The sequence below is a fragment of the Pinus tabuliformis genome, chromosome 3_2, assembly GCF_031772625.1.
Source record: "Pinus tabuliformis cultivar Carrire ecotype Pingquan chromosome 3_2, CPIR1, whole genome shotgun sequence".
NCBI lineage: Eukaryota > Viridiplantae > Streptophyta > Pinopsida > Pinales > Pinaceae > Pinus > Pinus tabuliformis.
In genome coordinates, this window is record NC_142302.1 from 437,451,498 (window position 1) to 437,595,676 (window position 144,179).

Sequence of the window (144,179 nt, forward strand, 5' to 3'; positions counted from 1 at the left end):
TGTGCTACACAGAGCCAGTGTGCAACGATGAGAGCGACGACGAGTTAGACTATATCTACAAGATAACCGCTCGGGAACATGATTGGGTGAATCCTATAGTGGATGGTTGGATTTCATGGGAGTGTGAAAGCTCCTGCACATCAGATTCGGATGAGGAAACAGAACAATGGCATACCGGTTACACGAGGTAACCACACTCAATTGCAACAAGATGATAAGATCACTGTGTTGCGTGACAAGAGAGGTAAGGGATATCCCTGTGTATGATGGGTTGACAGCAGTGGATGAATTCCTAAACAAATTTGAGAGTGAAGTGCCAGAACAACAGCAGTTTGATGCTCTGAAATGGGCACTACGCGCTATGCCCACAAGGTGGTGGGGTACACATCAAGTAAGTATTGAGAGCTGGCGCAAATGTAGAAAGATGATGCGCTTATGATTTGGGAAGCCTCAGATGTGGGTGGAAGCTAGGCATGATGGACGAAACAGCCTACGTGCTCCCTTTCCATATGGGTATAGGCATATGGTATGCAACCTGCATGAACGCACACTGCTATCACGATAGGAAACAGGAACAACAAGTAGAAGCAGGCAAGACAAGTGTGCGAACAGAAAAGTATGATAAGACCTAGCGTTTCAAAAATCATACATGAGGAAGCCTTTGCCAAGGTGTGCGAAGTGCTGAACAGAGTTCACCATGTGAGATGCACCGACTGGGACCTACATGTGCTAGTGGTTGTGTGGGCTTATAGGACCATGTGCAAATCTCTGACCGCGCAAGCACTTCCGAAGCAGAAGCTTGAAGCAGGGGTTGTAATCCCTGTGGCGCATGCGAATCTGAATCTGCACGTAACAACACCCATAGATACGACGTTCCGCGTAGACCGAAATGAAGAAATCACACAGCTACGTGAAACGAAAAATATAAGACTTGAGGAAGAAATCCGACGGGGAAACTTTAGACCTCACGAACTTGAAAAAGACCAAGTACGGCTAAGGGAGAAAAGCACTTTAATGGACGTAGAGGCCAAGAAGTTGGAAAACGAAATAAAGGAAGAAATTCTCGTTGAAAAATCGAGGATGGCAAGGCAAGGTGCGTACGGTCATACTGACAAATTGGAAAAGTATCGTCGTGAATTGGTTAGTCTGCTGCCTTAGCTTGGACCGCATATAGCTAAATGTAGTGACCAGGGTAGCGCATTGCAAATAATAGAGTGCACGACGCCAATCACCATAATGGAAGATGAGGATTCTCCATGAACTAGGCTAAGGGATGGGATGGAGCCCCACACGGGTGGTGTGACCACCTGAATAGCCATAGGAAGAACAGTCTTAGCGTTCCAGGAAGTTGAAAGGGACCGCGGGACTATAAAATATTCTACCTTGGAGCTCCGTGATATTGGAGATGCGCGCAAAATCAGAACTTCACAGGGTTTGCGACCGTGCATGGAGGGTTGTGCTGCTGCATGGGTTGGCTAGGAAGTGACCGTTGGTTTCACTATTCATGATGGGATGTTCGATTTGAGGCCAAATGGAGAGGGCGGCGGGCATTTAAGACGCGAGTTATGGGCAAGATTTCGGAAAATCTGCCACCAAGAAAGCATTAATGGCTCAAAATTAGGGGGAATGATTGAATTAGAATTCGAAAGGCACTATAAAGCTCAAAGGGATAGCCAGCAAACAACACTTGGTCATTTGAGAATTGAGCGCTTGAGCAGAGCATAGAGCATTGAAAGTTGAGTGATAATTGAGCCCCTAAGTTCATGAGAGATAGAATACAACCTAGAGATGATGACTGTCACTAAGGATGGCTTGGGAATTGAAGAGGTAACCGCCGGCGAGGCCACACAGACCCAAATGGTAGAGGATGTTCCAGAAGACACCGGGATTGTCATAGAAATCCCCAAATTACCGCGAACATTGAGGCCCAAGAAGGATAAACAGGCAATGGGTCCAGCAAGCATGTCCCTGAGGAATCCGCGACATAGCAAACTATCCATGGAAGAGAAGGGGAAAGCAATCACAATAGAAACAGATGAGGAAGAAGAAGACTCACAAGCCCTGATCGCCGCAACAGAAGAAGAAGAAAAGAAGAAGAAGAAGAAGAAGTGGAGGAGGATATCTAACCATTGCGCTCTGCAACAAAATTGCCAGCATATGTCCCTTCGTGGAAAGGGAAAACCAAAGTGCCGAAGAACTTGGATGAAATGAAAAGCTCACTCCAGACCCCGCTCCTCCCTAACGGCATTGTACTTGAGGGCACGCACCTAGGCTATGTAACAACCATGAAATTTGAAGACTGGGACCTCGCTGACAACGAGAAGTTCCAACACCTAGATACTGTGAACTTAATGAAGTAGAATATCGAGGTGGCGGTGATCACATTAGAGCCACAGAAATGGTTGCGCGGTGTGGAAAAGGTCAGGTTGCTGCATTTGTTATGGATACCACATTTCCACCGCGCGCCCATCACCATTTTCGTCATCAGGCAGCTGCTTTACCTGGTGCATGATGGGTATCTATGGCTGGAGGAGCCTATTCCCATCACGGCAGACCTCTTTCACCAGATTTCTCGGCTCCCCTGTAAAGGAAAGGACCCCACGACTCTAGCTGGAAAAGGTAGCAATTTGGATCTTGCAGAAGCCATGAACGTAAAATATAAGCTGGAGAAGAAGAAGAGGGGCTACATCATCTCCAGCATCAAGGAAAAAGGGGTGCGCGTAGCAACCCAACTTTTGGCTAGCAAAGTAATGAGGAAGTGCCGCACCGATGAGGTATCAGCGTCGGTGGTCGCGTTGGCCGAGTAGTGCGCAGAGGGGGTCCAGTTTAACTCAGCCGAATTCCTCTGTGAGGATTTTTTGATAAACTATCACGAAGCCCAGGAGAAGGGTAATACATTCCACTACATGTGGTTGCTATTATCCATACTGCTCGTAGCAGGAGAACCATCGGAGGACAGTTAGTTCCCCAACATTGATAGAGGGTTACCAAAGGCCGCGAAGTACGCTTCTCTATAGGCCACCAAGGACACGAAATGGATTTGCGACATCAAAATTTTATGGGTGCTCATGGAGACGAGCATCTGGATGTGGATCAATAGGAGGCCGCTCATGTCACCTATGGTGCACAATAGTCTACAGAGTTTTGTAGACTTCAAAGCTGATATGCACAACATCTATATCAGGGTGCGAAAGGATTTAGCAAAGCAGTGGATGAAGCTACCGTTTTTAGCCACTGACGACGTGATTTTTACTATCTTGGAGACATGGCCTCCTGAATGGCGTGCTCCAGACCTGACACGACTAGAGAAGGCAGCAGCCCAGAAGAAAAAGGAAGATGCTAAGTTGCACATCACTCAATTAGTAGAGAAAAGGCAGAATGAAAAGCAGTAATTGACGTAAGGGTAGTGCACGAAGCAGCACAAAAAGCCGTTGATCAGAAGAAGCCCGCAGAAGCAGCAACAGTAGTGTAGGCAACAGAGGCAGCAACAACACAGGCAGATGAGGGCCAAGAAACCTACTTAGGGTAGGAGGCAGAGGAAACAAAAATAGCAGAAGGGAGTGCAGACCCAAGGGCTACGTCCACACAGTTAAAGCACTCGCTCATCACAGAGAGATTGAGCCCAAGGAAGAAGGTCAAGGCCTCGAAGTTGGCCATTGACCCGATCACCTTAACTGAAGGTGATCTCCATGACATCGGTGAGACAGTCCGCGATGTCACAGGGGAAGCACTTCGGGAGTTCATGTAGGAGCATCAGACTGTGTTGGGGGCCCTCAGGGTGCAGCTATAGGAGTTACAGGTATGGCCCCCTCAGGAAGGTACCCTGTCAACACACGTCGCAGCAGGAACTTCAGCAGCAAAGCAGATGTTGTGCACAAGGATGGAAAACACAATAGTGTTGCCAGAGGGAGATCTAGTGTCATCCAATCCGATGGATCGGTTGTCGCTTAGCATGATAAAGGACCTTGGCCTTAACCTGGCTACCCTTCCTCGGGAAACACTATATTAGTTACAAGATGGGATAACGATAGCGCTACGGGTCAGGGAGAGCTGCGTGATCTAGGTTCTTAGTGAGCAGAAAATAAACATAGAACAACGTAGCTTGCAGTGTGACGAGTTAGTGTCGCAGAATCAACATTTAGTGCATACGGTAGATGATGCTTGCCGACGCGTCCTAGAGCTAGCCATAGCAGCAGATCTACCGATAGAAGTGTGGATCCACAGTTTGGCAACTGGAATCCACGAGGCCAGAGAAGAGGTGACAAAGGTTTAGCTGGAGCTGAATCTTCAAATCATCAATTTGTGGTTGAAGGCGCAGCCTTCCACTCCCCCAGAGATCAGAGAACAGTGCACTAGCACTATTACAGTGGGTTGGAAGAAATTGGAGGAGCAGTGCACGACTGTACTGACATGTTGGAACAAGCACTTGGGGTCCTCACAACATTGCAGGAGGATCCCAACATCCAGTGCCTGGAGACAGAGGCGCGAGAACTCCAGCAATAGTACGACAGTATCAGAGGAACTGCGCAAACAATAGTCCTCACTCAGCAACTTGTGAGGATGCAGCAAGCCAAGGCATTAAAGGAGCACGTGGACACAACGCGCCATATGGAATCAGTTCTCAAAGCGTGCGTTCAGCCATGGATTGACGAAGCCTTCACAATCACGGTAAATATTGAAGGGAAGCTTGCACATATTCAGGGGATGCATGCGCAGATGCAGGGCAGTACGTCGGACATAGAGGTCTCAGAAGACCGGATGCAGCAGGTTCAACAAGCAGCAGCTCAGTGCACTGCGGACATCGGGACCGTTCGAGACCAGTTGGAGGGACTCTGTGCCAAGATCACCGCACCGACAGAGTGACTCGAGGGCGAGTCATGATGTTTGTGTTGGGGGCCTATTGGGCATGGAATCCCCCCATAACATGTTTTGGGGCTCAAAGCCCAAGTTTTGAGTGATATTATTGTAAAGCTCCGCGAATTGTGAGTGCGAAATGTATGTTAGAGTCATAGGGTTGTCCGCCCTAAGTTTTGAATGTAATGTTAGCCTACCCATGGTTCGCAAACCATGGGATTGTATAAATAGAGAAAAGCTCTAAGTGTAAAAGATAGTTAAAGGAAGTAAGAGCGAAGTAGGAGATAGCGAAGCATAAGAGTCTAAGTGTATCTTGGGTCATAATAGTAGGAAGAGGCTCTATAGCTGAGTGCGTAGAGACCTAGTAGAGTCTGCAGCTGAGTGCGCGGACCCCTGCAGCTAAGTGCGCAGGGTGGAGTCGAGTCTGTAACTGGAAAAGAGATTAATAAAGAAAGGTTTCGTTACCAATTATGTGCATCTTTTCTGAGTTATTACATGTTTGATATCAATTGCAATTATACTGTTTATTTACTGCGCGCACTTATATGAATTGTGAATATTGTTAAGTATAACTGAAAGCATGCAAATAAGCTAAGATAATCAACTAATATCGGGTTACTAGTAAGAACTTGGGTAATAACATTGTTCGGCCCCCGAATAGGGCTGCGCGAAAGCAGCATCTCAGGCTACGAGGTACGGGTAAGTGCGCGTAGCGACATGTGCGCAAGATCAAACCGCGGACCACTTGAACCCATCAGACATCCCCAGGGTGCAGAAACCTAGTTCTAGCACCCTCCCATACTACTTCGGGTGAGACTTCAGTCCGCACTCCGCAGACTGTTGCCGAAAGGACTAGTAGTACTAGGATTTGTTTGGCTAAATCACCTCCAAACCTAGGTCAGACCCCAACAAGCCAACAGTAGTCATGTTGTTTAACATGTGGGGTTAAGCCCCCGAGGCCCAAAAACTTGAAAACAAGGTAGGTCATACCCATGGACTTCTCCCCATTGGTCTATCTACAGTGATAACATGCAACTTGATATGTGGAGGGGCTTAAGCCCCGAGACCTGAAGGCCTGATGTTATTGATCTAGAATATCTCCCTCCAAAACCACAACATATTGTGTCGAGGGGATCTGGAGTGATGATCCACTAATTACTTATGTTTCCCTCCCCCAATGCTCGATAACTAGCAAGACCTACTAGGCTTCAGTTGTGTACGTTGAGGGTGACCAAGTCAGTGTTATGAAATTTTTAAAATAGTCCAAAGGAACAATGCCTTTATCATTAGATCAAAGGTTAATTGCCCTATATTGTGAGGTTGATATTTATGTTGTTAAAGACCTGAAGGAAGATTTCACGATCTTTTTATGGTTTCTAAAATAAAATAATATGCATATGTATGTTTTATAAGTCATTAGAGAAAGATTTAATTAGTGATAAGTTTAATCATGCCCCATCATGGATATTGCCCCTTAGTGCACAAATATATATATATATATATATATATATATATATATATATATATATAGATATAGATATATATCATCTTGACATAATGATTTGGTAAGTTCTAATTATAGAATTCAACGTGCGACGTTTTATATTCAGCTAGGAATTGAAAAATGAACTATTATCACAAAGAAACACAACTGCATATATGTAGGCCAAGGGTATTTGAACGCTTTGATGCCCAACTAGGTATCAAACCAAAATTTGAAGCCATTAAATCACCTTTAATTGTACACATGGAGGAACAATGATGTTGAATTACGACGTTCACCAATTTTGATATCATAGTAGAGTGGGAGTATATGTTGATAGCTATCGCTCAACCAATTATGGTGAGGCTAGAAGACGGGGCACAATTCTAACAATTCTTTTATATATATAGTAACGCCAAAATTGGCAATGCATGATTTCCTTTTGGGGGTGAACGCATCCATGCAAACGGTAGTGTGAAGGCCAGAAAGGACAGCCTGACCCAATTAATTTTCCAAGACACATATAATTTAATTGTTTACGGACACTGATTTAGTGGTTATTTACACAAACCACTTTGAAATTTAACCAACAAATGAAATATACGTCATCCATTAATTAAATCTGGAACATGAAACCACAATTTATAATTCACATCATTTTTAGAAACCATAGTACGCTCAAATAATAGTTGTAAGATCTAAGACTTCCTTTCTTTCAAATCATAGTACCAATTCAATATCTCAAGCACATCAATCCATGACATGATTTTAGTATTTTCTAAAATTTTATATAGGTTGTAAATTCTAAATCATTAGTTGGAATTACATTACCAAATAACTTTAAATGACCATGAACATCCAAGGTCAATAATAATCATGATTATATAGTCAAAAATAAATCACTCGTGGCACATGCAAAAAAATAAATATTAATGGGTAATTATGAATAAACATACTGCAGAGTTCATAAAATGAAGGCATAAACCATTCTAATTTTTTGATTAAGTCAAATTCCGCAAGAAATTGCAGAAGAGCTTCACGCTACCCTCCCAACCATAGGTCAGTTACATTTTTTTTGTCTCGTAACTAACCACCCCCATGCTAGGTCCAAAATCTATTGAATCAATTTCACAAGAGAAACACCACTTCGACCGAGAGATGGATACCACTTGCAGGTGGTTTAATAGTGGTATATCAATCACTGGTGGTTTCACATCCACAAAAAGTATTAGTTGTTTTACAACTAGCCACAAGCACTAGTGATTTGTTGTACGTCTGGATTCATGGTAGGAGACAAGCACTAATGGTTTCACAACTGCAATAAACACCTATGGTTTCATAGTCTCAACAAGAACCAAAAATTTCCAATTTAATCTCTCTATGGCTAAACCAGTAATCCAAGGTCAAAACCGAAGAGAGAGTAGTGGTCTAGCATAGGTTGAATTCTCTCCATGAGTTTCACACTCACATTGGCTCTCCACGAAAATCCTCTAGAATTTAGTCATAACCCTTGTCTGAATTGGCCAACATATTTATAGTTGAAATGTTGCGTCTAGGGTCTGGCTAAGAGGGCATCCCCTCCTCCCCCTTCCCCCCCTCCTCGCCCTCCTGGAATGATTCCTTCATTCACAGATTACCCTTTTGACTCACAAGAAAGGAAGGTCATGATGATACCTCCTGATTGCATTAATAACCAATCAAATCAGGGAGGTTTTTTCCAACCATAAGGGTTTGGCATTAAATTTAGTGGTATATGTGTATGGAAGTTCATGTCAAGTGGGTGAAACTAAAGACCCCATCTCCCAAGACTTTGGAACATCATATTTCTCTAGCAAATTTAAATTTCACAAATAAATTAAGTAAAAATTACAACTTTTGTCATTAAATAAAACACACACACACACAAACACACATATATGTGTAATCAAGCATAATGCATGATCACTCATTTTAATATCAATTAAAGCATCAATTACATGACTAATAACTTTAAATATTGAGCACAATATTCATACACCGATACAACAATCACGACATAATTGAACACTAGATTGCACATTTACATAACATGTTTATAAGCATAACAATCTATGTAGTGGATGTTACATTATTGAACATAGAATGAATTACACATGATGCAGTATCAATAATATTATTTTTACATTACATTTGCCAATATCATATTAAGTACTAACGAAATTAGATACCTCATACTATATTAGATATCTCTCTTTATATAAATTAAGGTGGAAATTGAAGTATTTTGACATTTTCTTTTGTTATTCGTATTTTTTAATTTGTTAATGTAAGTATTATTTTATTATTTTTAAATATAACACTAGTGTAGCCATATAAATTAAATGGATGGTAAACGTGGATATACATCAATCCATGATAATCATCAAAACACTTACCCCATTATACATTTCACATTTCCTAAATTAAAAAAAAAAAAAATCATAAAAGTTAACTAAATTATAACTTTATTCTAAATTATTATTATTATTTTATTTTATATATATATATATATATATATATATATATATATATACACAATTATCTTCCAGATCCATCACATAAACAAGTTGATTGTTGATGTGTTTTGACCATCGAATGTGTTTCATCATTAAAACTTCTTCTTATACATGATATACCTAATCATAACCATGCTTTCAATAGGGAAAGTCTAGATTTAATCAGCAAGACAAGGTAAGGAGTACATCCTTTAATATTGAGGTTGTAGCTTATAAAATGCTTTTGAATTTTCTCAATCTTATTCCATGATTCCCTGGAAACTTCAAATCCCCCATCCATATAAAATAACAGGGGTGACAAGAGTCTTAAAGATGAACCTTTTTTTAATCCCAAATCCAAAAATATGTTGACTTACAATCTTTTTAGGCCTATAGTAAACTTTCCACCCTCGACTTATTATTTTCTCAATGCTATAATTCCAACTATGTTGATGATCGATGTCGATTCCTAGATCTGAAGGAAGTTCCCCCAAGTAGCTATTATCGTAAATGAAACTATGACAGGTAATATTTTGAGATTTAATTATCATGACTTTAGTCATGTAAGTGTTAATAGTCATACCCATATTTGAGAAAAAGTCTTGGAGGATTCCTAATTGTTTGTTGAGATTGTCACAACTCTTTTCCAAAAGAGAAATATTGACATCATAAAGAAGAAGAGTTATGATGATACTAGTGAACATGGGGCCAACACATCTTGCATCTTATAAACACTCTTGAAGCTTGTCAATATAAATTCCAAAAAGAGTATGGGATAAAGGGACACCCTTGCTTGACTCTGATATTGCAATTAATTTCTTTTGACCAACCCTTAGTGGTCTTCATCTTGGAAATAACATTCACATATAGCTTTATCACAAAAACCCTTAAGCTTGGGAGGAACCATTATCTCCACCAACCTCTTCCATAGCTTTGTCCTAGGAACAGTGTTAAAAACTTTTCTAAAGTCCACAAACCAACCAAAGAGGCCAATCTTACTATTTCGATATTCCTTTGCAATGATCTTGAGAGTAACAAGATGGTCACAATTGAATGATGTCTCATAAATCTAGCTTGGCCTTTAAGTCTTTTACCATGGCTTCAAGCCATAGGCTAATCTTGTTTACCAAAATAAACATGTACAACTTGGCTAAAATGTAGTAGATCATAATAGTTTTGTAATTAGAAGGAATGCTTTTATGCCACTTTTAAAGATATGCACAATAAGGCTTTGCATCCAAGACTTAGGAAACCCTTGCTTCACCACACAATTGAAGAGCTTGTCTATGTGAGGAATGAGGACAAGCCCTCCAATTTTAAAAATTGCAATTTGATTGCCTTCAGTATCGTTAGCCATTAGTGAGTTGTTTAATCCCAAATTCAATGTCTTTTAAAGAAAATATATCACCATATATAGGAGAAATCAAAATGATTCCCTTGGAATTAGGGGACTTATAAAGGTTTTTAGGGTAGATATTCCAATTATTTAAGGGGATCACACATTATTTTCTTCATTTTTACGAATTATAAATTTGCTCCAAAACTTTTTGTAATCAACTTTAGAAAGGGGAAGTAGTTGTTCTTGCTTACTATTTATATAACATCGTTTCTTTCTTTTAATAATAGCTTTGTACAAATTTATCTTATCAATTTTGAAGTTTTCACTATGAGCATCACTAATCAAATTTATAGCAATTTTAAATAATTACCATAACAATGGTTGCTAGTTCTATTATTATTTTTATATGTCACCTTGATAGGGAACTTCCCGATGGTAGTGGAGAGGGTTGTAGTAAAATTATGATAGAGATGCTCAATATTATCATTATAAGTTCAAAAATATAAATCCATTTTTAAATCCTCTAAGAAGAGTCCCATTTTACCTTTTTCAAAGAGTAGGTGTCTTTGGCTATCATAAATATCTTGCATGTGGCTAGTGTGCAGGTCAAAGTTTAGAGTTAATGATAAAAGCTTGTGATTAAAATCAATCTCATGGTCATTTCAGAGGTCAAAATTTACAATTTTGTTGGAAACAAGAATATCAAATATCACATAATTCATGACACTACTGGTAATCCCATGAATACAAGTCATCTGATTAGACTTTGGTCACTTGGTTATGGTATTACAAATTATAGGGTCTTGGGAACTATTGCTTAATTAACTCAATACCAAATAAATTTTTGGTATGGTATTCAAAGTTTATTTTGAATCTACTAGTTAAATCGAGGTCCTCATCTATCCAAAGAGGATTAGGGTTGGAGTCATTACTTAGAAGAATTGCTTTCTTAGTTGCAATTATAGCATTGAAGTCTCCTAACAAGAGGATATTACTTCATTCCTTAGATTATGAATATCATGTTCTTGGTTATTATAGGGGAAATTCTTATCTATATTGCTTTTCTTATAGAAAGTAGAGTTGATAGGTGCAAAATAAAAAATTGTGATATAAATTCTCTTAGCGTTAGTGTCATATATTTCGATCCAAATGTAGTAATTGAGGGACTTTGTCTAATGAAGTCGAGTGTGATGGAAAACATTTTTTTTATATAAGAAGTTATATCTCTAATTTGTCTATGAGGGGATTTCTTGTTCCATGTTGACCATAGAACAAATCCATCTATGAGGGAAATTAGACTCATCATGTTCCCAAGTTTCAACTGAGAAAACAATAACCATTTCACTTGGGATCCAACTTAACGTAAGATCTTTATGCAATGGAAACTCATGACAATTCCAAAACAGGTTCTAAAGTGTTCCAAGTTCCTATTTATCACTCTCATTTTGGTCGCTATCCCTAATAACAACCTTCCTATTTCCAATGATTGCCTATTTTCTTTCTTTTATGGCTTCCTTTACCTCTTGAACCTCTTTCCTGAATTCAAATTGGTCTATGGGAATGTGATCCTCATTTATAAAGATTCATCCCTTTAGGATAGAAGATTTACTGAGCATGGAAAATCCATGGTCACTGCAGCTTACCTTAAAATGAATCAATCTATCTTTATGCTAGACTATCTTTCCCAACCTTCTTTGCTTTTATGAGATAAGTTATTTCAATTTGAGACTTTTTTTAAATTTCCTTTTACTATTTATATTGTGTCTTCATGTTTCTCCTCATTTATATCAACAATTATTATGCTCATCATCTAACTCAATTATTATTTAAGATTAAATTAAATATATATATTAATTAGAAAAATTAAATTTTAATAAAAAATCATTAATTAAAAAATAAAGTAAAATTATTAATAAAAATAAAGTAAAATAATATAAATATTTTCCAATCTTAATTAATAACCATTGTCCTTCTTTATGGCTTCATATACTGTAACGTGTAAACCTCAAACTTGTAAGTTAATGCACACACACACACACACACACATATATATACCCTTTTAAATAGAATTTACCGATCCCTAATATGTGATCACCATACTTGTCTAATCACATTATAGCAAAATGTTATATGATATGTGTATATAGGTAATCAAAGGTGGAATATAGTATGGGTCGCATGTGATTTTAATGTGGCATAATTTGTTAAACTTATGCCTTAACCCTGTTGTCACTCACTGCTTTATCATTCATCAGTTGCTTCAAATGAAAAATCACAGGGAGATTTGATGCTAACTTTTGAGCCACATAAGCTATCAAATCTTAATCAGACCCTCTTCACTTCCTAGTGCTAGGAAAGAGCTTTCCAACGGTATATGGAAGTCCAAAAATGGACTCCTGGAGCAGAAGTTAAAGTATTTTCAAGATTACCCTTGGAAAGCCCAGCAAGCAAAGGAAAAAACAACAGAGCAAGGAAAATTGTAATCCTGCATTCCCGCAATCCCACAGTCATGTGATCCTGTAGTCCTGCATCCCACATGTCCCAGGGCATACAATTAAGGTTATTAGCAGTTTGCAATGACGAACACCAATATTGTAGCCCACAGTCCCGTGATATCGGTGATCGACAGGGTTTTGAACTTAAAAGACCCATAAACTGTGGATCGTGTGATATAGTGGTACATCACCAGGGAGGCTGAAAAATCGTTTACAAGGGAAAAGAATGAAAAAACCAAGGTTGGGCCACCCATTTGTCTCTCCTCCCCGTGGCATCGACACATCAACATGTCGGAGATGGGAAATCCTGCATCCCACAATCTCGCATCATCCGCGATTGCAGGAACAGAGGGCTACCTCCCCAAAATCCTTGCGGGGTTTCGATTTTGTGATTTAGTATAAGATTGTCGAGGAAGGCCAAAATTATTTAACAAAGGAAACCCATGAAAAAGTAGGGTTGGGCAGGCCCTTTTCTCTCTCCTCTAGGGGGCCACGTGGTGGCATATGATTGCTCGTCAAAGATGACATGGCAGCTGATGCCATCAATGACATGGCAATATGGATGTTGATGTGGCAGATGAAATGTGGGACTCAGTTTCAGTGTTTTTAAGGGTCCTATGGGGCCATTTCTAGGTGACGCGTGTCACCATTCACAGGGTGACATGTGGCAATGATGATTTCACCCCGTTGATCGATGGTCGCAGCTGCCTAGGGGAGAAAATTAAGGAAAAGTGCATTCAGCGCTGGGATGCAGGATTCCGACTAAGAAAGAAAAAGGACCCTAGATGCGATGTTTCATAAGTCATATTTCAAAAATATTTTGCGTCTGGGATATCAGCCAATGCGGTGTAAGGGGATATCAAAGGCATTTCAAGTTATAAAGGAAAAATCCCCCGAGCAGTAGTTAAAAGCCTTAACGCCCGAAGGGCTAAGCGCTTGGTTCAAGCCCTCGATCACATGAAGGAAGAAACACAAAGGGGTTGAAATCTTTCGGTAGCAGAGCCTTACACTGGTCGAGACAGCTAGTCTAGTAGACCGCTGGTGCTCTGGCTCAGATTTTGGGATTGTAACTCAAGCTCTCCCCCTTTTCTTATAAATATGGGGAAGCAATATTATATAGTGGTTTAGAAATTCCTCACCCAAGCAGTTTGAATTCTGAGATGCCATTTTGGTTTTATTTTCTTATGCATGGTGGACGACCGATGTGGTGCTGGATGTTATGGACTGGTATGTTGGACTCATTTGGATGAATGAAACTCTCTAGTGATTCCAAGCATGACCGATGTGAAGTATGTTTTCCCTTATGTAATCTCATTTCATAAGTTGTTCTACCTTCTCTGAAATAGTGTAACGAGATTGTTGGTTCTCCCTGATTCATGGATTTACCCTGGATGCTATATATAGAACAGTGCCTTTGTGTATTACATAGTTACTTGTGTTATTGGATTAACTTGCAATACTTGTATGAGCACAACCTTTCTCACACTATTTGGTGATAGAGGTACCCATGTTATAGGCATGAAACCTCAATAAGTACTCTGTTGTTTCTATCATTCCACCTCCTTCCTCTTCCATATTTCTATTGGAAAATATTTGCTTAGGATTATGTGTTTTTTACAGCCCTATACATTGAATTCCATTTTTTTGGTGGAACATTGCTACTTAGGATTCTGTTTGTTACAACCCTATACATCTATTTCCCTCCTTCCTTCCTCCTATCCACCATTACTACAACTTCATTATTGAGTTTTCTCATTGTTGTGTGTTGGCAGCCAAATGAAGCCATTTCTCTTTGAGATTGCCCCAATATACCCACAACATTTGGATCCATGTGTTGGCTTGAAGCTACCTCAGTGAAGCCTTATTGAACCAAGCCCATCCTATTACCTATTTATGTGACAATTGGAGTGTTGAAAAACCCTCACAGTTTATCTCTTAAGAACTCCTATCTTTAAGATGTCCTAGGCACTGGTCTACAATCAACCCAGAGGTTGTCTCTAGGAAGATTTCTCTATCTCCCAGAGCACTTATTCCATAGGGTGATAGATTTAGCTACAATGAACCTCAACCTTAGATTTAATGCTCAAAGTATTGAGAAGGGTACATGGTTTATAACTAGGTATCACCACATTGGACAACTGGGCATACGACGAAAGATGATTTCAAAAGAGTTGATCTGACGATAGGAAATCACTTACAAATGGTTAGGGTTCTGGTCGTGGGTACCCTTGGCCTCATTTTTTCATTTACCTCTTGTTCTCCTCCCAGACCATGCTTTGCAGCTCAAATCTAATGCAACCTCTGCTAAGAGTCAATCCACAGGCTTCCAGGTGATTTTTCTACCAGACTTGCACCATTCATGGTATTGTTCTTTGTTCCCACAGTTCATTCTTCCGTTGCTCAGATCTGCAAAGGGTTTCATCCCTATGGTCTCTTCAAATCTGGGTGGAGTTTGGAATGCTCACCTATACAGGTAGATTAATTTAAAAGTCATTTTTTCTTATTCATTGCATACGACTTAGATTTTGTGTCTATTTTTCTCTTATTTGTTATATGGTTGCGTCCTATGCAGGTACCCTTCCTCTGGTAAGCTTCTCTGTTATGAGGAAACAACATCTCTGGAATCAATTCTTGAGGATCGAGTTTCAAGGTTTCGGGAAACCAAAACCTCCTGACATTGGTAATTTTTCCTCCCTTTCACTTTCTTCGCAGTTACTCATGTTACTTAACTAGTTTAGATACAAACTCTCTTAGGGTTTTTACCCTCTGCATGGTTTGCCACTTGCAGGCACACCTTCACGGGGGTTTTGGATGATGGCTTCGAGGCTATGATATCCTAAACTCCAGGTGCCTATCTGTTAGCTTGCGGCCTGTTAGCATATAGGGTTTAGAACCAGGGTTTCTGGACTTCGTTTTAACTTAAGAGTTATCTTGAATGTAGCAACAATTTTTTTTTAAGTCCCTTTTTCTTTTCATTTAAAGCAGAGTTATTTGTGGCAAGGGTTATTTGTATAGCTACTATGTAAGGAATATGAGCCCTTTAATTGATATTCTGAATTAAACAATTCCTTGATAAATCTCTATTTTTTGGCTTAGTAATAGGTTTAAAGATAGATACTATGAGTTCCTTTTTGTATAAAATCCTAGTGACATGGTTATAATGAATCTCATTCTGCTCATGATTATTATGGTTATAATGAATTTTGTTCTATTCATGATTATTATGGTTATATTTACACAGTCTCTATAGTTCGGTATGTAATCTTTAAAAATCTTCTATACATAATAGACTCTCTTTTAAGCAACGAATTGATGCTCCAATTTAATTTTTTCTTGTGCTCATAATTATACATGCTACAACTATTACTGCATTTAACATTTTGTTTTTTACTTTTCTTTAATATATTTAGGGTCATTAGTTGATTCTGGAATACCTATCTACGCATAGTCATGTAGGGGACTAGACTGAGTCACTTCTGAGGCAGCAGCTCGTTCCTTACCCGTTGTTATGATCCTGTGCATTTCCAAAATATCTTCAGAACTACACCTTTATTTTAATAAAACCCTGTGTTCATCAAACACAACAACACTACATTTATGATATTAAGTTACTTCTCATGGTTATATTACATGCAACATAATTGTATGCTTTAGTTGTTTTCTGTTTCAAATTCCTTGTATTATTGTTTTCTAGGTTTACTATTTTCTTGGTTCCAAGCTCTAACAATATTTCCCCATTTGTTGTCCTAGTTGGTTGCAGGGTTTATTAATTTCCATTCCTTCATTTATCCCCTTTGCTTCCTAAGGCAATGTTTACACCAACACTAAATATTGCCCCATTTTCCTACCAGTCGGAAATTGCAGAATGTAAAACAAAACTTAAAACATTTACCAATCACTTTCAGCTTATAACCACCAGCAAGATATAAATTCTAGAATTTATTGGCGCAGTTTCAACCTTAACTTTAGTAAGTACTCAAACATACAAAAGTACAAGTTAAAGACCAATCCTAGATACTTATCTGTTCTCTGAAATTTCCTCGAATTCAATAGAGTGAGACCTTCTTCACCCAATCGTAAGAAGATAAATAACATCCTCTTCTACCCCTGAGCTTCCGCTCCAGAACAACAAGAAACAGTTCTAGTTATTATCAAATCAGTTTACATACCTCAGGACTATTGTCTAGTCTTCCTGCCTCTGATTCCTTTCCGTAATGTGGTGATCCAATGGATCAAGTCCATCTCTAGACGCACCTTTTTTTACCTCACTTCCACTTCTTTTCTAAAACAAATTGAACCCCTTTGTTTCCACTGAGATCTCCTTTTATCTCCAGGAAATAAAGGTATAACTATTTTAACTGTTCCTAACTGCCTGGAGGTTGGAATTCATTTCCAATCTCCCTTCTTGAATTCTGAAATTTCATAATATATATAAAAATAAAAAAATATTATTACCATTTAAATTATCAATCCAAAATGTCATTGGACTTTCCAGGGTCCCATTTACCAACAAAATAAAATATTTCTGACTGCCATCCGGAAGGTGTTACATCTCCCCCCCTAAGCAAAAAATCCTCCTTGGTGTCTAATGTAGCCCATGAAATGGAGAAGGATAGTCTTGTCTCAGTATACTTTCATCTTCCCAAGTAGCTTCCTCTGGGCTAAAGTGCTTCCATTGCACTTTAGCTTGGGTGATAACTCACTTCTGCAACATTGTTTCTCTCCAATCGAGAATACACAGGGGTTCTACCAAAAATTCCTCATCTGGTTTGACCTACCAAAACACCATTATCACCGTTAGTTATTCACTTTTTGTTGGGTTATAATATAGCTCAAATTCATATATACTTTCTTGCACACCTTGCATATTAATAATGTGTCTGAGATCACACACATATTTCTTTAATAGTGATACGTGAAACACATTATGTACTTTTATGTGACGAGGAAGAGCAAGTTGATAAGCTAATGGTCCTACCCTTCCCAAGACTTGGAAAGGGCCATGATAGTGGGGTGCCAATTTAGCACCAATTACCCCACTACAAAGTGATTTTCTTGGGTTTTATCCATACATAAACATGATCCCCAACTTGGTATTCCTTGAAACTTCAACTTTTATCTGCATGATGTTTTTTCTGTCTTGAGACACTTTCAAGTTTTGTCGAACTTTATTCACTTCTTATTCCATTTCTGCTAACATTTTGGTCCTAGGATCATTTTATCTTCTAGGTTATGCCACCCAGCAAGAGTCCTACACCTTCTTCCATACAACACTTTATAGGGGCTCATATTTAACTATTCATGGTAGCTATTGTTATAAGAAAATTCAATCAAATGGAGGTAATCCTCCCATTTGGTTGGCTATTGCATCACATACATTCGCAACATGTCTTCTAGCACTTGATTGACCTGCTCCATTTTCCCATCCTTCTGAGGAAGAAAGGTGGTTCTAAATTGGATCTGGGTACCTATCCTTGTAAAAAGAGCTTTCTAGAATGCAGATGTAAATTTTACATCTCTATCTGATATTACTACTTTTGGCATGTCATGCAATCGAAATATTTCCCTCATAAAGATGTCTTCTATTTCCACAGCTTTATAAGTGGACTTAACAGGAATAAAATGAACAACTTTTCTCAACCTGTCCACCACCACCATGATGGAGTCATGCTGCTTATGGGTTCTCGGAAGTTTATGAAGTCTAATGTAATCATTTCCCACGTCCACTCAGGTATAGGGAGTGGTTGGAGCAGTCTGGCAAGGTGCTGATGCTCAACTTTAACCTGTTGGCACCCAAAACACTTTGCCAAATACATCATGATGTACTTCCTCATTCTAGGCCAAAAATATATTTTCTTGATTGCAGAGAATAAATTCTTATAACCTAGGTGTGAAACATAAGGACTGTGTTGAAACTCATCTAACAACATTTGTTTGAAGCTTACTTGATTGGGGACATGCACCCTTCCTTTTAGGTTCAACAATTTTCGATCATCAATGCCATACTCAGTTGGTTTTCCTGAGTCATACATTTGGATACAATAAAAATTTATATTCAGGATCCATAAGGGTAGCTTCCTTGAGCTATTCAGTCACATCAAACTCACTCAGGAATGTTGTCCACCAAGCTTGGCGTGCATTTAAATTGGGTTTCTTAAAGAAATTAGTTAGATTGCTATGGTCTATCATGAGTACATTTTTTTTCCCAACAAGTAATTGCGCCATAGCTTCAATGCATGCACTACTGCAATAAGCTCTAGATTGTAAGTTGAATGTCTTTTCTCATGCTCTTTGAGCTTCCTTGACTCATAAACCACTACTTTACCATCTTGTATCAGGATTCCTCCAACTCCTTACTAGCAGGCATCTGTACAAACGGTAAAGTCCTTTTCTGGATCAACTACTTTCAAGATTGGGGTGAATGTTAACAAATGTTTTAATTGTTCAAAATTGAGTTGACATTGTATTGTCCATTTAAAATCTCTCCCCTTTTTCTATAGGGATGTCATGGGGTACGCAATTATAGAAAACCCCCCGATAAATTGATGATAATAACTTGCCAAACCCATAAAGGACTGAATGTCTGCTGCATTTTTAGGAACAGGTCAATCTAAAATGGTTTTAATTTTTTCGGGGTCAATAGAAATACCTTCGGACGATATGATATGCCCCAGATATTGTATTTGTTCCTTCAAAAAGTCACATTTGTTGAATTTGGCATAGATTTGATTCTCTCTTCAGGTTTGGAGAACAATCCTCAGATGCTCCTTATGTTATGTTGCATTCTTTGAGTAAATCAGAATATCATCAATAAAAATTAGAACAAACTTGTCCAAGTAGGAATGGAAAATCCCATTCATCAAAATCATAAAGGTTGTCGGAGCATTATTCAACCCAAACGATAACACAATAAACTCATAGTGGCCATAATGTGTGCTAAACGATGTTTTACATACATCCTCATATTTAATGTGAATTTGATGATACCCCAATCATAGATCAATTTTAGAGAATATGGTGGCGCCTTTGACCTAGTCAAACAAGTCATCTATTTGAGGTAAAGGATATTTGTTTTTAATGGTTAACTTGTTTAACTTCCTATAGTCAATACAAAGTCTCAATGTTCCGTCTTTCTTCTTAACAAACAACACAGATGCTCCCCAAGGCGATACACTTGGTCGGATGTACCCTTTATCAAGTAATTCTTGTAGCTGCATTTTGAGTTCAGTCAACTCAGGAATAGCCATATGGTAGGGTGCCTTTAACACCGGGGCAGCTCCAGGAATAAGTTCTATGGTGAAGTCAATGCTTCTTTTTAGAGGTGACCTAGGTATGTCTTCCGGAAATACATCAATAAACTCTTGCAGAATTGATATATCTTCAAAAGCTGCCAAATTATCCTTCGAGTTGGTATATTTGACCTATTCTGCATATATTTGAAAACCCTTCTGGACACATTTCTTTCACTGGTTAGCAGTGATTAGCCGCAACTTAATATTTCTTTTAATACCCTGTATTTCCTGTCTGTTTCCTTCCTCTATGAGGAAACTGATGGCTTTATCTTTACAATTTACTAAGGACCAATGTCCTTCCATCCATTCCATTCCAATCAATACATCATAAGAACCCAAAAGTAATATATTTAAACTTACTTTGGTGGGTTTTCTTGTAATTTCTACAGGGCAATTCTCTACATTGGTTGTCACTCTACATTTTACCCCTATGGCTAACTGCACCAACCACAAGGTTTTAAATTTCATACTTGATAATTGACATTTTTCGACTATTTTTGGACTAACATAACTAAGACTTGCTCCAGGGTCAATCAAAATAGACATAATCTAGTTAGCTATCTTACCTTCAAATTCCTCCATAATGGGTTGATACTCTACCTTATGATCCTCCAAGGCAGCATTGATCTTGGGTATGTTTTTGGCCACGTCTCCAACCATGGAAGCCTCCTGAACACTTGTTGTAATTCCATTTCTCGCGCGATGAGGAAATTTCTTGTAGTAGTGGGGTTCCTCATGTTATCACTCTATAATTTCTGAGGTTGCTAGAGAAATTACAAAGGTAACCACAAAACCACTTTGGAAGCTAGGATCTAGCCCTACCAGCTTCAGAGAGGGATCTCTCTATTAGATTTAGATTTGTTTGGTTTCAGATATTAGGCTAGTTATAAAAGTTCAAGGTTTTTTTTATGAATTGATTTGAATTGTATGGTTGATTGATGTCTATATTACCATTGGACTATGGAGTCTGTGACTTAAAAGATGGATCTGTTTCAATATTTTGTAGATAGATTTCACAGGGCAAGGCAACCAAACTAATTGGATTCTTTAATTTTAACTGAAGTGAATAAGAAGAATAGAAAGGACTTCCATTAGGTAAAGAGAAATTAAGAACTCAATTACTTAATATCAGTCGAAAACATTAAAATTACTCAAAGCCAGAATCAGAGTGTACATCAAAACAAAATTTGTTCTTCAACTTTCTATGGAATAATTCAGATTATGAAAACACATGAGTATGGTAAACAAAGAATAATCAACACATAAACACGATAGATACACTTCACCAATAATTTGACACAAGAATCTTGTGAAATAGCTTTCTGTATTACTTATAAGTCCAGTGATAGGTCCACTGAAGCTCGAAAAGGTACAATAGCTTTCTCAGATGCAAAAACTAACCCTTCATACTTTGAAAGGAGAAGTATTTATAAGTTTATTTACAAAATATCCTGTCATAACCAATTAGGGTATAATTTAGGAATTTCTAAACTAATTATATTTCTAATTTAGAAAAATATGGGAAAACTTGAACTTCTTGGATTGCTAGCACTATTTTTGTGGAGATTATTATTGATCTAGCCCTTGACTTTTGTTGTGTTGTTTCTCCCGCTACTGAAGAAGAATTGACTTTTTACTCACGTAACTCACATAATTTTCCCACCTGTCTTCACTTGGGATTGAAAATTTGAGTAGCTTCCTGTAAATTTCATCTACCTCTGTATATTTGGCAAAGGTGGACTTAGTAATAAAAATGTATTTGATTTCATGCTAGATGTCTAAATAAAATTCCAATGCCTCTAGGAAGTATTCTTGCAAATTTGGCATTGTCTCTGGCAATGGCCATAAATTTCTAGCTATAATTGGCTAATGTAATTAATTTTTCATTCAACACTAGCAAACTTGGAAGTCCATTTTAACTGAGGACCTCAAACTTATTGAAGAATCTCTGGACACCATTCTCCAGAACTTAACACTTTTTCTCCAGCTACAACATAAGATTTCTCTTGGTCAATACTATATTGATTTCTAGTATGGTCTCGGTTCTGTCTTTTATTTCCAGTCCTTCCAACTAATATATGTTTTTAGAATTTAGAAATTTGATGAGGTTTCTGGCTTCAGTTGGCTTGTCCCCTAGCATTTCCCTAATTTCTTGAATGGCTCCTTTGGATTTCTGAATTAGCTCATTTTTCTCAAAAATAATCTATATTAATGGCCAGATATCTGTCATTGATTTGTTGATATCTATCCATATATTCTCCTTAGCCTAAGCTAAGGTATAGCCATGGAAACTTCCTTTTCCAATTGTTGTATCCTTTGCATCAATCTCTGGGATTTTTGTACCTCTCTCAATTGAGAATTTTGAATTCTCGCTTTCCGTCCCTGTAGAGTCCTCACTTGTCCTTGTAGTTTCTTGATTTCCTCCCCTTGTAAAAACATGTCTTCCATGGCTTTTACCAGTTTACTTGAGTCATCTAAAGTTGGTTCCGGGGGTGATGTGCATGTAGAAATTCCTACTATGGTTGTTGTAGCTGTTGTTGTTGTAGTTGATGTAGAAGCCCCTGTTTGCACTATTGTTGCAAGAGGTACTGCATCAAGTGGGATTATAGCTAGTTGTGCATTCTATTCTTCCTCCTTGATCAGCTTGTTCATTTTCTCTTCCATGTCCCTTATCTGTGCATTTTGCTCCATAATTAATCTAAGCATGTCTTCTTTTTGGCTCTCTTTATCCCCCACTTCTTTTGCTTGCGCATCCTCGATTGTTGATATTTTAACTGTTTTCTAAGTGCTTCTACGTTAGTATTCTTTTTCTTAACTATTTCTTCTGCTGCCTTAACATTTCTTGGGTCATATACTATCTTAACGACCAAGTCTTCCAAGGATTTTATCTTATTATCTTTTTCTAAAGAAGAAACCTTTTCAAGCTTTAATTGGGATTGAATATTATTGAGGGATACCGACAATTTGGAAGCAATCATTGCAGTACTTGTCAATGTATAATATATCATCTCCCAAGTCTGCCTGTGCATGTCCATCCTATCAACATGATGGAGATCCTTTGCATCAAACTCAAATGTAGTTTGCTTTTAATCTACTGCAGATTTACGGTGGAGGACCTGTGCTTGCAAGAATGCCATCTGCATTCTTCCTTTCTCAGTGTCGAATGCTAACAAGAACTTATGTTGGGTAGAGGAAGTTTGTTTCCGAAATTGATTATAAGTGCTGACTTTGAGAAGCTCATTTCTACATTTTATCTCCTTATAATTGTCAAAGATGCTTGTTTCCATTTGACCTTGGATCAATTCTGATGTCTGAGTTGTATCTGGATTCTCTTGTGAGATTGAAGAGAATGGAGGTCCTATAAAGATGTTATTCCTTGTTGGAAAATGTGCATCCTTGAGTTCTATAGCCTGAGAAATGAATAGTGGAATCATTCTAAGGGATATGCAACATTTGGTTAATTGACTGACAGGCGATTGTGAATAGAATTTCACCATTATGAGCCACAATGGGTCTCTGGTTTGGTAAGTAACAAGCTTGGCCTTGAGGACAAATTCAGGGAAGTAATGGGTATGGGGAAACATGTAGAGGGGTAAATTGGATTCCCAGAGGCCAATTTCATCGCTATGGTCAAGGAAGATGTCTTTGGGGTAGCTGCATAATTAGAATAAATCGAATTCACACTTCAGATCTAATATTTTATAGTCTTTGTCATCGGGGGATGTGATCAAGGTCAATTGATGGGGGAATCATAGGATTTTCATTATTAACATTTGTTTTGATCTTTGGAGCCATATTGGGAATTTTGAAGCAATTTGAAAAAGGCTTAAGAGTTGTGCAATTTACCCAGGAAAAGTTTGACAATGGAGGTTGGCAACAATGGTGAAGTTGACGCTACTGCGCCCTGGTTTTATACTCAATGTCGGGACAATTTAACTGTATTAATTGAGATTGAGAAAATAGAACTAAAAATCGCATTATCAAATTCAGAAAAGGGTGCAATAGGAATGGATAACAGGATTTTTATGGTTAAGGAATCATTCGTAAAAGGCATGAGACATTAGGAGGTTTCACGGTAATTTAGTGGAAGATTAAATGCATAACGGGTAGGGGAAACGGTCGGATAGGTGTCGCGGAGGGATTAGTGGTGTAGGCTCGGGGAACCATTGAAGAGAAGGAGAGGGTTAGGTAGTTTTTGGGGGGGGAGAGGGTGGTATAAGGTATTGAGAGGGGGCTGAGAATGAATGAGAAGGTGATACGTAAGGTGGGGTCGGGGTGAGTGAAACCACCTTTTCGGACCCCCCCCGGTCGATAAAGGTAGGAAGGGAAGGGGGGCCTGTTGAGGCCTCGAAAATCGCTGCAACAACATCGGGGATAAACACCCGGTCCGGACCTTAGTACAGCTCCTTTTCCATTTGGAATAGTGGCTCCGACTGGGGATAATGGGACCAGTTTCCCAGAAATAGATAAACGGGATGGATGGATGATTATAAACTACGCTAGCGATGAGCGAATAACTAAAAACTATTGACAAGAATATAATAACTATGATTTATCCCGGGGACTTATTGAGCTTTTAAAGTGCAGCGCTTGATGATCCGTATCTATAAACGGGCATATAGATGACTCCATTTGACAGACATGGACGTTATTCTGTTCATGATTGCTATGCCTAAATAGTTAAGCAAAGCGATTAAGGCGATATTACCACACTTTATCATTTATATCATTGACATATACATGATTTAAAGAAAAGGCACATCATAAAACATCCAATAGTGGAATGAATAAAGATCTGTTGTTACAGTGCATGCATATAATCAACAATAGCAAGAATAATCAAATAACAATTCACATAGCAGGAATGAATTCAGACATAGATAGAAATACCATATGAGCCGCTTTAACACTCCCAAATATCAATCGCTATTTGTAGTTCTTCCTTCAACGCAAAAACATCCTTAACAAAGACAATAGTGCACAATCGCATAAAGAAGCTTCCTTGTCAAATTAAGAACAACTGGTCTGGTTTCATAAAAGAATATTGACTGAAGCACAGTAGTGCAAACTTCAGTCTTTTAAGTCTGTTACAAAACTTTACGACCCTTTCCAAAACAACGAAAGGGTCTATAAATACTAAACTAATCTAAATATCTAATAAACAGAAATCCTACTTAATTGGCATCAATAACTTTTGATCCTATTTTTTCCATGCGATCTGGCAAGCGGGAGCATGATTCATCAAGTCGGCTGCTTTCCTTTGAATCTGAGCTGACTTATCGCAAGCATTGGCTCTACTTCAGGAGGTTTGTTGAGGCGCGAACTGAGCTGGGCGGCATAGGTGGCATCCTGAATATCGGGAATTATACACCCGATTGCATCTGTTAAACACTTAAGGGCGGCTCGCTGTGTGTGTGGCTTAATCAGAAAAAGCCAATATGCATCCATAGTTAAACTATTAATCCCAGTGATTAATCTCCCTTTCTCCTCTAAATCAGGATAGCATGATTGTTCCAATGTATTTCTTGTTGTCATTTTTCCTGGTGTACATTGGGAAATCATATTTGCTAAGTAGAGAGTGTTGTTAACTAGATCAACCAGATTGCTGGAAGTTGATTTACACCTTGAAGCTGCCCTTTCTGCTTTCATCACCTGAGTGTGCCATTCTGTGAAAAGTATGTCTTTATATGTTTCTGAAATCTTGGGCAAATTTTCTTCTCTCCCTTGATCAGAATCTTGCCAGTCAAGATATCCAGTTATGATCTCTTCGGCCTAGTCTAACTCATTTCTGACCTTCTCTACCTACTGATTTATGGATGATGTTAGCTCACACAATGGCTTTGCCTGAGCGATTTGTTGACATAGGAGCCTAATTTGGGATATCAAGGTAGTGTTTATTTGCACTGCTTCTGCTCTGAATTCACCCACCTGTTGAGCGCCTTTTATCTTTTCGAGCTGCGATGACAATTGAGCGATTTGTTCATCTTTCGTTTTCATCATTTGCTCGTTTGTTGCTCTTAATTGTGCCACTGCCTCCGACAATTCCTTTTGTTTTTGGATCGCGTTTTGGTCGATCTTTCGCCTTTCTTCCTGCAATTGCTAGGTTAATTGATTTTTCATTTCCTGTTGTGCCAACAATTGCTCCTTCGCCTGTTCTGCCTTCTGCTTTGATTCAGCCAACTCTGCTTGTAATGCGAAAATTTCTTGGTCCTTAGTCTTTAGTAGAAGACTTACCTCCGATGCCTTGTCGATTGTTGCTGCCGAATAGGCTCCGACATACTGTGACAGTTTTGTTAGGTCATCGGAGGGGTCGAATTCCTCCTTCCAAACCACGCTGCCCGTTACAGTTTGTTCTGGAAAAAGGGGAGGTTGATCAATCTTCCTCCTTTTCCTTTGTCTTTTTACCACTGCTCTATGTCTTGGGCTGTAGAAAACATCCAGGGGAGGAATATCTTCTACCTGAAGAATGATTTGGTCGGAGGGGTCCTTTGGTATTACTTCAACATCTTTAGAAATGGGTGGGCCGCTGGTTCCACTTAGAACCTGAGGTGAAGTGATGTCCTGTGTATCATTTGTCTTGGAAGTATCCCCATCTTTTGAACATTCCAATCCACTGATGATGGAATGAAACTGTTGCCATTCCTGGAGTAGTTTGGGGTCTATGGTAGTGTCCACATTGATATCGGTGGTGGTCTGTTTCTCCTTTTCGGCTTGGGACTCCTTCCGCACTGTTTCCTACTCTCTTTTCAGTTGTTCCTCTTGTTCTTTCTTTTGCCTTTCCTCTTGCTCTTTTCTCTGTTGTTCCTCTTGCTCTTTCCTCTATTTCTCCTCGTGTGCTCTCTTTTGCCTTTCTTCTTTTTCTTTTCTCTGCCTTTCCTCCTGTTCCTTTTTATGATCCTTTGTTACCACCGGAGGTTCCTTTGATTGTTGCCGAACAGGCCCGCTTGATGATGTCGCCGGGGTTGTTGCTAGTAAATCTAGAGGTAGAGTTTGCAACCTCTGTTCTCTAAGCTTATTAAACTCAGTCAGCCCTTCATCATTATATTTCAATCGATCGAGTTCTTTAGCTTGACCTATTGTTTCGGCTACAACGAATAGGTCGTCAAACAAATCTTCTTTGTGCTCAAATTTTGTCAATTTGGCCTGTTCTAGTGCATTGTAGGCAACTTTACTTGGATCATATGGCCTGTTTGGGATAGTCGCCAGAGTTAAAGATTGAAGCTTTGTGGCTTCCTTTTCTGCATGTTTGAGATCATGTAGAGTATAGACACCACACCTGAAGGGAAAAGAGGGCCAGCCCCTCTTCTTTTCTTTCTTGAGAGTTTGTGTAACACTCTCAGCCATAATCTGATAGGCGATTTCTCTTGCTAGCAGCTTATCTGGTATATACAAAGGGAGAACATGTGGGTCGGCTTGGCTGCCGAAAACTCTTATGTAGGTAAATCTCTCCTCTCCAAACCAACTCGCTACCACTATTATATCAAACGACGCTTGATAGGAAATCTTGGGAATGGGTTTATCAAAAATAGAATAATGAATACGCACCATAAATCCATTGCAGATTTGGTATAGATGGTGCTTGTAAGAGGACTTCCATAGTTTCTGGTGGTATATGTGGATAGCCGTGGGATCTTGTGGTGTCCATCTCCAGCCGAGCACGGGGAATTCAGAATTGAAACATAGTGTATCTAAGATATATGCACTGTAATAGAATGGGGGAATTTTCCTTTCAGTGACGATGGTCTGATGTCTAAAATCACGCACAGCTTGTGCTAATTTGTCAGAAAGGATGGTGGCCCAATCCATAATTATACCGTTTACAGCTGCCTCCATTAGAGGAACCATCTCTATGGTAAAATTAGCAGAGTCATGCAATCCCCATAATCTACACATCATTATTCCCGCATAGCAATAAGGAGAAGCAAGAGAATCAACCGAGTACTTACCGGAAGATTCGTGTTTGTGTTTGGCTGGATTTTGTCTCCAATCCCGGATGGGTTCGGATTCAACTTCATTTTCACTTGCAAACTTCTCCAGGAACGCTTTATTATATATCTTCTCCGGCTCGGGTAAATGATACATTTGCCTTAGATCATCCGGCCTGAACGATCCGAAGATTCTTCCATCTCTAGTGTTGAAAGTTCTGTCCAAGATTGGGATTTCTTGAATCGCCCACCGCACTACATCTGTGTATGGGAGAATTTTCTCCCTGGCCGCTATTCTGTGAAGGAAAGAGTCGGCTAAATCTTTGAGAGTACAATCAGACTTCCTAGTAGGATCCGCAATAGCTTCTGTTACTGTCTTTTCTGGTTCTTTGGCTTCAATTAGGTTGTAAGTGCCTTGCCAAGTCACTCTGGTGAGACCCGTGCATGTAGTATCAGATATTAAGCCCTTCTTCTTGTCCACGAGAGCTTGTCCCGCAGCTGATGTAGTGGAAGCGCCTGCGGTCTTCTTAGATTTTTTCCCCATCTTATTTAAGCTTCCTTCTATGGATGAATTCTGCACAGCGGCGCAAATATACGTGATACAGAGAAATAGCAATGAAAACTTGCAAGTGATGAGAAAATATGGACAGATGCGTAATAAGGGATTAGCCTTTAAAATGGGCGCGGACACAATCCATGGGAAGATTTTAGGACTTATGATCACATTAATTGGCCATTGAAAACCTGTCATCTCTTAAATGCCCATTATATCGTTAATAGGCCGAATGATTCATTTAAGCGTGCAGTGGGCATTTTGGCGGTTGAGCGCAGGTGAATGATTGCTTAACCGATCAAGCTTTAAATATGAATGAACCGTGATATCCCATCACTTAACGGCTTTTTATTGAAATCTGTGCTTTATCGCAATCGGGTATCGGGACAACCTTAAACCTTGCTGTATTGACATTATTCACAACCTCCGATCGCCGATAGCGATATCGCATCGCGTCGGGGGTATGACCTGAGCGCCTTTTTATTGTGCATTGGATATTGCCGATCCCCGATTGCGATATCGCATCGCATCGGGGTGGAGAGCTTTGGGCGCATCAAGAATGTTTTGTAGAATATCGCCGAACGCCGATCGCCGATAGCATATCGCATCGGAACTAATGGCATGTGGGTGCTTTAAAACCTGCATAAAGTATTGCCGATTGCCGATTGCGATATCGCATCGGCGGAGATTAATGTGCCGCTTATTTGTATTCTTTATGTCATTGCGATATGTGATCTTGCGATCGCTTTATCGCAATGACAAATATTTGCTTTATTCCATTTAATGGGTTTTACAAAAGGGGTTTTATATAATGATTTCATTTGATTATCGGTCTTTTTGAAATAATGAAGTATTGATACCAACTAACTTCTAAAGGGACCCATTTCATATAATAATAAATAAAAAGAATAATAATATGAAATGGGGGGTTGTTGTAGAGCACAACAATTGGCGATTCGCTGGAAGAACCAGTTATCTCTGGAAATCATAGAAATACTTAAGCTTTTTCAGAATAGAGTTTCAATCAAAGGGGAAAATTCTAATATAACTAGATTTCTATGCATTCTGAGTAAAATGAAACTATTTTGTTGACTTCCTCTTTTTTAAGAAAATAAATACATTCTAAGTTTAAAATAGGCCTTTATTGGTTTATAATGATAAAATAGAATACCTTTCCAAATCAACTTTTATAGTAAACTCATCTGTCATAGGTAGAGCCTCTGCTGCCAGCAAACATCTATAGTTTCGACAGGGGTACCTTTTAACCATGTGATTGTCCATTGTCCCATCCAATTAAGAGTGTGATTAACAGAATGAATTCAAAATATGTTTTCATATTTTGTATTTCATTTCCTTTTCTGTTGTTGATAAGATAAAAAGCCATTGTCCTGGTTTGGTGGCCAGCTATTGACAATGCCATTCACTGGTAGTAGTCTAATTGAACAAGCTGGCTCGTGATGAGACCCCTTGTCTTGTAATTTCAAGCCATTACCCTGTTTTGGTTTGCAGTATTGGTAATGTCAGATAAACTATTTCCCTATGAATATGGTAAGCAGGCTTGTGATAAGACCTCTTATCTTTAATATCTTATATTTTAGAATTACACTCTGAATAATCATAAACTTTAGTGAATGGGATGAACAATCTTCTCCTTAAGAGTAAATGGATGACAAGGTAAGAGTTGAAGATGCTAAAATTGGATTGACTTCTATCTTGATATTGATAACCTTTTGAGACCAATTTGAAAACAGAAAATGATTTACAATACTTCTATGCTTTGAGAGGAGTTGACAAAACTTGAACTGTGGTTTCAGAATACAATGATATCTAATTTCCTAGAAATTATCCTTTTTGGTTAAAAGTTCTATTTATTTAAAAGCAAATATTCATACTAGTTCTATGGGACAACTTTTCAAACACAGCAAAAGGTCAATGGAAGATATCTCACAACCTTATTTTCTAAAAATCCTACAAACTATAAAATCCTACTGAAATGAAAGGAGAAGGGGTTACCTCCTCAGTTAAAGAATTTCTTCAAGATAAGGCCATTAACAGGGAGAGAATCTCTCACACCTGATAAATCTTGCAATATAAAGGTTGAATGGCCTATCTTTTCACAGATCTGAAATGGTCCAAGCCACAACTTCTGGAACTTGGAGTGTTTACCCTTGTCCTCATGGGCTTTGTCCCATTTCAGAACTAAATCACCAACTTGGAATTGTTTTGAACCGGATGAGACTGAATCAAAAGCTGCTTTGATGACTTGCTGATGTTTGGCATGGATAACCTTGGCTTTTTCTCTTTCCTCTTCTAATTTTAGAATTTGGTCATGTCTAAACTGAATAGAAGAGGAAGGACTTTCCTCAATAAACTGCACTAGGGCTAAAGAAGGAATAACAAGATTTGTGGGTAGTATTGCTTCTTTTCCATATACAAGATTAAACGGAGAAGTTCCAATAGAAGCTTTCTGTGTTATCCTATCAGCCCATAATGCAAACACTAAGGATTTGTGCCAATTTCTATGATTTTGTTCGATAGTTCGCTTAATGATTTTAATCAGATTCTTATTAGTAGACTCCGCTAAACCATTACCTTGGGGATAGTAATTAGCAGAATACTTTAACTTAAATCCTCTTTTAATAGCGAAATCAAACATAACATTGCCTGAGAAATAAGAAGCATTATAAAAAACAAGAGCATTTGGGACACCAAACCTGGTAATGATGAATTGATCTATAAATTCAATGATTGCTTCAGAATTTGCTGCCTTCAAAGGGATTGCCTCCACCCACTTAGTAAAATAATCGGTAGCAGTAAGGATATACTTATGCTGTTTGGAAGAAGGTGGATTAATTTCCCCAATGATATCCAATCCCCATTGCTCAAATGGTTGTTCAATGTTGACTGGTTGCAAAGGGAAAGCCGGTTTCCGTTGTCTTCCACTAGAAGTTTGGCAATTAAGGCATTTCCTTACATACTCGTGGGCATCTCTAAATAGAGTGGGCCAATAATATCCAGCATGAAGAATCTTGTGAGCTGTTGTGTCAGCTCCAAAATGTCCTCCTGCTGATCCATCATGTAACTCCTGCAAAACCTTTTGGGCTTCAGGTTTCTCAAGGCATCTTAATAAAACAGAATCATAATTCTTTTTAAAAAGCACATCATCAATAATTGTAAAATTCTTCGCTTTTAACCTAATGGCCCTTTTGTTTTTGTAAGACAAATTTGGAGGTGCATAACCATTCTTTAAATAAAAGATTAAATCTGCATATTGAGATCCAGAATCAGTAACACTTATCTGATTGATTTCTTCCGTTTGCTCTGTATCGCTTGATTCTGGAATGTTGGATGCTCCTGCCAATATCCTGCAAAAACCTTGGCCCCTAACAATCTTTGCTGGCCTAATTTCTAAGTCATACTCTTGAAGTGCTGTGACCCAATTTGCCCTTTTTTCACCTAGTTCTTTTTGAATTAATAGTTGCCTAACTGCTGGGAAAGGAACTATAACTTTTGTGTGGGTTTTCAAAAGGAAGGGTCTATAATGCTTGACTGCTTTAAATACAGCAAAGGCTTGTTTTTCTACATCGGAGTAATTCAATTCAGCACCCTGAAGATTTGAGCTGAAGAACGAAATGGGTGCGTCCAAATTGTGTTCATTTAGTTGCGTGAGTACTGCAGCATAAGACAAGTCGGATGCAATGGTATACAATGTAAAATGATTAGAAAAATTTGGAGTATTCAAGGCTGGGGCATTGATTATTGATTGCTTGATTAGATCAAAAGCTTCTTTTTCTGCTGATCCCCACTTAAAGACTGAATTCTTCTTGATCATTGTTTGAAGTGGCAAAATAATTTGAGAAAAATCTGGAACAAATCTTTTAACAAAATTGATCTGGCCTAAAAATGACTACATCGACTTTTTATTGTGTGTGAAAGGGATTTCAGAGATTTCTTTGATCCGATCAGGATCGATATAAATGCCATCTTTGGATACAATAAAACCTAAGAGTTTTCCTTGATCAAGAGCAAAGAAAGACTTTTTAGGGTTAAGAGAAATACCATATCTTTTGCAATGCTGAAAGATTTGATTTAGATCATGCAAATGATTATACCTCTTCTTAGAGAATACAGTAATATCGTCTAGATAGACGACTACTGTTCTATTAATCAACCCTCTAAAAGCTATATCCATAGCTCTTTGGAATGTCGCTCCTGCATTTATAAGTCCGAAAGGCATTTTCTGATACGGATATGTTCCCCATTTTGTTCTGAATGTGGTTTTAAATTGGTCATCAGGATGAACCAGAACTTGGTTATATCCTGAGAATCCATCAAGAAAAGACATCAATTCAGAGCCTGCTACTGATTGGAGTATTTGCTCCATAGTAGGTAATGGGAAATTGTCTTTCAAGCTCGCTTTGTTTAAATTTCTGAAATCAATACAAATTCGAATGTCGCCATTTTTCTTTCTGACTGGCACCATATTAGAGACCCAGTTTGAGTGTCGGACAGGAAAAATGATCTTGGCTTTCAAGAGTTTGTTAAGTTCTGACTTTATCTGGCTCTCTAAATTTGGATGTATTTTTCTTAACTTCTGCTGAATCGGTTTCTGATCAGGAAGCATAGGAATGGTATGCTGGATAATGGATGTATCATATGTCTTCATATCATCATACTTCCAAGCAAAGACCTGTTTGTTTTTTCTTAACAGTTTAATGAATGCCTCCTTCTCTTCCAAGGAAAGTCCTAATCCTAAATTAATATTCTGAGGAGCATGCTCAGTACCTAGATTTATCAATTCGAACCTAAGGGTAGAACTTTGGAGCTTTGCATTAATTACAGGTTTAAACCTGTCTTTGATATCATAAAGATCTTCGAGCTTTACCACTGGCTTAGGAATTGAATTTTCCTGAGGTGTTTCTTTTATTTGAGAGTCATGCTCATCTTCTTCAATGATTTGATTATCATAGGACTTTTCAGAAGTTAAGAATTGTAAAATATCCTCATCATGGTTGAATACTCTCCAATTAGTGACATTATCGGGAATTGAAGGCCTAAAAATCAATTCTACAGAAAATCTATCAGGGCTGTAGTCTTCAGAAGGTAGAAGCTTGGAAGCTACATTGGCTAGTAGGTCGGCTGCCGAGTTTTGCGACCTAGGAATGGAGGAAATGTTAAATGCTGAAAAGTGTGAGGTAAGATCTTGTACTAGCGATTGATAATGCTTGAGGTGATTTGAAAGACAATGAATTGCATTCATCACCTGTTTAACAATAATTTCAGAATCGTCGAATACTTTTAGATATTGCACTTTAAGTCCGATTGCTTTATATAATCCCTGGACTAAAGCTTCATATTCGGCTGTGTTGTTAGTGCATTCAAATTCTAATCTACAAGACAGCATTGTCTTTTCTCCTTGTGGACTAACCAAAATGCAACCTGCTCCTGAGCCCTCGCTGGACTTAGAGCCATCAAAATATAAAGACCAAAATAAAGAGGTATTAACAAAAGTATTTACAGTTTTCTCAGCATCATTGAAACATCTAGACTTATCAGTTTGTGAAAAAATTTCAATCTGAGATGTAAAATGATTGACTGAAAAAGGAGATGGTTGGGCAACAAAGTTGCCAAAGAATGACTCTGACGAATAATTCCCCAAAATGTTGTTGTTGAACGCTACAGGTTGGTTTTCTTGCTCAAATTCAGTAACTGTGTGGGTCATATGTTTCTCATGATCAATTCTTATTTGATTTGGCTTGCCCTTGTAGGGAAGCCACATATGTGACCAATCAGTGGAAATATACCCATGCAATTTTTCGGACCAATCCCTACTCAGAATTAAACCGTAAAATTCAGGTATATCGGCTATTAGGATGTCAATCCTTTGTACTACTCTGGGATCAGCAGACAACCTGATAGTTACGGAATTAATTTCTCCTACAACCTGCACTTTGGTCCTGTCCAACTGTACAATATGAATAGAAGACTTATGGGGTTCAATGTTCAGTTTAGAGCAAACTGAAGCTGGCATTATGTTAGATGATGCCCCTGAGTCAATTAAACAGTTGTGCAGGTTTCTGTTATAGATCTCATAGGTTAGAAGGAAGGGTGGAGTATGAGAATTTGATCTATCTCCAATCAGAACTGAATCGGTAGCTTCAACCATACCTGGAGGAGGTTGGCCTGAATCATTAGCAGCTTTTGCACTGGGAAGGGGTGTAGAGGGAACAACATTCAATTCTTTAAGAAGTAATTTTTGCTGATGCTTTAATTTACTAAGTTCAAACATAGTTATGTTTGCTTTAGTTTTCTTCATGTCATCAACAATGTTATATTCCATTGAATCGGATACGACTAATGTTTTAGATGTTGAAGGAGAATTAGAAGTTGAAGGCTGGTTTTTGGGAACTACTACAGGTGATTTCTTTGGAGGAACTTTTTCCTTCATTTTGGTAGCACCTGCACTCCTTTTCTTTGAAGTTGCCTAGGCAGGTTCAGAAGTACTTTTACTTCTAGTAGTAACCGGGAAGGCTTCTTCTTCATTATCGGTATCAGAGTTGGGGAGTATAAAATCCCACATTCCGTGGCATTCAGCTACTTCTTCTTCATCATCAGTTTGTGAGGTTGTTTCCTCTTCCTCTTCTTCTTGCTCTGAATCTGCGTTAGATATGACATTCGGTGGCTTTGGTTCAGTTTTCTTATAAGTCCTAAATGGTCTTTTGTTTGAGGTTTCGGCCACCTGTTTCTTTATTTCAACCATTTCGTTAGACAAAGTTTTCAGGACCTTTTGCAAACCCTCCATGTCATATGGGTCTTTTGGGGTTTTCTTCTTGGAATCCTCTTTGAATGAGACTTTTTTGGCTTTTCTGTCTTCCAAAGCAGCTTTCTTCTCTAGAGCATTGATGCGCTTTTCCACAGCAAGCGCTTCTTTCATATTTTCGGCTAAGGTAGGTTTCCCTGCTCTATCTACAAAGATGGCTATATTGGCAGGCAGAGCTGTTATATACCATTCGCTCCGAATTTGTTCGCTTGGTTTGGAGGCAGTAGGGATTTTATTCAGGAGTTTATTGAATCTAGCATTAAATTCCTTTATTGGTTCCCTATGCTCTATTCTCAGATTGGAGAGGTCGTTTATTAAAGTAGCCAAAGACCTATCATCTCCATATTTGGTAAGAAACTGCTCTTGGCAAGTGTTCCAACTGGTAATGGAACCAGAGGGTAAAGAAAAATACCAGGATCCTGCTGATCCTTGCAAGGTGTAAGGGAAGAGTCTAACAACAACATCTTGTTCTGTTACTCCTTTCAAGTTGACTGCTAACATAAAATTATTAATGTGTTCTTCAGCCTGGGTCCCGTCATCTGGGTTAAATTTAGGTAGCCATTTTTCAGGAGCATCTGGTAAAGGATGCAATGGTGCAGGCATGTTGACTGCACCTGGCCTGGTCCATGGGTCTGCCATTATAATAGCAACAGTGGTTGATACTACTGTTGGAATTCCAGATGTATGGGAAGGAAATAATGCTGAGGAGTGAGCAGGTTGGGATGTTGAGGCTTCTAATCCCTGGTGAACAACAATATGTAATGGGGGAGTGGATGGTTGACTTTGCAAAGGGGAAGATGCAATGGAGGATGTGGATGAAAGCTCTTCACTATCAGATCCTTCAGTAATTTTCTTCGCCTTTTTCCTTTTGGGTAAAGGGAACTCAGTGGGTTCAATACCGAGTTTTTCGCTCTGAAGTCTGGTGAGAGGGTGAGTTAAATTGAACTGCGAAGTCGCACTGCTTTGTGATACCTCAGATTTCTGTGGTGAAATCGAGAAGCTCTGAAGTTTGTGGATAAGAGACTGGACTTTAGGTGATTCAAGACTTAATTGTTCTGGAGTATGATGGGTTTGAGCACTGGTAGTTGATTCCCCTTCTTCTTGTTTGGATACCGGCGAACCAGTATGCAAATGGGAAGATTGAGGGGATTCGGAGGGAGGATTACTCTTAGAATGGCTTATGGGTTTTGGCTTATGTGCCATTCACAGTCGTTGGCCCTCCTTCAAGCGCCAAAAATGTTGAGGCCTCGAAAATCGCTGCAACAACATCGGGGATAACCACCCGGTCCGGACCTTAGTACAGCTCCTTTTCCGTTTGGAATAGTGGCTCCGACTGGGGATAATGGGACCAGTTTCCCAGAAATAGATAAACGGGATGGATGGATGATTATAAACTATGCTAGCGATGAGCGAATAACTAAAAACTATTGACAAGAATATAATAACTATGATCTATCCCGGGGACTTATTGAGCTTTTAAAGTGCAGCGCTTGATGATCCGTATCTATAAACGGGCATATAGATGACTCCATTTGACAGACATGGACGTTATTCTGTTCATGATTGCTATGCCTAAATAGTTAAGCAAAGCGATTAAGGCGATATTACCACACTTTATCATTTATATCATTGACATATACATGATTTAAAGAAAAGGCACATCATAAAACATCCAATAGTGGAATGAATAAAGATCTGTTGTTACAGCGCATGCATATAATCAACAATAGCAAGAATAATCAAATAACAATTCACATAGCAGGAATGAATTCAGACATAGATAGAAATACCATATGAGCCGCTTTAACACTCCCAAATATCAATCGCTATTTGTAGTTCTTCCTTCAACGCAAAAACATCCTTAACAAAGACAATAGTGCACAATTGCATAAAGAAGCTTCCTTGTCAAATTAAGAACAATTGGTCTGGTTTCATAAAAGAATATTGACTGAAGCACAGTAGTGCAAACTTCAGTCTTTTAAGTCTGTTACAAAACTTTACGACCCTTTCCAAAACAACGAAAGGGTCTATAAATACTAAGCTAATCTAAATATCTAATAAAAAGAAATCCTACTTAATTGGCATCAATAACTTTTGATCCTATTTTTGCCATGCGATCTGGCAAGCGAGAGCATGATTCATCAAGTCGGCTGCTTTCCTTTGAATCTGAGCTGACTTATCGCAAGCATTGGCTCTACTTCAGGAGGTTTGTTGAGGCGCGAACTGAGCTGGGCGGCATAGGTGGCATCCTGAATATCGGGAATTATACACCCGATTGCATCTGTTAAAAACTTAAGGGCGGCTCGCTGTGTGTGCGGCTTAATCAGAAAAAGCCAATATGCATCCATAGTTAAACTATTAATCCCAGTGATTAATCTCCCTTTCTCCTCTAAATCAGGATAGCATGATTGTTCCAATGTATTTCTTGTTGTCATTTTTCCTGGTGTACATTGGGAAATCATATTTGCTAAGTAGAGAGTGTTGTTAACTAGATCAACCAGATTGCTGGAAGTTGATTTACACCTTAAAGCTACCCTTTCTGCTTTCATCACCTGAGTGTGCCATTCTATGAAAAGTATGTCTTTATATGTTTCTGAAATCTTGGGCAAATTTGCTTCTCTCCCTTGATCAGAATCTTGCCAGTCAAGATATCCAGTTATGATCTCTTCGGCCTGGTCTAACTCATTTCTGACCTTCTCTACCTGCTGATTTATGGATGTCGTTAGCTCACACAATGGCTCTGCCTGAGCGATTTGTTGACATAGGAGCCTAATTTGGGATATCAAGGCAGTGTTTATTTGCGCTTCTTCTTCTCTGAATTCACCCACCTGTTGAGCGCCTTTTATCTTTTCAAGCTGCGATGACAATTGAGCGATTTGCTCATCTTTCGTTTTCATCATTTGCTCATTTGTTGCTCTTAATTGTGCCACTACCTCCGACAATTCCTTTTGTTTCTGGATCCCGTTTTGGTCGATCTTTCACCTTTCTTCCTGCAATTGCTGGGTTAATTTATTGTTCATTTGCTGTTGTGCCAACAATTGCTCCTCCGCCTGTTCTGCCTTCTGCTTTGATTCAGCCAACTCTGCCTGTAATTCGAAAATTTCTTGGTCCTTAGTCTTTAGTAGAAGACTTACCTCCGATGCCTTGTCGATTGTTGCTTCCGAATAGGCTCCGGCATACTGTGACAGTTTTGTTAGGTCATCGAAGGGGTCGAATTCCTCCTTCCAAACCACGCTGCCCATTACAGTTTTTTCTGGAAAAAGGGGAGGTTGATCAATCTTCCTCCTTTTCCTTTGTCTTTTTACCACTGCTCTATGTCTTGGGCTGTAGAAAACATCCAGGGGAGGAATATCTTCTACCTGAAGAATAATTTGATCGGAGGGGTCCTTTGGTATTACTTCAACATCTTTAGAAATGGGTGGGCCGCTGGTTCCACTTAGAACCTGAGGTGAAGTGATGTCCTGTGTATCATTTGTCTTGGAAGTATCCCCATCTTTTGAACATTCCAATCCACTGATGATGGAATGAAACTGCTGCCATTCCTGGAGTAGTTTGGGGTCTATGGTAGTGTCCACATTGATATTGGCGGTGTTCTATTTCTCCTTTTCGGCTTGGGACTCCTTCCGCACTGTTTCCTGCTCTCTTTTCAGCTGTTCCTCTTGTTATTTCTTTTGCCTTTCCTCTTGCTCTTTTCTCTGTTGTTCCTCTTGCTCTTTCCTCTGTTTCTCCTCGTGTGATCTCTTTTCCCTTTCTTCTTTTTCTTTTCTCTGCCTTTCCTCCTATTCCTTTTTATGATCCTTTGTTACCACCGGAGGTTCCTTTGATTGTTGCCGAACAGGCCCGCTTGATGATGTCGCCGGGGTTGTTGCTAGTAAATCTAGAGGCAGAGTTTGCAACCTCTGTTCTCTAAGCTTATTAAACTCAGTCAACCCTTCATCATTATATTTCAATCGAGCGAGTTCTTTAGCTTGACCTATTGTTTCAGCTGCAACGAATAGGTCGTCAAACAAATCTTCTTTGTGCTCAAATTTTGTCAATTTGGCCTGTTCTAGTGCATTGTAGGCAACTTTACTTGGATCATATGGCCTGTTTGGGATAGTCGCCAGAGTTAAAGATTGAAGCTTTGTGGCTTCCTTTTCTGCATGTTTGAGATCATGCAGAGTATAGACACCACACCTAAAGGGAAAAGAGGGCCAGCCCCTCTTCTTTTCTTTCTTGAGAGTTTGTGTAACACTCTCAGCCATAATCTGATAAGCGATTTCTCTTGCTAGCAGCTTATCTGGTATATACAAAGGGAGAACATGTGGGTCGGCTTGGCTGCCGAAAACTCTTATGTAGGTAAATCTCTCCTCTCCAAACCAACTCGCTACCACTGTTATATCAAATGACGCTTGATAGGAAATCTTGGGAATGGGTTTATCAAAAATAGAATAATGAATAGGCACCATAAAGCCATTGCAGATTTGGTATAGATGGTGCTTGTAAGAGGACTTCCATAGTTTTTGGTGGTATATGTGGATAGCTGTGGGATCTTGTGGTGTCCATCTCCAGCCGAGCACGGGGAATTCAGAATTGAAACATAGTGTATCTAAGATATATGCACTGTAATAGAATGGGGGAATTTTCCTTTCAGTGACGATGGTCTGATGTCTAAAATCACGCACAACTTGTGCTAATTTGTCAGAAAGGATGGTGGCCCAATCCATAATTATACCGTTTACAGCTGCCTCCATTAGAGGAACCATCTCTATGGTAAAATTAGCAGAGTCATGCAATCCCCATAATCTACACATCATTATTCCCGCATAGCAATAAGGAGAAGCAAGAGAATCAACCGAATACTTACCGGAAGATTCGTGTTTTTGTTTGGCTAGATTTTGTCTCCAATCCCGGATGGGTTCGGATTCAACTTCATTTTCTCTTGCAAACTTCTCCAGGAACGCTTTATTATATATCTTCTCCGGCTCGGGCAAATGATACATTTGCCTTAGATCATCCGGCCTGAACGATCCGAAGATTCTTCCATCTCTAGTGTTGAAAGTTCTGTCCAAGATTGGGATTTCTTGAATCGCCCACCGCACTACATCTGTGTATGGGAGAATTTGCTCCCTGGCCGCTATTCTGTGAAGGAAAGAGTCGGCTAAATCTTTGAGAGTACAATCAGACTTCCGAGTAGGATCCGCAGTAGCTTCTGTTACTGTCTTTTCTGGTTCTTCGGCTTCAATTAGGTTGTAAGTGCCTTGCCAAGTCACTCTGGTGAGACTCGTGCATGTAGTATCAGATATTAAGCCCTTCTTCTTGTCCACGAGAGTTTGTCCCGCAACTAATGTAGTGGAAGCGCCTGCGGTCTTCTTAGATTTTTTCCCCATCTTATTTAAGCTTCCTTCTATGGATGAATTCTGCACAGCGGCGCAAATATACGTGATACAGAGAAATAGCAATGAAAACTTGCAAGTGATGAGAAAATATGGACAGATGCGTAATAAGGGATTAGCCTTTAAAATGGGCGCGAACACAATCCATGGGAAGATTTTAGGACTTATGATCACATTAATTGGCCATTGAAAACCTGTCATCTCTTAAATGCCCATTATATCGTTAATAGGTCGAATGATTCATTTAAGCGTGCAGTGGGTATTTTGGCGGTTGAGCGCAAGTGAATGATTGCTTAACCGATCAAGCTTTAAATATGAATGACCGTGATATCCCATCACTTAACGGCTTTTTATTGAAATCTGTGCTTTATCGCAATCGGGTATCGGGACAACCTTAAACCTTGCTGTATTGACATTATTCACAACCTCTGATCGCCGATAGCGATATCGCATCGCGTCGGGGGAATGACCTGAGCGCCTTTTATTGTGCATTGGATATTTCTGATCCCCGATTGCGATATCGCATCGCATAGGGGTGGAGAGCTTTGGGTGCATCAAGAATGTTTTGTAGAATATCGTCGAATGCCGATCGCCGATAGCATATCGCATTGGAACTAATGGCATGTGGGTGCTTTAAAACCTGCATAAAGTATCGACGATTTCCGATTGCGATATTGCATCGGCGGAGATTAATGTGCCGCTTATTTGTATTCCTTATGTCATTGCGATATGCGATCTTGCGATCGCTTTATCGCAATGACAAGGATTTGCTTTATTCCATTTAATGGGTTTTACAAAAAGGGTTTTATATAATGATTTCATTTGATTATCGGTCTTTTTGAAATAATGAAGTATTGATACCAACTAACTTCTAAAGGGACCCATTTCATATAATAATAAATAAAAAGAATAATAATATGAAATGGGGGGTTGTTGTAGAGCACAACAGGGCCAAAAAGCATTGCAGACCATCGATCACCATCGTAAAGGACACATAGCTTAGATTGGGCCCGCCATTTATCTATTATATGATAAAAAATATTGTCGTTTTTCACTTTTTTTTATAGGCACCAAAAGTTAGGACAAAGCCTATATCGCTTTAAAGCATGAATAATAAAATTTTAATGTTTTTCATCCCAATTTTTGAAAGCAAGGCCTATCTTCTACAAACCAATGGTGCATTTAAATATGCAAACCCTTCTTATTTTCCTTTGAAGGAGAGATTTATCCTAATCTAAGTTCTAACCTACAACTTAAATTATAAATCTAGCTTAAACAATTGGATCAATTTCTTCACCCATATACCTAATTTTAACCAAGTTTAAATAGTTTGGTTAAATTATTCTCTAGTCTAACAATAGAAATTCAAATGTGTTTGACCATGATTATACTTTACGATTCAAACAAAGATATGTGATTGTGGCATTTAAAACCAGCTGCACACAATTCCTAATTTATTTTCAAAATAAATCTATTTTTCTCCTAGAGGAATTTGAATTTGCATCACTTTCACTCTTTTTTATTTTCTTGGGGTTCTTTTCATCTTCTTTTTTTTATTCTTTTATTCTATTTTTATTTTTAGATACCCTCTTTTCATTTTTATTTATATTTATATTTTTTTTTGGAAATCATTTGCAACATGCAATATTTTTACAATTCGATATACCGAAAGAAAATATTCAATCTTCATTTGATCCTATGAATCATAGGACCCTAACAGTGGCTCCAGCTGGGGATGGAACTCTCCCTATGAGGTGTCAAGAATTTTTGACCAGTAGCCTTGAATCATGTCCTTCAGTATTTTTTTTGCCTTTGATTTGTTTTGTTGTTGTTGTATTTATGGTGGAAAACATGACCAAAAGCTCAGGGCCTTCTCTTCGGGCTTCAACTTTCTTACATGAGCTACCCAATCATAACAATATAAAGAAAATGATATTTACAATTATTTTGGTGAGAAATGCTTCTATTCTTGGAAAACATAATGTTTTAAGATTCTTCCATTAACAGGTCCACCAGGCAGCTCTGCTCCATCAATGTCCTTCAGAAAAAAATGCATTATTGCCCCTGTAAGCATGGATTGTGTAAGGTCCCATCCATAAATTATCAAATTTTCCATGCTTACCTTTTTCTTCTCTTCTTGAATCCCACTTCAAGACATTGTCCCATATCTGAAAATCACCAGCTTTGGTTCTTCTGTCATAAATATTCTTGATCTTTTCCTAGACAAATTGGGTTCTATTGTAAACTTCTTCTCTTGATTACTGTAGTTGAATTGTTTGATTTATTCTTCTTTGAAGGTCATTAGGTTCCACTTGCAATTCCTGCATCATTTTCAAAATAGGGATACCTAATGAAGTTGGAAAAACAACGTCCATTCCATTCACTAGTTGGTATGGAGGCATGCCAATTGATTTCTTAGTGGTGAGTCTGTCATCCCATAATGTGTTTACCAATTTTTTATGCCATGATTTCTTGTTATCTTGCAACAATTTCTTAATGATGTTAACCAGACTTTTGTTGGAAGACTATGCTAATCCATCCCCCTGGGGGTAATAGGCAGCAGAGTGTACTAAGGTTATTTTATATTTGTTTCAAAACTCCACTATCTTCTTTGATTTGAGTGTTGTTGCTTTATCTGTAATGATTTTCTTGGGACATCCAAATCTTGAAAGAATATTATTTTCTAAGAATTTAATAATCACTGCATCAGAAGCTTGCCTGGTAGGTATAGCTTCAATCCATTTGGTACAATAATCAGTGGCTGTAAGAATCCATTTGTGTTGGGCCGAGGAGGAAGGATAAATTTCTCCAATGAAATCCAAACCCCACTGTTGAAAAGGAGTTTCAGCTGATATCGGCTTCAAGGGTAAAGGAAACAATTTCCTTTTGCCTTAAAATATCTAACATTTGTGACATGAGGTTACTTTCTTATGGACATCTGCAAATAAGGTTGTCCAATAGAAACCAAATCTTAGGATCTTGTTCGCAGTGGTCTTCTAGTACAAGTGTCCTCCACAATCTCCTTCATGAAATTCCTGCATTACTTTATCTGCTTCATCTTTCAACAAGAAATTTAGTAAAATTCCTCCAGCATCTTTCCAATACAAATTATTGTCTAGAATAAAAAATTTCATAGCTTTGAGTTTAAGAAATATAGCTTTAGCCTTGGTCAAACCAAAAGGAGCTTGTAAATGATGTAAAACAAAAATAAGGTGTGCATACCAGGGAGAGGTTGCAAAATCCTCTGTTACTTGTGGGGTCACCTTCTCTCCTTGTTCATCAAGTATAGCTAGAAAATTTATATCCAAAGCATGTAAATTTGTTTCGGCCATCAATTTTGATAACCCTTGACCCTTAATGAGTTTGGTAGGTTTGATTTCAATGTCATATTCCAAGATAATAGAAATCCATTTACCCCTTTTCCCATATTTTTACGGTGCTGGACTCGCAAACATGTAAGGGAATCTCCCCGGTAAGAAGTCCCAACTAGACCTCAGACCATTGTAGGAGTCCCTACAGTGGGTCGTGTAGTATCGCCTTGACTATGATTTCGCACAGAGGCAAGTAAGATGTCTCTGTTGGTAGCAAGGGTGTGACAGCTGCATCAAGCCAAGGAATGTGCATGGGAGGTTCTAACACACGGGGATTGAGATGAGTGCACCCCTTGGAAACCTTTGATATCACAGAGTTAAGAAGGGAACACACAAGAAAAGATGCATCACAACATGGAAGGAAAGTTAGCTAGCAATCCAAAGTGATGGTTAAACCAATAACACATTTAAAAAAGATTCATACATACTGATACAGAATAGTCCATACATGCATGCGTAAACAAATGAATACATATTCCATTTAGAGTAAACAAGATAGTTGGAATACAATACAACATATGCATGAAACTTGCTAGCTCTATTATATTAAGAAATGTAAGTTCCAGTCATAAAATACATCCTTGTCCAACCACTAGTTCCGATAGCGAAACGTTACAGCCACAACTGCTTGCTCCTCCAAAGAAATATACTAGCTCTGCACAGTAGAGAAGCCAAGGCTCGTTATAATACTGTCCAATCTCTCTCTAAGGTAGTCCTATCAAAAGCTTGGCTGACCAAAAGCCTTTACAATGAATTATGAGATTCTATTTATAGAAAAGGGTGGGGTGACCCTTGACATTCCCCTTTGTGACAGTTCATCTACCCTCATGACTCTTCACCTACTCTATGACTGTTACATCCAAATATCGACACTTGAACTTCCACTTGACAAGACGTTACATTAAAATGCACATGTGCTCATGTGAGACAAAATGGATTGAGAAATCCATGCAAGACATCAATGACACTCGGTCCGTTGTGGTGAGAGCAACTCTTTGACATTCTTGTGATGGTGAATGTGGTTAGCTTATGCCAATCTTGGTTGTCCGTGATGGTGTTCATGCACTCTGTGGTGACATCTTGCTGAAGTGAACTCTTTCCTCTATTGCATCTAGGTGCATTGGTATGGCTCCTTCATCCAACTCATCTGCGAGTATGCACATGGTCTTCTTGGGTTCGGCTGAACCGGAAACACACTGATGCATAGTGTCCATGTTAATCTTCCAATGTGTGCTAGTGGTCATGCACATCAACTGTCAACTACATGTTCAACTCTAGTTGGACTTGCTTTTTGTCTTTTCCTTGGTGAGTGTGTCAAATGGGTTAGATTGCATTCGTGCACACAATGACATGCATGCTGCTGAATTCCCTTGCATGTGATCAACAACACTGCTCACCATGTCTGCTTTGTGCCAGCTGCTGGGATGGATCTATAACTTATACAGGTGCAGTTTCATCCGTGAGTGCATGTTGCACCCACTGTTGTACCTATTCATGCTGCAACTCATTCTCGCGTCTATGCAACTCCTATTCTTCCTTGAGTTGTTGCTTCAACACATGCAACTCCTTCTCTGTTCCGTTCTTTCTCTTCACGCGTTCTTCATGTCACACCATCACCTCATAGCCTGAGTCTCCAAAGTTGCTTTCATCACAAGTGGATCTCCTTGAGCTTGCAACTTTGTTCCGCCTCTGTGTTGTCAACAACCTTCCTCTTGCGTTCGTTGCATTTAGTTTGTTGCCTTCAACTATTGTTCATGGTGCTTCTTTCCATGATGCTGATGCTATCATATATTGATGTCCTTTTCTATGAACAACTTGATGTCTTTGCGGGTAGGCAAGTTCATAGACACTTGATCGACTGCATCCCCAAATGTGCTCTAAACGGTGTCATTGACTCTGCTCTCCTAGAAACCATTTTACATGTGTTGCTGAGAGGCAGATGAACACCTACGATACCTGGAGACATGGAAACACTCATGGCAAGAAATTTGTCAATCAAAAACCAAAATGAACTTGAGAATTGACTTGCAACATGCCTGTGTCACTGATCATGAAGGTTGTGCAATTTCCTTCGAGAGGTCGGGAGACTGACTACCAGAACTACACACAAGGAAATTTGGGCTATCTGGGAGGCATGATAGGCTGCTAGAATTGCACAATGCACAATCCAGGATGAATGTTGACTGCTGACTGATGAGGCATGATGCGCAATTCCAGCTGTCAATGAGTGGAGGCTCAGTGACAGCATTGCACAATTTTCTGGGCCAGTAGTCACTGTCCCTCATAATTGTGTAAAGAAAGTTTGGAGGACAGTCACTGGGAAAAAATGGGCATTTCCTTAGAGGAAGAGAGAGCCTTCCTTCTCCGGATTGTGCAATGTTGTCTTGGTGAGGCAGAGTCTGGGCCAAGGGTGCCCAGACCTACCGACGGGAAACTGAAAGAAAATGGGAAAGTGAATGCATGGTGATACTAAGTGTAAACAGGAGTGATTGATCGTGCATGCAAACATTGGATGAAAGATTCAGAAAATAGAACGACATGCATGTGGGTGAAGCGAGTCACTGAATCAGTGACCATTCATGCAAAACAGTTTCATGCATGCGACAATAGTGAGATGTTAATGAAAACTGAAACAGTACTAGTACAATCTAGTATGCATGTAAAAAAAACAATCACTCACTAAAATCAAGCAGACAACACTCACACAAAAAGCAACAGAAACACAGTGCGAGTCATGAACAACGAGATTACCCCAAGACAATTGAGTTGGATGTGCCAACGACTGCAAGATGTAATGTGGGATGCCAAAGTTTCAAGGCCGATGTGAGGAATGAGCTTTGCAGCGTCCAGTTGATGAGTTTTTATAAGATGGAGGTTGTGACGCGCATGCCACAAATCTAGGAAAAGCGACATTTGGCGGGAGGTTTCTAAGATGATCCTTGCATGTAATCTCCAGCCGCTAAAAATAGATCCCTCAATCAAGGGATGCCTTTGCATGTTGCCTTGGCAGGAGCATCCCATGCATGCAAATCAGTTTTTCTTGGTCCCTGAGTGAACCAGTCAACTCAACTTCACATGAAAGAGCCTGCTCAACTGCTGGGAGAAATGAAAATTTCTAGGAGGGAGCTGAGTTGGCTTCCCAGGAGATTTGCACAATTTCTGGGTAGAGCAACTGACTTCTGCCCAGGATTACGCAATTCCTAGGCTAAGTAGCCCTGCTATGAAGAATTGCGCAATTTTCTCAGTGAAGCTTGATTGGTAGATTTGCGCAATTATGGATCCCAACAAGCTGCCTGATAGAATTGCACAATTTCTGGAGGGAAGGCTAGTTTCCCTCCAGAATTGCGCAATTTCTTGAGAGAGTTGCTCAGCCTGCAGTTGGACCAAGTCCAGAAGAACATCTTGTGAGAGGAATGCAACAAGCTCTGATGGACAGGCTATCATTTTGCAAGAAAATTATTGAAGCTTGTGTACTTGACGAAGCAAGACATGCTGCTATGAAAGGCTGGTAGGGAGGCTCCAAAACGGAGCTAAGGAAAAATTTTGGAAGGTGGTTGTAGCTACTACAACACTTGGTGACGCACTAGTAGAACTCGAGCTCTTTGAATGGACCTTGTTCGTGAAAAGCAAGTCTAACACCTCCGGAAGTATTGTTCAGTTCTCAGTTTGTCTTGGTTTCACACTAGCTCGATTGTAAAATGTAGCATCTGCCAAGCACTTGGCCAATTGACACACATTCCAAGCCAAGGAAACACAATAGTTTCAATTGGGGTTGAGGGGTATATTGGTGCACAAGCAGTATAGTCGTCGGAGTCTTAATTTCATCTCTGGTGTTGCTCCATTGCCAGCAGGCCTGGACAATACTCTGGTGGAGTCACATAGGAACACAAGTATGGCTTCGCTACCAGCGAGCCTGGTCAGTACCCCGGTGGATTCACTTGCACAACCTCTCTGCGCAGGAAGCATTTCTCTTCTTTCGCCTTATCCATTTTCATTTTTCCAAACTTTTTCACTTTTTAATTTTTTAATTTTTCATCTTCATAACTATGCATAGCACTTATTCATTTTAGAAGTGGAAGAGGGATCTTGAATCATTGGGAGCAGAATAGGTTGTTCTTGCAGAGAAGTAGTTTATTATACCTCTGACATGCCTGTTAAGGTTTCCGCCCTCACCTTACTCTACTTGACTAAGCTAACAAGGATTAACCCAAAAACAATCGACTAGAGTAGGTGATACTAGTTAGCGCGCAAGTGTTATTTTTTCACCAGGGTTCACTTCGAACAGTACGTATTTTCCATTAATGTATCATAGAATGGATACAACAATTTCTTACATAAGAGATCATACAATAGATAACCAAATGTTGATAGTTTTACAAGTCCCCTTGTACTTTACCCAACTTGTTTCAAGAGTTGCACATGTCCATGTGAAACTAACCTATGGACAATAACAAGAAAACAAACCAAAAATCAAAGCAAGAAGCAGAAGCAAATGTGGAAGCAAAACGAGTAAGAAAACAAGAAAGTGAAGCAAAGAAAAAGTAGAAGTAAATGCAAAAGCAAAGTGATTAAGAAAACAAGAAAGCAGACAAACAAACATGCAAAGAAAGAAAGAAAACAAGCATGCAAGAAAACAGACTGAAAGAAAACACTACTCCTACTCCTAAGCTAACGGTGCATGCGCCTGATCACGTGAAGTGATATTTCCAATGCAGCCACCAGTGCATTGGTTGAACCATGTTGGTGAAGGCTTAGTTTGCAAACAAGACAACTATGCAAACCAGAAAACAAGAAAGATATAACAGTGAAGACAAACACACTCTGAGTTTACAAGTGACCACAAAACAGAGATGAGTGAAAGCGCATGACATGCACTCTTTGGAGTTGTCGTGATGTTGTGCTACACTGTGTGCATATGTTGAGTGTATGCATTCTCTTGACTATGACATGCAAGTAAACGTGAGAAAGGTAGACCACTTACGTTGTGCATGTGTTCTTGCTATGTAAGATTCCTCCAACTCATGAGTGATGGGATCGTGTAGTTTGAGTGGAGGAAGTGAAATCTGGATGTTTTGTTGATCTTCAATGAGAAAAGAGAGTGATGAGGAGCCTTGAGTGTTTCAACAATTTCCTGACCGGAAGTAAAACCAACCTAAGGACAACGAGGGCTTGACATAACCATCAGCTCGGGCTGAAGTACGTCGACAATCTGCGGTGTTTCGACTTCATTGACAGTTAGAAAAATGTAGACCAATGTCTTAGATAGATTAACAACGATTGAATCAACATCGTGATCAGATGAAGAAGCATAGAGATCATGACAGCCAAGATAAGAAAATTTAGGATGTTTGTCGACATCCTCATCATTTGATGAATTGGGTAGAGGGGTAGATGAGAAGCAAAGATGTTCACCCTTTGTGTTTTCAGAAATGACAGATGACAGATAGGACAGATTTTCGGAGATATGTGTCCTCTCCGCACTGTGATGATAGACTGACATTTGACGTATCCTGTGAATGATCGGAAGTATAAACATCAGGAAATGGGTTTTCACAGGAGAAATCAGCAGTGGAAGAATCACAAGGGATGTCGGGATGAAGCGGATGAGGCGCGGTTGAAAGGGAGTCATCCTCCATCGCGGGTTCTTCTTTAGATTCCTGCACACACTCATCATGAATGATGGCACATGTTGGCTGCATAACACCAACTTCGTCGACAACTTGATCCTCGTTCACAGCAGGTGAGGAGTCCGGAATGGGAGAACACAAGACATTATAATCCAGAGGATCAACAAAACACGGGGAATGAGGTTAAGGGAATGAATCCACATGACAAATAACAGGCTTGCAAGCCAAATCTGAGTAGATATCAATAGCAGGTGGGGTAGGAGAATGTGACAGTTTAGCAGATGTGTGTGCATGATCTCCCACATCGCTCCACTGTGGTTGAGTTGTTTGATGAGGTGAGGGCAGAAAGTCACTTGTGACAGCAATTGTGTCTGACTGTGTTTGCGCAGCTCCATCACCGAAGTGTGTTGAGCAGGGTTCGAAATGTGAAGAAGATACTCAAATCTTCCATCAAGAAATTCCCAATCAATATCATCTTCGAGGAATCGATATGCAAGATTACAAAAGCGTGTGTAAAACTGTTCAATGGATTCATCGGGTGATTTTCATATTTCCAGAATTTATTTGTTGGGTTCTTTATAATTAAAGTGATTGAAAGCACGGTCTATCTCTGCGACCAGATGATCAAGAGAATGAATAGATTTTTCGGGTAGCGTGGCACACTAGTTCATTGGGTGCCCTCAAAGCATGTAGACGAACACCACGCATCTCATGTATTTTTCAAAGAATTCATGTTTTTCGCATGAGCCTACAACGTTGACCACGTGCCTAACCAAGGCTACGTGGCCTCAACCATCATATGTTTTATGTGACAAGTTATCCGAGAGCTCTTCCAAGATAATGAATTCATTTCCATAAGACATACACTCTGGAAGAGAAACTCTGTAGTTAGTCATGATAGATATGTGGAGATTAAAAACAAATGTGAGGACTCAGCTTGTCATCTGGCCCCCCTTCTAGTGCCAAAATGTTGATGGTGCTGGACCCGCCAACATGTAAGGGGATCTCCCTAGTAAGAATTCCCAACTAGACCTTAGACCATTTGGTGTAGGAGTCCCAACAGTGGGTCTCGCAGTATCGCCTTGACTGCAATTTCGCACAAAGGCAAGTAAGATATCTCTATTGGTAGCAAGGGTGTGACAGCTGCAGTAAGCCAAGGAATGTGCATGAGAGGTTCTAACACATGGGGGCTGAGATGAGTGCGCCCCTTGGAAACTTGTGATAGCACAGAGTTAAGAAGGGAATATAGGAGAAAAGATGCATCATGACATGGAAGGAAAGTTAGCTAGCAATCCAAAGTGACCATTAAACCAACAACACATTTTAGAAAGATTCATACATACTCATACAGAATAGTCCATACATGCATGTGTAAGAAAACGAATACATATGCCATTTAGAGTAAACAAGATAGCTAGAATACAATACAATATATGCATGAAACGTGTTGGGTCTATTATATTAAGAAGTGTAAGTTCCAGTCATACTATACATCCATGTCCAACCACTAGTTCTGATAGTGGAAAGTTATAGCCACAACCGCCTCCTCCTCCAAAGAGATATACTAGCTCTGTGCAGTGGAGAAGTTAAGTCTTATTACAATAATGTCCAATCTCTCTCTAAGATAGTCCTATTGAAAGCTTGGTTGACCAAAAGCCTTTACAATGAGTTATGAGATTCTATTTCTAGCAAAGGGTGGGGTGACCCTTGACATTCCCCTTTGTGACAATTCATCTACCCTCATGACTCTTCACCTACTCTATGACTTTTACATCCAACTATCGACACTTGAACTTCCACTTGATAAGACATTACATTGCAATCCACATGTGCTCATGTGAAACAAAATGACTTGAGCAAGCCATGCAAGACATCACTGACACTCGGTCCATTGTGGTGAGACCAACTCTTTGACATGCTTATGATGGTGAAGGTGGTGAGTTGATGCCAAGTTTGGTCTTCCATGAAGGCGTGCATGCACTCCATTGTGACATCTTGTTGAAGCGCACTCTTGCCTCTGTTGCATCCGAGTGCATTGGTATGGATCCTTCATCCAACTCATCTGCGAGTATGCACATGGTCTTCTTGGGTGCGGCCGAACCGGTAACACACTAATGCATAGTGTCTGTGCTGATCTTCTAGTGTGTACTGGCGGTCATGCGCATCAACTGTCAACTACATGTTCAAATCCAGTCGGAATTGCTTCTTGTCTTTGCCTCGATGAGTGTGCCAAATGGGTTAGATCGCATGCGTGCACACAATGACATGCATGCTGCTGAATTACCTTGCATGTGATCAACAACACTGCTCACCATGTCTGCTTTGTGCCAGCTAGTGGGATGGATCTATAACTTGTATGGGTGTAGTTTCATCCATGAGTGCATGTTGTGCCCAGTGTTGTACCTATTCCTGCTGCAACTCATTCTCTTGTCTATGCAGCTCTTGTTCTTCCTTGAGTTGCTCCTTCAACACATGCAACTCCTTCTCTATTATATTCTCTCTGTTCATGTAATCTTCATGTCATGCCGTCACCTCATAGCCTGAGTCTCCAAAGTTACTTTCATCACAAGTGGATCTGCTTGAGCTGGCAACTTTGTTCCGCCTCTGTGTTGTCAAAAACCTTCCTCTTGCATTCGGTGTGCTACCTTCAGCTGATGGTTCTGCTTCCCGTGATCTTTCTTCCACCATATCTTGATGTCCTTGTATATGAACAACTTGATGTCTTTGTGGGTAGGCAAGTTCATAGACACTTGATCAACTGCATCCCCAAATGTGCTCTAAATGGTGTCTTCGACTCGTCTCTCTCGAAAACCATTGTACCTGTGTTTTTGAGAGGCAGATGAACACCTGCGATACCTGGAGACATGGAAACACTCATGGCAAGCATTATGTCAGCAGAAAACCAAAATGAACTTGAGAACTGACTTGTAACATACATGTGTGACTGATCATGAAGGCTGCGCAATTTCCGCCGGGAGGTTGGGAGACTGACTGCCAAAACTGCGCACAAGGAAGTCTGGGTTGTCTGGGAGGAATGAGAGGTTGCTTGAATTGTGGAATGCACAATCTAGGCTGACTACTGATTGCTAGAATTGCACAATGCACAATTCCAGCTGGCAATGAATGCAGGCTCAGTGACTGCATTGCACAATTTTCTGGGCCAGCAGTCACTGTCCCTCATAATTGCGGAAAGAAAGCATGGAAGACAGCCACTAGGTAGAAATACACATTTCCTAAGAGGAAGATATAACCTTCCTTCTTCGGATTGGGCAATGTTGTCTTAGTGAGGTAGAGTCCGAGCCAAGGGTGCCCAGACCCGTCGATGGGCAATTGAAAGAAAATGCGAAAGTGAATGCATGGCGATACTAAGTGTAAACAAGAGTGATTGATCGTGCATGCAAACATTGGATGAAAGATTCAAAAAATGTAACAACATGCATGTGGGTGAAGTGAGTTGCCGAATCGGTGACCGTTCGTGCAAAACAGTTTCATGCATGCGACTGCAGTGAGATGTTAATGAAAACTGAAATGGTTCTAGTACAAGCTAGTATGCATGTAAACGATAGCAAGCACTCACTTAAATCAAGCAGACAACACTCACACAACGCGAAACACAAAAAGCGATATAAACACAGTGCGAGTCATGAACAACGAGCTTACCCCAAGACAACTGAGCTGGATATGCCAACGACTCCTAAATGCAATGTGGGATGCCAAAGCTACAAGGTCAATGTGAGGAATGAAATTTGTAGTGTCCAGTTGATGAGTTTTGATAAGATCAAGGTTGTGACGCGCATACCACAAATCTAGGAAAAGCTACACTTGGTGGGAGGTTTCTGAGATGATCCTTGCATGTAACCTCCAGCTGCTAAAAATAGATCCTTGAATCAAGGAATTCCTTTGCATGTTGCCTTGGGAGGAGGCGCCCATGCATGCAAATCAGTTTTTTCAGTCCTGGAGGGAACGGGTCAACTCAATTGCACATGCAAGAGCTTGCTCAACTGTTGGGAGAAAATGCACATTTCTGGGAGGAAGTTGGGCTGGTTGCCCAGAAGATTTGTGCAATTTCTGCGCAGAGCAATTGACTGCTGCCCAAGATTGCACAATTCCTAGGTTGAGCAGCGCTGCTGGGAAGAATTGTGTAATTTTCTCAGTGAAGCTTGACTCGCAGATTTGCGCAATTTTGGAGCCCAACAGGCTACCAGATAGAATTACTCAATTTTTGGAGGGAAGGTTGGTTGCCCTCTAGAATTGCGTAATTTCTTGAGGGATCTACTCAGCCTGCATCTGGACCAAGTCTGGAAGAACAACCTGTGAGAGGAATGCAACAAGCTCTGATGCACAGGCTGTCATTATGCAAGAAAATCACCAAAGCTTGTGTACTTGATGAAGCAAGACATGATGCAGTGAAAGGCTGGTAGGGAGGCTCCAAAATGAATCTAAGGAAAAATTTTGGAGGGTGGTCGTAGCCACTACAACACCATCAAGATCATTTTGGATCAGTATGTCTTTTACCACAACATTTGGAACAAAAGAAATTATATGTGAATGAAGAATATAAACTCTAAAATCTTTAATTGCTTTCACTAAAGCAAATGCTTGCTTTTCCATGATGTTGTATTTCAATGCAACATCTCTTAAGGCTTTGCTAAATAAAGCAATAGGATGTTCATGTCCTTCATTATTTTTCTGCAAGAGAACTGCTGCAATAGTATGCTCATATGCAAATGAGAAAATCATAAAATATTTTGTGAAATCAAGGTTGATTAACACATGATATTGGGTTAAGGCTTGTTATACCTGATCAAATTATTGTTTTGCCTCTCTATTCCACTTTACCTCAATGTATTTTCTCAACATATTTGTTATATTTCTTAGAAGTTCTAATAAATTAGGAATAAATCTCCTTAGAAAATTGATTTGGCCAATGAAGGATTGGAGTTCCTTTACATTTCTAGGGGGATTTAGTTTTAAAATAGCTTCAATTCTATTGGGATCTATTCTGCTCCCATCTTTTGAAATGATATGTCCTAGTAATTTTCCTTCTTCTAAGCCAAACAACTTTTTCTTTGGGTTCAGGGAAATACCAAATCTCCTACATTTTTCAAAGACCCTTCTTAGGTGAAGCAAATGTTCTTCATCTATTTTTGAAAAAACAGTGATATCATCAAGATATATAACTATGAATATGCCTATTTCATCTACAAAGGTGAAGTCCATTTCTCTTTTAAATGTAGTGCCAACATTCAATCAGCCAAAAGGCATCTTCACATACATGAAAGTGCCCCAAGGTGTAGTAAATGTTGTCTTTTCTTGGTCTTGAGGATGCACTAGGACTTTATTGTAACTAGAAAAACCATCTAATAAAGAAATTCTACTGGATCCAACCACCTTCTGCAAAATGTGATCCATTTTAGGAAAAGGGTAGTTATCTTTCAGGGAGACTTTATTAAAATTTCATAAATCAATACAAAGTCTAATTTCTCAAGTCTTTTTCCTATTTGGAACTAAGTTGACACCCACTTAGAATATCTCAATGGTACAATGATCTTGGCATCATACAACTTTTTGACCTCCTTTTCAATTAGAGGCATCAGCATTGGGTTGTTCCTCCTAATTTTTTGTTTAAAAGGATTTTAGCCTTATTTTATGGGAATTTTATGTTGTATGATGTTGGTGTCATAATATTTCAAATCTTCATAACTCCATGCAAACGCATCTATGAATCCCTTGAACAAGTTTATGTACTTTTTCTTTTCAACTGGGGGTAAAGATTTGGATAATTTCACCATCTTGGGTTCTTATTCAGTTCCTATGTTACAGTCTTCAAATTCAGCTCCACTAGGTTTGATTTTAGGCTTTTTGGCTACATCATTAAAATCAAACAAATCCTCTAAGGGGACTAACCATCTATGCAAAACATTGTCTTTCAATTGTAATATTTCTAATTCTTCTTTTTCTTGATCTATTTCTTTCAATTCTAATTTGATCACACTCTTATGTACACTATCTTCTATGTCAAAGTCTACATCTATATTAGCACACTCAAACTCATCCTTTGATTGCAAAACCTTTAAATTTGTTCATCATTTCCAAAGGCTTGCCAATATCTGATATTGTTTGGTACAATTGGTCTATTTTTTACTTCAACAGTGTATTGGTGACTAGGATGATATGGCATTTTGTAGGTGATAGCTAAAGTAGCCAGACCATTAGCTAGAACGTTTTGACCTCTAGGGATCATAGACAAGTCATACTCAATGAAAAATTCAAGAAAATCCAAAACAAAATTCCTATAGGCCCTTAACCTTGGGTGTTTGGCAGAGTATTCCCATTTGATTTATTTTCTTATCAGTTCAAAGTCCCCATGAATTGAAATTCTCTTGGCATGTAGCTTCTTTAAAAGTTGTAACCCTAAAATTAAGGCTTCATATTCAACTATGTTATTAGTACATTGAAATTTTATCTTAGATGAATGCCCTTCTGAGTGATTGGTTTGTGAATTTGAAACCCATACACCTACCCCTGATCCCTCTTTACTAACAGCTCCATAAAAATCCAAATTTCATAGAGGTTCATTTTGTTTATCATGTTCCACCATATCTATTTTTCATTCCTCAATTTCTCACAAATCAGTTTCTAAATAGGCAATTTGTTCATTTTTGTTTCCATCATTGTAAAAAAGGAAAGAATTGAGGTCTGAATGGAGTGAATATAAGGGATAATTGTGGGGTTTATCCTGACTATTAACCATAGATTTCATCAGTTTTTCCCTATATAGTCTCCTCTGCTGACCAAACACTGGAATGGTAACATAGGTCATATCCATTTGAAGGGTTCCTTGCAGTTTAGCTCCCCACGAGTGAGATAGTAACATGCCATATTTAGGAGGTATGTCAACACAACTATGGCCATTACCAAGCTTGTAGAAATTCCCACTGTAGATCAATAGATTATGCAATAGACTAAAGCAAAATACAAGATCTACTTCTATAATAAACTTTGTGGAAGCTTAATCGAATTGAGCAATATGAAGAGAACACATATAACTGAGAATGAGAAATCAATCACACATAACACATAAGAAATAACCCGGGGAAAGCCTTAGCCTAAAACCACAATCTCTGTATTATCATACAAGTGGAAATCTTGTTCAAGTTACAAAAAGAATCAACTCTCAATCTATCATGTTCTCTCTGCAATCAAACAATAGATAGTCAAAGGCTCTCACAACCTCCTCCTCTACCCTACAAGCCTCTTATTTCCTTGCACAGTTTTTCTTGGGGTCCAGTGCTTCCACTTGTGTGAATTCCCACCTCACACAGCTCACTTGGCTCAGAAATAACTACACAAACTTGAAGGAGATAAATCCTTCTGCATGGATTAGTTTCCTTTATAGGAAAAATTCATCCAATTGATAGTACACTTTCCCTCCTCTGATCTCAACTGGGTCTCTGATAGAACTGACATGCATGAGTTATTTATGAGAGAATATTCAGTTATCTAAAGTGCAACAGTTACATGCATGCAAGCATTAACTAATTGAACTCGCAATTAATTCAACAATTGTTTGAATTAATCTAACTAGACTTGACTCAGTTAACTGAGCCAACTAATTACAACTCAATATTACAACTCATCCTTATCTCTTTAACTGATGGATAAATTCCTCAGTCAATGGAGAAACTGTTGCATGTCCCCACATAGACTTCATGTTTGATTTTCTACAACTAATTAACTCATGGTGAATTAATTAATTATTTTACAAATAGCTGCTAAGATCAAATTCGAATTTTACTTCTCTATTTTAGTTCAGGGACTAACTAAAATAGGAAGGTATCCTGAAATGTTATTTATAGTAGTAGTAAATTTAGCACTTCTATATTTAGCATTTCTTGTTGCTATTTTCAACACTCCCTCTCAACAAGAAAGGGATTATCAGTAACCCCAATCCTGTCTCTATGGAACTCGGACTTGCATTTTGATAATGCCTTCGTCAAAATATCTGCATCCTATTCCTCGGTCGAAACATACAACAACAACATGATCCTCTTGACCACACAGTCTTGAAGATGGTGATATCGGATATCTATCTGCTTGGAGCTGTCATGAAAAACTGGATTCTCAGAGAGTTTGATACAACTCTGATTATTGCAGTAGATCACGGTTGGATCCATCCTCTGACCAAACAATCCCACTAGAATCTTTCGCATCCAAATGGCCTCACATGCAGCCTAACTAAAATCCATGTATTCAACCTCTGCTGAGCTAAGTGCAACTAATCTTTGTTTCCTACTATACCAGGAAACTGTAGCTGAACCAAGGTTGAAGATTCCTCAAGAAGTGCTCTTCCGGTCTAATGGACTCTGAGCTGCTGTAACACTCCATGCATCTCGCACCGTTGCACACCTCTCTGTGCCATCTTGCACTGGTGCAACACTCCTGTGCCTCTCGCATTGCTGCAACTTGCTAGCTCTACACAGTCTTGGGACTCCTGCACTGTAGCTCTCTCTGTCACTCCATCTGCATCTGTCTCTACCCACTCAGCTAGTCCTGCTACTCCTCGTTGGGGCTCCCGTAGCAAAGTCGAATCCAAAAGTTTGGGTACCTCAAGGATCCTGCCCCTATTCCAGCCTTCTTAGGACTGTCACTCCACATCTCCCCACCTCCTACATGGAGGTATGAATGCATGTGATCCCTCTGCCCACTTGGCTCGAAATTTCCCCCTACTGGAGGTCTCTGCATGAGTGGATGCCTCCACTCAATATCCTCTCGGCTTCTCCAGTTGTGGCTACTCCACAACCTCCTGAAGTTGCTTCACCAATTGTGGCTCCTCCACAATTGTCTGAGACTTCTCCTGGCATTGCATGTTGAGAGGTAATTTACTCTCCCTCTCAACCACCAAGTATCTAACCTTTGCCTTGCTCCTCAAGGCTTTGCATGCATCTTGTACCTCAAGTGCATACAGGTTCTTGGCTAGCACACCAATTTGTTTCATCTTTCCCACCGTCACGAAATTTTCTAGAAAAAGAGCTGATTTTAAATCAGTGATATCTCCCACATTCGAACGCCGATTCAACCAATTTGTTTTTGAATTTGGGTATTTTTTCGCAAGGAATCCAGATCTACTATTTGTTTCTAAAAATTTTGCACAAAAAATTTTAGATCTGCTCTGCAAACTTGCGGCCCAAATTTTGTTTTTCTTCGAATTCTATAATCAGGAACTTCAAACTTTGAACTTCTCCCTTCTTTGTATATTGTTCTTCACTTTGATCACCTTTGCTCTGATACCATGTAGAAATTCCCACTGTAGATCAACAGATTATGCAATAGACTAAAGCAAAATACAAGATCTAATTCTACAACAAACTTTGCGGAAGCTTAATCAAATTGAGCAAGATCAATGAGAACACATATAACTGAGAATGAGAAATAAATCACACATAACATAGAAGAAATAACCTGGGGAAAGCCTCAGCCTAAAACCCTAATCTTTGTATTATCATACAAGTGGAAATCTTGGTCAAGTTACAAAAAGAATCAGCTCTCAAGCTATCATGTTCTCTCTATAATCAAACAATACTGCTCATAGATAGTCAAAGGCTCTCACAACCTTCTCCTCTGCCCTCCAAGCCTCCTATTTCCTTGCACAGTTTTTACTAGGGTCTAGTGCTTCCACTTGTGTGAATTCCCACCTCACACAGCTCACTTGGCTCAGAAATAACTGCACAAACCTGAAGGAGATAAATCCTTCTGCATGGATGAGTTTTATTTATGGGAAAAATTCATCCAACTGATAGTACATTGTCCCTTCTCTGATCTCAACTGGGTCTCTGACAGAACTGACATGCATGAGTTATTTATGAGAGAGTATTCAGTTATCTGAAGTGTAGCAGTTACATGCATGCAAGCATTAACTAACTGAACTCACAATTAATTCAACAATTGTTTGAATTAATCTAACTTGAATTGACTCAGTTAACTGAGACAACTAATTAAAACTCATCCTTATCTCTTTAACTAATGGATAAATTCATCAATCAATGGAGAAATTGTTGCATGTCCCCACATAGACTTCATGTTTGATTTTCTACAACTAATTAACTCATGGTGAATTAATTAATTATTTTACAAACAACTTCTAAGATCAAATTCGAAATTTAGTTCTCTATTTTAGTTCAGGGACTAACTAAAATAGGAAGGTATCCTGAAATGCTATTTATAGCAGTACTAAATTTAGCACTTCTATATTTAGCATTTCTTGTTGCTATTTTCAACAAAGCTCTTGGATGGTATTTGTGCTAAATTGACACATAAATCCTTAAGGAGACCTAGGTGTTTTACTTTACTTAAATCAAAATAATACAAATCTTTGTATTTTCTAGTGATATCCAGTCCCAATTTTTCCATGACAACCTTAGGCATGAGATTGTAATAAGCCCCTGAGTCAAGCATTGCATTGTGCAAAATTTTATCATGAATGTTTAAAATGATGTAAAATGGAGGTACATCTCCTTCTTGGGGTTTTCCATCAACTTCAGGCCCAAACAATATTTCTAGTTGGTCATCATATACATTCACTGTATATGTACCTTCCCTTATATTCAAATCTTTCATCACTTATGATCTATATGTGGTTTTATTCATAAGTTCTGTTAGAGGAATGGATATTTTAAGTTTTGCCAATTCATTTTCTATGTTGAATGATGTTTGAGTTTTGTTTAGATTGAGGGCATATTGTTTCTCAACAACATCCTTTTGGGAAATATCTTTTTGCTTCCTAGTAGAGGGACTATCAATTTGAGTTGCTTTGAAGACAATATCAGATATCTTTTGGGTTGGAAAATCTGCATTCTTTTTAGCGGGAATGTCAAGATTTTTCTTTGCAGGGGTGTCAACTGCCTTTTTATTAGGAGTATCAACATTCTTTTTAGTAGGATTATCAACTTTTTTCCTACTCCTTAGGTTATATTGCCTATGGATTTCCATAATTGCATTTTCAAAACCTTGCTTGTAATCTTCTGATTCCTCAGGATTTACTTCATCTTGTGAAAGTAGGAAAAGGTCTTGTTCTTCTTGAGTAAGGAATGTAGAGTCATTATCATTTATTCCGATTAAATTGATCTAAGTTTCATTAAGGTCTTTAACTATTTCTCCCTCCTCATCTGTATAGTTTTCTTGAAATGGAGGTATGATCTGCTGATCTAGACCTTTTTGTTCCCTTTGTTTGATTTGGGGTGGATTTCTCCTAAACTTAGGATTTCTTATTTGGGGAGCAGGTTGGTTTCCTCTAGGAGGGGCCCTATCAGCTATAATTATCCTCTCAATCATCCTTTCCATTGTTCTGACCATATTATCTATTTTATAATCAAATGAAGAAGAGGAGGAAGGTTCCTCCTTGATAGGAACCCTTTGTTCAGTTTTTAGTTTCGCTTTTTTGGCTGATAAATTAGTCTCAACTTTAAGGGCATTAGCTTGCATTTCCTCTAATGTAGTAGGGTATCTCTCTCTCAATTGTTATGCCATATCCACATCAAATCCTTTAGGGAAATGGATAAGGGTCAAGCTTGGTGGAGGTTTAATAACAACTAGAATTGCATTATAAACTTTATTAAACCTATCACAATATTCTTCCACAGTTTCATTAGGTCCTTTTTTAAAGTTCTTATACTTATTCAGAATCTGAAGGGGATTCTTTTTGGTTTCCAGCTATTTAGGAAAGCTTTATGAAAGGCATCAAGATCATCTATACTAGCTTCTATTAAAATTTTGAACCATTTTCTTACCTCTCCACCCAAACTTTGGGAAAAAAGTCTCATATTTACATCACTTTCATCCACTTCCTAGAGATCAAAGTAACCAGTCATTTTATCTACATGTTGTTGTGCAGTGATGGCACCATTGCCATCAAATTTAGGAATTCTACTTTGATAATCTTAGGGCATAGGATGAAATTACTTGGGTAAGACCAAGGGAGCATAAACGAGCTACCATTTGGGGTTAAATAACATATGAGCTTATGGGAGGTATAGATGTAGGAGTTCCTAAAATAGGTTGGGTCACTGTCTGTGATACTATTAGAGAAGTAGTAGAGATTATAGAGAAGTTGGACTAGTTGATGCAGGATGGACAGATTGAGAGAAAAAATAAGATGAAGCAATAGTCAGAGAAGAAAGTTCAATATATTGTTGAACATAGGTTTCACGTACAACTTGATCAAGTTCTGATACTAGATATTGTAACTTGTTGAAGTTTTGGAGGGTTTGTTGATCAAAATCTAATTCAACAGATTGATCTTCAGATATATAGGGTTGTAGCATGGATTGATCAATTACTGTTTCATCCACAAAACTTTCAGAATTAATCCTAAATAGACTATGTTCAAATGGTAAGTCAAATTGAATATCCTATATAGTGACAAATTTCTCTCGGAGAGAGTTTTCCCTAGGTAGGGGACTATTACTTCCTTGATTTTCAGCTAAGATTCTTTTCCTAATCAATTTTTTCAGGGTAATTTAAGACCTTGGGGGGTTCTGGATCCAGATGTGATCTGGTGTGAACTCTTTTTGGAGCTAGATCTTTAATATTAAGCACACAACTCAATTATTTACACAGTTTACAACCTCTCAACATTTATTTCTGAAATTTGAACCATTACTTTTTTTGAAATAAAGTTTTTTGAACTAGGGAAATGAATCTTTAGAAATAAAAGTTTGATCACTTCCCCAGTATGGTCGCCACTATGTTATCACTCTGTAATTTCTAAGGTTGCTAGAGAAATTCCAAAGGTAACCACAAAACCACTTTGGAAGTTGGGATCTATCCCTACCAGCTTCAGAGAGGGATCTCTGTCAGATTTAGATTTGTTTGGTTTCGGATATTAGGCTAGTTATAAAAGTTCAAGGTTTGGTTTATGAATTGGTTTGAATTTATGGTTGATTGGTGTCTAGATTACCATTGGGCTATGAAGTCTGTGACTTAAAATATGGATCTGTTTCAGTATTTTGTAGATAGATTTCATAAGGGAATGCAGCTAAACTAATTTGATTCTTTAATTTTAAATGAAGTGAATAAGAAGAAGAGAAAGGATTTCCATTAAGTAAAGAGCAGTTAAGAATTCATTTACTTAATATCAATTGAAAACACTAAAATTATTCAAAGCCAAAATCAGGGTGTACATCAAAACAGGTTTGGTTCTTCAACTTTCTATGGAATAATTCAGATTATGAAAACACATGAGTATGGTAAACAAAGAATAATAAACACATAAACACGATAGATGCACTTCACCTACAATTTGACACAAGAATCCTTTGAAAGAGATTTTTGTATTACTGATAAGCCCACTAAAGCTCGAAAAGGTACAATAGCTTTCTCAGATGTAGAAACCAACTCTTCATAATTCGAAAGGAGAAGTATTTATAAGTTTATTTACAAAATATCCTTTCATAACTGATCAGGATGTAATTTAGGAATTTCTAACTAATTATATTTCTAATTTACAAAAATATAGGAAAACTTGAACTGCTTGGATTGCTGGCACTAGTTTTCTGGAGACTGTTGTTGATCTGGCCCTTGACTTTTGATGTGTTGTTTATCCTACTGTTGAACAAGAATTGACTTTTTACTCAAGTAACTCGCATAATTTTTCCCACCTATCTTCACTTGGGATTGACAATTTGAGTAACTTCCTGTAAATTTCATCTACCTCTGTATATTTGGCAAAGGTGGGCTTAGTAATAAAAATGTATTTGATTTTATGCTGGATGTATAAATCAAATTGCAATGCCTCTAGGAAGGATCTCCCTGTTATACTCCCATGTATTCTTCCAAATTTGGCACTGTCTCTAGCAATGGCCATCGATTTCTGGCTATAATCAAGCAATGCCATTAATTTGTCATTCAAAACCAGAAAACCTGGAAGTCCCTTTTGACTGAGGACCTCAAACTTGTTGAAGAATCTCTGGACACCATTCTCCAGAACTTGACACTTTTTCTCCAGCCGCAACATAATATTTCTCTTGGTCAATACTTTCTTGATTTCTAATATGGTCTCGGTTCTGTCTTCTATTTCCATTCCTTCCAACTCATATTTGTTTTTAGAATTTAGAAATTTGATGAGGTTTGTGGCTTCAGTTGGCTTGTCCCCTAGCATTTCCCTAATTTCTTGAATGACTCCTCTAGATTTATGAATCAGTTCATTTTGCTAAAAAATAAACTGTATTAATGGCCAGATCTTTGTCATTGATTTGTTGATATCTATCCATATGTTCTCCTTAACTTGAGATTAGGTATGAGCTATGAAAGATTCCTTTTCCATTTATTGTATCCTTTGCATCAGCCTCTAATATTTATGTACCTCTTTCAATTGAGAATTTTCAATTCTTGCTTTCTATTCCGGTAGAGTCCTCACATGTCCTTGTAGTTTCTTGATTTCCTCCCCTTGTAAAGACATGTTTTCCATGGCTTTTACCAATTTACTTGAGCCATCTGAAGTTGGTGAAGGGGGTGTTGTGGATGTAGAAACTCCTACTATAGTTGTTGTAGTCGCTGCTATTGAAGTTGATGTAGAAGCTCATGTTTGCACTATTGTTGCAAGAGGTACTGCATCGAGTGGGATTATAGCTAGTTGTGCATTTATTCTTTCTCCTTGATCATCTTGTCCATTTTTTCTGTCGTGTCCCTTATCCATGCATTTTTCTCCATAATTAATCTGAGCCTCTCTTCTTTTTGGCTCTCTATCTCCCCCACTTCTTTTACTTGTGGATCCTCGGTTGCTGATATTTTCAACTATTTTCTAAGTGCTCCTATGTTAGCATTCTTCTTCTTAATTATTTTTTTTGCTGCCTTAACATTGCTTGGGTCATATCCTATCTGAATGACCAAGTCTTCCAAGGATTTTTATCTTATTATCTTTTGCTAAAGAAGAAACATTTTCAAGTTTTAATTGGGATTGAATATTAGTCAGGGATACCTGCAATTTGGAAGAAATCATTGCAGTACTTTTCAATGTAGAATAGATCATCTCCCGAGTCTGCCTGTGCATGTCCATCTAATCAACAAGATGGACATCCTTTGCATCGAACTCAAATGTAGTTTGCTTGTAATTTGCTGCAGATTTAGGGTGGAGGACCTGTGCCTGCAAGAATGCCATTTGTATTCTTCTTTTCTCGGTGTCGAAGGTTGACAAGAGCTTATGTTGGATAGCGGAATTTTGTTTCCAAAATTGATCATAAGTGCTGATTTTGAGAATCTCATTTCTACATTTTATCTCGTTATACTTGTCAAAGATGCTTGTTTCCATTTGACCTTGGATTAATTCTGATGTCTGAGTTGTATCTGGATTCTCTTGTGAGACTGAAGAGAATGGATATCATGTAAAGATGTTATCCCTTGCTGGAAAATGTGGATCCTTGAGTACTATAGGAGCTTTCCCTACTCCTTTTTAAAAAAAATCTATCTTAGGATTTGTCCTTGCTTTCTTGGTGTAAATTTTGAATTCTTTGGCTGAAACCTCTGTGACTGAAGGAGAGTCTTTTTTCCCATGGCTTTTTCTCTACTTTTTCCCGAGGTGTGGGAGTTTGTGAAGTAACAGTAGATAGCAGCTGCTCCTCTGCTTCCTATAGAGTATTTTCTTCCCACTCATCTTGGTTCATGTATTTCTCGACTTCAAGCCTCTGAGTGTGACCATATGGAGTGGTTTTTCGTTCCACTCTTAGTTTAGAGATCATACCAAATGGGTCGTATGAAAAAGTGAATCTCAAGGGAAAATTCATTTGTTTTAGGAGGATATCTGCCTCCTCTCCTATTGTCTTTCTATTACAAATAAATGGTCCTATCTGAGCCTTTATTCTGAATTGTGATTTCTTCTTAGCTGACACAAAATGGACCTCATTTGAGTATATCATTTCCCTAATGTATTTTAAAGAAAAAATTATCATTGAGAGATACCTGGGCAGTTTATAAGATGGCATCTCACAACCATACAGTCTTATTTTGGTGTAATTTTGGTATAAATACTAGTCACCTATTCTGACCTGCTCACTTAGGTGTAAACTATTTTGAATCTATGCATTGACCCTGGGTTTTATCTCATTTCTCAACAAACATGTAGCTGGATGAATAAATTGATCAATAAAGTTTTTGAAGTTGTATTCTTTTGAATTCATTCTCAGCATGGAAGTCCAAAAAATCACTGAGTGTGGCTCCCCCTATTCATTCAGTTTTTGTACTGCAAATGGGAACTTATCTGCTTGATAAAATAGAAACATATACAAAATAATAGAGGCATATTTGAACATTCCTTCAACTTGAAGCTTAAGGAATTGTTCATGAATCTTGTTAGCAAGGAAGTGGCTAAAATTGAAAATTACCGAGGGCTTTTCTTCAGTGGAGAAAATGGACATAAAACCTAAAATAGGTTCATCTACCCATTCATCCGAATAATACCCCAGCAAACATGAGAGTATGGAAATGATTTTCTTAGCTTTATCTGGAAAAATGGAGGAGGGATATGGTGGATTCATTTTTGGGACCTGGACATCTTCAGGTAGGAGGATTTCAAAAATCTTGAATCTCTCGGAAAAGGTCAACTTCTGAAATAATTCATTCATGGCTTCCACTGAGAAAGGAATAGTTGAATCATTCTAAGGGATCTACAACATTTGGTTAATTGAATGAGGGGTGATTGTGAATAGAATTTCACCATTGTGGGCCACAATGGCTCTCTGGTTTGGAAAGTAACAAGCTTGGCATTTGAGGACAAATTCAGGGAAGTGATGGGTTTGGGGAAACATGTAGAGGGGTAAATTGGATTCCCAAAGGCCAATTTCATCGCTCTGGTCAAGGAATATGTCTTTGGGCCAACTGTGTAATTTGAATAAATTGAACTTACACTTCGGCTCTAAGATTTTATAGTCTCTATCAGCCAAGGGGATTTGATCAAGGTCAACTGATGGGGGAATCATAGAATTTTCATTATTAACATTAGTTTTTCTCTTGGGAGGCATATTGGGAATTTTGAAGCAATTTGGAAAAGGCTGAAGAGTTATGCAATTTACTCGGGAAAATTTTGACAATGGAGGTTGGCGATGATGGTGAAGTTGATGTTGTTGCGCCTTGTTTTTCTGCTCAATGTTGGGACAATTTAAATGTATTAATTGAGATTGAGAAAATAAAACTGAACATCGTAGGATCAAATTCAACAAAGGGTATAACAGGAATGGATAACATGCTTTTTATGGTTAAGGAATCGTCCGTTAAAGGCACGGGAGAATTAGGAGGTTTAATGGTAATTTAGAGAAATATTAAATGAATATCGAGTTGGGGAAATGGTCAGACAGGTGTCGCAAAGGGATTAGTGGTGTAGGTGCAGGGAACCGTTGGTGGGAAGGAGAGGGTTAGGTAGTTTTCAGAGGGGGGGAGGGTGGGATAAGGCATTGAGAGGGGGGGGGGGGGCGGGCGAAAGAATGAGAGGGTGACACATAAAGTGGGGTTGGGGTGAGTGAAACGACCTTTTTGGAAACCCCTCCACCAATAAAGGTAGGGAGGGCAGGGGGGTCGAAAAGCATTGTGAACCGTCGATTACCATTGTAAAGGACATGTAGCTTAGATCGGACTCGCCATTTATCCGCTAGATGAGAAAACATATTGTCATTTTGCACTTTTGTTTATGGGTGCCAAAAGTTAGGACAAAACCTATATCGCTTTAAAGCATGAACAATGCAATTTTAAGGTTTTTCATCACAATTTTTGAAAACAAGGCCTATCTTGTACCTAATTTTAACCAAGTTTAAACATTTTAGTTAAATTATTCTCTAGTCTAACAACAGAAATTCAAATGTGTTTGAACATGATTATATTGTATGATTCAAACAAAGATCTGTGATTGTGGCATTTAAAAGCAGTTGCACACAATTCCTAATTTATTTTTCAAAACAAAACTATTTTTCTCCTAGTGGAATTTGAATTTGCATCACTTTCACTCCTTTTTCTTTTCCTGGGGTTCTTTTCATCTTTTTTTTATTCTTTTATTCTATTTTTCTTTATATATACCCTCTTTTCATTTTTTATTTTTATTTATATATGTTTTTTTGGAAATCATTTGCAACATGCAATGTTATTACCAATTTGATATACTGAAAGAAAATATTCAATCATCATTTGATCTTATGAATCATAGGACCCTAACACCCCACACCGCCAACACTGCAGGGGTGGTTTTGGTGGCTGTCCAAGTTCTGCCTTATTATGAGTTTCTGTGGTTTTGGCTTCATCTGGGTTACGGTTCCGCTGCTGAAACTTTCCAAAGTTTCCTCCCCCTATTTTTCTAGGTATAGGATTCATTTCCCCTAATTTGTTACCCTTAAAATTTCTTGAAAATCCCTTCTGTCCTCTTTTTCCAGATCAGCTCTTATTACCTTCCCCTTTCTGTTGCATCTACTGATAAGAGATACGTGCCTTTCAAATAGTTTCATCCATTGTTTTGGGGTTATCAAACTCTATTCGTTCTTTCATATGAGCTGGTACAATACTTAGGAAACGTTATACCTTCGCCTTTTATTCTCATATATATGGAATGTAGCACAACAAGGAAGTAAATTTGGCTATAAACTCATCCATGGATTGTTGTCCCAATTGCAAGTCATGGAATTATTTCGCTTTCTCATCATAAAACATTTCTGTCAAGTATTTATCTTTGAAATATTTTTGAAATGTATCCCAAGTTATCCCCTACTCATCCACATTTCAAAATGTCCTAATCTCTTCCCACCAAAGGGTGGATTTACCTCACAATTGGTAGATAGACAGTCGGGCCCTTAAATGATCATCATATTCATATATATGAAAATACTGGTTCATTTTAGTCAACAAATATTTTGCTTCTTCTTCTGCTTCACCATCAAATAATGGAGGTTTTATTTTCTTAAACTCTCCCTATAACTCAATTCTTGGCTTCTTACTCCCTCTACCTCCGAAAGTATTCCTAGATTCTACCTCATTATTATTAATCCGTGTTTCCTCAGTTTCTAGAGGACCTCTCTGTTGTTTCCTTGTCTCCTCTCAATGTCTGTTGTTTGCACTAGGATTTGGATCCCTCATATTCTATCGGTCTGAGAGACTTTTCAGGATTCTCTCCTATTCTAACCTCAATCTCTCGTTATCAGTACGCAAGTTCATCATTTATACTCGTAGCTGTTGAACAGTCTCTAGTAATGCAACATTCTCATTTATCCTATTTCCCCCCAACTGAATCCACATTTCCAGGTTAGGTGGGGTAGTTCCTCATCCCCTTCTCATATTATTCCCTTTTTCTCCACTCTGTACATTTAAACATTTGGTTATTAACCATTTTCTTTCTGAAGGCCACAGAGTTTGAACCTGTGGCTTTGATACCACTAGTAAAATGTGAACCTTAAACTTATAAGTTAATACACATAGAAATATAAAAAATAGAATATTTACTTTTTTAAATAGAATGTATCGGTCCCTGATATGTGATCACCATACCCATCTAATCACATTATAGCAATATGTTATATGATATGTGTATATAGGTAATCAAAGGTGGAATACAGTATGGGTCGCGTGTGATTTTATTGTGGCATGATTTGGTAACCTTATGCCTTAACTTGAATCTTAGATTTAATGCTCGAAGTATCGAGAAGGGTACATGTTTACAACTGGGTCTCACCATAGTGGAAATATGGGCATCTGATAGTCGTTGATTTCACGAGGGTTAATCTGACGACAAGAAATCACTTGCAAATGGTTAGGGTTCTGGTCGCGGGTACCCTTGGCCTCAGTTTTTCATTTGTCTCTTGTTCTCCTCTCAGACGATGCTCTGCAACTCGACGCTAATGCAACCTCTGCTAAGGATCAATCCACTAGGTTCTGGGTGATTCTTCCACCAGACTTGCACCATTCATGGTATTGTTCTTTGTTTCCACAGTTCATTCTTCCACCGCTTGGATCTGCAAAGGGTTTCATCCCTATGGCCTCTTCAAATATGGGTGGAGTTCGGAATGCTCACCTGTACACGTAGATTAATTGAAAAGTCATTTGTTCTTATTCACTACATATGACTCAGATTTTGTGTCTATTTTTCTCTTATTTGTTCTATGGTTGCACCCTATGTAGGCACCCTTCCTCCGACAAGCTTCTCTGTTATGAGGAAAGAACATCTCTGGAATCAAGTCTTGAGGATGGAGTTTTAGGTTTCGGGAAACCGAAATCTCCTGACATTGGTAATTTTTCCACCCATTCACTTTCTTTGCAATTACTCATATTATTTAACTGGTTTAGATACAAACTCTCTTAGGGTTTTTACCCTCTTCATGGTTTTCCACTTGCAGGCCCACCTTCACAGGGGTTTCAGATGTTGGCTTCCAGGGTCCGATATCATAAATTCCAGGTGCCTATCTATTAGCTTGTAGCCTATCGGCATTTAAGGTTTAGAACTATGGTTTCTAGACTTTGTTTCTGTTGAAGAGTTATCTTAAATGTAGCAACATTTTTTTTAAAGTCCCTTTTTCTTTTCGTTTAAAGCATAGTTCTCTACGTCCAGGGTTCTTTGTATAGATATTATGTAAGGCATATGTGGCCTTTAATTGATATTCTTAATTAAACAATTCATGTATAAATCTCTGGTTTTTGGCTCAGTAATAGGTTTAAAGTCAGATACTATGAGTTCCTTTTTATATACAGTCCTAGCAACATGGTTATAATGAATCTCGTTATGCTCATGATTATTATGGTTATAATGAATCTCGTTTTATTCATGATTATTATGGTTATATTTGCATAGTCTTTATAGTTTGGTATGCAATCTTTAAAAATATTCTATACATAATAGACTCTCTTTTAAGAAACATATTGATGCTCCAGTTCGAGTTTTTCTTATGTTCATCATTATACATGCTACAACTATTACTACAGTCAGCATTTCATTGTTTACTTTTATTTAATATATTTAAGGTCATTAGTGGATTCCAAAGTACCTATCTACGCACAGTCATGTAGGGGGCTACATTGATTCGTTTCTGAGGTGACATCTTGATCCTAACCCCTTGTTATGATCCTGTGCATTGCTAGAATATCTTCAGAATTACACCTTTGTTTTAATAAAACCCCGGGTTCATCAAACACAACAACACTACATTTCTGATATTCAGTTACTTGTCAGGGTTATATTACATGCAACATACCTATATGCTTTAGTTATTTTCTAGTTCAAATTCCTTGTATTATTGTTTTATGGGTTTACTGTTTTCTTGGTTCCAAGCTCTAACAGTATTTCCCCATTCATTGTCCTAGTTGGTTGACAGACCTGGGGTCTTAATTGTTTCAACTTTATTTTATTGGCAAACCAAACACTCCACCACAAACTTTTGAATATCCGATTTAAGGCCATCTCAAAAAAGTTCCTCTTAACCCTGTGGTAAGTTTTTAGAAATCCAGAATGCCCTCCTAAGGGAGAGATGTGCAATTCCCTACGAATATTTTGTTTGAGTTGGGAATTCTTACATAGGTATAACCGATATTTGTACCATAACGAATCATTTTTTCAGCTAAATGTATCAGATGTACTGGGATCTTGTTATAACTTTTGAATGAGTGCCCACACTTCTTCGTCATTCTTCCATTCATCCCTTGCTTCGTTGATCTAATCTGGTTGGATAATAGAAATGATGCAAAGAAATGCTTCCACATCCTCATCCTTTCTTGAGAGTGCATCTGCCATAACATTTTGCTTCCCTTTTTTGTAGATAATTTCAAAGTCATAACCCAACATCTTTGTGACCCATTTTTGCTGCTCTTCTGAAGATAATCTTTGTTCTAAAAGGTATTTAAGACTATCATGATCTGTTTTTACCTTGAAGTGTCTTCCCATTAGGTAGGGTCGCCATTTCTTAAGTGCATGTAGTATTGCCAACATTTCCTTCTCATAAATAGCTTTGTGTAAATACTTTCCTTTGATTGGATAACTTTCGAAAGCAATGGGTCTTTCTTCTTGCATTAAAATAGCACCAATTTCATTTCCTGAGGCATTGCATTCCACAATAAAGGCTTTTGTGAAGTCTGGTGTAGTTAAGACCGGTGCTTGGCACATTGCCTCTTTAATATGTTCAAAGGCCTTCGTTGCTTATGGAGTCCATGAAAATGCATCTGTCTTCAATAATGTTGTTAGAGGTGCTTCTATTCTCCCACAATTCTTAACAAACTTGTGATAATACCCTATCAACCTGAGAAATCCTCGTAGATGCTTTATGGATGTGGGGATTTTCCATTCCTTAATAGTTTTAATTTTGCTAGGGTCTACCTTAACACCTTCATGAGATACAATACGACCCAGATATTCCACTTCTTGTACTCCATAGAAACATTTGGAGCATTTTGCATATAATTGTTTCTCCTCCAATAGTTTGAGCACCCTGTCAACATGTTGAACATGATCCTTCCAAGACTTGTTGTAGATTAGTATATCATCAAAAAATACTAACACAAATTTTCTAAGGAAGGGTTTGAAAATGGAATTCATCAACCCTTGAAATGTAGAAGGTGCATTGGTAAGGCCAAAAGGCATGACCAAAAATTCATAATGACCCTCATGAGTTCTAAATGTTGTTTTTGGAATGTCTTCAGTCTTCATTCTGATTTGATGATATCCTGAACGAAAATCCAACTTGATGAAGTAAATTGATCCATGCAATTCATCCAATAATTCATCAATGACAAGAATGAGAAATTTATCTTTAATAGTGAGCTTGTTGAGCTCCCTATAAGCTGGACACATGCACCATGATCCATCCTTATTGTGAACCAATACTACAGGAGCAGAGAAAGAACTTTGACTAGGTTGAATTATACCAACCTCTAGCATTTTTGAAACCATACGTTCAATTTCACTCTTTTGGGCATAGGGATATCTGTAAGGCCTAGTGTTTGGAGGAACACTTCCTCGAATCAAATGAATAGCATGATCATGATCATGAATAGGTGGGAGGCCTTTGGGAGTCTCAAATACCTTGGAATGATTGTCCAAGACTTTTTGGAGATTTGGAGAAATAGATGATTTCGATGTGGGAACCTCTAGTGAACATAATTGTGCAATTATGCCTCATTGTTCTTTATTTAGAAGCTTTGTCATTCTATTAGAGTTGATTATCCTTCCCATTTTCCCTATGATACCCCTTAATTCAACTTCCTTTCCTTCTGAAGAAAATTTCATGAAAAGTTCTTGAAAATTAAAATCTATTGTACCCAATGATTGTAGCCATTGGACTCCTAGTACACCATCAGCACCACCCATTGGAATGGAAAGAATTGGGCTATTCAATACATATTCTTCCATGGATAACTTGATATTATGGCACTTTCCTGAGCAAGTTATGGTTCCTCCACTTGCAACCATCACTTAACACTCTAGTGCTGGAGATAGGAAGCAATTCAATTTCTTGGCTATCTTACAATGAATAAAATTATGGGTACTGCCCGAATCAATCAACACTATTACCTTTTTCTTCTTGATATTCCCTTCTATCTTAATAGTTTGAGGAGTGGTAATTCTAGCCAATGCATTACAAGACATGGTCAGATTCATTTCTTCCTTCTCTAGGGTTTGTTCCTAGTGTATATCCTCTTCTTTTGACGTTTCTTTTTCCTTTTCTTCCTCCTCTTCACAATCTATGTAAAATAATTTCTTCTCAGCACACTTATGACCTTTAGTGTAATTGTTATCACAACTGTAACAAAGCCCTTTTGCTCTTTTTTCTTCCAATTGTTGTGGTTTCAACCTTGTAGGCTATGGATGGCTATGGGCAGCAACACTTCCATCTTTATGATTGTGAGTTGTAGGCTTCCTTGTTACCATAAGTTTGCTTTTCATTTTTGTTGCCAACCTGAACACCTTCTCCAATGAATCAGGTTCCCAAAGGCGAACCTCATGTTGGATGTTATCTTTTAAAGTCCCTATGAACACATCAATCCTATGCTCCTCTGGAATATCTTTTACCCTTATATATTATTCAATTTTTGGAAGTCCTCAATGTGCTCCATCATTGAACCCTTTTTTTTGGGATTTACCATTGGCTAAAAAAAGTTTTGCTTTTTGTATCCTCATAATGCGCTATCATTTCATCCATAAAAATAGCCCAAGTGACAATTTATTTATGAGAGCAAAGCCATCGATACCATACAAACTGATTTGGTTCCAAATATAAAGTTGCAATGCGTTCCTTTTGTGTGTTTTAGACATTATGGAGATCGAAAAACTGCTCCATCTGTAGTATTCATGTTGCGGGATCCTTGCCATCAAACTTCCTCATATCGATCTTTGGAACATGGTGGTTCTTCGATCCAACATTAGATTCTACGAAATCATGATTAACATTTATTTTGTTCTCATCATGAGTTTCCTTTACTACTCTTCCGCCATTAGTAAGCATTTCTTGTAGAATTTTTTTCAAATCTTCCATCTTAGCTTCCACGTCATCCATCTTAGCTTCCACGCCATTCATCTTAGCTTCTACGCCTTTATTTAAACCATCCATCTTAGCTTCTACACCTTTCTTTAAACCATCCATCTTAGCTTCCACACCACACATCTTAACTTCTACGTCTTTCTTTAAACCATCCATCTTAGCTTCTGTCACTTTTTGTGCGAGTGAAATTTGTTGCACTTGTTCTTGTAATTTTAATATATCATGTTGCATTTCTTCCTCTTCTTCATGAGTCATGCTAGAGCTTTCAGGTTGCTTACTAGGTGTTTCCATTTTCTTTCTTCGGAGCATCAATTACTGATAATAATGCTTCAATATGCCCTTTGAATTCCTTCAAACTAATTTTTCAAACCAAACTTATGCAAAAAAAAAACTACACACCTTTTTTCACTTTGTAGGAGCTTGATATTAAACGATTGTAACTCTGTAATTTCATATCTCCAAGGTCTGAAATTGCGACCTGCAGTATCCCTTTGTGCCCTCTTTCTAATTCCACCAGTCTGATTGAAATTGGATTCTCCAAGAAAGAGTTATGCCCCACCTCCCAAGATGACCTTCTTATATACTTGTTCAGTAGAGCGAACTTGTACAAAGTACCACATGTAACTGTTTCGACCTTCGAACCTAAAAACAATATACAGAAAAGTACAGTCCGTCCTCTTTCTCTAGCTTCTTACAAAATTTCAATCTGATGCTTAGAGAGAAAGTTATGACGATTTTCCCAAGGTCACCTATTTAGAATGTAATTCGGGAGTCTGCAAAAACCCTAACTTCCTCATATTATATCTCCGAAAATATAGTGAGACAAGATCTAAAATTTGGACCCGAGCTTCACCAAGATTTCAGCTCAAATGGGTTTTAATTTCAGAGCCTGAAACTTCGTAGAAAAAAATTATAGTGAAATTTCCATGATGATCTGTTTGAGATGAAATTCTGGAGCTTGCAAAAACCCTAAATTCCTCAGATCATAGCTCCGCAAATATAGCAAGAAAAGATCTGAAATTCAGACTCGAGGTTTACATTGATTTCTTCTAAAATGAGTTTTTTGTTTAGCTTCTGAAACTTCGTAGCGAAAAAGTTATAGCGAAAATTCCATGATGACCTATTTGGAGCAGCGAAACCCTAGAATCCAAAGCTCTGATACCAAATGTTATGAAACCAACTCACAAAAGGATAGAAAAGAGAGATAAACGCCTTAGAATTCAGCCTCTTCGAGGGGGAAACCTCCTTTACATTACACAAATGAGTAATTCTTGGATGATACAAATGACAAAACCTCCCTTTTATATATAGGAGTCTAAGGGGTCACAATATAACCAAAGCCGACCTAACAATAATAATATAAGGGCACAAAAATAACAATAGTGGGCTTCTATGGGGCACAATAATAATCATATGGGGACAATAGGGGCACAACAATAACAATAAGGGATACAATCACAATAGTAATGGGGGAATCACTAGTATTATAGGGACCTAACACGTAAGAATGGAAATAACGTCCTCTTCTACCCCCAAGCTTCCGCTCCAAAACAATAGACAATAGTTCTAGTAATTCTTGAGTCAGGCTACAAACCTCAAGACTACAATCGAGCCTTCCAGCCTTTGATTCCTTTTCGTAACGAGGTGATCCACTAGATCAAGTCCATCTCTACACGCTACTTCTGTTACTTCACTTCCACTTGTTTTCCAAAACAAACTGAACCCCTTTCTTGCCACTGAGATCTCCTTTTATCTCTAGGAAAGAGAGGTATAACTATTTTAGTTGTTCCTAACTACTTGGAGGTTGGAATTCGTTTGCGGTCTCCCTTCTTGAATTATGAAATTTCATAATATATATAAAAAGAAAAACAATATTATTACCATTTGAATTATCGATCAAGAGTATCATCGGCATCGGACAGTCTCATTTACCAACAAAATAAAATAGTTCTCACTGCTATACAGAAGGTGTTACATGTACCTTTTGAACCTCTTTCCTTAATTCAACTTGGTCTATGGGAATGAGATCCTCGTTTATATAGATCCCTTTAGGATAGAAGATTTACTAAGTATGACAAATTTATGGTCACTACAACTTATCTTAACAAGCACCAATCTAAGGTGTTACATGTACCTTTCGAACCTCTTTCCTTAATTCAACTTGGTCTATGGGAATGAGATCCTCGTTTATATAGATCCTTTTAGGATAGAAGATTTATTAAGTATGACAAATTTATGGTCACTACAACTTATCTTAACAAGGATCAATCTATCTCTATGCTCGAGTCTCTTTCCCAACCTTCTTGCTTTTATGAGATAGGTTGTTTCAATTTGTGATTTTTTTAATTTTTTTTACTATTTCTAATGTGTCTTCATGTTTTACTCTTTTATATCAACAATTATTGTGCTCATGATCTAGCTCAATTAGTATTTAATATTAAATTTAATATCTTTATTAATTAAAAAATAAGCTTATAATAAAAATCATTAATTAAAAAAAAAAAAATAAAAAAAAATTATCAATAAAAAGAAATTGAAATAATATAAATATAACTGAATTTAAATCATATGTATTATAACGGTTAAAAATATTAAGAATCTCTACATGTTATTTATCTAATGCCATGATCTGATTTTCTATCTTGTCTTGATAAATAATCTAAAATGTAATTTCTCCAAAAAAATATTCCCAAATATTTTATAATCTTAATTAAATAACCATTTTAAATATTTTATAATCTTAATTAAATAACCATTTTATTTTTTTAACGAACTTTGAATTTAAAAAATATATATATATATAAAATATATATATATATACAATGCTTTTCTAAAGTATAATAATTCAATACTATACTTTCCATTTCACTTTCACCCAATTTTATTATTATAAAAATGTCATTTTTAGGCGATAAGCCTTCTTATGCATCAACTTCTTAGTCATCACTTTTACTTTGCTCTGTTCGATGTGACACTTTCCACCGTTGATGTGACACTTTTCACTGTTGATCTGAACCAAAAAACAAAACAACCAAAAATAAAAAAAACACGGAAAGTCAAGAAAGCACAAAAGAATGTCGACGGAAAACCAAGAAAGCACAAAAAGCAGGGGTGCTCTTTTTGGCAAAACGCAAGAGATGCCATGCACCCGTCAGAGTATGCATCATGAACAACCAGATCTCCCGGTGGACATCGATTTGTCATCTGATTCTGCCAGAACTCCAGAATCTGCTGCAGACTTTTAGCACTGGTTAAGGAAACTGGTTACTACGACATACTCGCAGTGAGTGCGACGGCCACTGAAGCAGAGATCAAGAATGCTTATTACTTTTTCCTCATAAAAAACCAAATGATCCTCAGGCGGCACAAAATTTTCAGGTATTAGGAGAAGCTTACCATGTTCCCAGCGATCCAGCACAGCGGGCATCATATGATGCACATGGAAATGCAGGTGTATCAATGGAAACAATAATAGAGGCAGCAACAGACTATATAGGCCACGTCACAATTGCTTCTATGGCTTCTTTCGAGATCTTTACTGAAGGCGAGCACACGGATAACAGGAAAGTACAAGAGGAAAGAGAAGAAAAGCTTGCACAGGTTTTGAAAGATCATCTTTATCCGTACGTACAAGGTGACAAGGGTGGGTTTATAGAAGAAGCTAAATCTGACGTTAAATTGTTGGGCGGTGCAGCTAATGGAAACAGTATACTGCAGACAATTGGTTACATGTATGAAAGAGAATCGGCGAAGGAACTTGGAAAGAATGGAGACTTATACTTGGGTTTGTCATTTATAGCCGAATGGCTCAGAAACAGCGGGAACAGGTGCTTTTGCTCTGTTGCAGTTATTAGAAGATATCAAAGAGCAGCGGAGTACGGAGGAGAATTATAGTGAAGCAGATTTGGGAGCATTTTTAGGGTGACTCCTATTTCAAACTTTATAACAATATTAATGCGGTTTGACATGGGACCGATGTAACACGATACAGGGGTTATTTTTTTCTCTCTCATCACTGCGCGGCGTGTTGTATCGTGTTATATCGGCCCCATCTCAGACCGCATTAATATTTCTATAGGGTCTGAAATAGGAGCCGCTATTTTTCTTTTTCTCTCTCATCACCGCATGGCGTGTTGTATGTGTTATATCAATGCCATATTGTATTGTGTTATATTAACACTATATCAGACCGCATTAATATTGCTATAAGGTCTGAAATAAGAGCTGCCCATTTTTACAGTCCAGCAAAGAATTGATTGTCAAATCACTTTGAAAAGTAAATGTGCCTGACATTGAATGCACTCTCTCGCACGTTTGCCAGATCGTGTTGCAAGATAAGACCCTCTCACGTGTGCCACACGGTGTTGCAAGATAAGAGTGCAAAGAAAGATTCAAGATCTTCAAGCTCGCGCGGAAGGTTTAAACATTCTGGGAAAGATTTTCCAAACCGCAAAACTATAAAACGAAGATCGAATTTCAGAAAAAGACACTTCTCGTGGATTTTAGTTTTGTTCAAAGACATATCTGATGTTATGAAGAAACATTTTCTCACATCTTCATTAAATCTTTATCACCGTTCCTCAATTGTTCACATGACGAAAAATGTAAAGGAACTCAGAAATCTCCTCCTCCAGCTGGTGGAATTGAATGGCATATATGAAGTAATGAAAAATATTCGCATGGTTTGTTTCTCACACTTTCTCATAAATCCAACGCGTTTGTCCATGGTATTTGGCTCTTTAGGAGGATTTTGTAAATTGAGGAAACAAATTTGGTGAAATACTTAAATAAGGTCACGTGAATCTATTGTATATGTTCTTGCAATCAAATCAAGAAAACAAATTCTTGTAGCTGTTTAGCATATTGTTCTTTACTTCATTTTTTTTTTATATTTAGTTTACGCTTCCTTTGCATTGAATTTTATCACATTGCTTTGATTAGAAGTCGGAATTTGCTTTGATTAGAAGTCAGAATTCAGGTGCACAAATTTATAACTGTCTACGCATAATAAACTAGCCCAAGCTTCAGTGTTATCATAATTAAGTTTGATGCAAGAGCATCAACCCACGAACGAAAATGATTTCCAGAAGAAATCACATGAAAGGCAAAGGAAAAGTGTCAAAAGGAAATACGAATTATTAATTTGCAATTTAAAAGCATGGTGAAAATCAAATATGCCAGGGATCTTGGGTTACGTTGGTAGTCAATCTTCAACCAAACTTGAAAAAAAAATGTCATATTTAAAATCACAAGGCTCTGCGGCCTTGTTTGATGTTTCAGACATCAAATCATCATGCTAATTTGAAATATTTCTGCAAAGTTCATGAGGCTTGCAATAAGTTTGTCATTCTCTTCATCCCCTTTTCATAGATGTCTCTTTTTTTTATAAGAATTTCATTTACAATTACATTGATTGGTAGTGTATTTAATACCAAAGTCTAAGGTTCCTTGAAGATACCTTAAAATGCCTTTCGCTGCAACCCAATGATTCTCAAGAGGCTTTGACATGAATTGGCTCAATAAACTGACTGCAAAAGCCAAATCGGGCCTACTTGTAATCAAGTACATTAGACTCTCAACCAGTTGTCTATACAGTGTTGCATCAACCTCTTAGAACCAGAATTATTTTGAAGTCTGGTATTCTGTTGTAAAGGCACTGATGCATCTTTGCACTGATCCTTTCTGAAAGTTTTCAAAAATCTCCTCACATATTTTCCTTGAGACAGAAAAGTTTGAGCAGAATCGCTCCAGACTTCAAGACCCAAAAAATAGTGTAATTAGAAGGCCTTTAGCCAGGTCAAATTGCTCATCCTTTAGGGTTGAACCAACATCTCTTCTAGAGAAATTCAACAATTCTAATTTAATAATCGTATCAGCCTCTCTTTGTACCTTTTGAGACAATTGCTAGTAAATAATATTTATTCAACTTTCGTTTTCTATCTCCATAAGAGATTCACGAGAAAGAACCTTCAAATCAAGTGAGGTCTCCACCATTTTAGAGAATCACGTGAACGAATCTCATTTACCTCACAAACTCCGCCAAAATTCTCCATCAACGAAAAAGCATTTGCGAAAATTTCACCGTTCAACGAGGATCTTTAAAGAAAATATATCACCATTTATGGGAACAATCAAAATGATGCCCTTGGAATTAGGGGACTTATAAAGGTTTTTAGGTAGATATTTCAATTATTTAAGGGGATCGCACATTATTTTCTTTATTTTTACGAATTAGAAACTCTCTCCAAAATTTTTTGTAATCAACTTTAGAAAGGGGAAGTAGTTGTTCTTGCTTCCTATTTATATAATATCTTTTCTTTCTTTTAATAATAGCTTTGTACAAATTTATCTTATCAATTTTTAAGTTTTCACTATGAGCATCCTTGATCAAATTTCTAGCAATTTTAAATCATTACCATAACAATGGTTGGTAGTTCTACTATTCTTTTTATATGTCACTTTGATAGAGAACTTCCTGATGGTAGTGGAGACGATTGTAGTAAAATTATGATAGAGATGCTCAATATTATCCTTATAACTTAAAAATTATAAATCTCTTTTTAAATCCTCTAAGAAGAGTCCCATATTACTTTTTTCAAAGAGTAGGTGTCTTCGGCTATCATAACTCTCTTGCATGTGGCTAGTGTGCACGTCAAAGTTTAGAGTTAATGATAAAGGAATGTGATTAGAATCAAGCTCATAGTCATTTGAGAGGTCAAAATTTACAATTTCGTTGGAAACAAGAATATCAAATATCACATAATTCATGACACTACTGCTATTCCCATGAATACAAGTCATCTGATTAAATTTTGGTCACCTAGGTATGGTATTACAAATTATAGGGTCTTGGGAACTATTGATTAACTCAATACCAAATAAATTTTTGGTATGGTCTTCATAGTTTATTTTGAATCTACTAGTTAAATTGAGGTCCTCATCTATCCAAAGAGGATAGGGTTGGAGTCATTACTTAGTTGCAATTCTAGCATTGAAGTCTCCTAACAAGAGGATATTACTTCTTTCCTTAGATTATGAATATTGTGTTCTATGGTATTATAGGGGCAATTCTTATCTAGATTGTTTTTCTTATAGAAAGTAGAGTATATAGGTGAAAAATAAAAAATTGTGATATAAATTCTCTTAGCATTAGTGTCAAATATTTCGATCCAAATGTAGTAATCCAGGGACTTTGTGTTGTGAAGTCGAGTGCGATGCAAAACATTGTTTTTTATACAACAAGCTATACCTCTAATTTCTCTACAAGAGGATTTCTTGCTCCATGTGGACCATAGAACAAATCCATCGATGAGAGGGACCTTTGACTCATCATGTTCCCAAGTTTCAACTATGAAAACAATAACCATTTCACTTGGGATCCAACTTAACGTAGGATCTTTATGCAATGGAAACTCATGACAATTCCATAATGTTCCAAGTTCCTATTTATCACTCTCATTTTGGTCTCTATCCCTAATAACAACCTTCCTATTTCCAATTATTGCTCATTTTCTTTCTTTCTAGCTTCCTTTACCTTTTGAACCTCTTTCCTGAATTCAACTTGGTCTATGGGAATGAGATCCTTGTTTATAAAGATTCATCCCTTTAGGCTAGAAGATTTACTGAGGATGGCAAATTCATGGTCACTGCCACTTACCTTAACACGAATCAATCTATCTTTATCCTAAACTATCTTTCTCAACCTTCTTTGCTTTTATGAGATAAGTTATTTTAATTTAAGTTTTTTTAATTTTCTTTTACTATTTATATTGTGTCTTCATGTTTCTCCTCTTTTATATCAACAATTATTATGGTCATCATCTAACTCAATTAGTATTTAATATTAAATTTAATATATCTATTAATTAGATCAAAGAGATTTAGAACAGTCGGTGAAGGAGCGCGCTGTTAAGGCGCTCCGTAAGCAAAGGTCACCAGTTCTAATCTCGCTAATACCAAAAATCCAGCATGGTTTCCGCTGGTGCGGCTCAGGCCGGGTGTGATCCCCTGAGCCACAGGGTAAGCGTGATTTTTAGGATTCACCCACTTATCAATTAAAAAATATATATATCTATTAATTAGAAAAATAAACTTTTCATAAAAAATTCATTAATTAAAAAAAAAAGTAAAATTATTAATAAAAAGAAAGTAAAATAATATAAATATTTTTCAATCTTAATTAAATGACCATTTTCCTTCTTTATGGCTACCTGTACCTTTTGAACCTATTTCCTTAATTCAACTTGGTCTTTGAGAATGAGATCCTCCTTTATATAGATCTCTTTAGGATAGAAGATTTACTGAGTATGACAAAGTTATGGTCACTATAACTTATCTTAACAAAGATCAATCTATGTTTATGCTCGACAATCATTAAGTTGTTTGAATTTGTGACTTTTTTATTAATTCTTTTTTTACTATTTCTAATGTGTCTTCATGTTTTACTCTTTTATATCAACAATTATTGTGCTCAAGATCTAGCTCAATTAGTATCTAATATTAAAATAAATATATTTATTAATTAAAAAATAATCTTTTAACAAAAAACATTAATTAAAAAAATAAAAAATAAAAATATTAATAAAAAGAAATTGAAATAATATAAATATAACTAAATTTAAATCAGATTTATCATAACCCTTAAAAATATTAAGGATTTCTACATTGGTCTCTGATTTTCCATGTTATGGTGACGATGAACCAAACTAGATAATTTGAAACACCTCAATAAATAATCTATAATATAATTTCTCCAAAAAATTTCCAACACATAATATAAATACTTTATAATTTTGATTAAATAACCATTTTTTAGTGAACTTTGAATTTAAAAATATATATATATATATATATATATATATATATATATATATATATATATATATATATATATATATATATATAATAATTCAATACTTTACTTTCCATTTCACTTTCACTTTCACCCTATTCTATTATTATAAAAATGTCATTTTAAATAATATTTATTTAACTTTCGTTTTCTATCTCCATACGAGATGCACGAGGAAGACTCTTCAAGTCAAGTGAGGCCTCCACCATTTTAGAGCTTCACGTGAACGAATCTCATTTACCTCACAAACTGCGCCAAAATTCTCCGTCAACGAAAAACGTTTTGCGAAAATTTCGTTGTTCAACAAAAAAACAGCTTTTAGATAATTCACATTTAGAAAATTCTTTGCGAAAAATTCTCCGTCCAACTATTTTTTTTAGAAGAAAAAGCGAAATATATTTATATAAGAAGATTACATAGTGCAAATGCAAGAAGCACATGCAGAAACATTCATATACGGAGATTACATAAGAAAATGCATGAAGCATATGCAGAAACGTGGACCGAGCCACAAGCAAATCTGCTAAAATAGATCCCAAATAGAGCCCCGAAAGGCCAATATTGCCCCCCAGACAAGGCAATCCAACTATAAGGTGTAGAAGAGGCACCAAAAAACCAAGCAGATAAGTATCTGAAGAAAGAGTAGCAAGATCTGATGCCCAAAAAGGAGGGAGAGGCATGAAATGAGGAAGAGAGCAGTAAAAGAAGCCACTCCTTCCCCGCCCCCTCAAACTCTCCACCCGATTCAGACGAGAAACAGAGGAAGAACGCTGCCACAATCAACCGCATCTGCCTGCAGAAAAGACCAACGGGGACATCCATAGGAGCGGCACGAAACAAGGCAGAGGCACCACTATTCCCTCAACACTCCAAAGGATATGCCGTGGCCAGAAACAGACCTAACTGCCGCCGAGAAGGGGAAGACCCATCGGAGCAGAGGCGTCACCGGGGGCAGAGGCGGCAAGGGGAGCCACCTCGCCCCCGCTTAGAGAAAACTAAAGACCAGAAGACTTCAGCCCTCCTGCTCGCCCCTGCTCGCCGCTCTTGCCCGCCCTCCTGCTCACGCTCCTGCACGCCCCTTCCGCTCCTCCCCCTTGCCTGTTCACCCCTGCTCGCCCTCCTGCGCACGCTCCTCCCCTCCTGCGCACGCTCCTCCCCCCTGCCTTCCGCTTCTGCTCGCCCCCCTGCCTGCTCACCCCTGCTCGCCCTCCTGCACACGCTCCTCCCCTCCTACACATGCTCCTCCCCCCTGCCTGCCAGTTCTGCTCGCCCTCCCTGCCTGCTCACCCCTGTTCGTCCTCCTGCCTGCTCACCTCCTGCGCACACTCCTCCCCTCCTGCACACGCTCCTCCCCCCTGCTTTCCGCTTCTGCTCGCCCCCCCTACCTGCTCACCCCTGCTCGCCCTCCTGCGCATGCTCCTCCCCCCTGCCTTCCCATCCAACTATATTTAATTTGAAATAGGAAATAAAAAAATTAATTTAATTATTAATAATTATTAATGAATGTTAAGAATTTAAACTTCACAAATTATTTTTAATGATAATTGTTTATCTGAAAATAAGTTTTCTTTTAATTAAATTGATTAATTGAAAAAATTAATAAAAACAAAGGTTATATAGTAGCTAGCACCTATAGCTTAGCTTAACTATAGTTTAATTAAACTAAAAAATAATAAATACAGATTTCATCACAAAAATAAAACTAGTAAAATATTATATTGTTGAATGCCATCACCATAAATTGAGAAATATGATTAATTAATATTTTGAATCAGTGATCGAAGAATCCACAGTTTGAACATCTTTATACCAACTTTTCAAATCCCAAGGGGATCCATCATCAGGGTTGAAGAATGATGATAAAAGAAGAGCAATAAGGCAGAATAAATACTAATGAGGACAAAATTTAAGGAAAAACAAACTGGTCGGCTAGAATTTTTAATTTAATATAATTTTATTTTTATTTTTATTCATATTAATTATTATAAATAATATATATTATAATAAATTAATATAATAATTTATACATTAATTAATAAATAACTAATATATATAAATTAATATAATATTATAATAAAATCAATTACTATATAATAAATAAATTATTATTATTATTATATAATAATAATTAAATATTATAATAATAATTAATTAATATAATAATTAATAATTTGATTAATAAAATAACTAATATATAAATCAATATAATACTAATACAATAATAATCAATTTATATAATAAATAATTAATTAATTAATTATTATTGTATAATAATAATTAAATATTATAATAATAATTAATTAATATAATAGTTAATATATTAATTAATTAATTAATTAATATAATTATTATGAAATAAATTAATAAATTTAAATCATATTAGTATTTATAGTTGACTAATAAAATAATTAACTAAATACTATATTTAAATCATATTAACTAATTAATATATTTAAATCATATTAATAATTAATATTTATAGCTAACTAATATAATAATTCAAATATTAATTAATATAATAGCTAATAAATTAATATAATATTAATATAATAATAACCAATTATTATTATTATAAAATAATTAAATATTATAATAAATAAATCAATATAATATTAATATAATAATAATCAATTATTATATAATAATTAATTAATTATTATTATATAATAATGATTAAATATTATAATAATTAATTAATAAAATAATTAATATATTAATTAATTAATATAATAATTATTATATAAAATAAATTAAAGTACTCTAAAGAAATAACACTGGGTCAAAGAATAGAATAAGAATAGGAGAGGGGACAACATACCAAAGGGATGCATTACCTGGGGATGGGTTGGCGACTTTTAATTTCTTTGATCAAGGGGAGCCAACTTCCGCTAATTTCCATACCATTGTCTCTGTTCAGATTCTGAGGATGCTTAATAATTTCAAGAGCTTCTCTGATCTTTCGTCTTTGATGATGTTCCTCTCTTGCGATAATTGATGCGTTTTCCAGGCAAATATGGTGCTTAGTCTTCAAGGAGTGTTCTGCCAATGCTGAGGTACGAGATCTTCCATTCCTGATATCAGCGCCATGTTCTTTGAGCCTTGTCTGGAGGGAGCGACCAGTTTCACCTATGTAGCTTTTCCCACAAGAACAGTCTATTTTATAGACTCCTTTAAGCTGAAGATTGTCAATATCATCTTTAACAGACTTCAAACCTTTTCTGATGGTACCGGGGGCTGAGAAATGAGTGATAATGTTTTTCTTTCTTAGGATTTTAGCGATTTTGTCTGTAACACCAAGGATATAAGGTAGAAAAATCTTACCCTGAGGTTGGTCTTGCGCCTTATGCTCATGGGATGACAACTTTCTTTCAGCTCTCTCAAAGGCTTTTTTAATCTCATGCTCTTTGTAGCCTATACTCTTAAAAGCTGAAACCAAATGTTTCTTTTCTTCATTCAGGTGCTCTGAGTCGGAAATTCGAAGGGCTCTGATGGCAAGGGTGTTTAGAACACCAAACTTTTGGGCCGGGTGATGGTGGGAATCCGCATGGAGGTAACTTTCCGTGTGGGTTGACTTTCTGAAAACCTTGTGGCCTAGAGAGCCATCTTCCTTTCTGATGATTAGAACGTCCAAAAATGGAATGCTCATGTTTTCTTCAAGTTCCATCGTAAATTTTATTTCTGGAGAGATGGAATTTAAGTGAATGAAAAACTTATCAAGTTCAGCTTTACCATGCGTCCATTTTATGTTGGTGTCATCGACAAAACGCTTCCACCATGCCGGCTTTAAAGGATAAGATTCCAGGGCCTTCTTTTCAAAGTGCTCCATGTATAGGTTGGCTACGATCGGAGATAGGGGTGATCCCATTGCCACACCTGATGTCTGCTCATAAAATATTCCTTGGAAGGTGAACACTGTAGACCTTAAGCAGATTTCAGCCAGCTTTGCAGTCTCAGGATCAGTAACATCTTTTATAACCTGAATGGCTTCATCAAGAGGAATCTTCGTGAATAAGGATACCACGTCAAAGCTAACAAGAATGTCATCATGCTCCATCCTTTCATTTTTAATTAGATTCACAAAGTCTTGGGAGTCTTTGATGAAGGAATCAGTGTTTCCGACAAGGGGTTTAAGGATTTTAGCAACATATTTAGCAAGCTCATAGGTAGGGGAGCCAATAGTATTAACTATCGGTCTGAGGGGAACCCCTTCCTTATGGATCTTGGGTAATCCATAGATTCTAGGGACGGTTTCACAAGATGGGGTTAATTTCTTCTTTAATTTCTCATCGAGGTTAGAATTTGAGATGATCTTTTTTACATCCTTCATGATTTTGGGAATGGGATTACTGTTCAACTTCTTATAACTGCCACAGTTTAGGTGATCATTCATTTTGCGCACATAGTCTTCTTTATCTAAGATGACTGCTGCTCCTCCTTTATCTGCTTTAAGAACCACCACCTTGTCATTGTTCCGCAAAGATTTGAAAGCTTTTTGTTCTTCCCTACTCAGGTTGCTTTTGGGAGCATTGGCTTTCCTCATGATGAGAGAAAATTCTTGCCTCAATGCTTCTTTGTCTTCCAAAGGGAGGTTACTAATCCCATCTTCTATGCTACATATCATGCTCTCAATGGGGAGGTTTCTAGGAGCAACCGCAAACCCCATACCTTTGCTGAGAACATTGGTTACAAGAGGATCTAATTCTTGGGAAGATAGGTTGACCACTTTTCTATTTGATCTTGACTCCCAGGTGTTTGTTGAAGACATAGTTTTTTCTTCTTTCTCAACACTCATGTCTAAGCCTTGATTTCCATTATTTCCCGTGCCATCATCAGAATTCTGAATGTGCTCACAATTGTGCGACCAGAGAGTATTTAATGAATTGTTTTCAAAGCTATCCTCTTTTGAGTCATCATGATAACCGATAACACTGCCTTTTAAATTAGGGCTATTAACTGCGCTATCACTTTCATTGTTAGAGTCGCAGTTTATAATGATTAATGCCTCATCTGCGTGGCTCATAAAATTAGAACCAACTGCGTCGCTTATAATGGAACCATCTGCGTAGCTACCCTTAGAATTATCTGTGGATTTGATAACCTTCTCTGCGCAGTTGTTATCAATTACCTCATTTGAAACGCTGTTATTGGGATCAACCGTGTATTTCTCATTACCTGCGGATTTAATAACCTTCTCTGCGCAGTTGTTATCAAATACTTCATTTGAAAAGCTGTTAATGAATATAGAATTGGGATGAACAGCGTAATTCTCATTACCTGCGTGGCTCATAGAATAGGAACCAACTGTTTATATAAACAATATTAATTAATATTGTTTATATAAACATATATATACTTTAATATATGTTTTTATAAGTGTATGTGTGTTTTATTTTTTATTAATATATATAATTTTGTTAATTAAATTTATTAAAATATATTTTCAATATAATAATAAGTGATCTTAAATTGAAAATATGGAGAAAAAACTATAATTCATGAAAATAGAAATAATAGAAAAAAGGAAAATAAAATTAAATAAAAAGGAAATAAAATTAAAAACAAAAAATTAATAACTAATAGAAATGGACATTACTAAACAACCCATAATAAGACCTCAACTAATGAACTTATAAAGAAATAAATTAATAGCAAAAAAAACAAAAAATGAACTCTCAATGTTAAATTATGGATAAGTTTGAGAAATTTTTGGTCAAAAACAGACTAATACATAATCAAAAGACCATGCCTAAACACTTATAATAAATATTATATAAAATAAGTTATGGTTTTCCTTAACATGTGTTATTCTTCAGAAGAAAAAAGCGTAATATATTCATTAAAGAAGATTACATAGCGCATATGCAAGAAGCAAATGCAGAAATGTGGCCCAAGCCACATGCAAATTTGCTAAAAACAAATCCCAAATAAAGTCCCCAAAGGCCAATATTGCCCCCTAGAAGGCAACCCATAGACATGGACTGAACGACATGCTAATCTGTTAAAACAGATCCCAAATAAAGCCTCGAAAGGCCAAAAGTTGCCCCCCAGACAAGGCAACCCATCATAACGTGCAGAAAAGGCACCAAGAAACCAAGCAGACAAGCAAAAGAAGGAAGAGCATCATGATCTGACCACCCAATGTGGAGGGAGAGGCACGAAATGAGGAAGAGAGCAACAAAAGAAGCCACTCCTTCCCCGCCCCCTCAAACTCTCCATCCAAATCAAACGAGAAACAGAGGAAGAATGCTGACACAATTCTCCGCATCTGCCTGCAGAAAAGACCAGCAGAGTCGTCCATAGAAGCGGCACGAAACAGGGCAGAAGCACCACTGTTCCCTCAACGCTCCAAAGGATGTGCCGTGACGAGATCAAGCCTGACTTCCGCCGAGGAGAAAAAGACCCACCGGAGCAGAGGCAACTCCGGGGGCAGAGGCGGCAAGGGAAGCCACCTCGCCCCCGCTATGAGAAAACTAAAAGACCAGAGGAAGAAACGAGTTTTCAGATGAAACCCTCTCTGTTGCCTTTCGCCGCTCGACTCAGGAGTCCCCGGAGAAGCCCACGCAGATCCCCACTCGCCTTCTGGTGTTGACCTTGCTGCTTTGCCGAACGCCGGTCAGGAGAAGCCCAAACCCGCCTCTAACCGCTGAGCTGTCCGCTGACCCCTGTCTGCAAAGTTACTTAGTAAACCCTGCCCCTGTCTGGAAACAACCCCTGCTCACCGCTCTTGTGAACATTTTTTTAAATGAAATCTAAAAAGATTTATATAAAAAACTTGAAAAGATACTTAAAATATCTACTAAAGCTCTGAAAGAAAATACAAACAACAATATAGTAGCTACCGAAGCTTTGTAAGAAAATACGAACACCATAATTCTCATTAGAAAAGTAGCGATATTACACTAATTAAGAAAGACACTCTAAAAACTAAGCCATTTGACGACTATTCTCACAATAGTCGTGACACCCTAGTCCAACCCACGCAGCCTCGACTGCAATTTCATGACAGAATTAGAGAACTTAATAACCATAGGGCACACGCAGGTGCCTGACAGAGCAACCCTGTTACCCTTTATCGATCTTATTCCCTCACAACCTGTTACAGCGGCTGGGTTTGATCATAAAGAAATCGCTGAGTTTGGTATGGGTATTGAAACAAGCTACATAAATCAAACACGAAAGCAACACAATTGCTATTATTGGGGCTAAAATTACGAGTAATAATGCATGTCCTTTCTTTGAAGAACACGATCGGACCCTAAGCAGAGCTATATCACCACAGAGATTGGGATCGCCGAGAAAACTATCTTTAAAAGTCCGAACCTGTAAAGCGGGTGGAATTGTGCCAGACAAGTGGTTGCCAGATACGTTGAGAAGGGTCAACGTCAGATTCCCCAATTCAGGAGGAATACCCCCCTCCAGTAGATTGTTTGACAGGTCCAGAGAGTCCAAAATTGACATGGAGCCTAACCATGCAGGAATTTCTCCCGTTAACTGGTTGTTCGCCAGATTCAGCTCAGAGAGAACTGTCAATGACATTATTCCTTTAGGAATTTCCCCAGACAATAAATTGTGATCAAGCTGGAGGCTAGTGATATTACGAAAACCTGCAAATTCATCTGGAAGAGGTCCCCAGAGTCGGTTATTGCTTGCACTAAAGTTGACGAGTTTCCTCAGCTGTCCAATCTGTGAAGGAATGATTCCGCTGAACAGATTGTTGGAGATCTGTAACCATTTCAGCTCCTTTGCCCTCCCAATCTCTTCAGGAATGTGGCCCTCAAACATATTATTATAGAGCTTCAATTCGATAAGATTTTGAGAGCTCCATAATGCCAGAGGAACCTCACCAGTTAGCTGGTTTTCATAGAGCTGTGCGTATTGCAGACTGTTGCAAGAGTCTAAGGACTGCAAGCTCCCATTGAAATTGTTTGAAAATATAACCAACGCGTAAAGATTTCTTCCCTCACATAGATGTGCAGGCAGAAGACCCCTGAAATTGTTCTCCGAAACATCAACAAGCCAAAGATCGGAATGTATACCCAAATCCTGTGGCAACTTCCCAGTAAGCTTGTTTCTGGAGAGGTTCAATGTTGTGAGGTTAACAAGCATTCCTAGCTGTGCAGGGACGGACCCCGTGAGGTTGTTCTCCCACATGGCCAATATTTCCAAATGGGTCAAATTTGCAATTGTTTCAGGAATAGTTCCATTCAACTGATTAGTTGAAAAGTCCAAAGATTGTATGCTCCTCAACCCGTCAATATTATGCGGGATTTCTCCAGACAGCTGGTTTTTCCATAGATATAGTTCTGTCATCTTTGACAACCTCATCAAACTCGCGGGAATGTTGCCCGATAGATGATTTATAGACAAACCCAAGCTCTCCAGCTCAGTCAAATTGCCGAGAAAAGCAGGAATTGAACCAGTCAGCATATTAAAATCCAGCCACAGTGTCTTCAGGTTCCGTAACATGCCGAAGCCTGGTGGAATATCTCCAGAAAAATTGTTAGACCCCAACTTCAAATGACTCAACTCACTCAGTGCATAGATGTTATGCGGTAAGCTTCCTACGAACAGGTTCTCTGACAAATCCAACGTCTGCAAATGGTTGCAAGCCAACAATCCATCGGGAAATGGACCCTGGAAATGGTTCGAGTGTAGTATCAAGACTGTGAGATTGTGGAGGCCACAGATAGCTGGAGTCAACCTTCCTGCAATCGAAGCGTTGGAGAGATTCACTTTGGTAACAACATTGAATGGAGTATTATAAAATACTCCATTCCAACCACACGGATTTTGATCAGAGGAATTCCAGTTGCTCAAAACATGATGCTTGTCAATCCAATCCATCTCTTTTATCTGCAGCAGGATTTTCCCTTCGTCAGAGATGGCATTGCAGGAAAGAAGAAGTAGGATAAAGAAGAGGAGCGTTCTGAGAAATTTGGATTCGAAAGAGAGGCCGGCCATGGTTGTTTGGCGTTTTAATTTGGCTCTGTAAAAACGAAGTACGCACAAAAACAAATGTAAATGGCTCTGTAAAAACGAAGCACCCACAAAAACAAATGTAAATGGCTCTGTGAAAGTGTCAATATGTGGTTTTGATAGGTTAACAACGAGAGCATATGTTTTCTACATACCATCATACTTATTTGGACTAACAGACTATATTTATCTTCATTATGATTATAAATAAAAAGTATTTATAAAATATTTTATAATGATTATCAAGATTACCATAGTATTATGTAATATGTTAATCAGTGGCTTTGCATTTTGTCCATGGGATAAGAATAAAATGATATTCATTAGATAAAATAGAAAAGCAATAAGTAAATTATTGACTTTGTTCATAATGCTTAATATTTATATTAGACACTTATTGATTTTGTTCATAATGCTTAATAGTTATATTAAGACACTTATTGACTTTTTCATAATGCTTAATATTTATATGAAGAAAATGATTATAAACAGAATTATCAAAATTATAATAAAAGCATATATTAAATATTTTTAATATGATTATTAAAATTATAATATACAATATAAAATAATATAATATTTGATTTTAACAAAAAAAAATCAAAATTTGATATACAATTTTGATAGCATATTAATTTTTATTGATTTGTTATTTTCAATAATTTTATCTATATAAATATATAATTTTTGATATATTAATTGAGATAAACATTTTAATTTATCAAAATTATTATTAAAATATAAATATATATATATATATATATATATATATATATATATATATATATATATATATATATATATATATATTTTATTTAATTTTAATAATTATATATTCAAATTCATATATTAAATTCTAATTTATAATTTACAATTCTTTATTATATTTGCAAATCTTCAAATCTTGATGTTATAGTGTATATCTTCCATTTATTTATTCAAATAAAAAACTAGTATGAATGAAAATATTTAAAACATTCCTTCATTATAAACCATCTATTACATTTTTACAAGTCTTCAATTTTCTTATTTTGATCACACATGCATTTTTTTGTTTTTATCTTCTTCTTTTTTTTCTGAGAAATATTCATAATCCTTTAAGTCTACATATTGCTTTTACAAGTTTTCGGTGATCATGTGCAAAGAATATGTATATTCCTTTAAGTCTACATACTACTTTTACAAGTCTTCAATAATCATGTGCAAGGAATATCTATATAACTTTCATGAGTCTTTAGTTTACTTTATTTTAGTCAATGAGTGTAATGAACATCTATACCACTTTGAAAATTTTATATAGGGACAGTCAAATTATCTACTAACCATAGAGTCTTCATCCCACTCTTCCAAGATTTCAATTTATTTATCATTTGCATATAATTTCCACTTTGTGTGGGGATACTTTGTGAGAAATCAAATAAAAAAATTTAATAATAAATTAATTAAATCCAACCAAAAAATATATAACCAAACATTAAATCAAAGATTCAATTTCTTAGTATAATTATGTAAAAAAACTCTTCCAATAGTATTTTTAATAATAAAATGTGGTGCATTTTAATGGCCCTTCATTGAGCCTTGGTGGGGATTCCATGATAACACTTATTCAACTGGATCAGTATGTTATATTTCATCCATCTTGATTCTTTTAGAGTAGAAAAATGCGAGCAATAAGCTCATAGGACTATTTTTACTAATGAGTCCCAATTTGGCGAATTTGGGTTTTAAACCTAAATGCAATTTGGGGTATTTCTTAAAGTTTTTTGGGGTCTGGAAACTTTGAATAGTTTTATTCCTATAGGGTTATTCTACACTTAGATACCTTTCCAATGACATAAGAAACACCTCAAATGGAGTCCACACGTAAAAATTATTCCACTTAAATGTTGACCTTCATGTTTTTCTCACATGATTTGAGAGGATGCCATTTCATCCTTATTACTCATGGAAAAGGTGCTAGCCACATGACCATGGTCAAGGAGACTCTAGAAGAGTTAAGTTATAACACATATTGAGGGTAGAGTGGGCCAAATTTAACACTTAGTATGCTATTGGGTTGTCTTATAGCCAGGCCATTAAGACAAAAGAGGGTTCCATTCTATTCAAGTGCATTTTGTTCAATAGTAGAGTAGAGTAGCTCAGAATGGATAGATGGAGGGAAAAATAGAGATGGATTGTGTTCTATAGAAACCCACATACCACAATTCTCACATTTTGTATTTGCAACATTTCCATTCAAAGAAAGAGAGAGCAGAGGAGCCTCACCTTCCTATAGGGTTTTTCCACAAAAACGTTTCCTAGATCATATGTTGCCATTATTTTGGTTTTGTGAGTGATTTCTTTAAATGTTCTCTATTTTTTACATTTATCTATTTTGAATGCATAAGCAGAAAATAATAACTTAGTAAATATAAAATTCTAAGGAATAAGTAACCCTTGTAGTACATATTTTGATAAATTATTATCAAATATGGTGTGATCAATTTTCTAATGGAGTATCCAAAAAGTTTATTGACCATATTGGCATAAGAGTAAGTTTCTTTGGGTATATTATGGGGAGTTATAGGTGATCTAGTTTAGTTAACCCGAAAGTCATAAAACCCTATCCATGTTCCACTAATCTATTAATAACCCTAGAGATCAAGTAGAGGATAGGTTCTTAAGCCTAGATGAGCAGGTTGTAGAGGTAAGCCATAATATGAACCTCCTTATGGTGCCTCTAGTGAACAATATTGGAATTAGAGAAGACATAGGTTCCAACTCAAAGGTCATATTATAAGGAAAATTGGGGGATCATGAAGAACTAAAGGAGTTTAGGAAATAAATCAAAAGAGAACAACCCAATTCAAGTGTTGTGAGCCATTCATAGTCCCTGTTTAACATGGAAGCAAAGGTCGACATCAAGCCATATCAAGATGAGATTAACACTTTGAAACTAAATAATTCATTGCAGTAGTTAGAGGTTTATTTTAACATTCATCACATATACGAAGATATATGTATTTTTTTTCACTCGTTTAAAACTGGAGAGCCATGCCTTCAATTAGTGGGAAAGCTAGATGAAAACCCTGACATTAGAGGGGGATTCTCCAGTGATTAAGTGGGATGATTTCAAAACTCTCGTAAATTCCCAGTTCTACCCTATCGGGTATGTAGAGGACCAATGGATCTAGTGGTATCACTTTAGCCAAAGACATGCGTAGAGTGTACAAGAGTACACCAAAGAATTTAGGAAGATGGTAACAATAATGTTTATCTTTACCATGGCCCCATATAAGCTCCTAAGTATCTGTGGGGTTTACACAACTATCTGGGGAAGCAACTGATGTTACTCAAACCCATAATGATGGTCGTGGATTGTTTATAGGAAAAATACATGAAAAACATAGGTAAGAAGAAAGTGAAATTGAGTGGGTCAAAGCAAAAGGAACACCTATACGATTCCAAAGAAGTGAATAAATGGAAGAGGGGGAGGACAAAAAGACAATAGGCACAATGGATACACGCAAAGATCCCAACAACCACTACAACCATTGTAAAATTGATGGTCACACAAAAGAGGAATGCTAGAATCTACATATAGAACTCAATTTGAAGAATAATAAGAAGGATTTGAAGAAGAAAAATCTCCTGGACATAGATTCAAGTAATCAAATGGAAAACAACTCAGATATGGATGATAATAACCTCATTTTTAGTAGTAGGTGAATCACTTTATGCCATAATAATGAGTAGCAATAATTTCCAATGTGGAAAGGGTTAGTAGAAGACCTTTAAGGAGTTAAAGAAGAAAAATATTCAAGCATTAGATCTAAAATTGCAACAATCCTTTCAATGGAGATAAATGTGAGTGGGTATGTTATGGTGTAACAAACCCAACTCCTTAATATTACATTAGGGATGTGGGGCATAATTAGACCCAAATTTCAAATTTTATTATGAATATGGGTTTATCAAGTTTTCTCTTTCTTTCATCATCTCAAATCACAATTTTGATACCATCACCACCTTCTACTTGTCGATATCTTTTCAACAATATAATTTCATCTCATTTTGAGCTCCAAGTAACAAGTTACACCAATTTGAAGATTTATCCCCTTAAAGGACACATTAGCATCGATATAATCCATGTTGTTGACACGTGGCAATCCTCGGCCATACATCACACCCACAATGGTTCACATCCTCAACTTGTTTGTCTTATCATAGCCTTTCCATATCAATATTTCCATAACAAGTGCATTTTCCCTACTTTTGGTGCTCTAGTATGCCAATATACCAGTGGCCCATAACGTAAATATGGTGATATGTTGATAAATTGATACAATAATGTGTCGATATGTTGATATCTAATGTTTAACCTATTTTGTTGGGTTGTGTTATATTCTTTCCAAAACTAGGCCATGCGTGGGGGGGTCATAGGGGGGTGGTGGCCCCCTCTGTACATTGTCGGGGGGTATGTAGGGGGGTGGTAGCCCCCCTGCACAAGGTCTGGGGAAGCAGCCTGGGAAAAAGTTTTTGGACCCTATATTAGATGGGCGGACCTACCTATGGTTTTGTGCATTGATTTTGCGCATGATTTTGGGCATGATAGTTTTCACATAGTTTTCAGTCCATGGTATTTTGTAGATCCAGTCAAGGGAACTACGGTTATGTTCTAATCCAGGGTTAATGGACTGGGGATTATAGATTCTTCTACATGTATATATATGTATTGTAACATTGAAAGGAATATAATGAAAAATCAATCTGGTAGTCCCAGTTTTGGGATCCAAGGGAAAATCTTTGTGTATATCTGTTTTATATTTTATGCTCTCGCCATTGTTTATTTTCTATTTTTAGAATTCGTATGCATGTAATTTATGTAGGGGGATAAAACCTACATTTGGTATCGGTGTTGTTATAGCTTCAAGGGACACCTTTACTACTAAGGGGTTTTTTCTCGGGCCTATGGTAGACCCTGTTAAGTGTTATAGACATTTTTGTGCCTTATAGCATGAAGCATGAAATGTCCATAATCTAAGGGATCCAAAGTCCCTAAACATGTTGTTCCTACCCCTAGAGGAACAAGGTCAGCAAACCACAACACTGAATATCAGTTCTCCACCTAAAAACACTCAAAAACAAGCTAATTCTGGATCATGTCAACTTCTCCACTGAGCATCTGCGCTGAATGTTAACTACTCCACTGTGTACCTGCATTGAATGTCAACTGCAAAGAAGGCTACCTGCGCTGGGCGAGTTTGGCCAAGTGGCACAGTCATTCCTCAAGGTGTCAATGCCCAGGAAGCTTCCAAAATGACACTTGGATCAGGGAATTCGACTGGTGATGAGTAAGAGGGTCTAGATCTCCAAGTGGAAGCAAGAACCTCCAAGTGGACTCAAGAACTGAAGAATAACTGAAGTGGGAGAGGACACTAGTCAGCTTCATGCCAGCCTCAAGCTGACTCATCCTTTCTCCAAAACTCCTATATATAGAGCTCTCTCATGAGGTCTAGGGAGGCGGGAATCTTGTGAATGTAAGGAAGTGCTGTTGGTTTGAGTATAGAACTATTGGGTGATTTGCTTTGAAGGAGGTGAAGAGGAGATTTCTTTCTGCTAGGAGGTGATGCTGGATTGGGCCTTTTATGGTTGTATCACTTCCTGAACTTTACTTCTTCCATTAATAAAGCATTTGAGGTTCTTCTATATGCATGTGTCTCAATGGTGTATTGTTATACTTGTGTATTTGATTTATTCTAATCCTTGAATCAGTTATGAATGTATGCTTCTTGTAGTTTCCCTCTCTTGCCATTTTGCAGGATCTTGGTGTAGCTGGGCCAGTGAAAGAGCAAGGATCTGGGATCAAGCAGCAAAGAGAGAAGATTGGATCAATCATTAGCGAAAGACATCGGTTAGTGGATCTCTTTCTCCCCTCTTTTACATCTCATAATGAAGTAACCTCAAATAGCTTTGCTTTGATTGTTGCTGAGGTACTATCACCCTTAGAGTGGGATAGGGTCATTCCGTATTGGATACTTTTCCCAACAACATTAAGTGGGAGATCTGTGGGATCAATTCTTGTGGTGAAAGAAGATGGAGAGCAGTGGAAAGATAGAGATCGAGAAATTTAATGGTTAGATTTGTGAGTCGTGGAAACTCAAGATGGAAGATCTATTGGTGGATAAAGATGTGGATTGCAGTAGATCCAGGTACTAAACCAACATCAATGTCAGCTGAAGACTGGGCGAAGTTGGATCAGAAGGTAAAGAACACAGTACAATTGTGTGTCTCATATTTAGTATTGATGAATGTATCAGGGGAAGCTTCAGTGAAGGCTTTGTGGGACAAGTTAGGGACTTTGTACCAATCTAAGTCTCTGGTTAATAATTTCTTCATACAAAAAAGTTGTATAACCTGAGGATGAAAGATGGAGACTCGGTGACAGAGCATTTAAACGCATTTAATACTGTGGTAAGTAAGTTATTATCTTTTGATATTAAAATTTCATATGAAGATAAATGCATCGGTTTGTTGTGTTCTCTGCCAGATTCATGGTATAGTTTGGTTGTTGCAATAGGTAGCAATGAAACTGCCTTGTATTTTGATGAAATAGTCTCATCCTTGTTGTCAGGGGAGATGAGAAGGAAAAATATGGAGGGCCAAAATGGTGATGCCTTGTATGTACAAGGACAGTCTCGGAACATAAACAAAAATAAGTCCTCGAGTGGGAGATCTAAATCTAGAGCGAGATCTAAATCTCAAGGAAAACCTGTAAAGGTGTGCTGGAAATGCGAAAAGGAAGGGCACTACAAAAGGGACTGTAAATCTAAATCTCCTAAGAAAGGAAAGGGATCTGATGATGCTCCTTATGTAGAGGCGAAAACCACCTTAGATAAAGGTGGGGATGTGTAATTAGATTCTTCTTCAAGTACACATGTAGATCATGAGGCATGGTTGATTGACTATGTTGGAAATAATACTGGGGGGGTGAATCAATATTTACAAATCAATAAATTTTTCATTTCCTTAATCAGATTTATATACGCTACTTCAGTGAAGGGAACTCACGTGTGCATTGTTGGCTTAGTGGGGCCTGACCTAGGTTCAAAAGTGATTAAGCCAAGAAAATCCTGGTACTACTGGCCCTTTCGGCAACATTCCGTGGAGCGCGGATTGAGGTCTCACCTGAAGTAGTATGGGAGGGTGCTAGAACCAGGTTTCTGCACCCTGGGGTTGTTTGATATGAGGTGATTGGTATGCGAACCAACCTTTGCACTTACTGCGCTATCCACCTGTTCCTTCAATGCCTTCGCCTGCTATAGCTTTGCTAGCCGTTGGGTCAGGACAACTGTCTGCATCGTTTCGTGCACACTGTCATATTGCACTTGAAGCTCCCGCGCCTCTATTTCCAGGCGTTGTATGGTGGGGTCCTCCTGCAAGGAAGTGAGGACCGCAATGGATTCTTCCAACAAGTCGTACAGGTTTGCACTACCTGTCCTATTTCCTCCAGCCCTTTTTGGATAGTGCCAACGCGCTCTTCCCGAAATTTCAGGGGCATGGATGACTGCGCCATTAATCGCAGTTCGACAATTTGAAGGTTGAGGTCCTGTTGTATCCTCGTTGCTTCCTCCATTTCCTCATGGAATCCACTAGCCAATTTGTGAATTCGCACTCCAACTAGTAGGTCTGTCGCAATTTCTATCTCTAGAGTGCGGCGACATGTTTCCTCTACTATCTGCTCCAGTTATTGATTCTGCGCCAGCGCTTCATCGCATTGTAAACTAAGCTGCTCGATGTTGATTCGTTGTTTGTTGAGCATTTTTACTGTGCATCCTTCCCTAGCGCAGAGTTCTGTTGTCGCTCCGTCTTGTAGCTGGTATAATGTGTCCCGCGGAAGGGTAGCCAAGTTTAGGCCAAGTCCCTTGATCTGACCCACTGCGGCTCTGTCCTTTATGTTGTCCGCTATCAGTGCTCCTTCCGGCAACACGACGGTGTTAGCCATTTTGGCCCGCAGCAACTGCTCTGCTGCTGATGTACCTACGGCACCGTATGCAGCTACAGTTCCCTCCTATGGGGGCCGCACCTGAAGTTCCTACAGTTGCGCCCTGAGGGCCCCCAACACATTCTGTTGCTCTGTCATTGCTTCCTGTAGCGCTTCCCTAGTGACCTCGCGAACTGTGTCTTTGATGTCATATAGGTCACCCTCTGTCAATGTAATGGGTTCACCGTCTAGTTTGGAAGCCTTGGTCTTCTTCCGTGGGCCTGTTCGTTCCATACTGCGCAGATGTTTCAGTTGTGTAGATGTCATGCTTGGGTCTGCGCCTTCCGCTGTGTCCTTTGTTCCCTGTCCTGTGGTCAAGTCCGGGCCTCCTTCCTCCCATGTCGTGGTGGCCCCTGTTGCCTGTGTTGTTGCTACTTTTTCAGCATCCTTGGTCTACTCTGCGGCGGCCTTCGCTGCCTCGCGGAAAGCCCTTACCTCCTTGGCCAACTTCTCGTTGCGCTTCTGCTAAGCCAGCAGCTTGGTGGCATCCTTTTGTTTCTGTACCGCTTTCTTATCATGCGTCGTCTGATCCGGGGCATGCCACTCGGGTGGCCATGAGTCGAGCACAGTGAAAATGGCATCATCAATCGCGATGAAAGGAAGTTTGGTCTAGTTCTGCGTCAAATCCTTACGCGCCTTGATATACACATTGTGCATATCCGCCTTGAAGTCTGCAAAGCTCCGCAGACTATCGTACACTGTGGGGGATAGGCGTGGCCTTTTGTTGATCCACATCCGGATGCTCGCCTCCATGAGCACCCAGAAGATCTTAGTCTCATGGATCCTCATGGCATCCTTCGTCGCCCAGAGCGATGCGTGTTTTGCCGCTTCTGGCAAGTATTGTTCAAGAGGAGGGAAATGATTATCCTCAGGCAGTTCCCCGGTCACCAATAAGATAGACAAGAGCAACCACGCGTAGTGGAAGGTCTTGCCCTGCTCCTGAGCTTCTTTGCAGTTGGTTAGGAATTCTTCACAGAGGAATTCGACCCAGTTGAATTGGACCCCCTCCGTGCATTGTTCGGCCAGCGCGACGACTGTTGCTAGTACCTCATTGCCGCGACATTTTGTCATCACCTTCTCGGCCAACAGTTGGGTGGCTACGCGCACCCCTTTGTCTTGAATGCTACTAATTACGTAGCCTCTCTTCTTCTTTTCCAACTTGTATTTCTTCTTCATGGCCTCTGCGAGCGCCAAATCTCCATTTTTGCCAGCTATTTCCGCGGGGTCCCTTCCTATACAGGGAAGCCAAGAAATCATGTGAATAAGCTCTGTCGTGATGGGAATAGGCTCCTCCAGCCACAAGTACCCATCATGCACCAGGCAAAGCAGTTGCCTGATGACAAAGATCGTGATCAGTGCCTGGTGAAAGTGTGGAATCCATAGTAGGTGGAGTAGCCCAGCCTTCTCCATGCGCAGCCATTTCCGTGACTCTAGCGTTGTAATTGACCCGTCCTTGCTCTGTTTCATGAGGTTTCTAGTCTCCAAATGTGGGAATTTTTCGCTGTCTGCGAGGTCCCAATATTCAAATTTCATCATGGGCACGCGACCCAAGGCTAAACCTTCAAACATAATTCCATATGGGAGGAGCGGGGCTTGGAGTGAGCTCTTAATGGCATCTAAATCCTTGGGTACTTTTGCTTTCCCTTTCCGTGGAGGGACGTACTCGAGCAATTTTGCGGCAGCGTGCACCGGCTGGATGTCTTCTTCCATTTCTTCATCTACCTCTATCTCTTCTACGAAAGCCTAGAGGTCCTCCTCCTCATCATTTGTCTCAAGATTAACAGTCTTACCCTTGTCTTCCATAAAACGTTTACCAAACCGTGGATTTCGCGGGGACATGTGGACTGGTCCCACTGCTTGTGGATCCGTTTTGGGCCTCAGCGTCCGGGGTGATTTTGGAATTTCCGGTGTATCCCCCTCCTACAGCGTAGGGCTCTGCGCGGCTTCCTCAGTAGTACTTTCAATAAAACCCACACCTCTCCTGGTAGTTGTCATCTTGTTCAAGTTGTTTGTAGTTGTTCGCAACTTTGGAGGCTCAAACACCTCTTGGTCTGTAACAGCTCAAATCTCAAACAAACAAGTGTTGTCTCATGGCCAGCCTTGGTAGTTTTATAGCATCTTTCGAATTTGAATTTGACTGTTCCCCCCATTTCTGAGTCATTAATGCATTCTTGGCGACAGATCGTCCCAAATCTAGTTCTGACTTCGTGTCTTAATTTCCCACCCGCTCCTTTTTGTCTTAAATTGGATATCTTGTCATGACCAGTGACACCAACGGTCACTTCCCAGCCTACCCACGCAGCAGCGTAGCCTCCTCGGCGCAGGCGCGATCCTTGTGACATGCCGATCTTGCGCGCAACCTCTTTTTTGCATAGCTCCCCCACAGACTCTTTTATAGTCCCACGCTCTCTTTCAACCGCTTGGAGCACTGAGACTGTGCTCCCTATGTTTGATATAAAATTAAAGTGGAAATTGAAGAATTTTACAATTTTTTTATTATTAGTGCTTTTTTAATTTGTTAATGTAAGTATTATTTTATTAGTTTTAAATATAACGCTATCTCAACCATATAAACTAAATGGATGGTAAACCCCTATTGATATCAATCCATGATAAATATCAAAATACTTACCCCATTATACTTCTCACATTTCCTAGATTAAAAAAAATCATAAAAGTTAACTAAATTATAACTATATTCTAAATTATTATTATTATTATTAATTATAAAAAATTGTCTATGATGCTTTGTATTGATGGTGAATGAGTGCATGTCACTAGTTAAAATCCCTTGTGGTGTTTACCCACAAAAAGAAAAGAAGAATTAATATATTAGTTAAACAAATGCAGATTTTAAAAAACATGTAACAATGCTTTTAGCCATTCGGATTCACCGCACTTTAGCATGGAAATTATTAACTTATAAATAGCTCTTTTTACAATACTATGAACCAAAACCATGACTTATTAATACCACATGCCTAATATTAGATGTATTGATATGGTGTTTTTTTAATTAATTAACTTGAGATCAATTAATTAAAACATAATAACTAACTTGGGGATAAATCTTAACGCTTGATTTATAAATACTACTATGAATATTCCAACATATTTCAGGATTTATAAATACTACTATGAATATTCCAACATATTTCAGGGAGGTTATTCTTGTCCTATATATTTTGAGTGGACAAATTACAGCTTGAGTGAGCCAAATGGTTAAGAGCATGTGTTCCCGGGTTCAAAACCAGAGAAGGTATGTATGCCTTCTTAAACTTAGTAATCAAATCTTAAAATTAGATATAATATAATAATAATACATATAAAAAAATAAAACTAATGTTTATATCTATATTATGAAGTATAATAATTAATTATGATTAATAATTAAATTAGATTAGATTCATCTTAACTCTGAATAGGAATCATGAGGTACAAACTTCTTTTAGAGTGAAAAGATCTGATCCCTCTTAGAGCTTGGTAGATGTGGAATTAAGATAGATCTAAGCTGATTAAATTAAAATTGTGAAAGGTCTATTGTGAGATAAACATGTTTATTGGCATAATTAAGTAATAACATCTCTCCATACAATAAGTTAATGCTTTACTTTTCATTTCTTTTTGCCCTAATCTATTATAAAAATGCCATTTTAGTCCACTTGATGTAGAAAAGATGGTGAGAGGGTGTTCTGTTAAAGAACTCTATGGTGAAAAATGTCACTAATTAGAAACTCCATAGGGTATGACCAAGCTAGGTGTGACCAGGCTAAGTGCCCCCGCTGATTTTGACAACTTAGATATTTACTCGAACTATAAGTTAAACATGCCAGTGATCTCCAAAACCCACATTAAAAAATAAAAATCCAACTTTATCTTTTAAAAATAATATTTATTTACAGACTCTTCCTTTTCAAGTCAACCAAGTCTCCACGATTTTAGAACTTCATGTGAAGGATGCTTATTTATCTTTCTTTATCCGAAAGTCTGCGAAAGTTCTCCGTTCACCGAAAAAGATTTTGCGAAAATTTGCCCGTTCAATGAAAAACAGATTATAGGTAACTTACAGTCTGAGATTCTGCGAAAATGACTTTTCTTTAAACACCATAATTCTCTTTAGAAAATCAGATATATTACACTATCACTGTAAACTGTAAACGACGACTATTCTATATTACGAATTATAATAATTAATTATGATTTTGCGAAAATTTTCCCGTTCAACGAAAAACATATTCTAGGTAACTTACAGTCTGAGAATCTGTGAAAATGACTTTTCTTTAAACACCATAATTCTCTTTAGAAAATCAGATATATTACACTATGCAAGAAAGAAACTGTAAAGACTAAAGCACGGTCCTCGTGCTATTGACGACTATTCTAACAATATCACGACAAGATGATGCGACACACACAGACTATGACTGCAATTTCATTACAGAAATGAGAGAGCTTAGTAACTATGGGGCACTCGTAGGTGCCTTACAGAGCATGGCACCTCACAACAACCCTGTTACCATATTTACATCTGCCACTTATTGCTGGACTCTTCCATAAAGTTAAAATATGTCATTTACCAAGGCGTGGAGCTGCTGGCAGGTTTGATTATAAAGAAATTGCTGAGTTTGGTATGGGTTTCTAGATAACTCACAGTCTCAAATTCTGCGAAAATGACTTTACTTTAAAGTTAAACACCATAATTCTCTTTAGAAAGGCAGATATATTACACTATCCAAGAAAGCAAGTGGAAAGACTAAAGCACGAACATCGTGCTATTGAAATCTTGATATTATATTTACAAATTTACAAATCTTGATATTATGATTAGCAATTTCATTAAAAATCTTGATATTATATTTACAATTTTACAATTTTTAATGTTATAGTGCATTTGTTCTAGTTATTTATTCAAATAAAAAACTTGTGTGAATGAAATTATTTAAAATATTGACTAATTATAAATTATTCACTCCATTTTTGCAAGTCTTTGGTTTTTTTATCTATTACATTTTTGCAAGTTATCAATTTTCTTATTTTGATTACATATGTATTTATTAAATTAATCTATTTTTGTTAGAAGTTTTTCTCATCCTTTCAAGTCTACATACTACTTTTACAAGTCTTCAATTTATTCAATGATCATGTGTAAGCAACATTTATATCATTTTCATGTCTTTTGTTTTTCCTTTTTTTTTTTCACTTGTGGGTGTAATAAACATTCATATCACTTTAAGAAGTTTTTAGTTATTTTATATGAAGTTTTAAGAATTCTTTAGTTACTTTATATGAAGTTTAAGAAGTTTTTAGTTACTTTATATGATGCAACTTCATATAGGGACACCCAAATTATCTATTAACCATGGAGTTTCTATCCCACTCTTGCAAGTCTTCAATTTACTTAACGATCATTTACATAAAATTTCCACTTTGTGTGGGGATACTCAATATGAGAGATCAAATAGTAAAATTCAATAATAAATTAATTAAAACCAACCAAAAAAACATATAACCAAGTATTCAATCGAATATGTTGTGATCAATTGTCTAAAAGAGTATCCAAAAAAGTTTATGGATTATATTGGTATAAAAGAAAGTTTCTTTGGGTATATTATCGGAAGTTGGCTAGTTAACTTGAAAGTCATAAAACCATAGTCATGTTCGACTAATCTATTAATAACCCTTGAGATCAAGTAGAGGAGAGGTTCTTAAGCCTGGACAACTAGGTTGCAGAAGTAAGCCACAATATGAACCTCCTTATGGTGGCTCTGGTGAACAAGATTGGAATTAGAGAAGATAGAGGTTCTAACTCAAAGGTTAGATCATGAGGTAAATTGGGGGAACATGAAGAACTAGAGAAGGAGTCAAGGAAATAAATCAAAAGAGAACAACCCAATTCAAGTGTTGTGAACCATTTATAGTCATTATTTAACATGGAAGCAATGGTCGACATCAAGCCATATCAAGGTGATATTGACACTTTCAAACTAAATAATTCATTGCAGTACTTAGATGTTTATTTTAGCATTCATAACATGGAGGAAGTTATAAAAATATATTTCACTTGTTTAAAACTAAAGGGTCATGCCTTCAATTAATGGGAAAGATAGATGAAAACCATGACATTGGATGGGGATTCTCTAGTGATTAAGTGGGAGGATTTCAAAACTCTCATAAATTATCAATTCTACCCTATTGGATATGTAGAAGAGTAGTGGATCTAGTAGCATCACTTTCACCAAAGACATGGGTAGAGTGTACAAGTGTAAACCAAATAATTTAGGAAGATGGTAATAATATTGTGTATCTCTCCCAAGGCCGCATAAAAGCTCCTAAGTATTTGGGGGGTCTACACAACCATCTGGGGAAGCAAGTGATGTTACTCAAACCCAAAATGATGGATGAGGATTGTGTATAGGAAAAATACTTGAAAAATATAGGTAAGAAGAAATTGAAATCAAGTTGGTCAAAGCACAATTAACACCTATAAGCTTCCAAAGAAATGAAGAAATAGAAGAGGGGGAGCATAAAAATTCAATAGCCATAACACATTACTGAAAATATCCTAACAAGCACTACAACCATTGTAACATTCATGGTCATACAAAAGCATAATGATGGAAACTACATCTAGAACTCAACTTAAATAACTCGAAGAAGGATGGGAAGAAGGAAAATATCATGGCCCTACATTCGAGTAATCAAATGGAAAATAGGTCAGATGTGGATGAGAAGATTGTCTGCACATAAATGTAGAAGGAGGTGAATATAGGTATCGTTCACTAATAAGTAGAGAAGAATACGATTGAACTCTTTCATATAAAGATACTTGTCAAGAAGAAAATTTTGATGCTCTGTTTGACTCATGATCGTAGGTGAATCTCATTACAGCATAGCTGGTCATTGGCATTGGAGGTTTGAGATCATCCCATCACAAACCCATTGGGATGGGTATATAAAGATGCAAAATTAAAGGTAACCAAATAGTACACAATAATATTTTTTATCAGTGTAGATATTTATTGATGAAGTAGGGTTGGATGTGGTTCCGCTTGATGCATATGGAGTGGTGTTTGGAAGTCCCTATATTTACATAGATGATGCAATATTTATGTAGAAACCCAACTAGTATGACCTCACTAAGGATGGAAAATTCTTCATCATTAATGCACACAAGGGAAAGTCCAAATTTTTGTTGGTAAGTGTTACCCAAGCTAAGAAACAATGTGAGTTTGCACAAGAATGTTGTTTGAAAAATTTGAAGAAGTGTAAGTTTGCACAATATTATTTGGTTTATTTAGGTTGTGTGATTGGTTGAGGAGAGCTAAAGATATATCCTTCCAAGACAGAGGCAATCATGAAGTAGCCAAGACTTACCAATATTTTTGAGGTTAGGATTTTTGTTGAGGCATCATCATACCTAAGGAAATTCATAGCCTTGTTTTCAACAATAATAGCACCACTTCATGCCATAATAATGAATAGCAAGAATTTATAATGGGGAAAGGGTTAGTAAAAGGTTTTTGAGTAGTTATTATTTAAGAATTGACTCTTACATTACTAAACTTGAAATAGCCCTTTGAAGTGGAGATAAATGTGAGTGGACATGTTAGTGTAGTACACCCAAATCCCTAATATTATGTCAGGGATGTGGGGCATAATTATACCCGACCTTCCAATTTTATTATGAATATGGGTTTATCAAGTTTTATCTTTTTTTCGTCATCTCAAATCACAATTTCAATACCATGACCACCTTCTACTTGTTGATATATTTTCAACAATATAAATTTCATATCATTTTGATCTCCAAGCACAAAGTTACACCCATTTGAATATTTACCCCCTTAAAGGACACAATAACATCTGTAAAATCCATGTTTTTGACACATGGCAATCCTTGTTTAGACATTAGACTCACACTGGTTCACATCCTCAACCCACCTATTATATCAAAGCCTTGCCATATCGAGATTTCCATAACAAGTGCACTTTCCCTAGTTCTGGTGCTATAGCGTGCCAATATACCAGTGGCCCATAACTCCTATATGGTGATATGTTGATACATTGATACAATAATGTGTTGATATGTTGATATGTAATGTTATACCCCTATGAGGTGCTAATATGCTAATGTGGATGTATTCTTTCAATATGATACCATGTCGATATGGAAATATCCTTCAATATGCTAATATGAAATATTGGGGTATCGATGAATTACTTATAACTGTAAACCTTTAAAAACTCCCAATAGGATGATAGGTCAGTGGCTTAGTATGCCACCTCATATTTTGATTCCCAATCATCATCCAACACATGGAATATGTTGATGTGTCCCATGCCATGTGGCACTACTAGATTGTGCTACATGTCACTCATTTTACTAGTTGAAAGCTAAAAATACCAAATATGGGTGACATGTGTCCTCTACTTGGCACTACAATGTCATCATGGCGTCATTCTTGTTATCGGGAAAACTAGTGTCCATTCAGAGCTGCTAGTCCCACTAATACGGGTAGCTATTGTTATGAAACTAGCTCAAGAAAAGATAGAAAAGATAGATCAACACCTTAGAATTCAGCCTCTTCGAGGGGGCAACCTCCTTTACATTACACAAATGAACAATTCTTGGATGATTCAAATGAAAAAACCTCCTTTCTATATATAGGAGTCTAAGGAGTCACAATATAACCTAGCCGACCTAACAATAATAATATAAAGCCATAAAAATAACAATAGAGGGATTCTATGGGGCACAGTAATAACAATATGGGGATAATAAGGGCACAACAATATTGATAAGGGATGCAACTACAATAGTAATGGGGTAATCACTAGTATTATAGGGACCCAACATGCCCTTCTCCTTCAAAAAAGTGTTGTCCTCAATGCTTGAGTAGTTTTGGATGCTTCTGTATAAAATTCTCATCCTCCCATGTGGAATCTTCAGTGGATAAGTTCTTCCACTTGATAAGATACTCCAAAATTGATCGATTTCGTAGCTGTCGAGTTCTTGTTTCTGTGACTATTTTCGGTTCCAATATAATTTTTCCTTCCTCGTCAAGTTCTAGCAATATTGTTTGAACTGGGAGCTTGTCACCTATAACCTTCTTTAAACATGAAAAATAGAAAACTGGGTGTAATCGAGAAGCTGCAGGAAGCTCCAATTTGTATGCCATAGTACCAATCTTTTGCAACACCTTGTACAGACCATAATACTTCGGTGATAATTTATTATCCTTCTTAGCTTGCTTGACGGACATTTGCTTATATGGTTGTAGCCGTAGGAATACCCAATCACCTACATCAAAACTTCTTTCATTGCGATGTTGATCTGCCTGTTGTTTCATTCTATTTTGTGCCAACACGAGGTTATCCTTTAAGAGTTGGAGGACTTGTTGTTGATGTTCAATGTGATGTTCCACTGCTTGAACCTTAGAATTTTCTCTTAAATATGATGTGATGGATGGTGGCTGATATCCATAAAGTGCCATAAACGGGGTCATTTTTGTTGCTGTATGGAAGGAAGTGTTATACCACCATTCAGCCAGAGGCAACCATTTGACCCATTGTGTCTGTTTATCAGGTACAAAGCAATGAAGATATCCTTCCAAACATTTGTTTACTATCTCAGTTTTCCCATCAGATTGAGGATGATAAGATGAGCTATGAGCTAATTGAGTACCAAGACAAGAAAATAATTCTGTCCAAAAATTTCCAGTGAAAATGGGATCTCTGTCACTTACAATAATCTTTGGGTTTCCATGTAGCTTTTGAATTGTTTACATAAATGCAGTAGAAACTGTACTGGCTTTAAATGGATGTGATAATGCACAAAAGTGTGCATACTTGGTAAGTCTGTCAACTACCACCATGATGACACTCTTTCCCTCAGACTTGGGTAAACCTGTGATAAAATCCATTGAAACCTCCTCCCAACGTTGGCTTGGAATGGATAAAGGTTGTAATAGACCCAATGTCTTAATTGTTTCAACTTTATTTTGTTGGCAAACCAAACATTCCACCACAAAGTTTTGAATATCTGATTTAAGGCCATCCCAAAAAAATTCCTTCTTAACCCTGTGGTAAGTTTTTAAAAATCCTGAGTGCCCTCCTAAGGGAGAAGTGTGCAATTCCATAAGAATATTTTGCTTTAGTTGGGAATTCTTACAGAGGTATAAGCGATCTTTGTACCATAAAGAATCATTTTTCCAGCTAAATGTATCAGACGTATTGGAATCTTGTTGTCACTTTCGAATAAGTGCCCACACTTCTTCGTCATTCTTCCATTCCTCCCTTGCTTCATTTATCCAATCTGGTTGGATAATAGAAATGGCACACAACAATGCTTCCACATCCTCATCCTTTCTTGAGAGTGCATCTGCCACCACATTTTTCTTCCCTTTTTTGTAGATGATTTCAAAGTCATAACCCAACATCTTTGTGACCCACTTTTGTTGCTCTTCAGATGATAATCTTTGTTCTAAAAAGTATTTAAGGCTATCATGATCCGTTTTTACCTTGAAGTTTCTTCCCATTAGGTAGGGTCGCCATTTCTTAAGTGCATGGAGTATTGCCAACATTTCCTTCTCATAAATAGCTTTGTGTAAAAACTTTCCCTTGATTGGACGACTTTCAAAAGCAATGGGTCTTTCATCTTGCATTAAAACAGCACCAATTCCATTTCCTGAAGCATCACATTCCACAATAAAGGGTTTTGTTGCTTCGGGAGTCCATGAAAATGCATCTTTCTTCAATAATGTTGTTATAGGTGCTGCTATTCTCCCATAATTCTTAACAAACTTGCGATAATACCCTGTCAACCCGAGAAATCCTTGCAGATGCTTTATGGATGTGGGGATTTTCCATTCCTTAATGGCTTTAATTTTGCTAGGGTCTACCTTAACTCCTTCATGAGATAAAATATGACCCAGATATTCCACCTCTTGTACTCCAAAGAAACATTTGGATCTTTTTGCCTACAATTGTTTCTCCTCCAATAGTTGTAGCACCGTGTCAACATGTTCAACATGATCCTTCCAAGACTTGCTGTAGATTAGTATATCATCAAAAAATACTAACACAAATTTTCTAAGGAATGGTTTGAAAATGGAATTCATCAAACCTTGAAATGTTGAAGGTGCATTGGTAAGGCCAAAAGGCATGACCAAAAATTCATAATGACCTTCATGAGTTCTAAATGTTGTTTTCGGAATGTCTTCAGTCTTCATTCTGATTTGATGATATCCTGAACGAAGATCCAACTTGGTGAAGTAAATTGATCCATGCAATTCATCCAGTAATTCATCAATGATGGGAATGGGCAACTTATCTTTAATAGTGAGCTTGTTGAGCTCCCTATAATCCGGACACATCCGCCATGATCCATCCTTGTGCACTAATACTACTGGAGTAGAGAAAGAACTTTGACTTGTTTGAATTATACCAGCCTCTAGCATTTCTGCAACCATATGTTCAATTTCACTCTTTTGGGCATAGGGATATCTGTACGGCCTGATGTTTGGAGGAACACTTCCTGGAATCAGATGAATAGCATGATCATGATCATGAATAGGTGGGAGACCTTTGGGAGTCTCAAATACCTTGGAATGATTGTCCAAGACTTTTTGGAGATCTGGAGAAATAGATGATTGCAATGTGGAAACATCTAGCGAACATAATTGTGCAATTACACCTCTTTGTTCCTTTTTTAGAAGCTTTGTCATACCGCTAGAGCTGATTATCTTTCTCGGTTTCCCTGCAATACCCCTTAATTCAACTTCCTTTCCTTCCACAGAAAATTTTATGAAAAGTTCTTGAAAATTAAAAGCTATTGTACCCAAGGATTGTAGCCATTGGACTCCTAGTACAACATCAGCACCTCCCATTGGAATGGAAAGCATTGGGTTAGTCAATACATATTCTCCCATCGATAGCTTGATATTATGGCACTTTCTAGAGAAATTTATTGTTCCTCCATTTAAAACCATCACTTGACACTCTGGTGCTAGATATAAGAAGCAATTCAATTCTTTTGCTACCTTACAATGAATAAAATTGTGGGTACTTCCTGAATCAATCAACACTATTACCTTTTTCTTCTTGATTTGTCCTTCTATCTTGATGGTTTGAGGAGTGTAATTCCTGCCAATGCATTACAAGATATGGTTGGATTCATTTCTTCTTTATCTAGGCTTTGTTCCTAGAGTATATCCTCTTCTTTTGACCTTTTTTGCTCCTTTTCTTCTTCCTCTTTGCAATCTATGTAGAATAATTTCTTCTCAGCACACTTATGACCTTTAGTGTATTTGCTATCACAACTGTAACAAAGCCCTTTTGCTCCTTTTTCTTCCAATTGTTGTGGTGTCAACCTTATAGGTTGTGGAAGACTAGGAGCAACAACACTTCCATCTTTATAGTTGTGAGTGGTATGCTTCCTGGTTGCCATAATTTTGCTTTCCATTTTTCTTGCTAACCTGAATGCCTTCTCTAATGAATCAGGTTCCCAAAGGTGAACATCATATTAGATATTATCCTTTAAAGTCCCTATGAACACATCAATCCTATGCTCCTCTGGAATATCTTTTACCCTTATGTTCAATTTTTGGAACTCCTCAATGTGCTCCATTATTGAACCCTTTTGTTTGAGACTTATCAATTGGCTAAAAAAGTGTTGCTTTTTGTATCTTCATAATGTGCTGTCAATTCTTCCATAAAAATTTCCCAAGTGATAATTTGTTTATGAGAGCAAAGCCATTGATACCATACAAACTGATTTGGTTCCAAATATAAAGTTGCAATACATACCTTTTGTGTGTTTTGCACATTATTGAGATCGAAAAATTACTCCATATGTAATATCGATGTTGCGGGATCCTTGCCATCAAACTTACTCATATCGATTTTTGGAATATGATGGATCTTTGATCCCACATTAGAGTCTAAGAAATCATGATTAAAGTTTCTTTTGTTCGCTTCATGAGTTTCATTTACTACCTTTTCACCATTAGTAAGTATTTCTTGTAGAAAATTTGTCAAATCTGTCTTCAAATCTGCCATGTCTCTCTTCAAATTTGTCTTCAAATCTATCTTCAAATCATCCATCTTAGCTTCCACACCCTTTATCTTAGATTCCATGCCATTTATCTTAGCTTTTGTTAGCTTTTGTGAGAGTGACATTTGTTGCACTTGTTCTTGTAATTTTGATATGTCATGTAGCATTTCTTCCTCTTCTTCATGAGTCAAGCTAGAGCTTTCTGGTTGCTTACTAGGTGTTTGCATTTTCTTTCCTTGGGGCATCAATTACCGATAATAATGCTCTACTATGCCCTTTGAATTCCTTCAAAATAAATTTTCAAACCAAGCTTAAGCAAAAATTTAAAAAAATCTACACACCTTTTTTCACTTTGTAGGATCTCGATATTGCCTCTGATGTATCTCTGTACTTTCTGATCATCCAGTTCTAAAATTACAACCTGCAGTAGCCCTCTGTGTCCTCTTTCCAATGCCACTAGTCTGACCCAAATTGGATTCTCCAAGGAAGAGTTATGTGAAATCTCCCACAGTGACTTGATTATAGACTAGTTTAGTAGAGCGAACTTGTACGACATGCCACGAGTCACTGTTTCGACCTTTGGCTCTCAAAAATATCTAAAAGAAACTACAGTCCATCCTCTTTCTGTAACTTCTTATGAAATTTCAATCCGATGCTCAGAGAGAAAGTTATGACGATTTTCCCCAGGTCACCTGTTTGGAATGTAATTCAGGAGTCTGCAAAAAAGACCAACTTTCGCAGATCATATCTCTGCAAATATAGCGTGAAAATATCTGAAATTCGGACCCGAGGTTCAGCGCGATGTCTTCTCAAATGGGTTTTTTTTTTAGCATTTGAAACATTGCAGAAAATAAGTTATAGCAAAAATTCCACGATGACCTATTTGGAGCAGCGAAAACCCTAGAATCCAAAGCTCTGATACCAAATGTTATGAAACCAGCTCAAGAAAAGATAGAAAAGATAGATCAACACCTTAGAATTCAACCTCTTCGAGGGGGCAACCTCCTTTAAATTACATAAATGAACAATTCTTGGATGATTCAAATGACAAAACCTCCTTTCTATATATAGGAGTCTAAGGAGTCACAATATAACCTAGCCGACCTAACAATAATAATATAAAGCCATAAAAATAACAATAGAGGGATTCTATGGGGCACAGTAATAACAATATGGGGATAATAGGGGCACAACAATATTAATAAGGGATGCAACTACAATAGTAATGGGGTAATCACTAGTATTATAGGGACCCAACAACTATCTTAGAAACAAACAATTTAAAGTCACTTGTGTTTTCCTTTATAAGAGATAGATGAGAGAGAAGGAGGGAGTACCAACCTCAGTCTTTTGCTTGGCTCCTTGCTTGTTTCCTCTCTCCCTTAATAGAGTTTTTGCCACTCCTTTCTCACTTGTCCCGCTTCAAAGAACACCTGTAGAGTCAAAGTAGCAAAATACCATCAAAGCATAGAGATCTATAACCATAAACAATATAGGATCAAATGTATATTAACCATACAAATGCATACACAAATACAAGATTAAGAGATATACAAGTATATGGAGGAAAACTCAAATAGCTTTATTGATAGAAGTAGTAGAAGAGAAGATTACAACCAATCTGTCTGATCCAGTGCCATCCTCCCAGCATGAAAGCCCTCTTCACCTCATGAAAAGCTAGATCACCCAACAATACAATGTTTCACAGAGAAACCAACAGCACTTCCTTACAAAATACAAAGTTCTAGCCTCTGGATCTCTGGGATGAGGGATCCATATATAGATATTTGCAGGTGGCTGAGTCAGCTTCTGGGATTTCAATTAGTGTCATTTCTCTGATAGTTCTTGGTTCCACTTGGAGATTTCATGATCTCTTACTCATCCCTAGGCGAATTCAGGAGGCAAGTGTCAAATGAGCAGTTTCTAGAAGATTCTCTGGGTTTCCACCTAGAAAACTGCTTCTGCCATTTGTCTGCTCTTGCTCATCGCACCCTACAGAAGGGATTTTCAGTATGCATCACACTTTTTGCATGTAGCATGTGAGATGCATCGCACCTTTAGCACTGAGCAGTCTGTATGGTCCAGTTTTGACCAGTTCTTAGTAGTTTTTCATGGAGAACTTTTGGGATATGATGTAATCAGCTGACCTTGTTCCTTTAGGGTATGAAACAACACTTTTAGGGGCTTAGAAGCCCTTGGTTTATGGACATATGAGATTGGGGTTGCAGTGCCCAAATATGTCTATAACAATTCTTCATAAGTATTCATGCTTTATTACTTCGATGCCATCTATGTAAATAGATATTTTGTAATAAAGTGGATAACACACCATACCAAAGCATCCAAAAGGAATTTCCTTTGATTTCTGCTAGGGTTCTAGTATTTTGGTAACCCCCCTTCCAACCAAATCTAGATCACAACCCTTATTTCAACCATGTGATAAGAGGCTAAGTTTGAGGCATTGAAACCTTAAATTCTCATAGAAATCCATTAAGGGACTCCATCCCCATAATTTCTTTTCACCCAACATAAAGGGTTAAACCCCAAATTCCCTCCTAAGCAATGGTTGACCACAAAGAGAATCCTTACATTTTCTCGAAAGTTGAGGATAGATTCTTAATAGGGCTTTGATTTGCAAACAAGACTCTTGATGGCACAAAGGTCTCCGTCGAGATACAATATCAACAAAAATCCTCAATTGTAGTGCCAATTACTAGGTCTTCTTTCCAAGAATTCAAAGAGGCCTTTATGCCTTGTTTTCTCCATCTGAGGTCTCCAGGCCTCTCATTCCATCCAAGGAAAACCTTCCCATTGGTTAATGGTCTGCACTAGGGTACATTATGGATGATTTAGACCTTTAGTTAGCCTTCAACATCTCCAAAGTTCTTTAGTGAACTCTTTCATGTTTCATTACATGTTTTGAGAAGAATATTGCCCTTAAGTCTCCCCTTTTTTAAAGTCAAGTATATTTTTCATTCCTCTGATAACCACATGATTCACAAGAACCTCTTATTACCTCAATTGGTTTGGAGCTTCTCTAGTCTCTCTAAGAAAAAACCATGGACACTAGCCATGTTTAATGATCCTGTTACATCTTGTCCATAACATGAAAGACATGATATGTAAGTATATTAACGATTTAATATGGGGCATATGTTGTGGATCTAACCCAGAAACATTATAGATCTGATATGAAATAGCTCTAATACCACTTGTTGTAGATCTAACCCAGAAATATTATAGATCTGATATGAAATAGCTCTAATACCAATTGTTGTAGATCTAACCCGAAAATAATATAGATCTGATATAAAAACATAAGACAAGCAAATAAACCCAGAAATAATATGAAATGATACTTTATTGATCAACCCTTACGGTAGGGCAACACCATACATTCACTCCTTAAGGAAGGAGAGCACTCCACAAGCCATATGCTTGTTCATACAATAATACTTCTCTTCATATTCATCTCTCTCCATGTGGAGTCTCTAGCCTCTATATAGGCCTCATACATACAATACCATGCATCATTACCATGGTTTCCTCATACCATCAACTAATACCATGGGCCCTTTACATTATTATTAACTACTTGTGGTCCCTTACATGACATGGGTTAACCACCTTATTTATTACTATGGCCCATCCCATTATTACATTATTACCTTGGGTACCTCCCTTGGTACCCCATATTATCCCCCCTAGGTATATAACATTCCACCCCCCTAAGCATGTTTCGTCCCCGAAACATGGGAAGAACACAAATAATAAGATCTACTCAAAAGAGTAGTCCACTGGTACCATGCACGTGCATCTAGCCATCCAAGAGAAAGGTGAACCCTCGATCTCACTGTTGCCTCGCTCGCTTGAGATGGAAGTTGACCATGGCAGCTCTTCTGTGTTGATGTGTAGTGGGTGGATCTTCTCTCCTCGCTATCTGTCATGTGACTACTTGGTTTCCATCTTGATTGTCTTGTGGGGTGATGTGGGTGATGATATGTTGAAGTTTTAACCCACAATGGCTTTTGCTTGACTTCACCCTGCTGTGGTGCCGGTTGTGGTGTCTTCTTTTTCAAAATGACTTCAACCACTGAGCCCTCCTCTGATGTATCATCACCTGTAACCTTTTCTTCTGCAGCCTCTGTTTGTGTTTGATTGTCGATCATCAAAGGCTCATCATCTGATATGTCAGTCCTTTGAACATCTTCTGCTTCAGCCTCCCAGTGCTCTACTTGTTTATGGATGGAAATATCCTATAATGTAATTTTCTTCTTTTTATACCATATCTTCAAGAATTTCTTCTGCACATTAATATTGATGGTACCCACGGATTCCATCCAAGGATAGCCCAAAACAACATCCATATTATCCATCTCTGAAGCATAAAAATCACCATGCGACACATATTTATTCATAGAAATCTTCAAATCCTTGTACACTTGAACATTCTCATTATCAACCTGTGTATGTTCAATTTGTTTTGCTGGGACTTGCAATTTTTTTGTCAAATTAACACTGATAAAGTTATGTTTACAACTAGGATTGATAGAAACAATGATGTTCTCTTTCTGAATCAATCCATGAACCTGCAATAAAGATATACCGGTAGGAAATAACCCTTTATATGGCTCATTCTCCTTTTTTCTAGCACGAGACCATTTTTCTAAAAGTACTTTTTCAAATTCTGCATCTGAGAGTTTGGTCAACTGTTTTTTATCAAGTGAGAGATACCATTTGTGAGCCTCATCTTTGAAACAATACCACCATGAATTCCTCCAATTTTTTTCCCATGCCCACTTCTGGTGTTTTATGTATTCTTCAATAGTAGGACCATCATCTTTTCCTGTAAAGTATAGAACCTTGCTAGAAGCCATGAATGGTTTGGAAAAAATTCAATTACTTGGCGAAAATGTGTAATTGTCACAGTTTCGTCAATATTGCTCAGAATCCTTATTATGACCTGTTTTTAGAAATGGAGCAATCATTCTGCATCTGCCCATGTGATAGAAATCCTGATCCAGGCACTAGAATTTCAGATATGCGCTGCTACTCTCCCGGCGTCACCCAAAATTTCTGCAAAAAGAGCTGATTTTAAATCAGCAATATCTCCCTCATCCGGACTCCGATTCGACTGATTTTTTTTTTGAAATTGGGTATTGTTTCCCAAAGAATCCAGATCTGCAATTAGATTTTGCAGATCTTGTACTAGAACGTCTAGATATGCGCCGCAAAATCGCTGCCCTGAAAATTGTCTGTAACCCCACTGATTTTTAGATCAGTGATATCTCCTTCATCCGGACTCCGATTCAACTGATTTTTTTTTTGAATTCGACTATTTTTGCACAAAGAATCCAGATCTGTAATTATATTTTATAGATCTTGCACCAAAATTTACAGATCTGACCTGCAAAGTCGCCGCCCCCGAAACCCTGTAAAAAATAAAAATAAAAAAAATCTCCACTTTTGTGCCCAAGAAAGAGCTCTGATACCAATTGTTGTGGATCTAACCCAGAAACATTATAGATCTGATATGAAATAGCTCTGATACCACTTGTTGTAGATCTAACCCAGAAATATTATAGATCTGATATGAAATAGCTCTGATACCAATTGTTGTAGATCTAACCCGAAAATAATATAGATCTAATATAAAAACATAAGACAAGCAAATAAACCCAGAAATAATATGAAATGATACTTTATTGATCAACCCTTACGGTAGGGCAACACCATACATTCACTCCTTAAGGAAGGAGAGCACTCCACAAGGCATATGCTTGTTCATATAATAATACTTCTCTTCATATTCATCTCTCTCCATGTGGAGTCTCTAGCCTCTATATAGGCCTCATACATACAATACCATGCATCATTACCATGGTTTCCTCATACCATCAACTAATACCATGGGCCCTTTACATTATTATTAACTACTTGTGGTCCCTTACATGACATGGGTTAACCACCTTATTTATTACTATGGCCCATCCCATTATTACATTATTACCTTGGGTACCTCCCTTGGTACCCCATATTATCCCCCCTAGGTATATAACTTGGCTCTGATACAAATTGTTGTGGATATAACCCAGAAACATTATAGATCTGATATGAAATAGCTCTGATACCACTTGTTGTAGATCTAACCCAGAAATATTATAGATCTGATATGAAATAGCTCCGATACCAATTGTTGTGGATCTAACCCAGAAACATTAAGTATTATACAACCATTTCATCTAGATCTACAATTCATGTCTTAAATAGAGATTATATAGACAATATCGCTCATTAAGAAAACAAACACTTAAACACAATATATTCCAATGATGACCATTTCTTTCTCATTAGCATAATTTATAATACAGAGATGAAGTCCACGAAGGTACCTATCTGATCAAGATCATATGCTATCTATAGTTGATGAGGATGATCCATGTTCCATCCCATCATAGGCTCAACCACACTATAATATTTCTTGTAGTTGCCCACACCTAATGATCGGGTGCTCAAAATTAGGCTCAAAAATAAAAGTGTCAAAATTTTGTTAAACTTAGCTTCCGATTGAAGAGCTCATCATTTTGATTCCAATAGTGTGAACGACACTCAAATCCGAGCTCGTATGTAGAAGTTATATCAAGTCAAAGTCCAAGTTTGACTTGCTCACATGGTAGGATTGGGTGACGTGGAAAGGCCCTTCAGCGAATGAGGAGGCACCAAGTGGGAGGCCGCCATTGGCCCCCGCATATCACAAATCGCAAGTCGCAGACGAATCGTGTTAAAGAATCAGCCCCTGAGTAGGGAAGGGTTGCGATGTGATAAATCGCAATCACACTTCGCAAAAGATAGGCGAAAAGGTGTTAAAGAATCAGCTCTGACAGGTACTGGGTTGCGATGAGATTGCACATCACATATCGCACGACACTACAGAATCAGCCCCGACAGGTTCTGGTTGCGATGCGATATCACAATCACAAATTGCAATAGGGAAAAGTCCTGCAGACCTTAAGACCACCAGAACTCCACCGATTGCGATATCCTGGATGCGATAAAGTTATGAGCTGCAGTTTAATGTCCCGTCGGGTCCGCCGATATCGTAATCGCACAATCGCTCATTTTTTTCACAGACCATAAGCCTGCATAGCTTCGCCGATTGTGATTTGCGATGAACAATCAACCAACAGAATATGGTTTGCCATGCGATGAAATTTTCGCCCAGTTAGCGCGCTTTTGGGGCTACTTTGTAAGATCATGCTGAATGTGGAGCCTTTTGTGGAACGAATAGTGGGGAAACTAGGAAAAGTCATAACTCCTTCAGTTTTCCACCAAATTGGTTGCAAAAAGAGGCTAGATAGCCATCTTTGAGTATTATGGACTGATTGGAGTAGGTTTCAGAAGCATTTGAGCATTGTAAACACACATTTTTACACTTTTGAGCATAATAGAGAGGTCCAAGCCATTGGAAGCTGGACCAAGGAGACGTAGCCCAGGAGGGATGAACTCATTTATCATGTGCTTGTTGTAATGTGTTTTTGATGATGTTCCGTACATGTTTATGCTGCTGTTTAGTTTTTGGTTTATGTTAAATTGTTCATAAAATTAACATAAAAACTCTTCATTTCACTTGCAAAAATTGATGAATCCTTAAGCACAATGAAAGAATTTTGTTTATAATCTTAGGAAGATCTTAGAACTACAAACTAATATTCTAAATCAGATCACCTAAGTCAGACCAAGAATCCATGAGGGAATTTCTACTAAAAATATAGAGTGGAGTCATGAAGGCCTATCTCCTTTATCAAATTAAGACATCAAATTCTTTTTTATCATACCAAGCTCGTAGTCCTACACAACTGTTATGGGTGGCTTCTCAACTACTCTACACAACAAGAACCTTAAGAGAAACATCTATTAGGCTATTGGTGGTGTATACTTACATGAAAGAGGAGTGATACCTATCAAACACTGATTTTGGGCTCATCACATAACCAAATATGGCTATTGAAGACTGACACATGTTAAAAGGGAACCCCTTCACCACTTCCTATAGTCCATAAAACAATCTCCTTCTCTTCAATGCTTCTCATGCATAATATAACCAACAATTAAGTTTCTCTCGGTCTACCTGATTCAGTTTGAGGGATACCTCGCTAGTTTCCAAAACTAACACATTTTAATCCTTGACTTGCTCAAAGGCATATTATGACTGAAGGGATGCTATGTCTCCCACTATCCAAGTCCCTCTTCCACAAACCCTATGGTTCAATATCCAGACTTTGAATTACCATTCAAGAGTTCACAAGCTAATATCACTCTATATCACGTGGTGGGTTCAGGTTCACACAGTCTCTCTAAAATGGCTCTCCTCTGTTCTTGTGCATGCATATATTTTTCATTTTCCCCCTTATTTTATTTTTTCTATTTCCTTCATGGGTTTGTTTCTTCATGTTTCTTCCTTGAATGGTTTTCTATCAAGTTTTCCCATGTTGGTCAGTGGTAAATTTCCCATACCCTTAGACAGTCTTAGTACTACTACCCACTCCTCTCATAGCTGCAGGTATTTATTGTTGCACCTTCACATTAGATATTTTCTTAGGGAAAGGTTCAAAATATTGATTCTTATGTACATTTAGCTCAACCAATATCCATTGGAAAAAAATGATGTTCATATTCCCCTTTGTTTCCTCCCCTGCTCCTTATTACTTTTCATGGTTCATATCATATCAAGGCTTCACCGCTTCATTAGATGGTAAGTTAAATTGTGATTACAAGCATTCGAAGTCTTTTGGACATTAACATTTGCATTCCCATACAAGGACCAATAACATAATTAATTACAATTACAATGTCAACATGTTTAATCTTTGGGGATGTTACAATCCCCTCCCCCTTAAAGGAGCTACGTCCTCATTATTCACTCCATTTCAAATGTCATGTTCAATAACATTAGACTATTTCAAGTGCCTTTTGTTCATTGCAATAGTCATGGACTACTACCTTTCAATTGCACCAACATCTTTTCTCATTTGTATCATCATCATTCTTCATGTTCTTTATCCTTTCCACTACTTTAACAATGGTATTTTCTTCATGGTATAGTCACTTTCACACTTATGGCATTCCTACAATAATTATTAGCAAAAATGTGTATTAAAATATTTTTCTAAGCATAAACATTTTCCTAAATTTCACGAATCCAAAGAAACTATTTATTTGACCACAATACTTATCTATATGGTTATCCTTTGCTTCATCATGTTTCCAATATAACAAGTTTAGCTGACTACTTGTAATCAGATGTACTCATTCACTCTCCCAATTTAGTGATTGTGCAACAAGTCTCCCCTTCCCTGTAGTTACTCACCATTTCAATGTCCCGGTAATCCCCTTCCTTGGGTGTCCTACCCAACCAATATTCTCATGTCTTGTAGGCTCTTTTGCTTCTCAACCTTTAGCTTTTCCAACTAAGGAATTTACCAGATCCTTCTAAGGAGGCATCACATGGAATACTTCCAAATATTTCGTTGCACGACTATGATTTATAGCCATTTTCTAGTCTCCCTATATAGATACATCAACTCACATATATCACATGCATAGAGTTCCCATGAGATTTACCATAAAATTTTCAATCAACAATTTTATTTTCCAAACTTTCTTATATAAAAACCAAGTCTTACAACTAGGAGACTCCTCTCCTAATATTCAGATTTTTTTTATTTGTAAATGATAACATTCCCATTCTTCACCAAAACCACACCCAATACATTCTACCTTCAATTTACATGTTCACACCCACTACAATGTGTTAGTCTCTCTAAATTAAAATCCTTTCAATATATCATTTATAACCATTACTAAATTGGTTTCAAAATCATCACTTAGTTCATCCTTATGTCATCATATTCAATTGCATAAAAATAAAAAGAAAATCATTACACTGCACAACTCATTCAAAATTGTCTTAACCATATAGAAATTAAAGCTTTTCATACTCGCAGATAAAAATGTCAAGCTCAAGAGTTTCGTTTTCATTTTCTCTACATACAAGATTCAATATTTCACACTTCAAGTGCTAAGTCGAGGCCTATTATCCGATCGAAACATGGTCAAATAGGCTAAAACAATACAAAATGGAGTCCTTCACTAATCTCGTAAGATTAGTCCCTCGATGCCTCTCCTCCTTCGTTTTGTTATTCACATAATATTGTGAGCTTGTTAAACAATGCCTTTTATAACTAATAAAAAATTTAAAACATCAATAGGCTCATATAAAAATAAATTTAAACCATAAATTTTACTTATAAATATTTAAATTAATCATCATAAATTTTAATAATTAATAACTTAATTGTAAATATGTAAATTTGGCCTCATATAAAAATAAATTTAAACCATAAATTTTACTTACAAATATTTAAATTAATCTATCATAGATTTTAATAGTTAATAACTTAATTGCAAATATGTAAATTTAGTTTGGTTGATTTCACATACATCAATTCTCTTTCTAGCTAACCAAAGTCTTGTTTCTTGTTATAACAAAAAGTTATTCCTTAAGGATGGTTATCAATTTCCACGGTTGATTTCAAATAAAGCAATTCTCTTTCCACGGTTGATTTCATATAAAGCAATTCTCTTTCCAGCTAACCAAAGTCTTGTTTCTTGTTATAACAAAAAGTTATTCCTAAGGATGGCTATCAATTTCCACCAAAATATTACAAAAAAATCTATTACATATTAATGACAAAGTTTTTCTATATATAGATAAAAAAATTTCATTTATAGATATTGAACTATATTTAATTTGTATTTTCATTTATAGATATTGAACTATATTTAATTTGTTTATGATCTTTCAATGCAAAACAAAGTTTTTTAATGTTATTGTAAAGTTTTTTTTGTAAATTTTTAGAGTAAAAGTTGTGGTGAATCCCAAAACAAAATAGACATTTTTCACTTAATAATAATTATATTTAAATAAAATGAACATTTTTTATTTAATCATAATTATGTTATGTGAAATATAAGATATTATCCAGATTTTATATATAACCAAAAAAAATATTACTCATACATACATGAAAAACAAATAATCATTATAAAGTTTTGATTTATAAATTGATTGCCTCATTCATGGGCAAGCGGAACTGATAAAAATTATTGAATCACTAAAAGTTATAGAATTTAAATAAATAACTCGATGATGATAAAACTCACACTAATTAGCTGAATTATACCTTATGGTTTAAGCAATTACAAGGGGTGTTGTCTAACCAGCCCACAATTTTGACTTCTCACCAAAACCATTTGTAACTGGGTCAGATTTTCTCAAAATTGTATCAGAATTTTCATTTCATTATTTTACGGGAATTTTTAGACTACGCCATTACAAGGTTCCAATATAAACGACAATTACAATATTCTAATAAAATCTCCAGCTATTCATGTCAAACGCTCAAAGCATCTTTGACAAGAAATGGAAAAACGAAAAGTGGAGCAGAGAATTTTCTCTTCTCAATATTAAGAATTAGTTAAGTAAGATTACAGAATTTTCTCTTTTCAATATTAAGAATTAGTTAAGTAAGATTACATTGGAAGCATCAGTAATAAATGACTGGAGTGAAAATCGACTAATTGAAACTGAACTAGGACACTTGGATGTACGGTTTTGACACCTAGTAGGTGGTTAGAATTAGATTCTCCAACACTCGCCCTTAATTACAACCACATAAAAATTTAATTAAGATGTGTGCTAGTCTATGTCTCAGCTAGGCTTACAATGTGAAAAATTGACATCAACTAGATTTACTTTTCTTATTCTCTTCTTCCAGATCCTGTAGCCTCTAAGTTGTTTCAAGTTTTTCTTCTTGTTGTAGGCTTCAAATTTCAGTTTCTTTATTCGCTGGTGCAGGTCTTCCATCATTCCAAACTGTCTAAGCATGCCCTGGACTTCTTCAAAAAATGGCTTGTATGTGGGTTGCTACCACATATTATCTTATGTATTGCGCTTTTCATCATCAATCTGCTACAACATAAGATGAGAATACAAATTTATCTCTTCAAAACTCCAATACCTGAAAATTTCATTCATGTGTTCATCATGCATGTTGTCTTCAACATTCATTTCTGCAGCTTCTATGTACACCTCATTTAGACATGGTGTTGCAAGCCATGCTTCAAGGAACTTTAGCTCTTCTTCATAATCGTTCTGTGTACCTACACACTGGAAATCAATGTTAGAATTAAAAGTATTTGTAGAACCACATTGGTTCTTTTCTCTAATGAGAGCTTTCTCCTGTTGCACTTCCAACTTTTCTTCTGCCTATGTCTATGTTTTATCTTTATGGACTTCCTTCTTTGCCTTTGTTTGTATCTTTGTTTTTGTCTCCGTCTCTTCCACTTCTTTACTAACCTGTGCTTCTGTAGACCAGTTGTCTTCCACTTGGTTTTTAGATCCAAGTGAGATTTTCTCACTGAATAACATCATGTCTATATGATGTTTTTGTTGCATCATCTGCAACCATTCATCATTAGCAAACAATTCTTCATCAAATTTTACATCAGCAATATTAATTGTTGAATTCACCATAATATTCGTTGCTCCAATGAAAACTTCACTGTCATCAACAATCCCTGTTGCTGGATTCACCAAATTGTCATCAACAAGTTTTGTTGTTAGATTCACCAAATTGTCAGCAACAAGCTTTGTTGCTGGATTCACCAAATTTTCATCCACTTGCAACTGTGCATAGTGGGATTCACAATCATTTATGCACTCCTTCTTTGCTTCTTCTGCAAATTTATCACAATCATCGTCTGTTTGTGGCTGAGCACAGTGGGATTCAACAAACATTTTATCTTCAACTTCAATGCTCCCCCTTACACCAAAACTCCTCTCAAGGTATCCCAAGCTTCCTTGGATGTCTTGGCATCTGAAATGAGGGGAAGAATGACATTCTTCTGTCTTTTCACCTCCAAATCTAAAAATGCCTCAAACATCTCTTGTTGTCGCTTTGACCTTCTCAGCCTCTTGGCTTTTTCCATTTGTTGAGTGTTGGCTCACTATGATTCAACAAGCCAATCAAATAGTAAACATAACAACTATGTGCAATGGCTACACTTTTGTTTCGCACTAAAAATTTACTCTTGTTCCACAACAACTTTCTTTATTTAAAAAAACAAACATAAACCAAACCATATCATATAAATCCAACCCTTTTAAAAGAATTCATGCACCTTTTTAACCCAAAATAAATAAATAAAAATAAAAATATTTCAACATATAACTCTTTTTATTTTTTTAAATCCCTTTTTTAAAAGCCCTTTAATATTACATATAACTCTTTTTATTTTTTTAAATCACATGGATGCCTTTTTAAAGGCTCTTTAGTATTTCAAGATGGAACGCAAAGCCCTTTTAAAAAAAACACATGAGCCCTTTTAAAATAATGCAATTAGAGGCTTTTAAAAATTACATAAAATGGAACCCTTTCGAGAATTACTTAGCAGTTTTATCCTTTAGGGACTCATTACCCTCCATTATCATTCGCCTCCAAGGAACTCGTTCAATCGTAAATACCTTTGTTGAAATCACGTGCATTTACTGATGGCCTATGGCAGGGCATTTACCGATGGCGTATCGCAGCGTTTTTGTGAATTTACCAAGTTCAACGCATGGCTCTCTGGGCATGGGTGCGTTGATTACTAAGGATTTTTTTGCTTTTTTAATAAAATTTTGGTTTCTTTTTCAGAACTGGCTATTTCTGCTTTTGTGAAAGGCTTTTCTAAAAATTTTCAAACTTTTGTTGCTTTCTCAGAGAGTGTTATGCAGGTTTGTTTTTGCTCTCATTTGGCTAACTGGCTGCTCTCTATCTATGATACTATGATAAGAAATGAAAAAACAAAAAATGGAGCAGAAAGACCTGCTCTTCTCTAACTATGAAACTATGATAAAAAAATGGAAAAACAAAAAAAGAGCAAAAAGATTTGCTCTTCTCATATTACGAATAATAGAACATAAGATTTGGTTTGGTTTTCTCAATATTATGAATTAGTTAAATAAAATTAATATTATGAAGTAGTTAAATAAAATTATATCAGGAAAAATTATACTAATTAAAATTGAATTAAAACACTCGAATGAAACCTAAAAAATGGCTAGAATTAAATTTTCCAACAATTTTCACTAAGCTTCATATACGCTGCAGTATTTGGCAATTTGCTCGTAGACATTTCCAGCTCCACCGGCTCCAATCACATTCTCCTCTGTCAATTGCGGTAGGATGTATTTTTCATCCAATTCCAGGCCTTTGTGAAAATATTCAATATTCCATTTCAACGTTGATTTGCTCATAAAGAAATTGCTGAGTTTGGTATGGGTATTGAAACAAGCAACATAAACCAAACACGAAAGCAATACAATTGCTACTATTGGGACTAAAATTACCGGTAATAATGCATCTCCTTTCTTTGAAGAACACGATCGGACCCTAAGCAGAGATGGATCACCACAGAGATTGGGATCGCTGAGAAAACTATCTTTAAAAGCCCAAACCTGGAAAGTGGAAGGAATTGAACCAGACAAGTTGTTGCCAGATACGTTGAAAAGGGTCAACCTCAGAATCAGTGAGAATCCCCATTTCAGGAGGAATAACCCCCTCTAGTAGATTGTTTGATAGGTCCAGAGAGTTTAAAATTGACATGGAGCCAAACCATGCAGGAATTTCTCCTATTAACTGGTTGTTCGCCAGATTCAGTTCAGAGAGAACTGCCAATGACATTATTCCCCTTGGAATTTTGCCAGACAATAAATTATGATCAAGCTGGAGGCTAGTGATTGAATGCAAACCTGCAAGTTCATCAGGAAGAGGTCCCCACAGTCGGTTATTGCTTGCACTAAAGTCGACAAGATTCTTCAACTGTCCAATCTGCGAAGGAATGAGTCCACTGAACTGATTGTTGGAGATCTGTAACCATTGCAGTTCCTTTGCCCTGCCAATCTCTTCAGGAATCTGGCCCTCAAACATATTATTATAGAGCTTCAATTCGATAAGATTTTGACAGCTCCATAATGCGAGAGGAACCTCACCACTTAGCTGGTTTTCATAGAGCTGTGCGTATTGCAGACTGTTGCAAGAATCTATGGGCTGCAAGCTCCCATTGAAATTGTTTGAAAATATAACCAACGCATAAAGATTTCTTCCCTCACATAGATGTGTAGGCAGAGGGCCACTGAAATTGTTCCCTGAAACATCAACAAGCCAAAGATGAGATTGTGTACCCAAATTCTGTGGCAGCTGCCCAGTAAGCTTGTTACTGGAGAGATCCAAGTTTGTGAGGTTAACTAGCATTCCTAGCTGTGCAGGGACGGACCCCGTGAGGTTGTTCTCCCACAAAGACAAGGTTTCCAAATGGGCCAAATTTGCAATTGTCTTAGGAATTGTTCCATTCAGCTGATTACTTGAAAAGTCTAGGGTTTGTATGCTCCTCAGTGTAAGATTTTTGAGATACACAGATAGATCTAGATCTGCAAAACAATAACAAGCTTGCAAGAGAAGGAAGGAAGCGAGCAAGAATTAAGAAAAGAATGAAAGTTATTCTACAATATTAGGTTTAGAATAAATACATAAAAGTAACTAAGTTAAGCTTAGTTGTACATGCAATAACTAAAGCTAACTAAAGCTAAGTGTGCTTTATCTTATGTTAATGTGTACATGTGCCACATGCAAGCAATAAGTTAACTGGAGCTAATCTAGGTGCATGTACACCAACACAGCTAGTCTAAGTGCATGTACACCAACTGGAGCTAATCTAGGTGCATGTACACCAACACAGCTAGTCTAAGTGCATGTACACCAACACCCCCACTTAAGCATAACTTAGGTGAGTGTGATGCAAAATGAATGAGTCCCGGCAACACGACCATTTTAGGTACCCATATACAATGCATAAAAAAGGAGGAAAGAGGGAAAACCTAGTGCGAAGAAAACCCCCCCTCAAAATATAATGCAAAAGTAGAGAAAAGACAACTGCTAGGCAGTCGTGTCCTTCACCCCGAGACGATCTCGCAGGAATTGAAACTTCTGCTCAGTGAAATTCTTGGTGAAGATGTCAGCAATCTGCTCGGAACTAGGACAGTACTGAAGATCGATGATCCCATCATGAATGAGTTCTCTAATGAAGTGCATGTGGATCTCGATGTGTTTGGTACGCTGCCGCTGCACTGGATCTCTGCAAAACTTTAGCGTACTTTGATTATCACACCAGATGACAGTTGGATGATGGACACTAATCCAAAGCTCAGATAGGAAATGTTGTAGCCAAATTTCCTGAATAGTGGCATTGACTGCTCCTCTATACTCGGCCTCTGTTGATGATAAAGCAATGGCAGCCTGCTTCTTACTTGACCAACAAATTGGGCCGGATCCCAAACTAAGTACATAACCGGAAGTAGACTTGCGATCATTGGTGTCGCTAGCCCAGTCTGAATCTGTGAACCCGATGAGATTCAAAGAACAATTGGCTGCATAATGAATCCCATAGGTGATTGTCCCCTGGACATATCGAAGGATGCGCTTTGCAGCATTCCAGTGTAACTCATGTGGCTCCTGCATGTATCTGGAAACTGCTCCGACAGCATAGGAGAGATCAGGACGGGAGTGAGTGAGATAAAGAAGACTTCCCACAAGCTGACGATACAATGTGCAATCAACCAATGGTGTGTCTTTGCCATTCTCAAGGTTTATCCCTGATAAGAAAGGTGTGGCTGCTGGCTTGCAGTCACTCATGTGAAATCGTGCCAAAAGATCTCTGGCATATTTTGGTTGAGAAATGGTAATGCCAGAATCACGCTGATGGATCTCTAGTCCAAGGAAGAAATTTAGCAAGCCCATGTCTGTCATAGAAAACCGCTTATGCAATGCAGTTTTGATGTTAGTAATGACAGAAGCTGAACTACCCGTTATCAAAAGATCATCTATGTAGAGTACTATGATCAACAAGGAGTCAATTTTCTTCAGAAAATAAACATTGGAATTAGATTTTCAGCGTACAAAATTTTGAGATAACAAATAAGAATCCATCTTTGCATACCATGCTCTAGGTGCCTGCTTGAGGCCATAGAGAGACTTCTTTAGTTTGCATACCACAGATGAATTCTGCATGTATCCTGGTGGCTGCTCCATGCAGATTTCCTCCTCGAGATCACCATGAAGAAAGGCATTCTTCACATCCATATGATGCACCTCCCATCCTCTTGCTGCTGCAATGGAGAGAGCTAGCCTAATGGAATCCATTTTTTCCACTGGAGCAAAAGTCTCATCATAGTCAACACCATGTACTTGCTAAAAACCTTTTGCCACCAATTGTGCCTTATATTGACTAACTTGGCCATATGATGCTTTCTTGGTCCGGTAAACCCACTTGCATCTCACAAGTTTGCGATTTGAAGGTAGCAGAACGAAATCCCAAGTCTGGTTCTCAATGAGAGAGTTACATTCCTCATCCATGGCAGCTTCCCATTCAGGATGCCCATTTGCTTCTGCATAAGTTTGTGGATCAGATCCATGCATCATATAAGCATGCATGGGCATGGATGGCTCCATAGCTAAGAGTGCTTGCGGATCTTCCTCAAACAGAGGGATAGAGGCAGGATCATCAATGATATCACTCATGCTACGCCATTTTTGTGTTGAAGGTGGTCGAGAATCTTCCGAACTACATGCAGAAGTATGATCTCGATGTTCAACAACTGGTGGTCTAACAGGGGTCACAGGAAAAGACTCATATTCATCAGAATGTTGGTCTGAAGTTTCATCTGCATACTCATCAATGAGTGGTGATGAAAATTTGGTAACAAGTTCATCTACTGGTGCATGCGAAATATCTTCGTCAAACTTTACACTCCTTTCAATAAAGAGCTCTTCAGTGTGGATATCAAGCAATCTGTACCCTTTGACTTCATCAGAATATCCAACAAACATGCATGCTTTGCTTTGAGGCTCCAAAGCCTTTCTCTTCTCTGGAGGAATGCGGGCCCATGCTCGAGATCCAAAAATGCGGAAATGACTAAGTTCAGGTTGCATGCCAGTCCAAGCCTCAAAAGGTGTTTTTCCAGTAACAGATTTATGAGGAGATCTGTTCTGGATGTATGAGGCACAATTAATAGCTTCGGCTCACAATTTCGACGAAAGAGATCTTGCATGCAACATGCAATTAGCCATCTCTTTCAAAGATCGATGTTTCCTTTCAACCACGCCATTTTGCTGTGGAGTGTAAGGAACTGTATGCTGTAACTGTATGCCTACTTCATCACAAAGATTCTTGATATCTTTGTTGACATATTCCGTCCCATTATCTATGCAGAGTATTTTGATGCGTTTTCCAAACTGATTTTCCGCATGCGCTTTGAAAATCTTTAGATGTTGAAAAACTTCAGACTTGAGTTTCAAGAAGTAAACCCAAGTGAATCTCGTGTAATCATCTATAAATGACAACACATATCTTTCTTTGCTCATTGAAAGCACCGGAAATGGACCCATGAGAGCACTGTGTACAAGTTCCAAAGGTGAAGAGGCTCTCCATGCATGCCCCTTCTCGAATTTTTCTTGTGGATGCTTTCCAAGAGCACATCCATTACAAACACCATCTGAAAATTCAATGGTTGGCAATCCTTTGACCATCCCTTGCTTACTAAGCTGTTGCATATATCTGAAATTCAAGTGCCCAAATCTCTCGTGCCAAATCCTACTTTCTTCATTTGCATGCGTAAGTAGCAAAATAGAATCTGATTGAGGAACAACATCAGAAAATGTATATAGACGAGATTGATCATTTACCTTGCCAGATGCAATCTTCAAATTGGTTTGCATGTCATAAATGCTCACGGAATCTGGGGTAAATTCCACTTTCCTTCTGCTGCCTGTGTGTGTCATCTGATACACTGAGAGAAGATTCACAGAAAGCCTTAGAATATGCAAGACATTTTCAAAAATTCCATCTTCGAATTGCACTCTTCCTTGTCCAGTTGCTGCAACTGCAGAATTATCCCCCATGAGAATGGGAGGACCTGAGTATGCATGTAGAGAAGAAAAGGATTCCTTTGAAGAAGCCATATGATGTGAAGCTCCTGAATCGATGATCCATTCTTGTGGTGCAGAATGAAGAGCAATCAAAGCATGCCCGTTACCTCTTGGATCTGGTGCTTTTTCTCCAGACTTCTTCTTAGCATTCTCAGGAATGTGGTCTCCAAGATTGTGTTGCTGGAGTGTCTGCGCCATAAGATCTATAGTCTTCTTCATGCATGCAGATTCAGGATGAAAACCACGGTGGCAATAATTGCACATTGATTGCCCTTTCGTTCCTTTCCTTTCCTTTGAGCCAGATGATCCATCAGGGGGTTTGGGATGTCCTCCCTTTCTTGGATCAGGATCCTTCTTCCCTTTTCCTTTCTGATGGTCTTTGGAATTTGCCTTTCCTTTTGCATGCACAGTAAGTGCATGCGCTTTGGAATTTTTAAGTGTGCCCATTTTGATGAGCTTATCTTGCTCATGCATCAAAGACTGAATAAAAGAATCCAGTGAGGGAATCTTCCAAGCTGCACCAGTTGCAGATCTGACTGTGTGGAATGTAGAGACGAATACTACATACTCTGGACCAAGTTTTGATAAAATGGAAAGAATCAAATGATTTTCTTGCTTGGATTTGTCGATCCCGCATCCTTTCAGCTGAACCAACAAGGCTTTATACCTTGTGAAAAAATCTTGAATGTTCTCAAAGTTTCTCAGATCTAATGAGTTTAACTCATTTTCGAGAACGTGACCTTGCATTTCATCCTGTTTTCCAAACAATTCTTCCAAAATTTTCCATACTTCATTTGGAGTTGAACATGATTCAACATGAAATAGCAGTTCCCGAGAAATAGATAAACATAGGATGCCGAAGGCCTCGTCCATGCGATTGAAATATCTTGTTTTCTCCATTGCCGGTGTTGGTTCAACTTCCGTTCCCATGGTTATTCGAAATAAGCCTCTACTTCAGAGATGAAGTTGAATCTTTGGCTTCCATTCGAAATAATTATATGGAGTGAAAATTGCTGATTGTGGAAACTCCAATTTAGACTCCATTCTTTGTTGTTGCTTCAATCTTCTGAACCTGCAAATAAAATTGCTTGTGCACTGATTACAAATCCCTGTGCTCTGATACCATGTAAGATTTTTGAGATACACAAATAGATCTAGACCTGCAAAACAATAACAAGCTTGCAAGAGAAGGAAGGAAGCGAGCAAGAATTGAGAAAAGAATGAAAGTTATTCTACAATATTAGGTTTAGAATAAATACATAAAAGCAACTAAGTTAAGCTTAGTTGTACATGCAATAACTAAAGCTAACTAAAGCTAAGTGTGCTTTATCTTATGTTAATGTGTACATGTGCAACATGCAAGCAATAAGTTAACTGGAGCTAATCTAGGTGCATGTACACCAACACAGCTAGTCTAAGTGCATGTACACCAACACTCAGCCCGTCAATATTATGCGGGATTTCTCCAGACAGCTGGTTTTCCCATAGATATAGTAGTGTCATCTTTGACAAATTCATCAAACTTGCGGGAATGTTTCCCGAAAGATGATTCTTAGAGAAATCCAAGCTCTCCAGCTCCGTCAAATTGTCGAGAAAAGCAGGAATTGAACCAGTCAGCATATTAACATCCAGCCACAGTGTCTTCAGGTTCCTTAACATGTTGTAGCCTAGTGGAATATCTCCAGAAAAATTGTTAGACCCCAACTTCCAATGACTCAACTCACCTGGCAGTGCATATATGTTATGCGGCAAGCTTCCGATGAACATGTTATCTGACAAATCTAGCGTCTGCAAATGGTTGCAAGCCAACAATCCATCGGGAAATGGGCCCTGGAAATGGTTCGAGTGCAGTATCAAGCCTGTGAGATTGTGGAGGCCACATATAGTAGGAGGCCCTGGAAAATGATTATAAAAAGTATTATCAAAATTATAAAAAAAAATATATTAAATATTTTTAACAAGATTATAAAAATTATAACATAAAATATAAAATAATATATTACTTGATTTTAATTAAAAAATAACCCAAATTTGATAAAGTTTAATAGCATATTAATTTCTATTAATTTGTTATTTTCAATAACTTTATCCATATATAAATATATAATTCTTTATATATTAAAATAAATATATAAAATATGTTTATTAATACTACATATTACTTTTACAAGTTTTCAATAATCATGGAATATCTATATAACTTTCATGAGTCTTTAGTTTACTTTATTTTACTCAATGAGTGTAATGAACATCTATACCACTTTGAAAATTTTATATAGGGACACTCAAATTATCTACTAACCATAGAGTCTCTATCTCACTCTTCTCCATCCCACTCTTGCAAGATTTCAATTTATTTATCATCTGTGTATAATTTCCACTTTGTGTGGGGATACTTTGTGAGAAATCCAATAAAAAAATTCAATAATAAATTAATTAAAACCAACCAAAAAAATATATAACCAAGCATTAAATCAAAGGTTCAAAATCTTAATATAATTATGCAAAAAAACTCTTCCAATAGTTTTTTTAATAATCAAATGTGGTGCATTTTAATGGCCCTTCATTGAGCGTTGGTGGGGATTCCCTTGTAACACTTATTCAACTGGATCATTATGTTATATTTCATCCATATTGATTCTTTCAAAGGAGAAAAATGGGAGCAATAAGCTCATGGGACTATTTTTACCTAAATGCAATTTGAAGTATTTCTTAAAGTTTTTTGGGGTCTGGAAACTTTGAATAGTTTTATTCCTATAGGGTTATTCTACACTTAGATACCTTCCAATGACATAAGAAACACCTCAAATGGAGTCCACATGTAAAATTTATTCCACTTAAATGTTGACCTTCATGTTTTTCCCACATGATTTGAGAGGATGCCATTTCATCCTTATTACTCATGGAAAAGGTGCTAGCCACATGACCATGATCAAGAAGACTCTAGAAGAGTTAAGTTGTAACACATATTGAGGGTAGACTGGGTCAAATTTAACACTTAGTATGCTATTGGGTTGTCTTATAGCGAGACCATTAAGACAAAATGGGGCTCCATTCTATTTGAGTGCATTTTGTTCAATAATAGAGTAGAGTAGCTCAGAGTGGATAGATAGAGGGAAAAATAGAGATGGTTTGTGTTCTATAGCAGCCCACATACCACAATTCTCATATTTTTTATTTGCAACATTTCCATTCAAAGAAAGAGAGAGCAAAGGAGCCTCACCTTCCTATAGGGTTTTCCCATGAAAAAGTTTCTGAGATCATATGTTGTTGTTATTTTGGTTTTGTGAGTGATTTATTTAAATGTTCTCTATTTTTTACATTTATATATTTTAAATGCATAAGTAGAAAATAATAACTTAGTAAATATAAAAATCTAAGGAACACATAACCCTTGTAGTACATATTTTGATAAATTATTATCAAATATGGTGTGATCAATTGTCTAATGGAGTATCCAAAAAGTTTATCGACCATATTGACATAAGAGTAAGTTTCTTTGGGTATATTATGGGAAGTTGTAGGTGATCTAGTTTACTTAACCCGAAAGTCATAAAACCCTATCCATGTTCCACTAATATATTAATAACCCTTGAGATCAAGTAGAGGAGAGGTTCTTAAGCCTAGAGGAGCAGTTCGTAGAAGTAAGCCATAATATGAACCTCCTTATGGTGGCTCTAGTGAACAAGATTGGAATTAGGGAAGACATAGGTTCCAACTCAAAGGTCATATCATAAGGAAAATTGGGGGATCATGAAGAACTAAAGGAGTTTAGGAAATAAATTAAAAGAGAACAACCCAATTCAAGTGTTGTGAGCCATTCATAGTCCCTGTATAACATGGAAGTGAAGGTCGACATCAAGCCATATCAAGATGAGATTAACACTTTGAAACTAAATATCATTGCAGTAGTTAGAGGTTTATTTTAACATTCATCACATATAGGAAGATATAATGTATTTTTTTTCACTTGTTTAAAACTAGAGGGCATGCCTTCAATTAGTGGGAAAGCTAGATGAAAACCCTGACATTGGAGGGGGATTCTCCAGTGATTAAGTGGGAGGACTTCAAAACTCTCGTAAATTCCCAGTTCTACCCTATTGGGTATGTAGAGGACCAATGGATCTAGTGGTATCATTTTAGCCAAAGACATACGTAGAGTGTACAAGAGTACACCAAAGAATTTAGGAAGATGGTAATAATAATGTTTATCTTTCCCATGGCCCCATACAAGCTCTTAAGTATCTGTGGGGTCTACACAGCTATCTAGGGAAGCAAGTGATGTTACTCAAACCCATAATGATGGTCGTGGATTGTTTATAGGAAAAATACATGAAAAACATAGGTAAGAAGAAAGTGAAATTGAGTGGGTCAAAGCAAAAGGAACACCTATAAGCTTCCAAAGAAGTGAATAAATGGAAGAGGGGGAGGATAAAAAGACAATAGGCACAACAGACACGTGAAAAGATCCCAACAACCACTACAACCATTGTAAAATTGATGGTCATACAAAAGAGGAATGTTGGAAACTACATATAGAACTCAATTTGAAGAACAATAGGAAGGATTTGAAGAATAAAAATCTCCTAGCCACAGATTTGAGTAATCAAATGGAAAAAAACTCGGATATGGATGAGAATAACCTCATTTTTAGTAGTAGTAGAATCACTTCATGCCATAATAATGAGTAGCAAGAGTTTCCAATGTGGAAAGGGTTAGTAGAAGACCTTTAAGGAGTTAAAGAAGAAAAATATTCAAGCATTACCTCTAAACTTGCAACGACCCTTTCAATGGAGACAAATGTGAGTGGGTATGTTATGGAGTAACAAACCCAACTCCTTAATATTGCATTAGGGATGTGGGGCATAATTAGACCCAAACTTCAAAGTTTATTATGAATATGGGTTTATCAAGTTTTCTCTTTCTTCCATCATCTCAAATCACAATTTTGATACCATCACCACCTTCTACTTGTTCATATCTTTTCAACAATATAAATTTCATCTCATTTTGAGCTCCATGTAACAAGTTAAACCCATTTGAAGATTTACCCCCTTAAAGGACACATTAGCATCCACATAATCCATGATGCTGACACGTGGTGATCCTCGGCCATACATCACACCCACACTGGTTCAAATCCTCAGCTTGCCTGTCTTATCATAGCCTTTCCATATTAATATTTCCATAACAAGTGCACTTTCCCTAGTTTTGGTGCTCTAGTATACCAATATACCGGTGGCCCATAATGTCAATATGGTGATATGTTGATACATTGATACAATAATGTGTCGATATGTTGATATCTAATGTTATACCTATTTTGTTGGGTTGTATTATACTCTTTCCAAAACTACCCCACGCGTGGGGGGGTCACCGGGGGGGTGTTGGGCAGCGGGTCCCCCGCGTAACGGTTTTAGGGCTTAAAGCCCACAATTTTGGGGATATTGGTATTGTAAAGGCTCCGCGAAGTGTGCGAAGCGTGAGTTGTAATGAGTCAAGTCAAAGGGTAGTCCACCCGAAAATAAGGTAAAATAATAGAAAGTGAGTCAGCCTGCCCATGGTCCACGGACCATGAGAATGTATAAATAAAGCAAGGCTCTAGGTGTAGAAGACAGTTTTTGGAAAAGCATTGGAGAAGATCTATAGTGTATGGGTTGTTAATAGCGATAGTCGCTCTGAGTCTGTAAGTTTGAGTCGAGGGTTGTAGTAGGAGATAGAGGCTCCGTAGCTATGTGTGCAGAGGCCTGGTAGAGTCCGCAGTTGTGTGCGTGGACCCCTACAGCTGTGTGCGTAGGGCAGGAAGTGGATTGTAACTAGATAAAGGCATTAATAAAGATAAGTGGGTTTTGGAATATTGTGTATCTGTTCTATAATCTGGTTTATGCATCTGTTTATGGTTTATGATTGCGCGTATGTCTGTTATGTTAACTGGTAACTGAAACCATTGTTCCGGCTTAAGTAATTTAAGATCTATAATAATATTAAGCACAAAAGATAAATTGCACTCGCACTCATATTCCAAACCACGCAAAGGTAGATACTCTGAACAAACGGTTGCGCGGGAGTAGCGCAATACGTAGGATTGGTTTGCGAACTTCCAGACCTCATCAAGACATCCCTAGGGTGTGGAAACCTAGTTCCAACACCCTCCCTTACTACCTTGGGTGAGACCTCAGTTCGCGCTCCACGGACTATTGCCGAAAGGGCGGTAGTTTCGGGATTTGTTTGGCTAAACATTTCTGAACCTGGGTTAGGCCCCAATAAGCCAACAAATGGTTCTGTTGCTGGGACCAGGATCTGCCTAAGGGATTTCTGATGTTAGAACACTGGAACCCTACAAAGAAAGAAATTGAAGATTGGTTGGATCAGAAGCTGCACGAGTTCGTAATACAGGAAAACAAAACTCCGCATATATCCGAGAAGAGGTGGTTGGATCGCTTCATATATACAGAAATCCACGAGGTCTTCTTTGTGACCTTCTCTTTAGAACTATACGATTGGATCACGAGGCTAGCAGACAGCCAGGGAAGGTGCAAGCTCGATCAACCGATAGTGTGGATTCCAGAGTTGGTGCGCAGGCTAGAGGCATCTGAAGATAAGATCGCGTGGGTCGTAGATCATTGGCTGGATCGGATAATAGGAGGGTTTATCACTAAATTTGTGATAGACACAACTGTCAGCTACAACAAAGCAGAAAGACGTTTTCTCAAGGGACCACGAGGTAAGTACGTCAAGTATTTGAATACTTCGATTAAGATGTTGTTATGCGAAAAACGGGTGACGTGAGTACATTAATGATTGGAACGACATGGAGCGGAAAGGTTTACAAATGGATCGAAGGGTTAGGAAACAGTCCTTTAATTTCACCTCCATGAGCAAGTAAGGAAGAACGCGCTTGGGTTTCTCCGAGGAGTGCGGTCAGTTTGATTGGGCAGCGCATTCCGCAATTATCATCCCTGCTAACACCACCACTCCCATCACCTTCTTCATCTCCAACTTCACCCACTCCGCCTCCACCAAACCAATAGTTTAGCATGGCGAGCGCGATCAAGTTGCCCATATTCAGAGGAGTAGGAAACGAAGACCCAGATCAGTTTTGGTTCGTAGTAAGAGCAGTGTGGGAAGTGCACGGGGTTACAAATGATAACATTAAGAAGGCCACATTGGTAAGTGTGCTGCAGGATCGCGCGCTGACTTGGTATATCAAGCACTCGAATGATCACCCGAATGCTGGAATAGCGGAGATTCAGATTGCATTGAACAGAGAATTTAGCCGGTCGAAGTCGGAGACGTAGCCAATCATCGGATTCAAGGAGATAGCGATGCTTCCAGGTGAAACCCCCTGGGATTTGGATCAGAGGCTAAAAAGTACGATCCGTGAGGCTAATATGACACTGACAGATGCATAGCACCATGCGTGGTTTGTGGCGTCTTTGACACCACACCTGAGGATGACACTATCACAATAGAAGCTCTCAACCTAGGCAGAGGCATTGGAAATGGCGATGAGGTTGCATGAAACACCGATACAGGATTTGGGGTTGGGAGTCCAACAAATCCAAGTGCAACTAAAAAACCTATGCTTGGAGATGCAAACTTTGAAGCAGGATAGGGCGCCCCAGCTAGAGGTGCGCGAAGAAGTGTGGTGTATAAAATGTAAAGGCCAAGGTCACGATAAGGATCACTGTCCTATATTCACGAACTATTTGGCAGGAGGGGGACCGATGCCGTTGAGCCAGAGGCACAAGCAGGGCCGAGTGTGCCCCCTGCACTCTGGTGCGCGATTTGTCAGGTGGGAGGAAAGCACACAACAGACAATTGTCACCTGTTGCAGAAGTATACCCAGACTCTGCAGCAACTATACTGTAATTTCTATAGATCAGTGGGCCACGATGAGCGGACATGTTGGAGCTATGAACTAATGATGGATAGGACCCCAACTTATCGAATGCAGACAAAAATGCGAGGCCTCAATCCAGTTGTAGCAATCGTATGGGGGGGATTTCAAGGGTGAGGTTGAGGACGAGGAGGAATGGGACCCGGATGAGGGTGCAGACAGTTAATCTTCTACAATTGTGGTGGACCCGGGCACTACGCGCGCGACTGTAAAAATATGACTAGGATATGTTGTTCGTATTGTTATTAGTTTGATCATGAAGCAGTAGATTATCCGACGTTAATCGCCCAGATGCACGAGAAAGGGGTACTACAGCCTACTCCAACTCAAAATATCCAAATGATGAAGTCTGAACCACACGAAGAAGACCCCAACATGAATATGTTGCTTAGAAGTGGCGCGACTATAGGGGAAGATAAGGAAAAGCAACCTGAGGATGATACATGGTTTTGCAAGACCCCTATGAAGGAATCTGAGCCTAAATTGGATTGCGCGAAGGAAACGGTTATGGAAGCTACGAAGAGCTTCAAGGACGCCTCTACCTCAGCTAGTAAGGATCAACCAGTACTAGGAATGGATTCGTCTATGCTTACTACCTTTTTAGAGACATGCATGAAGCTGCTATGAGACAATAAGGTAGTTAAGGATTCCAAGAACTGATCACTAGGTGCGCCGGATTAGGGGAACCACACGTAGTTTGAAAGGTGGGGAAGCATGCTCTACGCACTGGGAGGCAAATGCGGTTAACGACAAAAATTAGTGAATATGAGATGGATCAGGTAGTCCTCGACCTGGGTTCAGATGCAAACGTGTTACCAAAATAGACTTGGGAATGAATGGGTCGGCCCGTGTTATAGTGGTCTCCTATTCATTTACGGATGGAAAACCTACAAAAGATCATGCCCATGGGAAGACTGCAAGGGGTAACAGTGGATATTGAAGGTGCAAGCACGCAGTCGAACATTGAGGTAATAGAGATTGTGGATGACAGTAACCCTTACCCCGCATTGTTAGGGATAGATTGGGCTACGGATATGAATGGAGTCATCAACCTGAAGAAGCGAAAAATGACTTTCGAGAAAAAGTCTCTACGCGTAGTAGTGCCGCTGGATCCAGCTGAAGGAGTGCACTACATTGAACTTGTGCACGAAGATGAAAATGACGATGAGCGCACGAAGATGACAACGACGATGAGCTAGACTGCATTTACCAAATAACAGCACAAGACTAGGATAGGGTAAACCCGACTAAAGATGGGAGAATCTCATGGGAGCACGACAGTTCCTGTACTTCGGATTCAGACGAAGAAATAGAACACTGGCAGAACCGGTTGCACGAAGTCTCAACGCTAAATTGCAACATGATGATTAGATCACTGTGGTACGTGATGACCGAAGCCAGGGAACTACCAACATATGATGGGGACACAGGTGGGGATAAACTCTTAGAAAAAGTTGGAAGGTCAGTACCAACACAGCAGTGGTACGATGCGATGGACTAGGCATTGTACGCATGCCTGCACAATGGTGGCATATGCGCTAGAAGAATATTGGGAGCTGGCGCAAATGCAGAAGAAGGATGCACTTACGGTTTGGAAGTCCCTAGTGTCCAAAATGAGCTAGGCAGCCAAGGAAAAGCCGTTTGCACACCCACCTGTGTCGATGGGTGCAGTTGCGTGCTGGGCAGGCACAACCCAGGCTAAGGATAAAAAATCAAGGCCCGATGCGACAGCAGAAAGAACGACGCACACCACAAATACCCCATGGCGGAGCATTAACAAGGCTATGTGGGATCATGAAGACAGTTTACCAGGCAGGACGAATGGATTGGGACCTGCGCATGCCCTTGGTTCAATGGGCCTATAGGACCATAAGCAAAAACTGGAGCGCGGAAATGAACCCAATAGTGACAAGAAGAGAAGAGACCAGGAGAATAGAGAAGAATCCTCGGACCACTGCTCCCACAGTAGGAACAGGATGCGAGGACCTGGGTATAGGAATTAGGTAGCTGCAAGAAGACCTTCGGCAAGGAAGCATGAAACTTCATGAAATCGATGATGAGTGGGCACGGCTGAGGAAGAGAAGCATGAAATTGGATGAAGAAATCCACAAACTGGAAACTGAAGTCGCGCAAGCAAGCTGCGAGAAACTAAGTATGATGAGACCGAGTATGGTCAGCCCTACTACTGCAGTAGAAAGAGTTGCGACCCTGCTATCATGGCTGCAACCGCACCTTCCTAAACAAGGAAAGGTACTCTATACAGAGGAATAGGATGAAAGGTGCCCGCAGCCCGGGCTAGCAGGAAAAGTGCAGTCTCACCCCAGGGGTGCGACCACCTGAATATCTGTAGAAGGCACAGTCTCATCGCTCCAGGCAGTTGAAAGAGGGCGTGGGACTATAAACAAGGCTACAGGAAATCTGCGCGGAAAGGAGGTTCCGCGTAGAGCCCGTTTGTCACAAGGCTCACAGTCGCGCTTAAGGGGATGCGCTACTGCGTGGATAGGCTGGGGGGTGACTGTTGATGACACTGTTCATGACAAGAAGGGTAATTTAATGTAGAAAGGAGCAGGCGGTGGGCTATTAAGACATGAATTATGAGCTAGATTCGGGGAGATCTACCGCCAAGCAGGTACTAAGGACTCAGAAATGGAGGGAATGGCTGAATTCAAATCCGAATGTTACTATAAAATTCTGCGGGGTAGCTTTGAAGCAGCTCTAGGGTTTTTGAGAATTGAGTTAGTACAGAGCAGTGAGCCCCAAGCTACCATGCCACCCGTGAGTACGCGACCGACCAAATCTAGTATAAACACAATGTTGAGAACCAGAGTGCGAGTTATGGGAGGTAGCCCAGAACCTCAGGTGACCCAGGAGGAGCCTGGAGAGGCAGCAGGCACACTAGAGGTACTGAATTCCCCATGCACACCACGACCGCAGAAAAACAAACAGCCAGTGGGGCCTGTCTGGGTATCACCACGACACCCAAGAGTTAGTAAAATATCGCTGGTAGAGAAGGGCAAAGTTGTCACCATTGAAACAGAGGAGGAGGAGGAAGATCTGCAAGACCTGATAGCCCAAATTGAGGCACAGGACGATGAGGCGGAAAATGTCTCCCAAGCACCTTCAACGATAGAGTTACCCTCCTACATTCCCCCATGGAAAGGGATAGCCAAGATACCGAAGTACTTGGAGGCCATGAAGAGTGTGCTCCAGACCCTGCTTCTTCCGGATGATATAAGGTTTGACGGTCCACTGCTGGGACTGGTACTGAATATAAAATTCAAAGACTGGGACCTTGCGGATTGTGAGAAGTGCAGAAAAACTATGACAGTAGAAATGGTTGTGAGGTGTGGAGAAGGCAGGGTTACTTCATCTGCGGTGTATACCACACTACCACTACGCGCCTATCACAATCTTTGTCATCCGGTAGCTACTGTGTCTAGTACATGGCGGGTATCTGTGGCTGGAAGAGCCAAATTCCATCATGAAAAACTTAATTCACCAAATTTCGTGGCTACCGGTTAAAGGAAGAAATCTCGCAGACATCGCTGGAAAGAGTAGTGACTTGGGCCTCGCGGAAGCTATGAAGGCCAAATATAAGCTAGAGAAAAGGAAGTGAGGGTATGTAATAGCAAGTATTAAGGACTGAGGGGTGCACGTTGCCACCCATCTGCTGGCTAGCAAGCTCATGAGGAAATGCCATGTAGACAAAGTTCCAACATCTGTAATTGCGTTGGCGGAGCAGTGTGCAGAAGGGGTCCAGTTCAATTGGGCGCAGTTTCTCTATGATGAATTTTTGATGAATTGTAGGGAAGCCCAAGACTAGGGTAAGACCTTCCACTATGCGTGGGTGCTCTTATCCATCCTGTGGGTTGCCAGGGAGCTGCTAGCAGACAGCCAATTTCCCACCATGGAACGAAACATACCCGAGGCCGTGAGGTATACCTCGCTCTGGGCAACAAAAGACGTGGCAAGGATCCAGGAGATAAAGGTATTTTGGACATTTGTAGAGGCGAGTTTACGAACGTGGATCAACCATAGGCCGTGCTTGTCCCCGATGGTATATAACACTTTACAGAGTGTGGCAGAATTCAAGGTGGATATGCATAACTTGTATATCTGGGTGCACAAGGATCCAGCCCGAGCATGGGAAAAGCTATCATT

The 144,179-nt window shown here is 38.0% G+C and overlaps 1 pseudogene; it reads left to right on the top strand.

Annotated features, from left to right (window-relative positions):
• Positions 1 to 4,560: 4,560 nt before the first annotated feature.
• On the top strand, positions 4,561 to 78,054 carry LOC149181188 (chaperone protein dnaJ 10 pseudogene; annotated as a pseudogene).
• Positions 78,055 to 144,179: the final 66,125 nt, after the last annotated feature.